Source organism: Pelophylax lessonae (genome assembly GCF_965119305.1).
Source record: "Pelophylax lessonae genome assembly, chromosome: 9".
In the NCBI taxonomy this organism is placed as follows: Eukaryota; Metazoa; Chordata; class Amphibia; order Anura; family Ranidae; genus Pelophylax; species Pelophylax lessonae.
Genome location: NC_138776.1, coordinates 61736850 through 61881028, shown reverse-complemented (window position 1 = coordinate 61881028; position 144179 = coordinate 61736850). Strand labels below are relative to the sequence as shown.

Sequence of the window (144179 nt, the reverse complement as noted above, 5' to 3'; positions counted from 1 at the left end):
GCTCTCCTTTTTTTAGGCACTGATGAATTTGCAGAGGCCGATCTACTGACAGCCTTAAACCGGCTATCCTTTACAGCCAAGGATGCTGCTTCTGTTTTATCTGCAACTGCCATGGTGCTGCACATGTGATCATTTATGACACCAGACATTTGATGGATTGACGGGTTGGGTTGAGGACAAAAGCAAATATGACAGTTTAGCAATCCCCACATTCCGGAATGTAACTTTTTTTTAAATAGTTAAATTGATGGATTTAGATTCACTCAATGATTTACTGCTGCTCAGGGGCTCTGGGCTCCAGCAAAATGGCCGCCTCCAGCAAGAAGAAACAGGAGCAATGCTGGAGGAAATTTAATTTTGGCGACATAAATATTAGTGTGGAATGCAGGATCCTTCCTAAAGAATATTATTTCTTATTACATTGATATGGGAAAGGTTCTGCTGTAATGACAAAACCTGACAGCTGTTCTATCCCCCCATTCTATCCTATACAGGTCAGTGAGGACAGAATAATAATAATAGGAGTGATTGTATTGCTCTGTGCTCCCTCCTGTGTGGTGTCCCCTCAGTGTCAGGTGGGGGAGGGGGGAGGGGAAGCTATGAGGGCCCCCAGCTATGAGAAGTGCGGTTACCTGGCTCTCCTCTGTGTCCTCCGTACTGTCCGGCCTGTGTGCGGCCTTCTCATCCTCCGTACTCCCCTCCATACACCGTCCGCTCCCCTCACACTAGAAACTTCCACACCGGGGTGTCCCCGCTACCGGAACTCAGAGCCAGCCCCGCCCACCACTGGAGGACTACTCCGGGATCATAGAGAATATGGAGTTTCCTAGACAAGACACGCATAGACTACCAGAGAAAAGCCTTCAAATACCATAGAGAGCGGACACTCAGCTAGAAAAGTCCCTGAATATCGTACAGCCGCTAGACAGCCTCTACCCACCCGAAGACGGTCCGCTGCCACAACCAATCAAAGTCCGCCTCGGCCTATCCCAGCTACACGCTCGCTTGTTTGTTTTAAAGCCCATAAGTGATAGTGCGGCTACGACAAAATGGCGCCGGAATCGCAGACAATTTATTTATGTTTGAGGTTCCTATGGTTACCAGTAGACGCCTTTGTGTTCCCTAGAGACCAGGAGCTAGTCTGTGACTGACATGAGTTCTGTGTATGGGTGAGGGGACGGTGCGGGATCAGAAGGGATGCCTAGAGGACGCCGGAGTAACCCTTCCACTGACAGGGACGGAGTGTGGGTGAGACGGGGCGGCCTCTATGTGTCTGTATATTGTTATTATCATCAAATACATAGATTTACTATAAAGATATATATTATATATTGTCAAAAGTATTGGGACACCTGCCTTTACACGCACATGAACTATAATGGCCTCCCAGTTTTCAGTAGTTAGGCTGGCCATACACTATACAATTTTCTTGTTCAACTTTCCTTTAGATTTACCAAAACCATATAATATGAGGTCAAACCTAAACACTTTTAACCACTTCCCACCCGCCCTATTACAAATTGACGGCGGGAATGTGGTTGTGTTATCCTGACCGGACGTCATATGACGGCGGCAGGATAACACCGCTCTGGGCGCCCACCGGGGGCGCGCAGAGCGGCGATCGGTGATGCGGGGTGTCAGTCTGACACCCTGCATCTCCGATCTCGGTAAAGAGCCTCTGACGGAGGCTCTTTACCATGTGATCAGCCGTGTCCAATCACGGCTGGTCACATAGTAAATAGGAACAGCCGTTGATCGGCTTTCCTTAGTTCGTGCCTGACAGGCACGAGTAAAGGAGCGCCGATCGGCGGCTCCCCTGACAGGGGGGGGGTCGGCACTGGTAATCAGATCATTGATTACCAGTGCAGACCCTCGGGGGGGGGGGATGCCACTAGATCCACCAGGGATGCCCACTATGACCCCAGGGATGCCCACTATGACCCCAGGGATGCCCACTATGGCCACCAGGGATGGCGATCAGGGCTCAGGGAGCCCCCCATTGCCCTCCCCATCAGTGATGCCCACTAGTGTCCTCCCTATCAGTGCTGCCCACAAGTGCCCATCATTGCCATCCTTTAGTGTCGCCCACCAGTGCCCATTATTGCCCACCAGTGCCGCCTATCAGTGCCCATTAGTGCCCATCAGTGCCGCCCGTCAGTGCCGATCAGTGCCGACCATCAGTGCCCACCAGTGCTGCCTATCAGTGCCCATTAGTGCCCCTCAGTGCCACCTATCAGTGCCCATCAGTGCCGCCTATCAGTGCCCATCAATGCCGCCTATCAGTGCCCAGCAGTGTCGCCTATCAGTGCCCACCAATGCTGCATATCAGTGCTACCTATCAGTGCCACATATCAGTGCCTATCAGTGCCGCCTATCAGTGCCACCCCATCAGTGCCACCCCATCAGTGCCACCCCATCAGTGCCTGTCAGTGCAGTCTCATCAGTGCTCATCAGTGCAGGAAAAAACTTATTTATTTACAAAATTGTATAACATAAACAAAAAAACTTTTTTTTTTTTCAAACTTTTCTGTCTTTTTTTATTTGTTTAGCAAAAAGTAAAAATCGCACAGGCGATCAAATACCACCAAAAGAAAGCTCTATTTGTGGGGGGAAAATGATATAAATTTGGTGTAAGTACAGTGTTGCATGACCGCGCAATTTTCATTCAAAAGCAACAGCGCTAAAAGGGGAAAATTGGCCTGGGCAGGAAGGGAGGGAAGTGCCCTGTATTAAAGTGGTTAATTTGTATGCAGTCAGGCAGGCCCTTGCACTACATAGTTTAAGGTAAATCTAAAGGAAATTGAATAAGAAAATTGTATAGTGTATGGCCAGCCTAAGGTTCAATATTGAGTTGGTCCACCCTTTGCAACTATAACCGCTTCAACCCTTCTGGGAAGCAGTGTTAATTTTGTCGACTAAAACGTTTTTGTCGACTAAATTAACACAATTTTAGTCGACTAAAATATGACTAAAACTAAAACAATTCAGATGACTAAAATACGACTAAAACTAAAATGTCATTTTAGTCAAAAGACTATAACTAAAACTAAATTGAAATTTGCTGCCAAAATTAACACTGGTGCATGCTCAAAGCTTAATACCATAAATAATAACATATTCGATTTTTCACTCCAGGACCAGCAGTAGTATATAATGAGTTAGGAAATTGTAGAGAAATGCTTAAATAATGCATTACAAATTACAATTGAACTACACCCATTCCATTATAGAGGACTAAAATGAGTTTTAGTCGACTAAAATGTACTGGAGTTTTAGTCGACTAAATACGACTAAAACTAAAACACTTGCAGAAGACTAAAATGGGGCTAAAACTAAAATGCCATTTTAGTCCTAAGACTAAGACTAAATTGAAATTTGCTGGCAAAATTAACTCTTCTGGGAAGGCTGTCCACAAGGTTTAGGAGTGTGTCTATGGGAATGTTTGACCATTCTTCCAGAAGCACATTTGTGAGGTCAGGCACTGATGTTGGACGAGAAGGCCTGGCTCGCAGTCTGCACTCTAATTCATCCCAAAGATGTTCTATCAGATTGAGGTCAGGACTCTGTAGGCCAGTCAAGTTCCTCCACCCCAAACTCCCTCATCCAAGTCTTTATGGACCTTGCTTTGTGCACTGTCATGTTGGAACTGCTCATTTGCTATTTCTATGTTTTAGCACGGATATCCGATGTAGCACCCTCCTAGGTAGGTGCTAAGTAAAGCTCCATCTGCTAAGATCTGCATGTTGCATGTTTCCATGTGTGATTCCTCTGGTCTGAGAGAGTTTCCCCACTGTATCAAATAGGGAAGCCTGTTGGACAGTGGAGGAAACCCAGTCAGTGACACACACAGGCTCTTATGACTATCCCAGTGGGTTGGCACAACAGTGGTGCATCCTGGGTAAGTTATAAAAGCCACAGGTACATGTGACAGGGGGTCTTTGGCGGGAAGCCAGGTCCCAGGAGAAGAGTGACGGCTGTCTCACCCTCCTGTTGCTGAGGAAGGTGGTCGCAGGCAGTCAGCCTTGTGGACCAGAAGTGTGGTGCTGAGCCAGGAGGTCCAGTGTATGCTGACGGATGGCGCTGTAGGCAGAGCGACCCAGGGAAAAACAGTGTCTGTGAGTACCGGGAAACTTGCCAGGGGACCACTCCAGTGGAGAGTCAGTGGACGGGAGCTAGCACACACAGCAAGTGAGAAAGGGGTGTCAAGCTAGGGCCCTGAAGATACAGTGCCTTGCAAAAGTATTCACCCCCCTTGAACTTTGCGACCTTTTGCCACATTTCAGGCTTCAAACATAAAGATATAAAACTGGAATTTTTTGTGAAGAATCAACAATAAGTGGGACACAATCATGAAGTGGAACGAAATTTATTGGATATTTCTAAGTTTTTTAACAAATAAAAAAACTGAAAATTTGGGCGTGCAAAATTATTCAGCCCCCTTAAGTTAATACTTTGTAGCGCCACCTTTTGCTGAGATTATAGCTGTAAGTCGCTTGGGGTATGTCTCTATCAGTTTTGCACATCGAGAGACTGAAATTTTTGCCCATTCCTCCTTGCAAAACAGCTTGAGCTCAGTGAGGTTGGATGGAGAGCGTTTGTGAACAGCAGTTTTCAGTTCTTTCCACAGATTCTCGATTGGATTCAGGTCTGGACTTTGACTTGGCCATTCTAACACCTGGATATGTTTATTTGTGAACCATTCCATTGTAGATTTTGCTTTATGTTTTGGATCATTGTCTTGTTGGAAGACAAATCTCCATCCCAGTCTCAGATCTTTTGCAGACTCCATCAGGTTTTCTTCCAGAATGGTTCTGTATTTGGCTCCATCCATCTTCCCATCAATTTTAACCATCTTCCCTGTCCCTGCTGAAGAAAAGCAGGCCTAAGCCATGATGCTGCCACCACCATGTTTGACAGTGGGGATGTTGTGTTCAGGGTGATGAGCTGTGTTGCTTTTACGCCAAACATAACGTTTTGCATTATTGCCAAAAAGTTTGATTTTGATTTCATCTGACCAGAGCACCTTCTTCCACATGTTTGGTGTCTCCCAGGTGGCTTGTGGCAAACTTTAAACAACACTTTTTATGGATATCTTTAAGAAATGGCTTTCTTCTTGCCACTCTTCCATAAAGGCCAGATTTGTGCAATATACGACTGATTGTTGTCCTATGGACAGAGTCTCCCACCTCAGCTGTAAATCTCTGCAGTTCATTCAGAGTGATCATGGGCCTCTTGGCTGCATCTCTGATCAGTCTTCTCCTTGTATGAGCTGAAAGTTTAGAGGGACAGCCAGGTCTTCATAGATTTGCAGTGGTCTGATACTCCTTCCATTTCAATATTTTTGCTTGCACAGTGCTCCTTGGGATGTTTAAAGCTTGGGAAATCTTTTTGTATTAAAATCCGGCTTTAAACTTCTCCACAACAGTATCTCGGACCTGCCTGGTGTGTTCCTTGTTCTTCATGATGCTCTCTGCGCTTTAAACGGACCTCTGAGACTATCACAGTGCAGGTGCATTTATACGGAGACTTGATTACACACAGGTGGATTCTATTTATCATCATTAGTCATTTAGGTCAACATTGGATCATTCAGAGATCCTCACTGAACTTCTGGAGAGAGTTTGCTGCACTGAAAGTAAAGGGGCTGAATAATTTTGCACGCCCAATTTTTCAGTTTTTTATTTGTTAACAAAGTTTGAAATATCCAATAAATTTTCATTCCACTTCATGATTGTGTCCCACTTGTTGTTGATTCTTCACAAAAAATTACAGTTTTATATCTTTATGTTTGAAGCCTGAAATGTGGCAAAAGGTCGCAAAGTTCAAGGGGGCCGAATACTTTCGCAAGGCACTGTATATAAGTTTATATGTTTGCAGAAGAGACATAGCATGTCAATGCAAATGTAGTCAGGAAATTCACATAGTACGCCACCAGGCACCGTTATGCATGAGACCTAAGGGATTCAGACAGTAAAAATAAAAATGAACAGGGGTTCTAACCATTCCCTACCCTATTCATAATCTAAAAAAAAGTGTTGGCTAGAGATTCACTGTAATTGTGGCTTGTACTTTTGTCATCTGATTCCTAATCATTCTCTGTGTTTGTAGTTTCCTCACATAGATGTGAATATGAAGCAGCCTATGACAAGCACTCAGGATATGCTTTACCATGCTAAGTCAGCTTCCTGGAAAAAGCAGAGACTGCCTCTGATATGTGTGACCTGTAACAAGGTAATGACTTTAACTTGCCTAGTATGTCTCCCAAGACATTTTCCGGGACACCCACTAACTTTAACTGCACCACAATACTAATGATGTTATCACAACACAATTGGTGTCCCTCCGGTCCGTAACACTTGAGATATGCAGATTTGGTTCTCTCTGGTGTTCAGTGCAAAGACCTGTAAGGGCTGCCAAGCTAAACCCCCTGCCAAGATGTAGGCAGGTTGCCTACAGAATGTTAGCTAGGCAGTTGGGTGGCCCAGGCTGGGGAAAGAGTTAAGCCTCGTACACACGCGTCGACATTCGGCAGGGAATTTTCGTCCGACGACCGATCTGACGATTTTCGGCTTGTTAGTATGATGCTTCCGACAACCGACTCCGACTTTTCGGCCGAAAAAAAATCTGGTGTGCAGGCTATAACATTTTTGTCCTCCATCAAAACACGTCCGATTTTCGTGCAGTCAGTATAGATTTCGACAGGGAAAAATCTTATGAGCAAGACTAGCCATGCTCAGAGAAGAAAGAACACAAAGAAAGCAAACCAACACATGACATCACTTCTGAAGTAGAATTTTGTCGGTCGACAAAAGTCCAGTGCAGTCTAGGCACATTCCAACCAACAAAACACCACTCTGGACAAAAGACGGACGATCGGTTGGCGGAAAATCGTTGCGTGTGTACTAGGCTTTAATGTTGTAGACTGCTGTTCCTGGACTTTTTGGACCCAGCCTACCCATCCTGTAATATAAAAAGGGGGGAAGGATGGGTTTCGGGGAGTCCCCCCTCAGGACAATGCCATGATTGCTGCAGAAATCAGAGGAGGACTGCTGCACCTTGCAGTCTGTGGAAACGCACCAGGAGTCTGGAGATCTGCCTGTTCCTGAAGAACACCAAGCATGGACTACTACCTTGTTGAGGTATGCTTGGGCAGCCTAGTAGAGTTAGATATGAAACGTTAATTAACAGTGTTTATGTTGAACTGTATCGTCAAAATGCCAACTTAAGTAAAAGTTGCATCTGCTGTCCTAAGCTTGGTCTGAAGTCATTTAAAGGGGAGTATGATGGTTCCTGGCTTATGAAAGAACTAGGGTCAGTAGAGAACATGTGTGGGATGAAGCAAAGCCACTACAAGACGTTTATTCAGAAAGACAAGCAGGAGAAGTAATGTGATGCTTTGGGTAACTTGAAAAAGTGTAAGGTATATTGCAGCCTGTCCTGAAGTGTGGTACCTAGCAGGGTGGAGGCTTCTCCAGTAGTGAGTGGGTCAGTGACTGGCTTCCTCACAACCTGTTGGTTCCCACCGAAGATAAGGGGACCAAACCCACGTTACGGAAACCATGTGGTTAACATGGTAACAGAGAGCTGAGGGAGCTAAGTGAGAGCAAGCATGAGGTCGGTGCTAGTGCTCAGTGCACCCCTATTCTATCCTTGGGAGTGAGTTGGCAGAGGACCGCTAAATGGGTAGAGAGGGTACAGGCTCAATGGTGTCCCTCAATCCTAAAATAACATTTCACAAGTAGGGTGATTAGTGACACAGGACTGAAAATTTTACAGAGGAACTCTACATTTCCCACCACTACTCACAGTGCACGGCTCACCTCTAAGCCAAGGAACTGCCATGTTTGACTTTGACATGAACCCAGCCCTAGGCATTGGTGAGCGAGTGCACAGCAAAAGGTACCCCCCCCCCCGGTGAGTAGCCCCACCCACAACTACCTCATAGGACTTTCCACTGAACACAAGGGAGAACCAAACCTGCATATCTCATGTGTGGTACCCACTTCTGACCACTGTATTCTCTGCAATACCTACTTCTGACCCTTGCACTCTCTGCGTTATGCACACCTGTATCCTGTACTGGGAACTGGAGTCTGTACTGAGGTTTAAGCTGGAAGGAGGGGGTTCTGTACAGGGTAAATATGGGGGGGAAGTCTGTCCTGGGGTTTAGGCTGGGAGAAAGCACTGTAGAAGGTGTTCAACTGGGATGGGGGTCTGTACTATGGGTTTAGTTGGGAGGAAGGGGGGGCTGTACTCAGGGAATAGACTGGGAGGGTTGATTTGGAACTGTTAGTTTGGATCTATACTAATGGGGAAATGGGCTTTTGGTGGGTGGGGGAATTGTACCTTGGATTGCGAGCATAATTCTTTCCAGAAACCTGCTTGTAATCCAAAGCACTCTTATATCAAAGCAGATTTCCTTATAAGAAATAATGGAAACTCAGATGATTGGTTCCACAACCATTTATTCACAAGTCCTTTGGTTTATAGTCCATATAAAGGTTATAGCAATGTGATAGGTTGTGTAACCATAAAATGTCCATCCACAAACTGCAGCCTCCACAAGGGGATTAGAAGCAAAATCAAAAAATCAAGCAGGAGCTACAGAGTATAAAAGAGAAGAGAGGTGCCTCTAAGTGTAGCAGTATGGTTACATTTTTTTTTTTTTTATGTAAATCCTTTTTATTCATTTTTCATGAAAGGTACAAAACTAGAGCCTCTGGGCATACCCCGACTCAATAACAGAAAAAAAAAAAACACAAGTAAAAAAGAACCAACATAAAACCCCCAAACTTGATGCACATACAAAAAGTGTTGTGTGCTCCACGTACCGCATGCATGGCCAATTTGGGTAACAAATAACTCAGTCATGTGGCCAATGGCTAGTCGCCTCCGATAAAATCATTTTGGGGACAGTGCAAGATGGAGCACTTACAGCAGAGTTTCTCAACTCCGGTCCTCAGGGCACACTAACAGGCCAGGTTTGCAAGAAAACTGAAATTCATCACAGGTGATATCATTTGCTGCTCAGTGATTGCAGTATTCTAATCTGCATCTCCCCAAGGTAATACTTAAAAACTGGCCTGTTAGTGTGCCCTGAGGCCCGGAGTTGAGAAACACTGACTTACAGGATCATCCTGTTCTACAGTAGTGCTATCTGTCTCTAGCCAGATATCCCATATTTTGTTGAATTTTTGAGGACCTCCTCTATTTAGATATGTTTCTTTGTATAGAGGGATTATTGAATTGACCAATGAATTCCACATATTGAGGGTGGGAGCACTGGTGGCCCTCCATTTAAGTACAGTTAATTTCCGGGCATAAAAAAGAAGGCCCAGCAAAGTACGAACTGCTCTAGAGTGGGCCAGGGCATCCACCAGTCCTAGGATACATATATCAACTGTGTGTGGTATAGGAATAGTAGTTAAACTAGTAATGAAGTTTAGGACACTTGACCAGTAAGATTGGATAGAGGGACAATACCAGATCATGTGTAGGTATGTGGATGAATCTGCTTGACATCGCCAGCACCTCTCTGGCCTATCTGGGTATATTTTGTGTAATCTGATTGGCATTAGATGGAATCTATGTATGATTTTAAATTGGGTCAAACGATCACTCAAAGACACCAGGTGGGTAAAGGAGTAGTCCCAGACATCCTCCCAGTCCTCAGAGTCTAGTTCCAGAAACTCCGCCACCCAAAAAGCATGTTAACCCTCCAGACCTTGATGCACAGTTGGTTGTAGGGTCTAGATCAGGCATGTCCAACCTGCGGCAGGCAATGCGGCCCACTGCCCCTGACAATTTTTTTTTTTTTTTTGCTGGGGAGGAAGAAGTCGAGTCGGGGGCACAGCCACAGAGGCAGCTTCGGAGGGGATCATCCACTAGTTGTGTTAAATTAGTGCTGGGGGGGGGGGCGCAGCAGCATAGGAAGGGCACAGCAGCGTTTTATTACTTGTATACCTTAACTAAAAGTATATATTTTAAATGCGGCCCGAGAAAATTTCTGTACACTCAATGTGGCCCAGAGAAGCCAAAAGGTTGGACACCCATGGTCTAGATAGATAGTAGATAATGGCTTTTTAGGAGATTCATCCCGAAGGAGCGTTTCTATGTCAGATTGATAGATGGTCAAAGGGGCATCACCCAATTGTCTGATTGCCATGGTGAAGCTGGAAGAACCAGTAGAAGTAGGAATTGGGCAACAAAAACTGGGACTTAAGCTGATTAAATGTTTGCAGTATGCCTCCCTGGAATATTTGGGATAGATATCGGACACCCCTAGAGGCCCACACCATGGGATCGGGTATGGACAAGAATTCTGGTAGCGATGGGTTTAGCCATAAGGGAGTATTTGGAGAGTGTATACTGGAACTGTATTTTGCATATAGAGTTACCGAGGCCCATGCTCTGATCACCGCTTTCAGTGAGATTGTGAGAGGATGAGGGGCTTTAACGCCTTGAAAGAGGACATTTCATAATGCTTTTTAGGACCCCACGAATGTTGCCTCCAGGGCAACTGCAGAGTTAGAGGTGTCAGATGTGAGCCAATTGTGGGCATGGGATAGCATAGTAGCAGTGAAATATAGGGAGAAATCAGGACAGGCGAGCCCGGCTTGAGTCCAGGGCCGTTGGAGTAGAGAGAGCCGAAATCTAGGAGGATGAGAACCCCATAGAAAACTGGTGATATGGGAGTTAAATTGTTTGAAAATCCTTTTAGTGATCCATACTGGGGAGTGGCGCAGGACGTATAACAGAGGGGGGGGAAGTCGTTTCATTTTAATTAAATTGATTTTCCCAATCAATGTTAAAGGGAGATTGGCCCAGGCTTTTAGCTTAGTTTGAACATTTGTAAGAGAGGGAAAAGATTAAGCTTACACAAATCCTGCACCCTGGGTAAGATATAACTCCTAAGTACTTAATCCTGTCCGCCCAACATATTTTCACTGATGGATCCACTCTCTGTGCAGCTTCAGCATCTACTGGGAGTATCAGAGACTTGTCCCAATTCACCCTAAGCCCGGACATGTTAGTAAAAGTTGACAGCAAGTCCAACGTCGCCGGAGGGAGGGCCCGGGGTCCCCGGAGGATAAGAATGATGACATTGGCATAGAGAGACAATTTTTCCTCCAGGGGCCCGACCCGCACCCCCCAACCGCATCGGAGGACCTGATAGCCGAGGCAAGGTGCTCAACCACAAGGAAAAACAAAGCTGGTGAGAGTTGGCATCCTTGTCTGGTACCCCGTTCTACTTTAAAAGGGGGGGGGGGGCGCAAAGCTCCTTCCAGTTTAATTTGGGCCTGCGGCTTTTGATATAAGATGTTGATCCATCTGTGGAAAATGAGGCCAAACACAAAGGCCTTGAGCGCCTCCTTCATATAAGGCCAGGCTACAAAATCAAATGCCTTTTCTAAGTCGAGTGCCACAAGTATTCTAATAACCTCATCTTCTGAAGGAAGTTGTAGATGCGTGTGCACTCTATGAATATTTACATCCGATGATTTGCCCAGGATAAAGCCAGTTTGGTCTATGTTAAACAAGTTCATAGTTCAGGAGTGAGATTCGACGATATCCACAAAGTGGTGTCTTTCCCAGGTTTTTGAATTCGCACTATGTGGGCTTGAGTCATGGATTCAGGTAGGGTGCCCTCCATCAAGCAAGTGTTGAAGTCTTGGGGCCAGTTCAATAACATACATTTTGTACCAGTTGCCTGGGAGCCCATCCAGGCCTGGGTTTTTTGGTGGGGGGGAAGGAAACAAATGGTGGCTTCAATTTCTTCCACTGAGAAATTAGCCTCAAGAGATGCAACATCATCTTCTGCCAGAGATGGTAAGGACAATTCACCTAGGGTAGCCTCTAATTCAGCAGATGAAAAGGGGGACAGTGATTGATAAAGTGTTGCATAATAATTCCTAAAGTCCAGTAAAATATCGGAGGGTCGGAAGTAGCTCCTCCCCCTGCAGTTTGAAGAAGTGGAAAAATAGTTTGGTATTTGGGGTCAGCCACCAGGTTGGCAGGAAGCCTCCCGTTCATATCCCTGGATTCAACCAATTTGGCTTTGAGTATTTTTGCCTCCATTGTGGTAGCACCCAAGAAATGCAGAGATATCGCTTTACAGGTCTGAGCCAGGGAGGAGTAAGCCTCTGGAGAAAGGTTTGATGCAAAGGTGGTCTTGGCCTCGTTTACCTGGTCCTTCAGACCCGCAATCTCTGCAGCACACTCCACCCTGGCTATTTTCATGACTGAAATATATTCACCCCGGATAGTGGCTTTGAAAGCGTCACAGGTCACCAGCAGATTAGTGGTGTTCTCGTTAAATTCCCAATATTGGGCAATTTTCCCCTGCACGTTTTCTACTACCTTAGAGTCCTGTAGCCAGCGATTGTTTGTTTAATCTCCAACCACCTGCCCCGTTTCCACCCCTGAGCCGCAGGGTGACCTCAAGTGGGAGGTGATCAGATAAACCAGCTGATAGATAATTTGCTGAGGTAATGATAGGCAGAGTAGTGGATGAACAAAAAGCGAGATCTATCCTGGAGCCCAAGCGGTGGGTCTCAGAGTGATGGGAGAAGTGCTTGATATGGGGATTTTTCCATCTCCAGCTCTCCGTTAATTGAAGAGCCGAGGCCCAATGTAAAAGATCTGGGTCTGGTTGCCTAGTTGGGTTGGAGGTAAAAGTAAAAAATAAAAAGTGAAAAAAAAAAGGAAAACCTGGATACAGTGAGATGTAAAGATACAGTTCCTTATCTGAAGAACAGACTTTGAGGGCTTTGTCAGTCTTTAACACTTACGACTGGCAGAAAAAAATTGAAAATTGCAAGATGAAAAACAACATGGGTTTACTTCAGGGAGATCATGTCAAACAAATCTTATAGATTTTTTTGACTGGGTGACTAAAATAATAGACGGTGGAGGTGCAGTAGACATTGCATATCTAGATTTTAGTAAGGCTTTTGACACTGTCCCACATAGAAGACTTATCAATAAACTGCAGTCATTGAGCATGGACTCCCATATTGTTGAGTGGATTAGGCAGTGGCTGAGTGACAGACAACAGAGGGTGTAGTCAATGGAGAACATTCAGAACAAGGTCATGTTACCAGTGGGGTACCTCAGGGATCTGTACTGGGACCAATTTTGTTTAATATCTTCAGAAGTGATATTGCAAAAGGCCTCGATGGTAAGGTTTGTCTTTTTGCTGATGACACAAAGATATGTAACAGGGTTGATGTTCCTGGAGGGAAACGCCAAATGGAAAAGGATTTAGGAAAACTAGAAGAATGGTCAGAACTCTGGCAACTGAAATTTAATGTGGATAAGTGCAAGATAATGCACCTGGGGCGTAAAAACCCAAGGGCAGAATATAGAATATTTGAGACAGTCCTGACCTCAGTATCTGAGGAAAGGGATTTAGGAGTAATTATTTCAGAAGACTTAAAGGTGGGAAGACAATGTAATAGAGCAGCACGAAATGCCAGCAGAATGCTTGGATGTATAGGGAGAGGTATAAGCAGTAGAAAGAGAGAAGTGCTTATGCCGCTGTACAGAACACTGGTGAGACCTCACTTGGAGTATTGTGCGCAGTACTGGAGGCCATATCTCCAGAAGGATATAGATACTCTAGAGAGAGTTCAGAGAAGAGCTACTAAACTAGTACATGGATTGCAGGAAAAAACTTACCAGGAAAGGTTAAAGGACCTTAACATGTATAGCTTGGAAGAAAGAAGAGACAGAGGGGATATGATAGAAACTTTTAAATACATAAAGGGAATCAACTCGGTAAAGGAGGAGAGCATATTTAAAAGAAGAAAAACTACCACAAGAGGACACAGTTTTAAATTAGAGGGGCAAAGGTTTAAAAGTAATATGAGGAAGTATTACTTTACTGAGAGAGTAGTGGATGCATGGAATAATATTCCTGCAGAAGTGGTAGCTGCAAATACAGTGAAGGAGTTTAAGCATGCATGGGATAGGCATAAGGCTATCCTTCATATAAGATAGGGCCAGGGACTATTCATAGGATTCAGATATATTGGGCAGACTAGATGGGCCAAATGGTTCTTATCTGCCGACACATTCTATGTTTCTATGTTTCTAAAAAAACAATCGTTGTGGAATGTTCAACAAAGGGAGAACTCCTCAGATAGGATAACGAAACGCAAATCCTGCACAGGAGTGTAACATGTCAAAGTGCCACCAAGTCTAGAAGTGCGCCTTTAAATGTTGTTAATAGGATCTTCCCCTTTCCATCTTGTGGTAGAATGTGGGCATCAGAATTGTGTAAGGGAAAGAAGAAGAAAAATAGTGTGCCTGCAAAAAAAAAAAAAGGCATTAAGTTTAGTATTACCCCAACAGGTTTAGTGAAGAGATGATATCCAGGAATCCGCTTCCTCCGGTGTGTTGAAAAAAACACACTTTGCCATTGTGGGTAACTCGGAGCCAACTGGGGTAGAGCATTCTGTACTGCACCCCTTTCTCTCGTAGCCTCCGCCAGACCTCCATGAATGATTTACGTTTCTTTTGCAACTCGGCCGAGAAATCTGCGTATGGATGTGTTTTCAAACCGCAGCTCAGGCTTCTTTCGGGCCTCGCCGAATATTCTATCTCTGTCCTAGTAGTTTAGGAACCGGACCAGAAAGGATTTGGGGGGTGCCCCCAGAATCTTACTGTCAGTAGAGACCCTGTGGGCTCTTTTAAATACATAAGTGGGGGAGACATCCCTCACATCCAGTATATCCTTGAAGAATGCCTCAGTAAACTCTGCTGGTGCGTCCCCCTCTGCTCTCTCGGGTAGGCCCAACACACAGATGTTATTGCGCCACATGTGAATCTCAGCGTCATCCGATTTTAGCCATCAGTGATTGTACTGTGCGCTGGAGTGAGTCAAGGAGACCCGTATGTTGCGTAGTGATATCTTCCGTGACAGATATACGATTCTTGGTCTCCGTGCGGCGGCCCCCGAATCTTATCCAGGTCGTTGCGGATGAGATTACATTCCTCTACCAGGTGGTTTATGCAAACTAGTAGGGAGGTCTTGCTACGTTCGATGGCCTGAAGGATGACCTCAGTATATGTGCCCAGAGTGCATTCCGGTGTGTTAAGAGAAGGCTCAGAGAGATTTGCTGCCCCAATTTCCACTAATAGGGAATGCAGCTTCCCGGCCAAGATGGCGTCAGAGCACGGGGCCTCCGGGTCAGAGAGTCTTTTAGGCGGCTGTTGCACAGCAGAGCGGCGTTTGGATGGCATAGAAAATGAAACCCGACAGTCTCCACCAACTCACAATGCCCAAGAGGGGGAATATAACCGCTGATATCCGCTGGAGTTCGTTTTGATTTAATCAGGATGTGAGGAGCTCCCGAAGCGGACGTCCACCTCACTCTACATCCAAGTCATGCCCGCAATATGGTTACATTTAATGAATGTTCAACAATTAGCAACTCACATGGCTGATGAGCTTTACCCCAGATGCCTGAATACTTAGATGTGCCTGTTTTAATCATCAACCATGTGAGTTGCTAAATGTTGTACCTTTATTAAATGTACCCATATTGCTACACTTAGAGGCGCCTCTCTTCTCTTTTATACTCAGTTGTGACATGATGCTACTTGTATATCAAGACATTGCTTGTTTATCAAGACAAAATTTATAAAAAAAATTTGCTTGTCTTGCAAAACACTCTCATACTAAGTTCCTCTCAATCCAAGGTTTTACTGTACATTAATTTGTGTGTTACTCACCCCTGCACTCTGTTATCTACTCCTGATCCCTGCATTACGCATTCCTGAGCCCTGTGTTCTCTGCATTATACACTTCCTTCCTGACTCAAGGCAGAAGGACATCACCAGCACACAGTGGATCTCCAATGTGGGTCCAAAGCTCTATTCAACATTTAAATTGTTAAAGCAAGTGCAACGTTTCGGAGCCTTGCAGGACTCCTTCATCAGGCATGTCACATGCTTGATGAAGGGGTCCTGCAAGGCTCTGAAACTTTACTGTTGCTGTAACAATGTGAGAGCTAACTAAAGCTTTGGACCTGGTTTGGAGATCCACTGTGTGCTGGTGGCGTTCTTATGCCTTGACTATCTTTTGTTCCTACCGATTAGTCTCTTCAGCACCTGCTCACATACACAGCAATTTTCCAGGAACGCATGCATTGGGGTTGTGCAGTGGTATCCTTCCAGTTTCAGGGACCAAATAGGAAATACAGATAAATCCCTGCTTGTCACCAACCAACCTTGTGCCAACCTTGAATTTTTGGATATCTCATCATTTCTGTTTTGGTTACAATGGTCACCCGAAAAAATACAGAGGGTAAATCTCTCCAATGGGGACACAGACAGTCATAGTAACTTGCCAGAAGTTAGAACTTCTGACAGTGTTTTTCCTGCTGTCTGCGCCTTTATGTTCCATTGACCACCAGAACTCCCCTCTTTTATCTACAGTTGTCACATGGACAGGGAGTGATGGGAATATCTCTTTAATGGGGTCACAGTCAAAAATAAAAACCTGCCAAAAAATGTTTCTCTCTTCAGTTAGCTGGCTGTATTGCTGACCCACTTGCTTCTGTACTTTCAGTCACTGAATCAGAGAAAGCACTAAGATTAGAAATCTATAGTATACACACTTGTTCTGGGTCAGCAACACATTTACTGACACAGATGGTCAGCCATCCACAGCATTTCAGTATGAGACCTCAGCAATGGCAGCCTCCAATTTTTTCATGATATATATCCTTTATTAAATAGAGATCTTTATAACTTTATGATTCGTGTATGTACTTTGCAGAATGACAACCCTATAAATGGAGGCACTCGTCTGTGTAATAACCAGCATTGAAATGTATTCTTGTTTGCAGACTGAAGTCCAAAATGGATTCCCATTTTCTTCACATGACAACAGACACGTAATACAATTGAGCGGAGAATACCTGGATTCCGTAAGTGTGCTAAGAAAGTGATCCATTCACCTACTTAAGCAGATCCCTAGGCAAGCCGCTAAATACACAGATTAAGTACATACCTGCCAAAGAATTTGTATTTCTGTCATCCATTCCGGAGATTTTGACAGCTCTGTCACACAGCACAGCCCTGTCTGGCAGGGCAGAAAGCTTGACCCGAGTGCACACAGGGACACACACACTTAAATGGAACTTACACTACTACACTACACATATGTGTAGGATGAATATGATCTAAATCTTTATTGGGGTGTTGTACTCCCCCCGAGAAGATGCTGTCTGCATTGACTCTCTTATTGCCTACATAATTAAAGATGTCATATATCTCCATGGCTGCATGGGTGGGTTAAGAAGTGTAGGATGAATATCCCATTTGATATCATATCTTTTTTTGCAAAAATATATTAATGGTGTTGATGCACTGTTTGCACTTTAATTATTATTATCAATACTGCTCACCCACAGCAAGCGCTATAGGTAGCCCCTCCACTTGTGGCTATATATACTGGCATATATACTACACTACACATATGTATTCATGTATTTTTATATAAAAAAAAGCATTCAAACCCAAATCCGCCTTGATATAACCCTTCTGTAATATAAAGCAGGACTCAAGACCAGTAGAGTGAGGTCAGCACTCTGGCCAGTGCTGTCAGTCAAAAACTGAACATCAAGGGACAACATAGGGCAAGCCTATTATGCCCTTTCATTGGTCAATCAGCAGGTTGCAGGGATATTGATTAAAACAAACCTTCACTCTACCAGCTTCCTTCTTTCACACAATTGCAAAAATGTTTTTTTCCTAAACATCTTTCAGGACAGCACCTGAGAGACCATGGCTCTTCCCACATCCAAGGAAACTCCTCATCCACTAATCTTTAAAAAGGAGGCTTCTTCCCACCACATATCAGTCTTTGCGTTTCCACCAGCCAGGAGGGATCACCTGGTGGGAGTCGGGATCTCTTAGGTGTTTCCCTGGGAGACTTGGTTCCTGCCTCCACCTGTTAATTTTTTTTTTTCAAGATTTATCGATCCTCCTGGCTCCACCTGAGGCATCTGGTGTGCATGGGCTCCTTCTCTCCCTTCAATGCTTGGGGAGGGAGAGCCGGTACTGCATGCGGGTGCTGCTCCTGGGTGGCGGCGATCTGGCAGGAGGCCCCGGTCCGCGTGGAGGCTGGCATGGCGCCAATAGCCGCCACTATCTTGGTGTTGGTTCAGGGAGCTCCAGGCAGGAAGTGAGGTATCCTGATGGGGCGGTACCCGCAATGTGTGCAATACAGCCAACGATGGAGGCAGGCGCAGCTGCAGGGGGGACAGGCACCAGCAAGGCCCAGGTAAGGGATGACTGTAAGTAGCCCTTGTACTCTGAGCTCTACCTTCCCCCCCCCCCCTCCCTGGTGGCTGGGGCCTGTCTGGGGACTTGGAGTCCTGATACACTTCACTGTGCACCTGTGTGTAGCCTTGAGTGTTTGCTGGGGGTTCCATTTGTTTGTTTTTGGAAGTCAAAAAGCTCTGATCTGAAAAAGAAATCCCCCTCATTTAAGTTGCCAGAAGGGTGGAAGAGGCCGCTATGTCAGGAATGCATTGCTGCTCTTGTTAAGAAAGAATCAACGTCAGTTTGTAGCGACATGAAAGAGCTTGATGCCACCATTCAGTCTTTTCGTTCATCTTTAACAAGCGCGGAATGCTTCTACCTCAGAGTCCTCTTAAGGCCCACTGTTAACCCCTCTGGTGGATACGGATTTGAATCCCGCTACCCAGGAGGGCCATTCTCCTGCTCATTCCAATGAAGATTTAGAGGAAGAGGAAGGAGAGGAAGTGGAAAATGCTCCCAGTAAATATAAATTGTCTTTGGATCAGGTGGATGATTTGCTTAAGGCAATTTATGCTACGCTTGGTTTAGGAGAAGAGACTTTATGACCGTGTGTATGAAGGCCTCAGTGAGCCAAAGGGGCGTACCTTCTCCGATTCCATCAAAAAAACAATGGTTGGACCCAGAGAGAAAACTTTTTTTCCCCCTTAAGCTCATAAGACGTTTTCCCTTTGAGGAGGACCCGGTGGCAGTCTGGAACAAGGTACCGAAACTTGACGCTGCTTTTTCGCAAATATTGATGTAGAAAAGTAACAAACGACCAGGCAATACATTTCAAAAAAAGAAGGGAGGTTTAAAAACAACAGCTGCAGCTGGGAACAAATTAATTATTTGTTCAAAGAATGAAAGGCACGGAAGCCTTTTTATAACAATTTTTGACCATAGCATTACATGTGGTACAATATGATTGGTTGTCAAAACATACGTCAATGTAATTACCATAAATAAAAAAATAATGTATATCTGCAGTTCCGACACAGATGTCTGAAACTGTCTGATCTTTATACTAATATACTATACTATAACTTTCACCCAGTAAACTTGTGACTGTCTTATTAAAAATACCAGTATGAAGCAGAGTGGTCAGCTAGAGTTCACCTTTTAGGCATAGCTTTCTAATTTATGACATAATATAGTAAACATTATTAAAGACTAATAACTATTGCTTTAATATTGAATAATGATAGTATTGCCACTACTACTATGATGATGATGATAATAAAACATCTCTTATTAATGATGATAATAATTATATTAATAACATATGCAAATTAATATGAATAATATGAAATACATGGGTTAATATGAAATTCTACAACAGTATTCAGATCAACGGATTTGGTGTTCGAAGACACAGGAGTCTTGAACGATCCCATGGACAAGAGACTAGATCTTCTCCTTAAAGTGGAGTTCCACCCTATTTTTATACTTACCTCCATCTTCTCGCTCCAGGTCACCTGAAAAAGAAATGGATAATCGCATATATTTTATTTTTTTTTTACTTACCTCGTAGCGAAGAAAAAATACTTACCTTACTTCCTTCTTCCTCGGCCGCGGCCCGTCGTCACTTCCTGGCTCTGCAATGATTCCTGGGAGCTGAACGTCATAGCTCCCAGGAATCATTGCGCCTGCACCGGCCCCGACGTCAGTTCCGGGTCGCGCGCGTCATCCCCTTCTAAACAGCTTCTGGGCATGCCCAGAAGCTGTAGAGGGATGACGCGCGCGACCCGGAAGTGACGCCGGGGCCGGCGCAGAGCATCGTGGGACCAAAGAAGGCGGAAGAAGACGCCGAAGGGGATCTCCCTGGCTTCAAGCTGCCCACATCTGAGATGGCAGCGCTGGACAAGACGTTTGCAAGGTAAGTATTTGTCCTAACAGGTAAGTGCAACCCGGGACAGATCAGAGGCTAGCCATTGTGGAATGCACTAGCCCTGACTGTCCCGGGGGTATTAAAAAAAAAAAAAAAAAATCCAGGGTGGAACTCCGCTTTAAGAAATCCTGGCAGGCTATTCTAGGAAACCTCAACTCAGCGATGGCAACTACTTGTGTAGCCAGGTATCTGGAGTATTGGGTTAACCAGCTTAAAGCACATATTGTAGCAGATCCACTCAAACAAGAAATCTTGGATTCCTTCTCTACCCTTTCATCAGCTGTAGCTTACATAGCGGACCTTCTGCTGAGTCTAGGCTGACAGCTAGGTCTGCATCACTTTCTAATTCAGCCAGAAGAGCACTTTGGTTGAAGACCAGGGCGGGTGACTCTGCATCCAAGAGTAAGCTTTCCGGGATTCTTTTTACAGGAGACCTGTTATTTGGTCCAGAGCTAGATTCCATCCTGGATAGAACAGCGGACAGGAAAAAGTAATTCCCCGCTAAAAAGAAACAGCCTCTCGGACATCTTTTTCACCCTCAAAGATCTCAAGATCAGAAAGGCAGGCCTCAATCAAAGAGACAGAACTGGTCCTCACAAAAGCAGAAAGGCAAAGGAGGACTCCTTTTCCATCCTCCTACACAGACCAATAAGACCCAATGTCTGGGGCACTTCCTCTGTGAGGAAGACTTCTACATTTTCTCCCCCAGTGGCAAAAGGTAACATCAAGCTAATACATTTTGACAAAGCTTTCCCAGGGGTACAGGATAAAATTCTCAAAGATTCCCCCAGAAAGGTTTCTGATCACAAATCTTCTGAAAGATTCTACCAAAGCTCTGGCCTTAAAGATCCTTATAATGGATCTGATACAACAGAATGTGGTAGTTACAGAAGAATATCAGCAGGGTTTTTACTCGCATGTCTTTCTGGTAAAGAAACCTTCCGGAAGCTTTTGTCGGATTCTCAATTTAAAACAAAACAGTGCGTTACGAAAAATTTCGTATGGATTCGATTTTTACAGTCCGGAATCTGTTGACCAAATAATGCTTCATAGCATCAATAGATATCAGAGATGCTTACCTTCACTTACCCATCAGCATTCAATCTCAAACATATATGAGACTAGTGGTGAACATGGGAAATCCGATTCTTCATCTACAATTTTGACCCCTTTCTTTTCGGCCTTTCTTCTGCTCTGCGGATTTTCACGAAAGTGATGGCGGAGGCTCTGGCTTCACTTCGTCTGCAATGTATTGCAGTGATCCCATACTTAGACTACCTCCTTCTATTTTTTCCTTCAAGGGAGAAACTGCTGAAGGATCTGACAGGGGCTCGCAGCCATTTGGAGTCTGAGCTGGATCCTGAACATCCAGAAGGCAAACTTGGAGCCAGCTCAGATGGTTCAATTTTTGGGCTACAAAATTTGTTCAGTGGAGCAAAAGATGTTCATACCAGAAGAAAAGGACAAGGTAAAATCGGTGGTTACTATGTTACAGAGCAATCAATTAGTATCAGTTAGTAATGTTATGTCAGCCCTGGGAATCCTGACGTCAACCATTCCAGCTGTTCAATGGACGAGACTCCATTTTCTGGCCTCTTCAAACTTTGTTCTGCAAGCCTGGGATCACAATCTGGAATCTTTGAAAAAGCTAGTAAAGATTCCAATCAAAGTGAAAAGATTGCTCTGGTGGTGGAATAAACAGTCAGTCCTATCCAGGGGTAATTACGACATATGCCAGTGCCTGGGGTTGGGGGGCCCATTGGGAAAAGAATCTGGCTCAGGGAACATGGTTCCAGGAGCAGGCTTCAAGGTCTTCCAACTGGAGAGAACTAAGGGCAGTAGCAATGGCTCTGAATTCCTTCTCAAGAGACATTCAGGGGTACCATGTCCAGCTTTTGTCGGACAATGCCACAACTGGGGCATGCTCAAACAAGCAGGGGGGAGCAAGAAGCAGAGCCCTGCAGCTACTAACCAGGAAATTCTGGAATGGGTAGAGAAGCATTTACTATCATTATCAGCAGTCCAACTCAAAAGCATGCTGAATGAGGTTGCAGATTTCCTGTCCAGACAAGTAGTACAGGAAGCAGACTGGGCCCTAAATCCGGAGGGGTTTGCCCTGATTACAAAAAAATGGGGGACACCCCAGATGTATCTTCTTGTTTCCAGAGAAAATACGTAAATTCCTCTGCTCTTCCCTGACATGACCCCTGGGAGTTTTAACCAGGTTATGCCTTCCCACCATTTCAGATGATTCCGAGGGTGTTAAGGAAGGTAGAAAAGGAGAAAGTTGTTGTGATTCTAATCGCCTCCTTTTGGCCAAAAGGGGCCTGGTTCTCCACGATTCTTCACTTATCAGGCAAACCATTTTGACACCTTCCTCCAAGGAAGCATCTTCTGTCTCAGAGTCCAGTGAACTTCCCAGATCTAGCCAGACTAACGCTGTCCGCTTGGTATCTGAAGATCATCTGCTGAGAAAAAAGGGGTTTTCAGAATCCTTGATAGCCACCCTGCTTTCCAGTAGGAAAAAGGTCACTGGGGCTATTTATGCAATAGCCTGGAATGTATTCATATCCTGGTGTCATTTAGAAGGTCGACCCCTGGAAGACTTGTCCTCAATTCTGGAATTTCTGCAGGCTGGCGCAGAAAAAAGACTTGCAACCAGTACTCCCTAAAGTGCAGGTGGTGGCTTTAGGAGTTTTCTTGGAAAGGTCTATTGCCTTGGAGTATTTAGTTGCAAGATTTTGTTAGGGCTCTGGCCAGGAACAGGCCAGTCTAGGTGAAGAGCTTTTCAAAATGGGATCTTTCGGTGGTTATTCATGCATTAACGAAAGAATCTTTTGAGCCTTTGGATTCAATTTCACTGAAAAATCTGACGCTCAAGATGTTTTTTTTTTTTTTAGTGGCCTTTACTTCGGCAAGAAGGGTCAGTGAGCTTCAAGCTCTATCGGTAAGAGAACCTTTTCTGTCCATTTTTGCAGACAAGATCATCCTCAAGACAGATCCAAACTTTTTGCCAAAAGTGGCTTTGGCTAAAACTGTTCTCAAGACATTGTCCTACCAACTTTCTGTTCAAATCCCTCTGGGGATAAAAAGAGGCTTTTTCACAAATTGGATGTAGGGAGAACTCGTTTGTGTTATCTGGAGGTAACAAAAAGTTTCAGGTCACCCGACTCTGTTTATTCTTTTCGCCGGTAACAAAAAAGGTCACTGAGCATCTAAAGGATCAATAGCCAGGTGGCTCAGATCGGCAATCTCGAAAGCATATTGCCATATGGAATTACCTCCTCCTTTAGGGATTAGATTGCATTTTACTAGAGCTCTTGCAACCACCTGGGCAGAAAAAGCTGGTGCTACTCCCGAGCAGATCTGCAAGGCAGCCACGTGGTCAAGTTTTTTGACGTTTGCTCGTTATTACATATTGGACCTTTTTATCAGTTAGCAATAAGGCCTTCGGCAGAAAGGTCCTGCAAGCTGTTGTCCCTCCCTAATGGGGTGAGTCTCGGTTATCTTCTCAGCTGCTGTCCTAAAAGATGTTTAGGGAAATTTCAAGTTGTTTTCCAAGAGTCTTTCAGGACAGCCCTTACGTTTTATATATTGCTGTGATTAACTATGATGTGCTTATGTGTTCCACCCTGGACCGGAGGTACTCCTACTATGACTTTTTTTTTATAGAAGGTGCTGGCACTTCTGCCTTTCTTGCCTAGGCAACAGAAACAATTGAGTACTGATGTCATACTTTTTTTATTTGCGCATCTAGATTTTCAGGACATGCTTTCAGGGTGTGCACCTACCAGGGTCTGCAATACTACCCTGCCTTATCTCACTGACTATCCAAGCTTAATTACAAATGCTGTGCACATTTAATTGTTTGTTTCTCAGAGATTGTCTTATTAAAACTCTGTGCATTTGTACTGCTGGGACCTTGAAAAAGGGGGGGGGTGCACCCCAAAAGCTTATCCTGAAAAATTGTATGTTAGTACAAATAAAAAAAAATAAAAAAAGTATAATATCAGTACTGTACTCAGTTGTTTCATTCGAAGTGCACTAATATGGCTACAATCACTAGGGCCTATGGTATATATTCCAGGAGGCTTCAAGGCAATCCAAAACAGATGCACATCATCAGGGGCCAGAAGAGACAGCTTGCCTCCTAATGACCTACAAGAGGAAGATAGCAGCACAGGATGGGACCTGGAGGAGAGCAGTGTGCAGGAAGAGGACTAGGATGGATCTGCTGGTTTTGTACAATATTGTAAGTACACTGCTCAAAAAAATTAAAGGAACACTTTGAAAACAAATCAGATCTCAATGAGGAAAATTATCATGCTGGATATCTATACTGATATGGACTGGGTAATGTGTTAGGAACGAAAGGATGCCACATTATTTGATGGAAATGAAAATTATCAACCTACAGAGGACTGAATTCAAAGACACCCTGAAAATCAAAGTGAAAAAATGATGCAGCAGGCTAGTCCATTTTGCTAAAATTACATTGCAGCAACTCAAAATGGTTTGTATGGCTCCCATGTGCTTGTATGGATGCCTGACAACATCGTAGCATGTTCCTAATGAGAGGACGAATGGTGTCCTGGGGGGTTTCCTCCCAGATCTGGACCAGGGCATCACTGAGCTCCTGAACAGACTGAGGTGCAACCTGGCGGCATCAGATGGACTGAAACCTAATGTCCCAGAGGTTTATTGGATTTAGGTCAGGCGAGCATAGGGGCCATTCAATGGTATTCTAAATTCTCAAGGAACTAGTTGCATACACTTGCCACATGAGGCCGGGCATTGTCATGCCAATGATGAACCTGCCAATTCTGGTGTTCAATGGCAAATGCCAGTCGAGCTCCATGGTGCCAGGCAGTGAGCACAGGGCCCATTAGAGGACCTCAGGCCACCTTCATAAAGTCTGTTTGTGATTGTTTGGTCGGAAACATTCTCACTAGTGGCCTGCTGGAGGTAATTTTGTAGGGCTCTGGCCGTACTCATCCTGTTCCTCCTTGCACAAAGGAGCAGATACCGGTCCTGCTAATGGGTTAAGGACCTTCTACAGCCCTGTCCAGCTCTCCTAGAGTAACTGCCGGTCTCCTGGAATCTCCTCCATGCTCTTGAGACTGTGCTGAGAGACACAGCAAACCTTCTGGCAATAGCACGTATTAATGTGCCATGCTGGAGGAGTTAGACTGCCTGTGCAATCTATGGGTCCAGGTATCGCCTCATACTACCAGTAGTGACACTGACCCTAGTCGAGTGCAAAACTATTGAAAAACAGTCAGAGAAGATGAGTAGGGGAAAAAAATGCCAGTGGCTTACACCTGTAAAACCATTCCTGTTTTGGAGGTTGTCTCATTGTTGCCCATCCAGTGCACCTGTTAGTTTCATTAACCCCAAAGCAGCTGAAACTGATTAACAACCCTCCTCTGCTACTTAACTGACCAGATCAATATCCCTGGAGTTTAATTGACTTGATGCTGTACTCTGACTAAAAAGTGTTCCTTTAATGTTTTTGAGCAGTGTATATTTATGCAGCATTGGAAGAAGACAAGAGAAAAGTGGCATATTGACTGTATTCCTGTGTGTGGGTTGGAAGAAGTTCCTCTTTAAAATGGAACTAAACTCCACGGTATACTTGCCTCCACCTTCCAGTGATGTACTAGTTACAGTACATCCCTTATTAGCCACTATATTTGGCTATCTCCCTGGGTGCCGGTCTCCTAATTAGCAAACGGGGGATGTGGTCATCATGTACATGTGCATGGAAGTCAGTCGTTCCTGCACAGCTGAAGTTTTTCAGGAATGCACATCGAGCTGAGCATGTGCAGCTCAGTGTATATTTGGTAAAAAAAAAAAATTGAGAGCAGGTGGGTAAGTTTGCATTATTGCAAAAGAGCCATAACATTCCTCTTCAATAAAAAGCTGCCTGTTGGTAGTTTTCAAAAGGTTCGGTTTAGTTCCACTTTAACTGCAGTAGGGAAAACTGAGGTCAGTAACCTGCTTTTACTGTTTGGCAGGGGTGCCTGTATCAGAAGACTGGCTGAACACAATTACATGTCCTTTGACAACTAAAACAGTTTACACATATAGATTTCAATATTGTGCTTAGCTGTCTCCCTGGAACTAAGTTTATAAGCCAAACTCCACCAAATATTTTTTTTTTTTTCTTTCTTTTATTGTGTGTTAGTTTTGGATAGAGTGGGGAGGGTCAGTTTACAGGAGGATAAGAACAAGAAAATGTGTCACCTGCATGGGTGGCAATAAAAAAAGCCTGACAGATGTGCTAATCCTTTCCTTTATTGTTTCCATTGGTGAGATTTCTGATTATTCCATCATGCCTTTATGTGACCACGACAGAAAATGAGCATAAAGCCCCGTACACACGCAATGATTATCGGCCGACCGATCGTCCGTCTTTTGTCCAGAGTTGTGTTTTGTTGGTTGGAATGTGCCTAGACTGCACACGAATTTTTTCGCCCAACAAAATTCTACTTCAAAAGTGATGTCATGTGTTGGTTTGCTTTCTTTGTGTTCTTTCTTCTCTGAGCATGCCCAGACTTGCTCATTAGATTTTTCCCTGTCGAAATCTGTACTGACTGCACGAAAAATCAGCCGTTGTGTTGACGGCCAACAAAAATTTTATAGTCTGCACACCAGATTTTTTTCGGCCGAAAAGTCAGAGTTGGTTGCCGGAAGCATCATACTAACAAGCCGAAAATTGGCAGATCGGTCGTCGTACGAAAATTCCCTGCCAATTTTCATCCTGTGTGTACGGGGCTTTAATCTTTACAATGAGACCCTGATAGAAATAAACACCTAACAGAGGTTCTAATCCTTTCCCACTCTATCCAAGAAGAAAAAAATAAAAGTTTTGTCTGTTATAAAAGGAGATAACCTTTACATATGTTTTCAGGGACTTGGGAGAAGAAAGACTCCACATGAAACAAGACAGCAGTCTTCTCAAAACTTCAACCTTTCGTGTCATAGCACTCCCCCCAGACCTTCAAGTTACTGGAACAATTTTACCAATTACCAGATCTCTTACAGAGGAAGGCAGGACCTGGAGACTCCCTTCTGCCGGAGGTTTCCCAAACATCACCATGAAAGGTCTGCTCATATCGGGGATCTTCCTGAGAATCGTTTCATGTGGTTTGGTGCTGATCGTGGGCTATCGTAGATCAGCTGCCCTTTCAACATTGTGGATGAAGAAGCAATTTATACTCTATAAAGCATTGCTCATAAACCTGTTAATACTTTCTCCTTTATGAAATAATTAAAGATAAAAACGGGTAAAATATTATGCGTTATCATTGATACATTGTATGTACTGATGGTCGCACTAGGAATCGCACAGCAAAGCGGTGTGAATTCCTGTGGGATTCACATGCAGTTCTATGAAGTGCAATTTCAGCCCATTAATTTTGAATGGGCTGAAATCACACTTGCATGCACTACTTTTGGAAATGCACTGTAACTGGATCACATGGTACTTTTGTACCATGCAATCTGATGCAGGCAAACCCACTACGCTTGGGACCTGTGTTTGAAGTGTCGCTACTGCATAGACACCCGCTGTAGATCACATGGGCAGTGCACTTTGAATACGGTGTAGGAACGTGGGTTTCCTGCACCGCGTTCTAGTAAGTTTTAGGGCCCATTCAATCTGAATTGTGTCTATGGAGGGGATATTTTTTTATCTTAACAAAAAGGTAAATTACATACTTTTATGACTATGTTGTAGGTTAGCACTTATGCCAAGAAGGCAACCTAACTCGTAAAAATAATAAAAAAATTGTCAAGAAAAGTCTATAGAAAAGACTTTCAGGTGTATCAGACATACTGGCCAGAAAGCTGGACCAAATAATTAGAGATTTATATATGACTGAACAGATAACATACACAATATTTTTCTTGGTTATAAATCATTTTGGCATTAAAAGTAATATTTCTGTGTGCTCAGATGGTACAAAGCTATGCAGTGGAATTCAGTTTGTGCCTTGCAGTCTGTTTCCATGTGACCTCCCCATAGAAGAGAGCGGGCTCTGTCCTTGTCCGCTCTGCATAGTGGACAAAACACGGACCTGTCATCTGCCTGCTCAGCGGGGATCAGCAGAGAGATCCTCTGCTAGGCAGGCAGATTCCGGTCCGACGGATTCGCCCCATGTGAAAGGGGCCTAAGTGAGTATATTATAATACTGGCAATGAAGAAGAGAGCATTTTACTTGCTTATACTCATTACACAGTTTATGGCCCCTTGTATATGGACATCACAAGTTTTTGAGTAAACATCCGGAGATTATGACGTCCATGTGCAAGGGACCTTAGTATCCATGTCAGTTGTGAATAACTGAATGTAGACATCTGTGACCAGTCAGTCCAATTTGGATGCCAGGTGACATTTAGGGAACATGTTTTTCCACAGGCAGTAGAAAAAGCTAAAAATGATGCCCATATGCATTTGCATTGCTGGCCTGGCTCCTGTAATGTGTGCAGTACTTATCAAGGTGTATGAAGCAAACAAAGCACATGTAGCCTAACTATGAAACCGGCATACCATAGCTACATACAAAAATACTCACATTTGAGCAAAGAAAACCCAGAAAACAAGACTTAGAAACTCAAAAAATATGAAAATAGTTTAATTGAAAACATGAAATGGTATTTTCAAGTGTATTTATAAGACAATATTATAAAGTAGGACAATAGCCCATCTTCATTTATTTGGACTTTCGACCTATGGATCTAGACCTGGAAAACCATTCTCTAAGCTTCCTGAGAACAAATCGTTCTGTGCTATGCGGCTTAGAACAACTGCATTTAAATGAAACTTGAGCAAAGCAGCTACTTTGGAGGCTGAGACCTCGGTGTGTCACCATGAGGCAAGGTTAGGATCACGTCAGGTAGCCCTCAAGAGACGAGATCCTATACTCTGAGTTCTTCTCTGTCCTTAACATGGGGTAGGGGCATTTGAAAACTCATTTCCAGTACTGGAGAGGATTCGAAGTGAGTGAGGAAAGGTTAGAACAACCAACAAGGGAAATAGGAAGTTACAGATACATTTTTAACCCTTCCTATTCTACAGATATTACTATTTCAATGTCAATTTCTTTTGGATAGATTTTCTATCACTTTTTGACACTCTCCCAAGGACAGAAAGTGAGCAGAATCCTCTTTAATAACCCTTCCCTACTATCTCAAAGCAAAAGCCCTGGACAGATTGATCCTTTAAAAAGACAAAATCATCTGCCCCATTCAAGGTAAAGGTACCATGTCTTCTTGAACCTACCCTAGTAATACTTGCCTTACCAGCACTCACCCGCCACTTCTTGCTCCATCACAGTTGGCACTAAAATACCCAGTGTTGGTTAATGTCAGATGCTAGGGAGGGCAGTGGCATCACTCCCTTTGTTATGGGACAGTACTAAAGTCTAGTGACAAGTGGCTATTAGACTTAAGCACTATCACATAGGAGGAGATCACATGCTCCCCCATACCTTAGAACACTGGATATTGCTGCCTTTTGCAATGGAGGAAGAAGTGGCAGTTGTTGGCAAGGTGAGTATTAGTGGTTAGGGAGGCCCTTTGCAAAGATGCTGTATTATCCTAGAATAGGCAAGGTGACAATATTCTACTGCCTACGTGGCACCGTATTTCATCTATAGCTAGGGCATTGCTGCTCACTCACAAGGCTTCAAATGCAGTATAATGGCCTCCTCCTGCTATTTTTCAAAAACAAAAAAAAAAAGAAAAGGGTTGGAGGCGGCAGAGGAATTTAAAGGATTAAAAAAAATCTGAAATCTCCAGAGGCTTCAGTACTACTGTAAAATTCTGCGTCAAGGGTTATGCTTGGTCACTCTTGTAACAACCATATTCTAAGTGCCATTTTATTTATTAAGCCAACATCTTGATTGTGCTGCAATCAAAGCTTAAAATTATGATCAAAGTCCCTAGCCAGCCACAATCTCCAGTGTGCACAAGTGACAGGGGGCAGTAAAAACTCTCTCTGCTATATTCTAGGGTGCACAATCTTTATCGCAGTGTAGGAACTGATCAGCGATTCCTGACTCTAGAGGAGGCCTGTACTGGTAGAGAGGAGAGGTAACAGTCTGGGTTTTAGCTGGCAGTTCTCTGTGGCACTGGGATATTTTCATGCAGGTACTTCATGCTGCCGTGTTCAGAAAAGTCAGCGACAACGTGATTCTCCCCCCGCAGTAACCATTTTGTGGTGAGCAATCCCTCTATACCAACAGGCCCCCGGGCATGGATCCGGGCTGTGCTGATACCGACTTCTGCTCCTGAGGGGAAAAATGAGAAGAAAAAAAAGATACAATTTAAAGAATATGGAAGGACGAGGACTAGAGAAACGTTAAAGAGCAACTCTAGGCAAATACATAAGCTCACAAAATTGTCCATCCAGATACAAGCGTTCCAGCTCCGTGAACAGATGTAACTTCGTGAACAGATGTAAATGGGTTAACAGTGTTCATTGGTAAATGTGAGGTTTTTAACTACTTGAGCTCTGGAAGGTTTTACACCCCTCATGATCAGAGCATTTTTTGCTATTTAGCATTGTGCTACATTTGCACGGACATGCAACACTATTTGCATCGTATCATTTATATAATTTTTTTTCCACAAATAGAGCTTTCTTTTGGTAGTATATCATCACCATAGGGTTTTTATTTTTTGCAATATAACCCAAAAAAAAGGCCGAAAATTAATATAAAATAAAAAAACAAAACAGACATTCTATTTTCGGTGATAAAAATTTAGTTATAAATCTCACAAGACAAACATGTGTAGCATTAAATAATCAATGTTACCTAGTCCAAATCGATAACCGTCTGAAAACCTAGTGCTGGTGTTCCAGAACACACAAGCGCTGTCTACATGCTGGAGAAAGTATTCTGCTGTGGACTCTGCAAAGCAAAATTTCAAATGTCATGAGAAACTTAAAAAAACCTTAAACAACAGCATATCTTGAGGAGAGGCAACCAAACCAAAAACCCTACTAAAACTGGATAGGGCAACTGCAGTAAGTTTGCATTTTAAGTTTATTCTAAAAAACAAAAATAACTGACATCTATTATTTCTACTACTAGTAGGATTGTTGCAAGTAGTAAGCTTGCCTTGCAGGGCCAGGGCATTGGGTTCCACCAAGGGACCCCATCTGAGTGGAACCACTTGGTTAGAATGGTTACAAACATTAAGAAACAATATGGTTTCTTCTTGGCTTCATATTTATAAGAGAATGGAGTGAGAAACAGAAGAGCCAACAGCCCCATATGGCTCCTGTGTCATGCTAAGATCACCACCCCAAAATGTCCTGCCTGATTGCACATTATGTGATGTATACTGCCCATTCTATTTTAAACTGGGTTCTCGGTTTTAGTAAGTACCCCCTGGAAAATTTTGTAATCTAGCCAGTAGAACCATTATCTCAGGTTCACACACATGGGGCCGTGGGCTCGTGCCTGGGGTCCACAGAGTCCGTTCACCGATTTAGGTCTGAATTTTTGCCTGATTTTGCACCCGATTTGGACCCAAAGATGCACAGGATACTTTTTTTAATGCAGACCGTGGCCACCCCGGACCTGTGTGAACCGGCTCCATTGAGAGCTGGTCACACTCGCCTGTCATGAAAATTGGATGCAGGGAAACCCGCATCCAATTTGAATTTGTGTGAACCCAGCCTGAGATAGACACATCCTCTGATAGAGTGGACAATGCTCTTGCTTCAGTTGTGAAATCATTGCAGTGTTGTCACCTTTGCTCCTTAGATGCCAGTACCATTGATAGCCCTATCCTTCAACAACCACACCCAACTCTGTCTACAGCCCTTACAGTGGTATAAAACCCAAAAATTGAATTTATTGCAGCTTACCCATTATCAGATATGGTGGCTGCATTCGTTTTTTTTTTTTTTTTTTTTTTTTTTTTAAAGCGTTTTGCCCTCTGTATTCACCCAGTGATCTGGCCAGTAACACACCTTCTGTATTACAGTGGCTAAATTCTAGATGAAGGTGCAAGCACAGCAGCACCGTCAGTCTGGGGGAGGGGGGTGTTAGATCTACTAGAAGATTTAGATACGCTAACAAATTGAAGCCAAACTCCCGTTAACACGGTTTAAACAGTTACAGCTATTTTATTTCTACTTTTTGTATAAAGGTTTTACATAATTAAAAGTTGATCATTGTAAGCCTCCCTGTCAGTGGCAAATGGTTTGCCTCATTCCTATAAATGCTTCATCTGCCAGAGAGCTTGTTCTTTTGAAAAACAACAGACTTACTGGTCAGATCATAAGGTGAAAGAAAAGAAATAAAAAAAAAAAAAAAACGAATGCATCCATCACATCTAAGAATTGTTAAGCTGTAGTAGAATAAAGGTTTCATTTCCTTTTGGGTTTAATATTGATTTAAGGTTGACAGCACTGAGCCCCATCTGCAGGAGCTTAGGAAATTGATGTAAAAGCCCAGTACGATCCCCCCCGATGCAAGAAATCTCCAGCTTATCATAAAAATAAAAAAACATGAAAAACACTAGCAGCTTCATATGGAATAGATGTGGATACAGCACTCGTAGGACAAGAACTCACCATTCTCTGTAACGATGGCATCTGTGTGGGAGCTGCCATATTTGTGAATATGCTCAATTGCATCTTCAACACCATCAACCACTTCAATACAGCATTCCAGATCTCCATATTCTGTCCTCAGGGACTTCACCTCCGAAGGACTAAAGGTTAAATAGGAGGCAAACTTGGGGCCAGCATGGATCTTTACCTGGGAAGGGAAAGAGTTTTGACATTTTCATTAGACGAGCAATGAGGGTATTATCCATGGAATTCCTCCATCTTGTTAACTATATAAGCTTGCAACCAATCAATCATTCTTTCCTCTTTTTCCCAAAACATTAAAAATAAAACCCGACTGGATATTTTGCACATTAATTTCAGTTTTCTTTGTGCCGGCTTTTATAAAATCAGTGCCCACATGGCTAAAACATACAAATTTACAAAAACTGGAAGAAAAGATGCAAAGATGAAATTTAAGTTTTTTGCCTTTCCATTTTTTGCCTTTCCATAAAAAAAAAAAAAAAAATGCTTTATATAACAGAATAAAACCCCACCATTTAGAAGTACATTGAATAAAAGTTTTTGTCGTGTCTGGTTGATGAAATTCACAAAAAAGCAATATTAAAGCATTATTATCGTAAAAAAAAAAAAAAAAAAAATGTATTATTCCTTCAGCTTACCAGTCCTTAGATGTGGTGGTTACATGATTTTCTTAAGCACCCCTGTCAGTAGTAAATGGTTTGTCTCAATCTCCCAACTGCTGCTTTTGCTGGACAGCCTGGTCAGTTAAAAAATAACTTTTCTGGCAGGATTACCAGGGGAAAATAAAAAGGGAAAAAAGCCTTTCATTTTTTGGCTCCCCCCCCCCCCCTTCATTTTTTCCTGGTATTCCAACAAGTTGTCTAACAAAAGTGGCAGTTAGAAGGTTGAGACAAGCCATTTTCTACTGACAGGGCTACTTACAATCAGTGACGGGACAAGACAACATCAACCAGTACCCAGGTAGAATATGCCAAATTGACCTCCCCCTCCTTGGACACAAGAATAACTCGAATCATTGGTGTCAGTGCATGCAATAACCCCCTACATTGGTGTCAGTGGACGCCACAATAACCCCCTACACTGGTGTCAGTGGACGCCACAATAACCCATAGCACAGGTGTCACTGCACACAATAGTGATCCCCAACACCGAAACCAGTGCACGCAATAATAACCCCCAGCACTGGTGTCAATGGACACCATAATAACCCTTAGCACAGGTGTCAGTGGGAGCAGAAATAACCCCCCAGCACAGGTGTCAGTGGGTGCAGTAAACCCCCCAGCATTGGGTATTAGTATTATTAAACCACCCCCCCCCCCCCTCACTTTCGTGGCCAGTGGAGGGGGTAAACTTTAACTGCCATTACCACAAATGCAGGGAGTGGTGGGTCAGAATTTCAATGCCATGAGGACTAATGCAAGGTGGTGCTTGTCAACATTCACTGCCACTGACCACCAATGCTGGAAGGTGGTGGGGGGGCGGGGGGTTTGGGGGTCACTGGCAGTAAAAGTTAACCCCTCCATCCCCCATCTGCATTGGTGATCACGGCATTAACCCTTTCCTCAATTTCGGCCTACTCCAGCCCATTTTCCTACTTCCTATGCTCTGGTGTTGGACAGGGAGCAGTAGCGATACTAATCCATGACATCATATACTGCCAGCTGAGCTAAGTGTTAATGGCCAGGTGAAAATAAAGGCTAAGAAGAAACGAATGCAGCCACCACATCGAAGGATTGGTAAATTGCATTATATTACATTTTTAATTTTGGGTTTAATGCCAATTTAAAGCAGAATATCACTCTCCCTCAAATAGCTTTGTCATATTACTGTCCTGTCTACCGGAAGGAAAAAAAAAAAAGAAAGGAGATTCATACTGGATCCTCTCTATCAAGCTTTCTAGTCTTTTTGGTTTTCTAAGCATTCATCATTTAAGGGGAGGAACTCAACAGCTTCTCCTCCTCCATACCCTTGAATCCCCATTTTTGTTACAGACAGCACATATTACCTGTTCCACTCTCAACATGTCAATGATCTGGTCAAACAGTGGAGTCCTCAGGATATCTCTGTGAATCAACAGGGTCTCCATGGCATTGCAAGCTGCTGGGTATTCACACTTTGAATCTCTCACTAGGGCACAATGATAAAGGTAATGACATTACTACTACAAATCAAAGCAATCAAAACCAATGGGGTGTTAAAGGGGAAGTCCACCATAACAGTAAAATTGCTACATCTACAGACATCCACGATCTAAGACATACCTATCTAGCCCTGTTAAAAAAAAAAAAAAAAACAAAAAACGCTATACATACCTTTTCTGAAGCCGCTCTAGTCCCTCGCTGAGCTGTCAGTGGCAAGTTCGCTGTGGAGGCATGTGCAGGAGGCAAGAGACAACAGAAGCCCCATAGTAACTCTATGGGTGACGTCACTTCCCAAGCATTGTCCAGCCGTTGTTGGCGGGCTCCAGCTTCCGTTGCTGGAGAACAGATCTGAGCGGCTTAAAAAAATTTTGATTTTTGTACTTACTGTAAAATCCATTTCTCTGAGTTAGACGAACACAGCGCTCCATAATTCATAACTCCTGGGTTATATTGCCTCCTCCAGGAGTAGGACGAGGCAGAACAAAAAAACGTAGCTACGCCCATGGGCCATCCTCAGCTTTGTATATAACCCCCCCTCTCTGCTTTAGGTAATCAGTTTAGTAGCAAGCAGTATTAGAACTCCATAGAGGGGTGGGTGCTGTGTCTGTCGAACTCAGAGAAATGGATTTTATGCTAAGTACAAATATCCCATTTTCGCTTTTGTTCATCGAAGGACACAAAGCTCCAAAAATCATAACTACTGGGATGCCCAAAAGCAGTGCCAAAAGAAAAATGAGGGGTGGAGAAAATAACCCAAGGCTAAACATAAGAGCCCTTAACCAGGACACAGGAGCCCCGACTGAAAAATAAAGGTTTAAAGAAAAACACCCCTCAAGAGGGAACAGCACCTCTTAAAACAGCAGCCTGCAAAACTTTGCAGACAAAAGAAGCATCTGCCAAAGTATCTACCTTATAGAACTTTGTGAAGGTATGCACCAACGACCAATGCAAACTTGCGATATTAATGTCTAATGACGGAAGACCCAAGAAGCACTCAGTGTCCAAGTAGAAAGCGCCGTGACAGGGAAAGGTGGAACCTGACCTTTAATGGGATAGGCACCATCTGTCTGATCCATCTGGAGGTGGTAGCCAAAGAAGTGGCCAGCCCTTTTCTTGGTCCATCCGTAACCACAAAAAGCGAGTCTGACCTCTGAAAGGACTCAGTAGCTGCCAGATACACCTGAATCGCATGAACCACATACAAGGTATGCAAAGCAAATTTCTTGGGATGAGCCGACATGAGACACATGGAGGGCAATACAATGTCCCCATTCAAATGGACAGGAATGATGGACACGGAGGAAGAACCACTGTATCCCTTTGGACCACCAAAAAGGGACTGCAACAGGTTGATTGTAGATCTCCCAAGAGAAAAAACAAAAAAGATTTAAGGAAGGAGAAAAAAAAATTGCTAGGACCAGAGATCCTAGCCAGGAGCCTAGGTCCTTACTCCTGACTAGACAGATTAAAACTGATTACCTAGAGCAGAGAGGGGGGTTATATACCAAGCTGAGGATGGCCCATGGGCATAGCCAGATTTTTTTTGTTCTGCCTTGTCTTACTCCTGCAGAAGGCAATATAACCCAGTAGTTATGACTGATGGATCGCTGTGTCCACCAATGAGCGAAAGAGAAAAAAGGTATGCATTTCTTCTTTACAGGGCTAGATAGGTTAGTCTTAGATCATGGATGCCTGTAGATGTAGCGATTTTAGTGTTAGGGTGGACTTCCTCTTTAATCTTGTTACACCAAGCATGAAATACATGGAACAGCAATAAGACCAGCTCATTTTATAAAAAGGCAGATGTGCATCCTGAAGGGAACTTGTTGAGAATCCTCAAAGGAATATCTTGTAGACAAAACATGGAATGTAGAACCAACAAGATCAGACAAAGAGGTTAAAGTGGTTTTAAAGGTTCAAGGTTTTTCTTACCTTAAAAGGAGTTGTCACTCCTGAATGACTGAGATACAGCTGCGGTGCCATTGGCTCCTGAGGCTGTCATTTAAAGTGAGTGAGTCAATCAGGAGAATAGACACACGGAGCTGCAGCTCGGCACCCCCATAGCAAGCTGCTTGCTGTGGGGGTACTCGATAGGAGGGAGCAGCAACAAGGGACCCCCAGAATAGGAGGATCCAGGCTGCTCGGTGCACAACCAACTGCACAGAGGAGGTATGTATAACATGTTTGTTATTTTTTTTTTTTAAAAAACTAGACTTTACAATCACTTTAATGCATTCTATGCATTAGGGGGAAAAACCTTCCGGGTGCAGCTCCCCCTTATACTTACCTGAGCCTGCTCTCTATCCAGCGAGACCCGGTATGAGAGTAGCAGCTCTACCGGGTCTCGATCTCCCCTCATTGGCTCATACAGCAGCGGTTGCCATTAGCTCCTGCAGCTGACAATCACAGCCAGTGAGCCAATCAGACAGTGGGGGGTGGAGACGGGCTGTGCTCATGTGTGAATAGCTGGATCCAAAAAGAAAAGGATTGGGACTGCTCAAAACCATTCTCCAAACCATTTCTCTTTTAAGGATATAAACAGTACTGTGCACTATACTAGTGCAGGGTGCCTGTTGGGTCCTGGAAATGTCAGATACAAGGTAGATCTGTAGATTTCAGTTCACCCAGAAGAGTAGTTGAAATCATCACTTACCAATTCTTGTAACTTTCTCCACACTGGCCTCGCTGTCTACATAGACGTGACATATCCCCTCACTGTGCCCCATGACAGGGATTCCTTTAGCGGCTTTCTGGATCTCTCTGACCAGGTTAGAGGAGCCCCGGGGAATGATCAGGTCAATCAGCTTGTTTAATCGGCACAAATCTTCAACCTCTTCTCTGGTGTTCACCTAGAAAATTTAAAGACATTTAACTAGCCAATCTTGAGACAGATATACACGGTCTTTAGAACATACTCTACTGCTAAAGCTTACCAGCAGATGCCTATCAGCTTCAGGGGGGATCAAAATGATTGGCAATTTAGATGTAAAAGAACCCAATCTGTCCAGTAATCATATTGTGTGTGGACACTCTTACCATAACATGAAAAACTTTACATGATACATTACATGTAATATTTTTATCATAAATAAAAAATATATAATAATATGTTCATCTGTGAGTTTGATGGTCATGGTCTACAGGAAGCCTTCTTTACGTCCACATTTTCTAGAATGCAAACAGCGCCCAATGTTATTTGATCTACTCTTCAGTCTAGCATTTTTTAATATACAAACACCCTTTCCCAGTTATCCAGTGGGTACTTATAGGAGCCCAGTACATACCAGTTGGACTGCATCCTTGACTCCATGGAGTGAGAGAGCCTCCTGGGTGAGACGGTACAGAGTCTGGTTGCTGTTAGAAGCCTCTTTTCCTCCTTTTAACAGAAGGCCATTTCCACTGGCGATAGCTAGTGCTGAAACCTGACATGGAGGGCAAAACAAAGTGGTTATCCACTAACAGCAGGGCAGATTACAATAAAATAGAACACAACGCTTTAATCTTTTTAAACTGCGAGCAATAAACTGCCTTGGGATAAATGGCAGAACACGATCCCACACAAGGCTTCCAGTCTGCATTTTAACATGCTCCCTTCCATAACTGAAAATGTCACTAGAGGAAGAGAGTTCACCTTGATATGTCACGAACGGCATAAAATAGTGCATAAATGTATGCTACCATGGCACCCCAGTGGCCATGTTAATCAGAGCGGTGTGGACACTCTCTGTGGGTGAGTATGATGCAGCAAAATATTCTACTCCTGAAACTTTAGGGGGATGAAATAGAAGAAAGATGTGCCTGTAACTGCATAGCTCAGTACTACATGTATCCTGCTAAGATCTTTGGATGATAAGCAGCAGGCCAGAGGTGATATCTTAAAGGCATAATAAACCTTCCTATGTGTACCTTGTGTTTTTCACCACAATAAGATGTGCATTGATCATGTGGTTTTATGAAGTAATTTGTTGCCTTGTATGCACATCCTATAATGGAGTAAATCTTCACATTCCTGGGTGAAAAGTTTTTGTTTGTGTTTTAACATAAAGCATGCTGTATGGCACGGCACAGGTTAATGCATGGCCTCTGTTACATGAAAACAGACACCTTATATGAGGAAACGAAATATCCCACAGTCCCTGGATTCAATCTAGCACTGGTGCAGGTGAGAGCTAAACAGTAATTAGATCTGACAAAGACACAGACAGGCAGAGCAATTACCAAAGAGCTCACCATGCAGGGTTTCCTATCATTTGCATTTGTGATGCAACATAGAGAAAATGGCGAGTCATACATAGGACATTGAGTGACTCCGAACAAGACATTGTCTGTCCCATTAACTATGGGCTTATTCTGTGTGAATCTTAGTATGGAAGGTAATTGCAGGAGAGTGACTGTTTTTAGTGCACACAAATAAATGAATAAATGTGGACTTTTATCTTTTCATATGGCACACTTTCCATTTCTTCTATGGCAACCAGCTGGGTACCAATGGAGGGTAGCCTTGTCTGTTGTGAGCAGTCTAACCTGAGCCAGTGAGCGTTTTGTCTGCTCACTACTTTGTATGAGCATCAAAGTCCCAGATCCATTTGGATGATTTCTTTCTTCACTGATTTACCGAATAGGGACAGGCTAGCTATAGCAATACATGGACATAGGGCAATCAGCCATAGCACTACAAACTGCAGCCTTAGCATGCAAGCCCATTATTAGAAGTTAAGGCAAACAAACGGCACAGGGAATATAACTACACTAATACCAAACTAAAACAACCAAAAAACATTTGAAGTTTACAATACCTTTAAAGCCACACAAAGCTGCTTAAATATATTGAAACAGTAAATTAAACTTTTGGATTTTAATCCATTGTCAACCTGGGTGGTGTTATAAACCAACATCCCCTATCATTTTATAGGGTCAGAAGGAGAATTAGGATCCAACCTTTCAAAATGCAGATAACTACCAGGTAACCTTAAAGTATGATGCTGAACCTGTATCCTCTGATGCCTTTCACTAGGTTTAATATGTATGTATAGAATCTGGTGGCTCTCACAGTTTCAAAAACAGAATGAAGACGATGCAAGTGTAAAACTGGGAAGCAAAACGTTTGTGGAAGGTAGATGTGGTGATATTTAAAGCTGAATTCCAGGAATTCAGCTCCTTCGTAAAAAGTGAAGGTAAACCATGAGTTAAGTCCAATGAGGTGCATGACATCTCCTGGACATATCTCTATTATTTACATCTGACGGGTTTATAGTACTCCTGCAAGATAGCTATTGCTGTAGTTGCAGGAACCCGATGCTGGGCCTTTTGGTCACTGCGCCAACAGTAAAAATGCTGCAGCTGCAACGTTCATCCCTCCTTCTGCCCAATCACAGAAGCCTTGGTATTGAACACATTTACAAAATACAAAGTCTTCTGTGAATGGTCAGCAGAGGGATGAGGCGGGCATGTGCTTCTCTCTTCGGAGAGAAGTCTCTTCAGCAGAGCAATAAACTTGTCAGGTTAATAGAGATAAGCCCAAGAGGTGTCATGCACCACATTGGACTTAACACATAGGGGTTGATTTACCAAAAGGAAAATATACTGTGTACTACAAGTGCACTTGCTACAGAGCTTAGTAAATGAGGCAAAACTTCACTTTGCAAAGAATACCCAATCACATACAAGGATAATAAAAAAACAAAATTTTTTGTTTGCACAGGATTGGATGATATAAAGCAGCAGCACTTCCCCTGGATCTAGAGCAAATGCACTTAAAGTGCACAGTATATTTGCCTTTAATAAATCAACCTCGCCATTTACCTTCACTTTTTAAAAAGTAGTTGAATTCCTGGAATTCAGCTTTCAAAGTACAGCTGAAACCAAAACAATGCTGGCCAACGCTAACTCAAGTCTCTGAAGTACTCTATTAGCCCATTTAACCACATTAATTTATTAAACTACAATACCTGTGGAAGACAGTCTGGTCGAGACTCGAAAATAACAAGCAGGACTCCGATTGGTACCGTCACTTGCTCCAACTCCAGATCCTTGGCAATTCGTGTTCTACGAATGACATGCCCTACGCTGTCCTGGGAGGAGGCAGCTATTTGCCTGAGTCCAATGGCAAGACTGTTTAACTTGGCTGTGGATAAGCTCAACCGTTTCAAGAGTGGAGGGGCCAGTCTTCCTGAAAAATATAAAAGAAAAAACACTTTGGTTATGGACCGCAAATGGAATTTTGTGCCCAGTAAAGAACACCTTTATGACAATCTTAAAGACAACCCTAGACTCACTGTTAAAAAGAGATGCAAGTTTCTTTTGTACTACAGGCGTGGCAAAAATTTTTGAGAATGACACAAATATACATTTTCACAAAGCCTACAGCCTCAGTTTTTATGATGGAAATTTGCATATGCTTCAGAATGTTGTGAAGAGTAATCAGATGAATTACAATTAATTGCAAAGTCCCTCTCTGCCATGAAAATGAACCTAATCCCAAAAAAAAACAACATTTCCACTGTATTTCAGCCCTGCCACAAAAGGACATGTCAATGATTCACTCGTTAACACAGGTGTCAGTGTTGACAAGGACAAGGCTGGAAATCACTCTGTAATGCTGACTGAGTTAGAATAACAGAATGGAAGCTTTAAAAGGAGGGTGGTGCTTAAAATCATTGTTCTTCCTCAGTTAACCATTGTTACCTGCAAGGAAACACATGCAGTCATCATTGCTTTGCACAAAAAGGGATTCACAGGCAAGGATATTGCTTCTAACTAAGATTGCACCTCAATCAACTATCTGATCATCAAGAACTTCAAGGAAAGACGTTCAACTTTTGTGAAGGCGGCTTAAAGGTGCCCAATGAAGTCCAGCAAGCACAAGGACTGTCTCCTATAGTTGATTCAGCTGTCAATCAGGGCACCACCAGTGCAGAGCTTGCTCAGGAATGGCAGCAGGCAGGTGAGTGCACAGTGAGAAGACTTGGAGAATGGCCTGGCCGTCAAAGCCTGCGACTGTAAAGCAGGATGGAACACCGGTCCCTGAGACAGAAGATCTTCTCGAAGAGGCAGACGCCATGGAGCGTCGACCGCCAGATTCACGAGGTCTGCGTACCAAGACCGGCGAGGCCAGTCTGGCGCCACCAGAATCGCCGTGATCGGTTCCGAGTACAACCTGCGAAGGAACCTGGACAGCAGTTGAATCGGTGGAAAGGCGTACATCAGACGATACTGATGCCAGGGCGCCACTAACGCGTCTGAAGAGTCTGCCCGAGGATCGTGCGTCCTTGCCACGAACCTGCCCACCTTGTTGTTCAGACGAGACGCGAACAGGTCCACATCCGGAAGACCCCACTTCGCGCACAACATCTGGAAGACATCCAGGTGAAGAGACCATTCCCCCTGGTCCAGGGTCTGGCGACTCAGATAATCCGCCTGCCAGTTCTCCACCCCCGGGATGTGAACCGCCGATATCGCCGGGACGTGCGTCTCGGCCCAAGACAGAATGTCGGCCACTTCCCGAGCCGCTCGGGCACTCCTGGTGCCCCCTTGGTGACACCGCCGGGGAGTGTAGCCACCACAGAAGATCCCTTCTGGTGCGAGAACTCAACGAGATCCCACCTGGACAGGATCTCCGCTTGGAGACCCCGCGTGTGAAACTGTGCGAAGGGAATCGCCTCGAAGGCCGAGACCATCAATCCCAGACACCGCATGCACGTCCGGAGGGACGAGCACGGAACGTCCCTGAGGGACCTGACTTCTTCCTGAAGTGTCCTGAGCTTTTCTTCCGGCAGGAAGATCTTCGCCTGAACAGAGTCCAGAATCATTCCCAGGTAGGGAAGACGAACCGATGGACACAGCATCGATTTTGGAAAGTTTATCGTCCATCCAAACTCCTTAAGAGTTTGCACCGTGACGGACAGGTCTTTCACCAGACCCTGACTGGTCGCAGACCGAACCAGAATGTCGTCCAGATACCCCAGGACCGAAATGCCCTGGGCCCTCAATAAGGCCAGAACCGGTGCAAGCACCTTGGTGAATACCCGCGGAGCCGAAGCGAGACCAAAAGGAAGCGCCACAAATTGGAAATGATCCTCCGCAATGGCGAATCGAAGGTACCTTTGGTGACCCTCGAAAATGGGAATGTGAAGGTACGCATCCTTCAAAATCGATGGAGGCCATGAATTCTCCCGGAACTAGAGCAGCCACCACCGAGCGCAGGGATTCCATGCGGAACTTGCGAACCCGCGCAAAGCGGTTCAGAGCTTTTAAGTCCAGAATCGGACGCACTTTGCCCTCCTTTCTGGGCACAGTGAACAGATTGGAATAAAACCCCCGAAATCTGTCCCGATGAGGCACCAGAATCACCACTCCCTGAGCCCGCAGGTCCCGCACCGCCAGGTGCAGATCCCGCAAACGCTCCGGAGACAGTTGAAGATTTGAGGGAAAAAATCTGCCCGCCGGCCGAGAGAGAAACTCGATCTTGTAACCGGACCGAACGATCTCCTGAACCCACCTGTCCCGAACGCGGGCCAGCCAGGGTTGAAGAAAACCGAGCAAACGTCCCCCCACCCCAGAACTGGGTGAGGGGGCCCCTTCAGGCCGCATTGTGATGGGCGGCGGATCCGGCCTGGCCGGACTTTTGCTTACCTGTCCATGGCTTCTTTTAGGAGCCTTGGCCTTTGAAGGGTTTGCCCTTATAGTGCGACCGAAAGGCACGAAAGGACCCCTGAGCGGGTCTAAACTAAGCATGCTTCTTACCCTGAGCAACCTTAGCCTTGTGGGACTGGGGCAGGAGCGTGCTCTTACCCCCCGTGATCCCCTTAATCAGCGTATCCAAGGAGTCGCCAAAAAAGGCGAGATCCCGTATAAGGCAGATTAGCCAGAGTTTTGCGAGAAGACTGGTCCACAGACCAACATTTCAGCCAAATCAAGCGGCGTGTCAACGCCGCCACGCTGTGCACACGTGCAGCCAAAGGGACTAAATCCAAGTCTGCATCACACAAATACATGACACCCTGATGAATCTGATCCACCATAGCCAACGTCGTCGGCGGGGCAGAATCAGCCACCAGGACGCGCCGAAGCACCTGCGTCCAATCCGCGACAGCCTGAGCTGCCATAAGGGAAGCAAAAATAGCTTTTAGCATGGAACCTGTAACTGAGTAAGTATGGCGGGCAAGAGACTCCATTCTCCTGTCCGTGGGATCACGGAACACCGGGGTATCCTCCGCCGGAATCGCAGTAGATTTATTCAAAACCGCCACCGCGTGATCCACCGGAGGTGGCACACACCAACGTTCATCAGTGGCGGGTGTGAAGGGATAACGCAGCTTGAACCTACTTGGCACAGCAAAAGGCTTCTTTATATCGCGCCATTGTTCACTAACGGCGTGCTGAAAATCCTCAGTGCAAGGAAAAACCTGCGATGATTTGCGTCTCCGCTGCGTCCCATAAGAGGCCAGGACGGCAGGAGGACACGGCTCATCCTGCAAATGCAATGTTTGTTTGATAGAAGCAACCAATTCATCCATGATTGCAAGCTCTTCAGACGAGCCAGGGAGAGAATCATCAACCCCTTCAACCTCTGCCTCCCCTTCCGACCCTCCAAGGTCCAGGGATGAACGGGACCCCGATAAGGGGACCCCAGCCATAGCAGCCCCATCACCATCGCCCTCTGAATCAGAGGAAATTGAAACTCTGGGCCGTTTAGTGGACTGAGCAGTCACAAGCATCTGCACCTGAGCAGCTAGGTTAGCCACAATGGCAGCCAAATCGCCCCCCTCGGGGGGAAGCAGCAGACCCTTGGCCCCCCCACCAAAGTGGGAGGAAATTTGCTTTCCTGAGAATCCATGCCCCAAAGTTTGCAGGAAAAAAGGGGTACTGTCCCTTTAAGAGCGCGGCAGCGCAGCCCACCGCACACACACAGCACACACCGACACCCACAGGGAGAGGTACAACAAACTAAGGCAATGAATACAGGGAGAAGGAAGATAAACCTGGAGAGATCCCTCAGGCTGCTGCATCGATCGCTGGTCTCAGGGCAAAGGAAGTGATGTAACACAGACCGCTCCTACCAAGCCTATGGAAGGCTCCACAAACATGGCCGCCGGTGGGGGACTGTAAAGGCAGAGCATGCAGCGCTGACATGCGGTCTGAGCGATCGCCGCCAAAATGGCGGCGTTTGGCGCCGATAGCGCCGCTCTCCACACACAGGAATGCCAGTGTGAGCTGCTAATAAAAAAATGGCGGACTGCAGTAGCGGTCGCCGCAAGTATGCCCAACACGTGTCACACCATGTTCCACAGCACACAGCCTGTCACACACAGTAATTACACTCCTTGCAACACAGCACAGTGTAAGATGGCCCCCCTCCTTGCAGCCCACAGAAGCAGCAACCCAGACAGGGAGCCCAATAGTGTGTACAGAATGCAGGGTTACACAGTCCCAGACTGACACCCACTAAACAGACAGGTCCCCACACAGAGTACACTTACCTTCCGAATGGCGTGGGGAGCCCGCACAAGCGATCAAGCCGCTGCACAGAGGACAGGGAGAGTCGCAGCCAGGACGCAGCAGAACTGCGGTGCGAAACCGCATGGCGTCCAGTGAGGTAGCCACCTCACCGCAGGATCCCTGCAGCGAACAGGGATGGTTCGTTCACACATGCCAGGAAAAAAACCTGACTGAACGCTCGATGGCAGGCTGGGAAGCCACTGGCCCACAACCTGCGACCAGGGGGGCCAGCCCGAGACCCAGCCCGCACGATCCTCTTCATCAGAAGAACTAACTAATGCTGAAAAAATAAACAGCCAAGTAAAGATAGAGAAAAACACTCAAATAAAATCAAAAAAGAAGATAAAGGCCGAGACAAAAAGCCCCAGCACAGAGACAGCCTGCTACTCCTGATAGCTAGACAATGAAACTGAGGTATGGATACAGGAAGCAGGAGGGTATTGACTGAGGGGACCACCCCCTGGGGGTGGGATATGCTAAAAGCTTTAATATTGACATATTCTGTTGCCTAGCTACTCCTACGGAGCAAAGGTCAATTACCCCCATTGTGACGAATATGGAGAGGCGGCGACTGTCGGAGGACGTAAGAGAAAAAAACTTTTCTGCAGGAAAAACATCAGGGACAGACTGGTATTCTGCAAAAGGTACAGGGATTAGACTGCTGAGGACTGGGGTAAACTCATTTTCTCTGATGAATCCCCTTTCCGATTGTTTGGCGCATCCAGGAAAAACCCTTGTCCAGAGAAGAAAAGGTGAGCGTTACCATCAGTCCTGTGTCATGCCAACAGTAAAGCATCCCGAGACCATTCATGTGTGGGGTTGCTTCTCAGCCAAGAAATAAAGAATGGTACAAAAACATCCTCCGAGAACAACTTCTCCCAACCGTCCAAGAACATTTTGGTGATGGAACAATGCATTTTCCAGCATGATGGGGCACCATGCCATACAGCAAAAGTGATAAATAAATGGCTTGGGGAACAAAACATCTAAACTTTTGGTCCACGGCCAGGAAACTCCCCAGACCTTAATCCCACGGAGAACTTGTGGTCAATCCTCAAGAGGTGGGTGAACAAAAAAAAAACCACAAATTCTGACAAACTCCAAGCATTGATTATGCAAGAATGGACTGCCATCAGTTAGGATGTGGCCTACAAGTTGATTGACAGCATGCCAGGGCGAATTGGAGAGGATTTGAAAAATAGGGATTTTTGACTTACCATAAAATCCATTTCTATGATGTTCATTGATGGACACAGCTCCTGATATTCATAACCATTGGGTTATACTGCCCCCAACAGGAGTAGGACACTAGGCAGAAAATAAAAATATAGCTACGCCTATTGGCAGTCCCAGGGGGTATACTCCCTCTCTCTGCTGTAGTTACTCAGTTTTGTTACAAGCAGTGTCAGAGAAAATACAACTCCACAACGGGGTGGGTGCTGTGTCAGTCAGAGAAAAGGATTTTATGGTAAGTCAAAAATCCCATTTTCTCTTTCGTTCATTGTCGGACACAGCTCCTGATCTTATCATTGGGCTGTCCCAAAGCAGTGTTAAACATTAGGGGTGGGAACAGCAAAAAATTCCCAAGGCTAAAAATAGTAGCCAACCAGGCAACAGGGGCTCAACCAAAACAACTGGAGCCCACCTGAAAAAACAATACACCCTCAAAGAGGACCAAGTCCTCTAAACAGCAGCCTGCAAAACCTTGCGGCCAAAAGAGGTATCCGCAGATGTCAACACATCCACTTAGAACCATAGAACTTTGTGAAAGTGTGCACTGACGACCAGGTGGCCGCCTTGCAAACAAGCGTCACTGACGCCTGGTGACGGAAGACCCAGGAGGCATTGAGCGCCCACCTTGAGTGCGCCTTGATAGGGAAAGGAGGAACCTGACCCCTGATGGAATAGGCCTGAATCGCCATCTGTCTGATCCACCTGGGAATGGTCGTAGAGGAAGCGGGCAACCCTGTCTGAGACCCATCCGTAAGCACAAATAGGGAGTCTGACTTCCTAAAAAAGACTCCATAGCTGCCAGGTACACCCTAATCACCCAAAGCCACATCCAAGGCATGCAAGGAAATTTCCTTGGGATATTTTGGCCTGGGACACAGGGAAGGCAACACAATCAGAGACAATCTTTGGAAGGAATGACGAACAGGGGCGAAGAACCACCTTATATCTGTGAACCACCAAGTAAGGTAAACGACAGGATAATGCCGCCAGTCAACATAATGTCTTCATTCCCACCTTCTGAGACAGCGTAAACAAGGGAATCTCCTGAAGAATCTCAATGGTACACTTCTGGAGGACTGAAAGCACCAAACTGAGGTCCCAAGGTGGCAATGGAGACCGCACTGGAGGAACCAAATGGCGAACACCTTAAAGAAAGGTACGCACCAGGGAGTGTGTGGCCAAGGGTCGTGGAAAGACGACCAGCCAAAACCGACACCTGGCCTTGGATGGTACTCCAGGCTAATTTCTGTTCAACCCCCTGTTGAGGTAAGGTCAAGATCCGAGCCACCGAGGAGGGAGGATGAACTCCAAGGGACCCACACCATATGTACGCCTTCCACATACGATGGTGGATCTTCCCAGAAGTAGATTTCCTAGCTTTTAACAGCGTTGGAATCTCTGATTCAGACCAACCCCTATCCTTCAGTACCTTGGTTTTCTTAACTCGCAGGCAAGCTCCTGTCCAGCAGCTATGTTGCAGCCGACCTAACGTGGAGCTGAGGTCTGTGCGGGCTCGCTGGCCAGACTGGGGTGACCACTGGTCTAGATTAGCCAGCCCGTCGCCCAGTCCGGCAGTTAATTGTAGATCTCACAGGAAAAACCAGAAGAAAAAATGTTGGCAGGAACTAGGTCCTTACTCCTGACTAGGCAGAAAAAAAAAACTGAGTACCTATAGCAGAGATGGGGAATATACCCCCTGGGACTGCCCAAAGGCGTAGCCGCACTTTTTTTCTGCCTAACGTCCTACTCCTATAGGGGGCAGTATAACCCAATGGTTAAGAATATCAGGAGCTGTGTCCGTCAATGAACGAAAGAGAAAAGAAGATTAAACACTGCAAATATTGACTCTTTGCATAAACTTCATGTAATTGTCAATAAAATCTTTTGAGACTTCTGAAATGCTTCCAATTCTACTTCAGTATACCATAGTAACATCTGACAAAAAGATCTAAAAACACTGAAGCAGCAGACTTTGTGAAAATTAATATTTGAGCTGCAAGCTGGGAATTCCCCACTGTGCAGCTTACATGTGCAAGGGGGTGGGGATGCTTGTGACATTATTGACCTAATACGGCCACATGGCCATGTTATGTCAATGACATATTATAGGTCAATATGAGTTGGGGATGCCCGCCACACAGCTGATGTATACATAGGCAGTACATTGGGAATGATAGTTGACTTCCCGGGTCGGACATAAGCTCAGCCCTAGTTACAAATGCAAACTAGCCAAGAGATTCTTTTCTATGAAGAGGGCGGCAATCAAACTACATGAGTACTTTACCTTTGTCCTCTGCTTCCTCCATGTCCTTCTTATTAGCAGCCAGAATCTCATCTCTGTGATCGGTCAGTAAATCGGCCAGACGATAGATGACTTCTGCTCTCTGTCATAGAAACACAACATTATATGGAGCTGTAGAATACCTCTGATAAAGGAAAACATTCACTAATCATGTAATGAATTACAAAGGATTCACTGGCCTGACGTGAGAACATTTTATATCCGCATTTCAATTTCATTTTGCACGCTGTACCACAATAGGGAATCTTCTCTGCCCTTGCTATGCTATAGCTCAGTGGTCTACAAACTGCAACCCACAGGGTGGATGTGGCCCTTGGCTTGCCTTTATCTGGCCCTTGGGGCACTGTTCCAACCAAGGACAGCAACAATAGGGTTTGATTCACCCCACGGATATAAATGATGGGGGCATTATTGCTCCCACTGACACCAAAGCTGAGGTACCATTCCTCCCTCTGATATAAAATGATGGGGCACTATTCCTCCCACTGACACCATGGATGGGGCACTATTCCTCCCACTGATATAAAATGATGGGGCACTATTCCTCCCACTGACACCAATGATGGGGCACTATTCCTCCCACTGACACCAATGATGGGGCACTATTCCTCCCACTGACACCAATGATGGGGCTCTATTCCTCCCACTGACACCAGTGATGGGGCACTATTCCTTACACTGACACCAATGATGGGGCCTATATTCCTCCCACTGATATATACAATGCTGCACTATTGCTTCCACTGACATCAAAGATAAGGCACTGATATAAATGATGGGGCACTATTCCTCCCACTGATATAAAATGATGGGGCACTATTCCTCCCACTGACACCATGGATAGGGCACTATTCCTCCCACTGACACCAATGATGGGGCACTATTCCTCCCACTGACACCAATGATGGGGCACTATTCCTCCCACTGACACCAATGATGGGGCACTATTCCTCCCACTGATATATACAATGCTGTACTATTGCTTCCATTGACATCAAAGATAAGGCACTGATATAAATGATGGGGCACTATTTATCACAATGACACCAAAGATGGGGTACTATTCCTTCCACTGACACCAACTTTTTCCTCCCAGAGATTGGGCGCTATCCTTAAGCTGACCTGTAAGTAATAATACTTTTTTCTTCCCCTTTTTTTGGGAGTCATCTATACCCCCTGTGACATATGGGATTTTTCTAATATAACATCTACCTACATTTTTAGAGATCTTCTTGCATCAAACTCCTGATGAAGTGGACAGGGATCCACAAAATACATTGAGTCCCAAGGATGCCAAGATATTGTATTTGCTATGCCATACTATATACCAATCATGTATCCCCTTATGTATATACTATTATGTACCATCATAACATGAATTTTGTTCCATCTATGTATGAACCCCTTATGTGTCAGCTCCTTTTAATATATGTATATGTAATAATTGACAATGGATTTACTTTATATAATTTATATTTTTGTAATCATGAAATGTCCACCAATGATCAATTTTTAATAAAAATTGTCAATTGTGTGTACTTCTGACCCGCCTCATTTAAAGTCCCATGACCAATTAAAATGTATTTTGTACTGACACCAACGACGGGGCACTGTTCTTCCCAGTGACACCAATGACGGGGCACTGTTCTTCCCAGTGACACCAATGACGGGGCACTGTTCTTCCCAGTGACCCCAACGACGGGGCACTGTTCTTCCCAGTGACACCAACGAAGGGGCACCATCATTGTAGATTATCCAGCCCATCGCCAAGTCCAGCAGTTGATTAAAGATCTCCACAGGAAAAAAAACAGGAGAAAAAAAAAAAAAAATCTATCTAAAAGGAAAGAAAATGTACCAGGACAAGAGATCCCAGAAAGGGAACTAGGTCCTTACTCCTGACTAGACAGAAAAAACTGAGTACCTATAGCAGAGAGAGGGAGTATATCCCCTGGGACTGCCCATAGGCCTAGCCAGACTTTTTTTCTGCCTAGTGTCCTATTCCTGTAGGGGCAGTATAACCCAATGGTTAAGAAGATCAGGGGCTGTGACCGTCAATGAATGAAAGAGAAACTTTTTTTTTTCTCTCCTTTAAGTAGGAGAGAGTTAGAACCCGTCAGTTTTTTTTTTTTTTTTTTATTATATATATTTTTTGTCATCTGTGTCTGATTCACACCAAATTTCCCACAAAACAGATACGCGTTTTTAGATGCAATCCTTTTTTTTTTTTTTTCTTTTTTCTTCATCTCAATAATGTGCATTCCTGTGCTTTTTTGATGCGTTCAGGTGTGTTTTTGATGCATTTTTCTGCGTTCATATGCGTTCCATACTATAAAAAAATGCAGCATGTTCTACTTTTGTTTACTGCACTGTGGAACGCACTGCATTGGTGTGAACTATGACCACTGGGATCCATGTTACACTGTCCATGAGTTTTTGATGCAGACTAAAAATGCACTGGACTACATCTGGTGTGAGGCAGCCCTTAGGGCCCGTTCACATCACACGAGAATCGCAAAGGAATGCGCTGTACGTTCCTGTGCGGTGCGATTTCTGACCTTCATTTTGAATGGACTAAAATCGCATCACACCAAAGTAGTGCATGCACTACTTTTTAAAACACTCTGTAACCAGATTGCATGGTAGAAACGTACCATGCGATCCGATGCGGGCAAACGCAGTGCATTTTCGACCTGCATTTGGGGTGTCATTAACTCTCTACTGACACCCGCTGCAGATTGCAAATAGAGTGTTTTGCATGTGGTCTGAATCGCACAGCACGTTCCTCTGCGTTTCATGTACAGGAATGGTGTGAACCAGCTCTCAAAGCTGAAGTTTAATCTGCTTAAATTTTGCTTAGGTTTACTAAAGCTTCTGTGAATAAAAGTGATCTTTGAATGGAGGATGGGTAAATGAATAAAATGTCTGCCTCCTCCATTCATAGATCTGTCTCATTCAAAGAAGCTATAGTACAGTCTATTAATGATGAAGATTTTAAGGAACAGAGGAGCCAGCAACACAACGGACATGTCAGATTGTGTTTTTTTATTTTTTTTAATAAGCTTGGTCTTTACAGGATGTATAAACTCAAGAACAAAAATGTAACATTTCGCAGCTTACCAGTCCATAGATATGGTGGCCGCATTTTTTTTTTTTTTTTTTCTTTCATTCTGATCCTGTTATTCACTTCTGACTTAGGGTGACAACTTTCACTCATTGCACTGTTATCTATAGAGGAGCGGCACTGTCACCCTAGGGCAGGAGGTCTGTTAGAAATACAGCACACCTCCCACCGCCTCTACCAAAGGTATCAGTGGAAGGAGTAGTGCCCCATCGTTTGTGTCACTGGGAAGAATAGTGGGCCATCGTTGGGGTCACTGGGAAAATTATTATACTTCCTTGGTCCCTGGGAGCCTAGTGGGAGCCCCATTTTGCCATAGCCTGTGTGCTCAATGCACAGCGGGCATTTTTGTTTAGTCCGGTGGCCATTTTGCAGTGGTTTGCCATTGAAAATAGCGGCGGCCATGGCCATGATGGCTATGTGCAGCTATTTCAGCGGTAGGAGCCCCTCATTCCCTGATGCGGACTCCTGGATCTTTTCGCTTCCCGATTGCCGCATGTGGAGGGCAGATTATCCTAGTTGCTGCAGGTTCCTGTTTCTGCAAGGTGGTAAACTGGTGGGGTCCTTTCCCTCTTGGCTGAGGATTGATTAGGTGCTCTGTTACTGGCGACCGCGTGGGGGTTTCTCTTTGTTTTTTTGACCTTTTTTGTGGGGTCCCCCTATTGACTCATGGAGTCCTTAGAGCACATTTCCCCACCTGATCCCCTCAGAGGCTGCAGGGGCCTCTCCAGGTCCCAACCATCCATTGATGCACTGACGGTGGTCCTAGAGTCCTTTGTGTCCCAGGTGGAGATGGTTTTTGGGTCGATGGGTTAGCAAAAATTCCCCCCCGCCTTCCCCTGCCTCATCAGAGCCTGAATCGGATTCAGCTGCCGTGGATGTGGGTCACCATGCACCCTGAGTTCTCAGGCAGTGAGGAGGAGTCCTCCACTCCTGTACCTGCGCACGAAAAGGCGCTGGTGAATGCACTGGTTGTATCTGTACGCAAGACCTTAAAAATGGAGGACGCAGCTGAAGCTGCGACGGAGGCGTAGGTTCCCTTTGGCACTCACAAGCCATCCAGAGCGGCAAAGGTGTTTCCTTTCCCCGCCTATTTTGACAGAATTGTCACTAAAGAGTGGAAACTCTTTCGCTTGCTTATGCTGTCTCAGAAGGTGGCATTTTTGGTGGCCATCACCTCTGCACGCAGGGTGTCTGAGTTGGCGGCGTTATCCTGACGTTCACCTTACTTGGTGATTCCTAGAGATAAGGTGGTTCTTTGCCCCCATCCATTGTTCCTCCCACAGGAGGTCTCCGATTTTCATTTGAATGAAGACATTGTGTTGCCTTCCCTGTGCTCCAGGCCAAAAAAAAAAACGGAAGGATTTTGCCTTGCATGCCTTGGATGTGGTGTACCTGGCAGCTATGGAGTCTTTTAGGAAGTCAGACTCACTATTTGTGCTCATGGATGGGCCTCAAAGAGGGTTGTCCACTTCCTCTGCGACTATTTCCAGATGATCAGACAGACGGTGATTCAGGCCTATTCCATCAGGGGTCAGGTTCCTCCTTTCCCTGTCAAGGCGCACTCTAATCGGGCGATTAGTGCCTCCTGGGCATTACGTCATCAGGCGTCAGTGACGAAGGTTTGCAAGGCGGCCACCTGGTTGTCGGTGCATACTTTCACAAAGTTCTATCAAGTGGATGTGCTGGCATCTGTGAATGCTTCTTTTGGCTGCAAGGTTTTGCAGGCTGCTGTTTGGGGGACCTGGTCCTCTTTGAGAGTGTATTTTTTTTTTTTCAGGTGAGCTCCAGTTGTTTTTGGTTGAGCTCCTGTTTACCTGGTTGGCTATAGTTTAGCCTTGAGAATTTATTTTTCGCTGTTCCCACCCCTCATGTTTAACACTGCTTTGAGACGTCCCAATGGTTAAGAAGATCAGGAACTGTGTCCATCAATGAACATCTGAGAAATGGATTTTATGGCAATTCTAAAATATAATTTTTCCTTTTGTTCTACTTCAAAAATTACAGTTATATTCTGTGCCGAGAGAATAATGCAGATTACTCTTGATCCCTCCTTCTAAAACCTGGTGGTTGCCTAACATACCTGCTCTGGTTGCAGAGTAGCCAAGTTTCTGCCACCAGCCCGAGCCATCTCTGCCTGCTGCTCCACAGTAGGTCCTAGAAAATACAACAGGAAACATTTACTATAAAATGACCCATACCTGTGTTTTACAGCTTAGTGTTAAGTGGATCTGGAATTGGAGTGCCACACCAAAATGTCTGAAATTACATTTATTCCAAACATAAAATTAGTACACACCAACGCGTTTTAGGGTGTGTCAATTAAACCAACTGCAGAACGTTGCTGTCTTAATACACCATTCCCCCCTCCCCCCCCCCCCCCAAAAAAAAAGTAATCTCCCATTTTAAAGCTACATCACCACAGGCCCTGATAAATGGGGGCAATGAATGGCCCCCGAAACACATTGGCTTTTGTGCTAAAATTTAATGTTTGGAATAAACTTCATTTTGGTGTGGTGCTTCACTTTTAGATCCAAAAAGTCCCTTCTCGACCCAAAGTGATTGTATTAATTTTCAGTGTGTGGAAGCCATCAACCTACCATCTGGATGCTCAACAGAAATACCATTACAATATAAATTCAAAACGGTCATCCAAATCAACTATCTGCCTACACTCTATGGCTACTTACAGAATCAATGGCACAGAATCAGAATGTGCATGTTGAATGTCAGGATATGTAACATGCTATCCAGGTCAGGATCTCCTCAGGCAGTACAGCAAAGAAAAGGATGACTGGCCAATCGCGCACATTCATTACATTTCATTTTAGATCGAAGAGTGGGTATAACCCGTCAGATTTTTTTTTTTTGGCCGTCTGTGTCCCATTGCAGAGATTTCCCTTCACTTCCTGTCCCATCGCCAAAACAGGAAGTGAGAGGAAATCCTTTAAAATTTAGGGAATTCCTTGGGGATCCCCCAGGTCACTAGAACTTGTGTCCCCATTGGAAAATTTCCCTTCTATGACTTTTCTGGCGACAACCCAAAATGTGGGATTTTCTTTACTTTCAATGATAATGGTAAACTCCTTAACATGGGCAAAGACAGCAATAAAAATTGACACATGTTCTAATCCCTCTGCACTCTGTCCAAAATTAAAAAAAAAAAAAAAAAAAAAAGTTTTGCCTTTAGTTTTACTTTAGGGCAGAACTCAAGAAATATAGCAAAGACAAATGAATGTAGCTCTGTCATCAATGTAATTATAGCTCTGTGTAATACATTATTAAAGTGGAAATACGGTCAAAAGCTAAACCAAAAATCTACTCCCACCCCCATTCTAAGTCCTATTCTAACTACCCTGTAAAAGAAAGAGTATACTTACCTAATCTAAGCTCATTAGGGTTAGACACTGCGCTTGACTGACCCAATCAGTCACTGGTTGTGGGTGAGGAAGGGTGAGATGGAAGATTTCACTTCCAATGGTTTATGCTCAACTTGAAACTAGAGGACGGGTATCCTTTTTTTTTTTTTTTTTTTTTAAGGGCCTGGGCTGCTACCTCTGGGTAGGGCCTTACTGTATCTACATGTGAACTGGGAAGAGTATCTAGGAAGTAGCGCCCAGTATCCAGTAAAATGGAAGGTGAGTCTGAAGGCGCTTATTAGAAAATTGCAACAAGTATGACAAGCCAACATGTTTCAGGGGAACAAAGATTCCCCCCTTCTTCAAGGCTTTTGGTGCATTGAATCATTGAATGGAGGAGCACTATTTTCATGTTATGTACCTGCGCTGCAATTCATGTGCTGATCTCCTCTGTATTCAAGAAATACTACTGCCTGAAAAAAATCGTCTACATCCGACACTTCCTGGAGTGTCAGAAGCCTGATCAACCTCAGTGCTTGAAGGTTCCTCCTTCCAACTATAGGACACAATAGTTATGTAGGGGCCGGCTGAAGAATCACAAGGTGCAGCCTATGTATAGGATCCTAGAAGAACTTCTACCGACTATTATCCCACACTGTACAGCCAACATTATCAGGAGCGACAAAAGAACTGGCCTCACCAGCATTAGTAAAACTATTATTGTGGACGAAAACACAGACGGTCCCTCATCAGCTGACGCAATTCACCCAATAAGAGCATAGAGGTGAAGGGAAGGAAGCAGGAGGAAACCCTTTGCTGACATAATGCATAACAAACGTAACTATCTAGGTTTAAATAATAAAGATGTTTTCTAGCAAGTTGCTGTCCCTTTAAAGGTCTCAGGCCTAGATTTTTTGAACCCCAATTATAGTCAATACGTTTTTCAACTCACCAGCTGGTTTTACTTCAGAAAAGAAAGTGCCAACTTTCTTCCCTTCCACGATGTCTGAGATCACATGACCAGATATTTTAGGATGAGTGCCATTGGCTATCACCACCGAGGTGCCACCTTGAAGGGCCCACAAAGCAGCTTTGACCTAGAGAAAGATTACAGTCCACTTGTAAATAGAAATGAACAGGTAAGCTGGTAAAATTAAAAATCTTATTACTTTGATTTTTTTACTATTCCTCAATGCATAACAACAACCTTATATTAGGGCCAATTAATATTATAGACGCTGGCAAATCGCAGAGCAGCTGGATCGCTCTCCGGCCGCGCTAGGGGGCAGAGTGATGCACAATTCAGTGCATCACACTGCTCTATTTTTTTTTTTGTACCAGCTTTATTTGAAATGTACACTTCCTTCTCAGCAGTGTCAGGTGGCACGCTGCATTGCTGGGCGTTGCAGTACGAATGGGACACATAGGAAACAATTGCTTCCTGTGTGTCAGATATTTTACTATATAAAGTGTGAATTGGCCCTTGTACATGTTGATATACCTTTTTTTCAATAAAGCCGATACAAAGCAACATTTAGATAGGCCATACCTTGGCCTCCATGCCTCCCATACCGACTCTTGATTTAGTCCCAAACGTCACAGATTGTTGATCTCCTGGGTAAAATATGTCGATGAGTTTGGCATCATCTGACCCAGGGGGGCTGTCAAAAAGACCTACAAACAGAAAGTAAAGCAAATTATTTATCATACAATGTGTTCCAGCATAGAGATCCTAAAAGGTAGCTGCCATGTGAGAATGGGGCTGCCACTGCCAATTGCTAAAAATCTTAGTTGCATGGCTGTTATGTTGACCCTCTGGCATCCATGATTGTTGTCCCAAGTATAGATCATTCACTTTACTTGTTGCATGCGTGTTACTAGTCTACGATTCAGAAAGTGCCATCTTTAACATGCCTATTTCTCCTTTACATGGCACATTTGTACAGTCCAGAGGTAGACACTCTAAAACGTGGGAAGGACACTGAACATTTAGGATGGGTCCACACTGGATTGCAGAACGGCTCGCAGCAGGAGGTCTGGTGCTTCCCGTTCACGGTTTCAGATTGGAATTCGGTGCAAATTTTGGGCTTAATTCAGATCTAAAAATGGACCAGAACATGCACACAAATTTCCTGCAAACCGCTCCGCAGCTGTCCTAGAGATGTGTGAACCAGCTCCATTGAAAGCCAGTCACGCTCTCCTGACATGCGATTTGGAAACCCACATCCAATTTGCACCAGTGAAAACCTAGCCTAAGAGTAAGACTCCAGAATTATATTTTTTTTGCAAACTTACATTAGTCCTCTGATTGGAAGAGGAGGATAGGAGGATTAGGTCACAATCTACACTTTAACCAATCAGAGAACGCCTTTTAAACAGTCAAACAAAATGCAAAGCATTCCTTGAATGGCAGGGCTGCTGAATGAGCGACCCCCTGTGGTCAGTATGCAGAAGGGGAGCTGCTGGAGCAGCACCTGGAAGAGAACACCTCCACTGTATGTGGCAAGTTATGCTGGCCATACACTATACAAAAAATTGTTCAAACTCCTTTTCGAAAAACGAACACTTGGCCGTGAGAGCAGACAATCGTGCCATCATGTAATGACCAAATTTTGAACGATAAATCGTTCAATGGACATAAATGAACCAGTTATTCGTTCAGTTTGTCACATATGCCTAGTGCAAACAGTTCGGCGAGAAACACATTAACCTTTTAATTTATCATTTGTTCAGCAGAATTTTCCAAACTGTTCCTTCGATATTTCAGCTCTGAAAAGTTAAAACCAATTTTCTATTTGTGCCCATTAACTGGATGAAAAAAAGCGAACGAACGGACCAGATTTCAAACGATTTTTCGGCTAGTGTATGGCCAGAATTAGTGATTTTTAATATCTCCAGCAGTCCTCAGGATATCCGATATGGATACTTAGATCAAGCCAAGCTGGACCAATATAAGTTTGCATGGTTCCTCTGTTCTTTAGAGCAGTGGTCCTCAACTCCGGTCTTCGGGGCCCACTAACAGGCCAGATTTTAAGTATTACCTTGGGGGGATGCAGACTAGAATACTGCAATCACTGAGCAGCAAATGAGATCACCTGTGATGTAATTTAGTTATCTTGCAAACCTGGCCTGTTAGTGGGCCCTGAGGACCGGAGTTGAGAACCACTGCTTTAGAGGACCAACTACCAAGTTGTTCTATAAAATTTGCTGTCCCATATCTTGCCCAAAGTACAGATCATGAAAATCTATATTATATAATTTAGAGACAAATTAAAGTGTACATTAAAAGGGGAATTGCAATCAAATGTTTTTTTTCTACCTAGTATAAGCATAGTGGGTAGAACTCTGAATAAATGATGCGGCCGGGCAAAGAAGATCCTCGCTTGCTGTCACTAGAGGCAGAGAAGTGGGCATCAGCTGCAGCATTGTGAACATGTTACATGTTCCACCCTAAAAACAGGTGAAAAATGTAACCCAAAGGTGGTTTTCCCCTTTAAACCTTACCTAGCACATGAGCATCACAAGAAGTAGAAGTTTTCTCAAATGAAAACCCCAATTAGAATTATATTCAGATAAGAAACAAGAATTTTCCATCCCTCACCTTCGATTTTTCCCATCAACGCATTCATAAATGATCAAAACATCCTCATTAACCATTTGAAAATTGAACAAATATTTCGAAAATGACCATTTTTGAATGAAATTCTAACTGTGTATGGTTAGCGTTCGATCTACTTTCAGCCATAGCAGACCAGCTTCTATTTTACTCCCATCTAAAACCAAAAAGTCTGCCGCATAAGAAACTTTTTGAAAATTAACATTTAATAAAAGGTTGAAGACATCATCCCATATATGCGTCATTGCTTGGTTTTTCATCCTTGCCCTAGAAAGTTTATGACCTCTAGGAAAAAAAAAACCTAGAAAGTGTAGAATAAGCAAAGCTCTAGGCACACCCAACAACAGAGAGAGAAAGCAGTTGAACTAGTTCAGTCCTAATTGCTGGCACAGAGGACGATCGTTTATCACTACCTTCCACATCAGAGAGAACGATGATCAAGTCCGCCTTCATCTCAACAGCCAGCCGAGCTGCCAAGCTGTCATTATCTTTTATGCTGATCACCTGCGGAGATAAGCAAGGTCAGGAGCAGAAAATATCTTACACCAAAGTTCTAGATGAAAGAAGAGATCCAGATTCTGATTAGTATAGAACAAGGAAAATACAGCAAAGTAAGTAAGCAAGCAAGGAGCAAGCTATGTAGTGCAGGAAGACTCAGTGATGTCACATTGGATGCAATGTTCAGGTCTAGCCGGTAAAATTACCCCAATATACATACATAAGACTTTGTCCCCACACGGAGCATTGGAAAGTAAAAATATAAATTATGAGGTTTTATTAACAAAAAGTAAAAAAAAAGTAATTTCTTTATTGCGTTCAGTTCCCCAGGGGACAAAGTGCATGTAGTTCTTTGTCCCATCTTCCTATGTGTTGTATTAAGCTGGCCATACATTATACAATTTTCCAATTCAATTTCCTTTAGATTCATCTTCAATTATAGTGCAAGGGCCTGCCTGACTGCATACAAATTGAAAGTATTTAGGTTTGAGGTCCTATTGTATGGTTTTGGTAAATTGTTTAATGTATGGCCAGACTTATGCTAGCTGCAAGGTTGGACATGAGGCCAGGGCCCTCTTTAACACAGGGCAAAAGGGGCAGCTGCCCTGGGCCCAGTCATTGTTAAGGGGCCCTAGGTAGCTTACCCTTGAGCCCGCACTGCTCGCAAATATTGATAAGTGGATGCGGGAGGGCCCCAGAAAATGTTTGCCCATGGTCCAATCATTATTAAAGACGGCCCTGCATGAGGCGCCCCTACCTCCACAATGGTTCAACTATGCAGAGAACAGAAGGCTGCTTTGATAGACAGCACTTTTCTCTGTCTCCAGAACTTGCCTGGATGGTGATGTTGGCTAAAATGTTCCATTTAAATGTTGTCTAATGCCTCGTTTCCACTGAGCGGATCGGTACGCTATTTTGCGTGTTTCCATCATGAAAGTGGCCCATACAACCGAACCAAACGGCACCATTCCTGATCTTTCTTCAGATGTAGGGCCATAGGAAATGGTACGGCACGGTTAGGACGGAGCTACTGGCATCACACGATAGATTCCAAAGATTGGCTGAAAGGAAAACCTCAATGCTCACGTCAAAAGGCATTTGGTTTAACCCCCACATGGGACCACTAGCGGTCCGACTTGCAGTGGAAACGCTCACCTGAATAGGCGGACCATTTAAACCCTTCCAAACTGTACCGACCCGAACCGTTCCACTAAGTGGAAACGAGGCATTAGAGTGCAGCTAGACAGACAGCACCTAGGAAGGTGGGATAAAGTGCAACACGCACATTGTCCAGAACAAAATAATAACTTTGACTTCTTCAAAAGGAGGAAAAAATCAACTATAAAAGCAGTAAATTGGACATGAAGAGCTTTAAAGATTTTGAAAATCTACAAGGCTCAGCAGGCTTATTCCGTTATGGGTTTTTCATGAGCTGGAGAAGAACAGAAAGTTTGAATATAACTGGAATCAAATACATAAATTACTCTACAGATAAGATAGACTAAAAAGGTCCAACGCCTCCCCCCCCCCCCCCTCCAAAAAATTAAAAAAACATGAAACGAATATAATAGGCATGGTTTTCCTGAACTGCTTAAAGTGTTACTAAAGCCAGGAGCCTGCATTCACTATATCTGCTCTCCCACAGTACACAGAACAGGGAAATGCAATTATTTTAGTAACTATAAACTGCTCAATACCTTTTCTCATCAGCAGTATATAGCAGTCTTGTGACTTCTATCAGTGTCTGGTTAGAGCTTGTAGGAGGAGTTTTCATATTGCACAGGCTGTCCTATCAGGATGCAGGACCCCTGATCCTCTGTCTGGACAGTGCCGATTGGCCCTGTGCTGATCACATGCACTCTCACAAGAAGAAAATTAAATCTAGCAATAGACACCAAACTGAGCATGTGTAGCCTGACTCCAGTAACTGTCTTATCCGGACAGGTTACGGGCACAATGCAAGAAGGGGAGGATCCGTGCATACAGGCTCAAGCAGCCTTTTTATACAATGTGGATAATTAACCCCTTAGGTTACACAGTGAGTATAACAAGCATGCTTTACTGTATATACAGACTGATTTTACTGTTGTGGGTTTAGTAACACTAAAGTTGTTGTGAGCCTCAGACATGAAACAAGAACAAAGCATATCCCTCTTTAGTGTGTACTTGTCTCAATCCAGAGCACTAAGTGTCAATTCTGTCTACTGCTCGGTTCCTCTGCTGTCACCATGAATCAATTCTGACAATATTTCCTGACACCAAAAGAAAAAAGGTCCCAATCATATAAAAGTTCACGTTAAATTTCCACCAATGTGTGTGGTTCACATTCAAGTGCCAAAACACAATCCACTGACACAGATGAACACACTGACCCTTACCGCATAAGGTGGACCACTATCAATGTAATGGTCGAATGCTCTTTGTGTGATTTGCCGAGGATCGGGATCAATGGTGATCTATATAAACTCATCCATGTCATTATCTGCCATCCTGCTTTCTTATCAGACAAAGCACAAGTTTGTCTGATAAGAAAGCAGGATGACAGATATTTAAAAACACCTCAAAGAAATTTACTGTCTATGGGGAGAGGAATGTTTGGGTTGGGAAGAGTGGATCCAAGAGCTCAACTTTAACCACTTTAGGTCCGCCCTGTAGCAGTTTTACTGCGCACCGGATTCCAGGTAAGGGGGGGGCGCATGCAGGTAGCGCACGTTTCCGCTGTGATCACACACAGCCAGAGCCCAGCACCAGGTTGATGTCCACCGTCACTCGTCAATGATCAAGCTGAAAGGCAAAACTGCGGTCTTGCCTTTGTAAACCAGACAGATCGCCGTCCTGTCAGGATGGAAAGCATTGATCCTGTGTTCCTGCAAAGCAAAGACATGGACCCATGCCTTCCCCTAGTAAAAGCACCTCCCACACTGTAGTAAAACACTGGCTAGGCACACAGTTAAAGCAGAGTTCCACCCTGGGAATACTTTTTAATAAAAATACCTCCGGAACAGTCAGGGCAAGTACATTCCACAATGGCTAGCCTCTGATCTGTCCCAGGTTGCACTTGCCTTTTAGAAGAAATACTTACCTTGAAAAAGTATTGTCCAGTGCTGCCATCTCAGGTGTGGGCAGCTTGAAGCCAGCGCGATCCTCTTCTGCGTCCTCTTCCGTCTTCTTCGGTCCCACGATGCACTGCACCGGCCCCGCCGTCACTTCCGGTGCCGCAGCGTCAGGTTTTTTTTTTTTTTAAACACAACAAACATGTTATACTTACCTGCTCTGTGAAAGGGTTTTGAGGTGCCCCGACGGCGCTCCTGGCTCCTCCTCATTATGCACCCCCAAGGAGAGCCGCTTTTCATGGCGACACCTGTGTGGGTGCGTTCACTTGTACCGCTGCTGCATCCCTTGACACAGACAGCAGGACTCGGCCTCGCCCCCCCCCCGTTTCCATGTCACTGGACTTGATTGACAGCAGCGGGGGCCAATGGCTCCTGCTGCTAATCAATCTATCCAATGAGGATCCGAGATAGTGGCTGGAGCCGCTGGGCTTGTGCTCATCGCTGGAAAATTCAGGTTCAGGTAAGAATAACGGGAGTTCTGGGGGACAGACCTCCTAGCACAAATTCCCTTCCCCTAAAACATGACCTTTTCTAGCACAACCCCCCCCCCCCAAAATTTCCCCTCCCCCCAAAATTCCCCCTCCCAACAAAAATCCCTTCCCCCAACCTCCTTCTGGTGCCCCCCCATCTCATGATAACTCCTGCCCACCCTTTGTCCTGGCCCTGCTCCCATCTAATGGTGCATGCATAGTTTCAGGGCCGGTGCCACTTGGTAAAAGCCGGAAGCATGACACCAATTATCTTTTTCAGCTGTCTGTAAGGGTTGCATCCTGACCTCTGCTGTAAAGGCATTCTTTCTACTGACTACCAACGTAACAGGGTTTGTCCCCACTCAACCCTGATGAATTAAAGGCCTGAGGCCTGAATCAGAGACCTGAAAATTATTTTTAGGGTTCCTTAATGGATAAAAAGTTTGAGAAAGGCTGCACCATAGAATGGAACACATGCCAAACCTTAGCACTGCTCCCTGCAGTAATACATCACCCGTCTTCTCTGGCACACATGCAGAATCTAGCCATGCACTAGCGCTAAAGGGGCACTGCATGCAGCCTGAGCCCACAGGTATACTTCACCCACATTTACCCCCTGGAGATCACTGTTGGGCTCAGGAGGAGGAACTACAGCATCATTCGTATTAATGATCGGCACTATGTTCATTCGCAGAAGCTCGTGCAAGGTGCCGTTTAAATTCCGTCTCTTCTGCTCGTCATGGAAATCCAAATTTGTGACCAGAATCTAGAAGAGAAAAAAAAAAAAAAAAAAAAAAAACTTAAACCCAACACAAATTCCAGCACTGTAGCAGATAGTATTCACATTCCATCTATCATCCAATGTTAAATATAAAGTACAAGTCTACATTCTGAGGGTTATAGAAACTTTTTTTTGTAGCAGTCACCCATACACCATTTTTATTGTGCCAGGTCTTGTCTTGGCACCCAGCCTAGAGTCTAGTCTATGAACACTGGCACACTGTACCGGTCAATGTCCTCCTGCTGGGTAATGAGGTCTTTTCAGGTGAAGCGAATTAGACAGAATGGCAAAATAAATATCACATATTTCAGATACCATAAGACTAATCGGTCTGTGAGTGATAAAGGCAGTAAAAGAAAGATCTGGTTTATGGTGCTGGAATTTGGCCGCTCTATAGCATTGGTAAGGTCTAAGGATAGCAAAAGTGCATACAGAGCACAATAGCTGCAATACAACACACTGCAAGGAGCTTTAAAATTATAATGTCACCATCATAGGATGACTGTTTTACTGTGGGAAGAGACTTCAAGAGAACAGGAGACCATTTAGGTGGGCAATCCTAATTCCTAATCCAGGACAGTCTTTAGTTTTTAGGACAGGGATAGGCAACCTCGGCACGCCAACTGTGGTAAAAACTACAAGACCAATAATGCCTCTGGAAGTCATGCTTATGGTTGTCAGAGTCTTCTAGTGGGGTTGATATACTAAAACTGGAGTATGAAAAATCTGGTGTACATGGTAGCCAGATTCTAACTTCAGCCTGTTCAATTGACCTTGAAAAAATAAATCATGGGAGCCGATTGGTTTCTATGCACCAGATTTTGCACTCTCCGGTTTTAGTAAATCAACCCCACTGTGTCATGGGACTTGTAGTTTCAGCAGAGCCAGAGTGTTGAGGTTGCCTACCCCAGTTTAGGAGGATATGGAGTTGTTTCCAAAGGGGCAACTATACATGGGAAAACCAATCATGATATATCCAAACAGCAGAAACATTAGAGCCCAATGGTGCTCCATAGGAAAGGTAAACCTGCACTATGAGAACTATCAAAATCTGCACAGGACACGGTAACTTGGAGCTGAGCGCAACAGCATCAGATGGGGTAAGAATGCTGTTACAGAATGATGAAGGCCATATTAGAGTTTAGGCTAAATTCATCCCTACACAGTTGTACAGGCTCCTCTGAAATTGCTCACTCCGGTTTTACTGCACACAGAGTTGCTCATAATGTGCATTAGAAGCAGAAATTCAGAGAGCGCCCATCTCATTTACTGGCTGGAAGATGCCCAGCACCATCTAGCCCAGCCATTCTCAACCAGGGTTCCGTGAAACCCTAGGGTTCCTCAAGAACTGGCTAGGGGTTCCTTGAGCTGTTGCTGATTGACCTTCCATTTGATAGCGCCTGCATAGTTCATGGTCCAATGCCACTTGGCAGACCCATAGGTATGACAGCAAGGATGTCATTCTGGTCACCCCTGTAAGGGGGACATTCTTCCCATTTACCACTGCCAATGTAGGAAGCATTTTCCCCAATGACCTCTGATGGATTCATCTTACCAGGAGTTCCCCGAGACCTGACAATTTTAGGGTTCCTCTGGAGTAAAAAGGCTGATCTAGCCCTTTCCTCTTCTGCCTGACTGTCCCTGGCCCACCCCTCCCATCCCTTTCATTCAGTGAATTTCAGTTTATCATGAAGGCTCCACATCACATGTGGGCATTACCACAGATTCCTGCTTTTTGGGAAGCACCTTGCTGGCCCTTCCCACTAGCCTTGATCTGCCTGTACTGCATATAGAAGAACAGAACCTGAAATAAATATGGTCAGCATACTGAAAGCCTGCACATTATGTCTGTGAGCAGCTTTTAGTACATTTAAAGTGGCAGGATCTCTTTCATTTTAAAAAATTTAGAAGATTAAAGTGAAAGGTTAAGAGATAAAGATAAAATCCAGAGAAGTTACCTCTAATTCCTAAGATGTGTTTGCAGCTATGTAATGTAAAAAATGATGGTTTCACTGATGCTGAATACTAATGTCAGCGCTCTCTTTTTTTACAGCACTGGGCCTGGAAGGTTCAGCTCTCATGCAGTGCAGAGATAATGTGTAGTCCCTATTCTCTCCTTGCCCATTCACAAAAACTTGTGTTCTGTTCAAAGAATTCACATAATTCTGTGAATGGATGAGGGAAGATCATAACATTATCCACCCCTCTTCTCCTCTTGTCTATTCACAGAACTGTTCACAGAAAAAAAGGATTTTTTTAACATGAATGAGGGGAGAGGAGGGGTGGCTACACAATTTGATCCCTGCACTGAACTATGCCCCTGCACCAATTTAGGATTAGGGTAAGATTTTTTTTAGGTTCAAAAGCCCTGCACCAATACATTTCTGTACCAGGCTCCTAATTAAAAAATAAATACGTAAATAAATAAAAATATGCAACAAAAAAAAAAAAGTAAGAGGTACATCAAAAAAATGGCAATGGTATAATCAGTACATTGCCCAGGCACTGCAGATAATTATTCAAAAGGGACAAGCACCCAAATAAAACGTGCATCATAAAACAATCTGGGCACTATCTGATCTGATATGACAAATAAAGCATTTTAGTAATTCCCATTTGGGAAAATTGAGCTTGGCTTTAGGAAGAATAGAACACGGCAGATACATAATATGTGCTGAGATCCACCTATGGCTACCAAGCCACTAGTTGGGAACCCATTCTCTGTCCACAGAAAAACCACAAATAAAGTGGTTCTAAAGCCTTAAGTTTTTTTTTACCTTAAAGTGGATGTAAACCCTCACATATATACCACATATGACATGAACAGCCTCAGATGATACAAAGAGAACAGACAAATTTCCCTACATAAGTTTCAGAAGTATATCTTCAGCTTTCTACATTTTTAAAAAGTGCACATCATATTAGAATTGTTTCTTCCTGTTTCAGCAGTGGGAGGGGAGTCTGGGCATACACTGTGTGTGAGCTGATTGGAGGAAAGGCACAACCCCCCTTACATATAGGCAGAGGAACAAAGAAACATGCAGAGCTGTGCTGTGAATAGACCAGCTCTCTGCTTACCGGTCTCAAAGTTTCCTCTCCGACACAAATTTCCAGCTGCTTTTATCTCCTGTGTCGGAGAGCTTGTCAGAAGTTATCATGCCGATAACAGAGGAAGGGAGCAGCAGAAAGACACAGGAATTAGGGCTTGGGAGTGAGATAAGTAAACACTACAGATATATATGCCCAGGTCAGATTTCACAAATGGGGTTTACATCCATTTTAAAGGCATTTTTTGCATTAGGGTAAAAAACATTCTGCAACTTGAATCCCCCCCCCCCTGTATACTCCACAGAGCCCAATCTGGATCCAGTGAAGTGCATGAGAGCGGCGTCTCTCCCTCTTCTCATAGGGGAGATTGATATCAGCGAGAGCAAATAGCTCCTGCTGCGGTCAATCAAAATCTGTGATGAGGGTTAAGGGATGGGGCTGACCCCACTTGTCTGTGTCAATCGGGCACAGGAGCAAGCCCGCAGGAGCTTCCTATGGAGGTGCTTACTGAAGAGCCAAAGCCAAGAGCGCCAGCGGGGGACCCAAGAAGAGGAGGATCGGGACTGCTCTGTGCAAAACCACTGCACAGAGCAGATAAATTGGCTGTTTACCACGTGATCGGCTGTGTCCAATCACAGCTGGTCACAAATGTAAACATAAAAACCATTACCAGCGATTCCGGCTTCTTCTCACACAACGATCGTATCAGGAGGAGAGATAGGATCTGTGAGTTACTGCTATTCTGTTATATTTTTACACCTTACTATGCAGCAAACGGCCCCACCCAATAAAGAGAACCTGTCACCAGGGATCTGTTACCCAGCCCATCTGGATCTGTCACACAGCCCCGCCATCAGCGACCCGTCACACAGCCCCGCCATCAGCGACCCGTCACACAGCCCCGCCATCAGCGACCCGTCACACAGCCCCGCCATCAGCGACCCGTCACACAGCCCCGCCATCAGCGACCCGTCACACAGCCCCGCCATCAGCGACCCGTCACACAGCCCCGCCATCAGCGACCCGTCACACAGCCCCGCCATCAGCGACCCGTCACACAGCCCCGCCATCAGCGACCCGTCACACAGCCCCGCCATCAGCGACCCGTCACACAGCCCCGCCATCAGCGACCCGTCACACAGCCCCGCCATCAGCGACCCGTCACACAGCCCCGCCATCAGCGACCCGTCACACAGCCCCGCCATCAGCGACCCGTCACACAGCCCCGCCATCAGCGACCCGTCACACAGCCCCGCCATCAGCGACCCGTAACACAGCCCCGCCATCAGCGACCCGTAACACAGCCCCGCCATCAGCGACCCGTAACACAGCCCCGCCATCAGCGACCCGTAACACAGCCCCGCCATCAGCGACCCGTAACACAGCCCCGCCATCAGCGACCCGTAACACAGCCCCGCCATCAGCGACCCGTCACACAGCCCCGCCATCAGCGACCCGTCACACAGCCCCGCCATCAGCGACCCGTCACACAGCCCCGCCATCAGCGACCCGTAACACAGCCCCGCCATCAGCGACCCGTAACACAGCCCCGCCATCAGCGACCCGTAACACAGCCCCGCCATCAGCGACCCGTAACACAGCCCCGCCATCAGCGACCCGTAACACAGCCCCGCCATCAGCGACCCGTAACACAGCCCCGCCATCAGCGACCCGTAACACAGCCCCGCCATCAGCGACCCGTAACACAGCCCCGCCATCAGCGACCCGTAACACAGCCCCGCCATCAGCGACCCGTAACACAGCCCCGCCATCAGCGACCCGTAACACAGCCCCGCCATCAGCGACCCGTAACACAGCCCCGCCATCAGCGACCCGTAACACAGCCCCGCCATCAGCGACCCGTCACACAGCCACGCCATCAGCGACCCGTCACACAGCCACGCCATCAGCGACCCGTCACACAGCCACGCCATCAGCGACCCGTCACACAGCCCCGCCATCAGCGACCTGTCACACAGCCCCGCCATCAGGGACCAGTCACACAGCCCTTCAGCACCGCCATTCGTACTGCCATGAGACAGTCCGTCAGATACATCAGGTGTGATCAATTTTCAATGATTGGCACCATAGCTTGTAGATTCTAACTTTCACACAGAATAAATAATATCCACTCATTTTGGGCTATTTCTACCAAAGATATGTAGCAGAATAAATTTTGATCCAAATTCATGAAGAAAAATGATTTTCTAGCAAAATTATATAATATGAAAGTAAAAATAGCGCAAAAAATAAAAAAAACCCAGCGGTGATTAAATACCACCAACAGAAAGCTCTGCTTGTGTGAAACAAATGATAAAAATGTTGTTTGGGTACAGTGTAGCATGACTGAGTAATTGTCATTCAAAGTGTGAGAGCGCTGAAAGCTGGTCTGGGCAGGAAGGCGGTTTAAGTGGCCTTTATTGAAGTGGTAAAAACATAAATAAATAAAACGAAATCTTTTCAATCACATTAATTTTCTGCATTACAATAGAAATGGGCATGTCTTACCTGAGCTGCACAGATGCTGTATTGGGTAAACATCGCTTCATATAGCGCCATCAGCCCGCTCTGCCCAGCCGCTGCACAAGCTCGGGCCTCCAGTACTGGGACTTGCTGAGAAGGACAGAGGAGATGTCCAGTAAGGTAACTTCAACAAATAAAATTCCAGGCCCCCATACACAAAGCTCCAACACATCCCACAATCTTACCATGTCTTTCAGCTGATTCTGCCCAGAATGCAATGCTTGCCTCACACTCTGGGACAGGAGGATCTCATGGCGGAGACGCTGTTTTCCGAATGCCACAGCTCCACTGGTGACGATCATCATCTCTCTGCCTTGGTTTTGCAGCACAGACACCTGCAATTATATGGCAATGCCATCAGTCATATCCTTATTTTTTATTATGTGTATATCCAGCCAAAACGTTTTTCTCTTTTAGTTTTCGATCCTATCTGGTTCTCCGCGACATTTTCCCCAAACAAAAGGGAAAATCTGCAACAGCACTGAAATAAAAAACGCTGTTTACTCGGCACCTCCACCAATCAGAAAACATCTTTCCTTTTCAATACAAGGAGTTCTCTGACTGGACAACATGGAGAGGGGGGGGGGGGCAGAGGAGGTCCTGATCTACTCTCCTTCAATGCCTTGTTTCATTGAAAAGGATACAAAACATTTTCTGAATGGAAGAGGTGCCAAGCGTGCAAGTCTTCATTGCACAGGGTGTAAAGTCGCTGTAGCACCACCCTGAAGTTAAAGCACGCTGTATGGGACTGGCTACACATGGAAGTTTAAGCATCACCCGTAGCCCATCAGACATTACATGGTAACTATGCTGGCCCATTCTAACTTTAAATAATACATTTTTCAGGAGTTCCATTTTACCAGGAAGGGGAAGAAGTGTATAAAACAAATTACCTACAGGTATGGCAATTACATTTATTAATACATTTAACATGGTTTTAAATTTCAGACACAAAAAATGCACAAAGCATATCCCTTTATAGTGTGCACTTGTCTCAAGTGTCATTTCTGTCTGCTGCCTTGTTCCTCTGCTATCAGCATGACTCACTTCTGACTAGTTTTCCTGACACCAAGAAAAAAAAAGGTGACAGGGAAGGAATCTCCTATTGATTGATAGCTCAGTTTCTGTGTGCTGTGTGAAAGGGGTGTGTCTCTTCCCTCCAATCAGCTCTCTCTACGCTTTGCAGTGTGTAATCTTAGTTATCCGCCCCTTTTTCTGACAGCTCAGACAAGCTTTTTAAATTCAGCATTTTATTGGAAAACATCTGAAGATGAAATGTGATCCTAAAAAGATGCTCTGTCCGTTTCAAGTGACATGAGAACAATACCAATAATTACCAGTGATGCACCAAAATTTCGGCCACTGAAAATTGGCTGAAAATAGGGTTTCCAGCACTGTGCTGAAATTTTGCTGCGATTTTTACAGCGATTTTACCTTGTGTTTCATAGGTTATGTGACTCAAAAAATTCATCAAAAATGCAACATGGGTGCATTTTTGATGCGTTATTGCTGCTTTTTCAATGGGGAGGTGTGGTTTGCCAATGCAGCATTATAAATGCAGCAAGCAGGATTTTTAACACCGCTTCAAAAGGTGCCGACAATAAATTCACATTAATGTAAATACATTAAATAAAATGTCAAATACAAAATTATATATATATATATATATATATATATATATATATATATATATATATATATATATATATATATATATATATATATATATATATATATATATATATATATATATACACACACACACACACATATATATACATATACACACACTCACACTGTTTTATAAACCAGCAATTTTGGTTTCAGCCAAGTGCATTCCGAATTTACGGCTTCAGCACAGAAATTTTCACTTCAGAGCACCTCTAATAATTACCACACCACAGTTCGATGATAAAGAACTGTGGTCCGTAGTAAATGAGGGCACAGTGGTTTACAAACTGATATTTAATCTACAATGTATTCAGGGAAGAAAATACTCTGAATATGTGATAACATATTCGATTGATAATCCATTAGATTGCAAGCTCTTCTGAGCAGGGCCCTCTTAATCCTCTTGTATTTTATCTGTTTTATCTCGTCTCCCTCTAACATTGTAAAGCGCTGTGTAAACTGCTGGTGCTATAGAAATCCTGAAAAATAATAATAATAATAATAATAATAATAATATTATACAGGTCACTTGGTTAAGAGGAAACACTGAAGGCATAATCGGAATCTGATCAGCAATTCTCCAACCATTTCACCCAAATCCAGTCATCAGTGGTAAAGGTAACACGGTCAATTTTAAAACAGTTTGGGGAACTAACAAGCGTGATCTTGATACCATATATATGGGACAAAGGCCACCGGCCACAGTTTTTACCACTTTCCATTTTGTTGATGACTTTATGGACTTGTTATATCAGCAAGTTGGCAAAAAAAAAAAAAAGAAGTTTAAAGTTCACAAATAACTAAATGTGAATTGAAGATGGAATTGCAGACTTGGTTTTCAAAGCTACAGGTTCCAAGGCTGTCATCCTCCTTTGGGCTTTACTACCAAAGTGAGTAGCTGACCTGGAACAAGAATGCAGCCAGGAAAGTCAGAAAAGTCTAAACATTCTATGCTGCATGCTTGGTACAGCTTAGTGGCCCTCTAGGTCAGGGGTAAGCACTGCTGTGGAACTGTCCTTCCTGTACAGGCTGAGCGCGGCCAAGCTTACTTCCCTCTACCATGCCTTATTACAAGGGCTTTTCTTCTCAGAGAATAGTTGCAGGAACCCCCCCCCCCTTTCTGTGTCAATTCTTGTCTCTGCCCCCTACACACCTATGAGCACCATTTCTTGATTCAGCCCCTCAACCTCTGTGCTGCCCCCTTTAGAGAATACAGAGCCAGGTATCATTTTGTAGTGCTAAGTAATTTGTATGGAATTTGGTAATAATAGCGAGAAAAGCTGTAAAATGGATCCCCTGCAACCACCAGCAATAGACCCTCCCGAGCAACCACAGATCTCCCAGCAGCCAGCATCAATAGACCCCTTCAACAGCAGGTCCTATCCAGCAACAATTGACTCCCCAGCATCATAAGCCCCCCTCCAGGAAACCAGCAACAATTGACCTCTCCAGAAACAACCATGCATAAATATATTCCCCTCCAGCAACAATAGATCCCCCAGCAGCCAGTATCAACAGACCCTCCAGCACCCCTTGCCATTAAATACAGCACCATTCAGTACTGAAGGTGCCGGAACTGCGTTCCTGCTGAAAAAAAGCCCTGCTGCTTACTGATCCTGTAACGTGAGGGTAAAATAACCACACAAGCAAGACAAGACCAAGAAAGACTTTTTCAGGAAAGGGCGATGTTCCACCAATATCTTAGATCGGATTACTTGACCTATATATTTTATTGATGTTAAAAGCCAAGTTCACCTTTTAAAGAAAATGGACAACGCAGTCAACGATCCCCAGTGTATTAAATGACACTCTGCAGGTTTGAAAAAAAAATATTGCTTACTGTGATTGTCATACCTGTAGGCCTTTAGAGTTACCCCCGAAATCTGGCTAAAAAACTCCCATACTGTCAGTGTTCCCTAATCCTGCCTAGTTGTCAGGACACTCCACACATTGAGCGCCCACCCTCAGCAATCACAAGAGCTAGCACTCTCTCGTGTTCATAAGCCATGCATGCGTAGTGCTTGCTCCCTCCCTGTTGTGGTAAAGCCCCATTCACACTAGGCGTAGTGGGAATGTATAATTGCCGCTTTTTATTTTTTGCGATTCATGAGTGCACAGAAAAGACCATTTGAATGGGCTGCACTAAGTGTGCCAAAGAAGTTCCCGCACCTTTTCAGGCTGTGAGCTTCACACGTTTGTCACGCAACAAAAAAAGTATTTTCTAGCTGCGTTTGGAGTGCCATTAAGATTTAATGGTACCGCAAGCGCAATGTGCATTTTTTGCACAAGTGTGAATGGGGCCTAATGTCAATCTCAGCCGCAGTGGCTACAAGAGAGGTCAATCTCAGCCGCTGTGGCTACAAGGGAGGTCAATCTCAGCCGCTGTGGCTACAAGGGAGGTCAATCTCAGCCGCTGTGGCTACAAGGGAGGTCAATCTCAGCCGCTGTGGCTACAAGGGAGGTCAATCTCAGCCGCTGTGGCTACAAGGGAGGGAGAGCGCACGGAGCATGTGCAGCTTTCAAAGGAGGGAGAGCACTCAATGTAGTCATGGAAGGGGCATGCACTTAACGTATTGAAGTAAAGTACATAGGACAGATGAATGCAAACATGGCAGTTTTTCGCCTAGGCTTCAGGGGTCCACAAATCACCTGCACTGTCCTAGGTCCTACAGGTATGGCAATTGCATAAAGCAGGGATCCTCAAACTACGGCCCTCCAGCTGTTGCGGAACTACATGTCCCATGAGGCATTGAAAAACTCTGACATTCACAGACACCACAAGGCATGATGGGAATTGTAGTTCCTGAACAACTGGAGGGCCATAGTTTGAAGACCCCTGGCATAAAGCAACATTTTTGATATCTGCACAGCGATTTTAACCGACTGGGGACTCTTGATTGTAAATGTTCTTCAAAAGGTAAACCTAGCGTCTAATGTAGATGTTAACCCAATAACAAATGTCAAACTTTAAACATGTAACATAATTTCAAACATTTTATATATTTTTAAAAATTGCAGCTTTCAATAAAGTAATATCTGGTAATCCTGCAATGAAGGTTCAGGCATTTCTTCTTATAAAGGGGACAATGCTCTCTCCCTGTCTCCCAATGGCACCCTTACATTGTCACCCTATATGTATCAATGAGCCTGCACTGTAGTGCACCACAAAGCACATATACCATGGTTTGTGGTGTGCTGTGTTTAGAAAAAAGGCATAGGTCCGAGTACCCACCTGCTCTACAATGGATGCCAGCCTTCCAAGGGCCAATCCACATTCATCCCCTCGGGTCACCACCGCACTCCCCAGCTTTACGACAATGCGTTTGGCATGTTTCAGCTCACTGCGGTGTGCAAACGGTTTTCCGTGTGACCGGATAAGAGGCATGGTTATGTAGGGAACATTGCTCCAGTGCCGGGAGCTCTGCCGGGGAACAGCTGGGGCCGGAACAACTAATAAAAAAAAAAAAAATAAGGACAAAAATTAAGACTGCTGGAAAGGTCCATTAAACACAAGATTAGTAACTTAGATTTCTTGTTAAAGCCCCATTCACACAAATACTTTTTTTCATGCTTTTTGCAGAAATGCAGGACAATTTTTTTAACATGGGTTCCTATGAAACATGTTCACATCAACACATTTTTGTGGCTCTGCTTTTTTGGAAAGGGTCAGGGACTTTTTTAAACTCAAAGCTGTGCTTTTTTTGTTTCAATAGACTTCAATGGAGAAGCTGCAGAAAAGTAATGTGTTTTTAATCCCAATTTACTTTTTTAAATCTGCCCAACCACAAAATTAAAAAAGCAAATTGCAGTAAAAAGCATGGAAAGCACAGCAAAAAACACCACAGAAACACTCCCAAGCAACATGCATTGGTGAAAATCGAGCCTAATAATTTATCACCTCCAAGAGTAAAATGGAGAGAAGAACCTCCCATCCCCGGCCATAACAAAAAAAAAAAAAAAAAAAAAAAAAAAAAAAAAAAGGATCGATACATTGGCAAAAACACACATTCATAATCTTAAGCAGTGCAAAGTAAGCCAATCAGATTTCAGATTACTGTAGCTCTTATTTCTTATTGGTTATAGCATTTTTCTTTTTAGGCCTTATTGATTAAAACATGGTAAAAGGAGTTTTAGTGTTGGTTAGTGCATTTTTATTGCCATATGTGCCCCCACTGGGGAGATTTAACCTCTCCATTTCTCCTGGTGACCAATTCTGACACTTCGCACATATATGTAAAAATCTATTTCTTCCTTTTTTTGCTAAAAAATTACTTAGAACCCCCCCAAACATTTTTTTTTTTAGGGATAAGCCCTAGAGAATAAAATGGTGGATGTTGCAATTTTTTATGTCACGCAGTATTTGCGCAGCGGTTTTTCAAACAAAAAGACAAAAGGGGTTATACTGCCCCCTACAGGAGTAGGACATTAGGCAGGAAAGGATTTGGCTATGCCTATGGGCAGTCCCAGAGGGTATACTCTCTGACTCTGCTATAGGTACTCAGTTTTGTTACAAGCAGTGTCAGAGGAATTACAACTCCACAGGTGCTGTGTCCGTCAAGGAACATAAGAGAAATGGATTTTACAGTAAGTCAAAAATCCAATTTTTTTTATAGAACTTTGTGAAAGTGTGCACTGACGACCAGGCGGCCGCCTTGCAAGCCTGTGTCACCGATGTCTGATGACAGAAGGCCCAGGAGGCACTGAGCGCCCAATTAGAGTGCTCTTTGACAGGGAAAGGAGGAACATGACCCTTGATGGAAAAGGCCTGAATCACTGTCTGTCTGATCCATCTGGAAATGGTTGCAGAGGAAGCAGACAACTCTTTCTGAGGCCCATTCGTGAGCACAAATAGTGAATCTGACTTCCTAAAAGACTCCGTAGCTGCCAGGTACATCCTAATTGCCCGGACAACATCCAAGGCATGCAAGGAAAGTTCCTTCGGGTGTTTCAGCCTGGGACACAGGGAAGACAACACAATGTCTTCATTCAAATGAAAATCAGAGACAACCTTTGGGAGGAATGGTGGACAGGGGCGAAGAACCACCTTATCTCTGTGAATCACCAGGTAAGGTGAACAACAGGATAACGCCGCTAATTCCTACACCCTGCATGCAGAGGTGATAGCCACCAAAAATCCCACCTTCTGAGACCGCGTAAGCAAGGGAATCTCCCGAAGATTCTCAAAAGGAGGCTTCTGAAGGACCGAAAGCACCAAATTGAGGTCTCAAGGTGGCAACGGGGATCGTACTGGAGGAACCAAATGTTGGACACCCTGAAGAAAAAATACGCACCAAAGAGTGTGTGGCCAAGGGTCGTTGGAAGACCACCAAAGCCAACACCTGGCCCTTGATGGTACTCAAGGCCAATTTCTGTTCAAACCCCCGTTGAAGGAAGATCAAAATCCAAGTCACCGAGAAGGAGCGAGAATGAAACCCAAGAGACTCACACCACGCAATGTACGTTTTCCACGTACGATGGTAGATCTGCCTAGAAGTAGATTTCCTAGCTTTTAACAGTGTTGGGATGTCAGGATAATCTGCACTCCACGTGCGGCCATCAGGAAGTGACAAGATCCAGCAGTCAGCACCAGGGGATGAGGAGGGGCACCCAATGACAAAATCGCCACCCACAGGGCTCCACTGTCATGGCTGCCGCTATTTGCAATGACAAACCACCGCAAAATGGCCACCAGACTACACAAACAATGTGCAGAGGCATACACAGGCTACAGCAGAATGGTGGCACCACAAGGCTACCAGGAGGGATCCCTAGGCCTCAAGGACAGACCCTGGCAGGAGCCCCCACCGGGTACAACCCACCCGCACAGCCGATCGTCCGGTCGCCGGCGACGCACCCCCCGGCCCCCATCGCCAGCACAGTGCCCTGACCGAACCCCAGGAGGTGAACCAGACCCCCCACACATCCCTAGCATAAGTGTAGGGTAGGATGGGGGACAGATGAAAAGGGGGTGACTGATGGGAAGGAGGGGAACCCAGGGGGTCCGAACATCCCATGTCCACCCCAAAACCCTTCAGGAGGAGAGGGGGGGGGGGGCAGCTGCTCACCATACTGGGACCAGACCGGCTCTGAGCCAGACAGAACATCTCGCAATCGAAATGGGGGGCTGGCGGCCAGTTGAAACTCTGCAACTCAGGCCAAGACCTTGTCATATGCGACCTCGCAAGGCGTTATTACTTGCAGGCAAGGCCAGCCCCCCGTCCAGTGGGGCTATGTTGCAGCCGACCTAGCGTGGAGCGGAGGTCTTAACGCACTTGCTGGCCAGACTGGGGTGACCACTGGATCTAGATTATACAGCCAGTCACCCAGTCCGGCAGTTGATTGTTGATCGCACAGGAAAAAGCCAGGAGAAACAAAACTTCCATCTAAAAAAAAATTGCCAGGACTAGAGATCCCAGCAAGGAACTAGGTCCTTACTTCTGACTAGGCAGAAAAAAACTGCCTATAGCAGGGAAAGGGAGTATACCCCCTGGGACTGCCCATAGGCCTAGCCAGATTATTTTTCTGCCTAGTGTCCTACTCCTGTAGAGGGCAGTATAACCCAATGGTTATGAAGATCAGGAGCTGTGTCTGTCAATGAACGAAAGAGAAATAGACTTTAATGAATTTTAGTGCACACAAACAGAAGACCCATTTTTTAGTCAAATATAAAAGAGGATATTATGGCGAGAAAATAGAAACAAAACATGTACCGCTTTAAAATTGCACACCCCTGTTAAACGGCGACAAATTATGGTATATTAACACACTTCTGCGACCTAAAAGTTGCGCCATTTTTTGCAGCAATTTTGACTGGACTTGAAGCAATGCCTGTGTAATCTTGAGGTCTATGAGCCTCAAAACACATCAAAGTTGGACCAAAGTAGTACAGGGGCAATTTGAAGTCGCACAGATATGAATGTTACTCTTTGTAGCCCCTAAGTCACAGAACAAGTCACACAAGTGTGAAAGGGCCTAAATTATCTATAAGTGACACTTTAAATCTAAATTGATAACCTGGAAAGGCTTTTACACAGGGAGGTCTGGTGCTAGAATTATTGCTCTCCCACTGACGCTCGCAGTGATACCTCACATGTGGCGCCATCGCTGTTTACATATGCGTGCAGAACCAACGCATGCCTTAACCTTTGCTTTTGAGCAAGGGGGGGGGATGGGGGCGCCAATGTTTTCTAATTTTAATATTTATTTTATTTCATTTTTAGATTGTATTTTTTTTTTTTTTTTTTATTAACTTTATTGCTTTCACAAGGGATGAACAGCATCCCTTGTGATAGCATGGGCAGTGAAAAGTACTCTCTATTGAGACATCTGGGGTCTATTAGACCCCAGATCTCTCCTCTGCCCTAAAAGGTCACCTGTTAAAGGAGACGTAATCTGGTTGCTACGCACAACAGTTTATTGTTTTTATAGTCATCACCAATCAGCCCCAGGTTGTCAGAGTGTGACAAATAAACAATTTGTTGTCAGAAGGCATCAAGTACATCATTCCTCATCACCAGCAAGCAAACCTTCTACCACAGACAATAATAATTGTGTATATGGGTACATACATTTTGGATGACATGATGCAGCAGTGATCTGGACCCGAGACAGGAGACATCGGGCATTGGTACACCGACGAGCGCTCAGAGACACCCGGCACAACATTCTGCTGGAGAAAATAAGATAATGGGTTAGGTCAGACCCACTAAAGGAGACGCAAAGGTGCAGAAAATGCTGTAATTCTCAGACACACTCTACAAGGCTGGAGTCGGCCTGTCAATCCAACAACAGGAGCTCCAAGTTTAATCAAATCTGGTAATGCCCCATAGACAGACAGTTCTTAAAGGAATAGTTCCCCTTTACCAAAAAAACAATGTTGAATAATGCCTTGCCATAGGTGTAGGCCATTTATGTACTTCATGAAGCCTGACTGAAAAACTCCCAGAGCTTGCATCTCCTGGTCCTGCCTTGCTGCTAGGACGTTGCTAAGAGACTCTCCACTGTATTGTTCCTGTACCATGAGCTTTTTCTCTGAATCAAACACCCCACAGGCACTCTCACTAACCTGACACAATAGCTCTGGGCTCAGCATTTGAGAGCTGATGGTGGAGGTGAGCAGTAACAGCCGGGAGTCTCTTAGCAACAAGACAGGACAGGGAGATGCAATCTCTGAGTTTTACAATCAGTTCTCATGAAGTACATAAATGGCCTACATCTATAGCAAGGGAATTACTCAACTTTAGTCAGAGCTGCAGAGTTTGTTTTTACCTGAAGACAACCTTTACCTGTATAGGCAGTTTTTGATAAAGATGAACTATGCTTTTAACCACTTGCCATCCAGGCCAATTCTGACACTTCGCTCCAACATGTAAAATCTACTTTTTTGTTTTTGATAGAAAATTACAGAACCCCCAAACACACACACATATATATATATATATATATATATATATATATATATATATATATATATATATATATATATATCAGAGGCCCTATAAAATAAAATGGTGGATGTTGCAGTTTTTTATGTCACACAGTATTTGCACAGTGGGTTTTTCAAACGCAATTTTTTGGGGGGAAAAAAAAAAAAAACACAAAACACTAAAAAGTGAGCCCAATTGTTTTGTAGAATGTGAAAGATGTTACACCGAGTAAATAGATACTTAACATGTCATGCTTTAAAATGATGTCTGCCCGTGGAATGGCAACAAACCACAGTCCTTATGGAGATGCTGATTTCATTTTCATTTTTTTTTGGCCCACACTGCCAAAAGTAGCAATACCTGGTTTAATGATTATGGTATCACTGTGCCTAATTGGCTAGCAAACTCACCTGACCTAAACCCCATAGAGAATCTGTGGGGTATTGTCAAGAGGAAGATGAGAGACACCAGACCCAACAATGCAGATGAGCTGAAACCTGCTATCAAAGCAACCTGGGCTTCCATAATACCTCAGCAGTGCCACAGGCTGATCGCCTCCATGCCACACCGCACTGATGTAGTAATTCATACAAAAGGAACCCCAACCAAGTATTGAGTGTATACTTTACTGTACATGGACATACTTTTCAGTAAGCCAACATTTCTGTATTAAAAATGCTTTTTTTTTGTTGGTCTTATGTAATATTCTAATTTTCTGAGATATAATGTATTATATTTAGTCCTCATACGGGTGTGTGCATATACAGGTGCCTCTCATAATATTCCAATTCAAAAAGTGAAACATATGTTTATATAGATGCGTTACACTGAGATACATTTCAAGCATTCCTTTCTTTTCATTTTGAGGATTATGGCTTACAGTAATGGCCCGTACACACGATCCGAAAATCGGATGAAAATTAACGCTTGTGAAAGGATCGGACGATAATCGGATCGTTAGTACACAGCTTACGAGAGGCGATCACGACAGTTCACCCGATATTATCCGGTCGTGCAAGCATAAAAATTTTGATCGTATTACAACACATCGTACGATAATCGTATTATCAGTATGTTGTTTGTCCGAAAAAAATGGTGAGCAGTAGACAGCGCATGAGCAGTAGACATCATTTTCCCCTCACACGCTACAGCGTGGTTACGCATACCGGAAGATAAGAATTATCGTCCCCCCCCCTTTTTTTTTTTTTTTTTTTCACCGCCTTCCCCTTCCCCCTCCTCGCCCTCCCTCCTCCTTCCTTCCCCCTTCCCACCCCCTACCTTATTTGGGTGCTCCGACCCGTCTGGCTGGCCCACGCGGCTCGCACCTCTCCTCAGCCTTTTCTAACGACCATTTTTCGTGTTCTCTTTTGGTACTACCCCCCCCCCCCCCCTCGTTGCTGTGCCTGGGCCGGTTGGGCCCAGGGCACGTCCACAAATAGGGTCATGACCCGTTCGCTTTGAGTGCCTTACAGTGGGTTTTTTGGTGTACCCTTGCGGGTTATACATTCTATGCAAGATTCAGTACTTGCTCCAGGACCGTTCTGTATAGATCGGAGTATGCAATGATTGGAGTTGGTCCTGAGTCCTATTGGCCCTTTTATGTTTGCATATGTGGGTGGGTGACTTAATTGTTTTGTTATCTACTGTATGTGCATGTTTGCTCGCTTATGGTTGTTTACTTTGCTGTATTGTATCTTTTTTATTCAATAAAACTTTTTGACAAAAAAAAAAAAAAAAAAAAAGAATTATCGTCCGAGAAAATTCGTATCGTGAGTAACCTCTCCCGTTAGCGAATATTATTGAGAGCTGCTAGAATACGAAAAATAACGGATGGAACGTCGCCCGATTTTCGGATCGTGTGTACTGGGCATTAGGCCCCTTTCACACAGGCGGACCGTTCAGATCCGCCTGTCCGTTTTTTTTGGCGGATCTGAACGGTACCCCCATGCATCCCTATGGGGGATCGGATGTCAGCGGAGACATGTCCGCTGACATCCAATCCGATCCGTCAAATCTGGACGGATGGAAACCCTATTTTCCATCCGTCCAGCGGATCGGATGAGAATGGACCGACGGTCCGTTCCCATCCGATTTCCCCCATAGAGATGCATGGGGGAACTGACAGCTGTGCCTCCGCACACAGTGCAGAGACACAGCTGTCATCCTCCTGCTCAGCGGGGGATTGGCGGATTGATCTCCCGCTGAGAAAAACGGAATCCGTCCGGACGGATAGTGTGAAAGGGGCCTTAGTGAAAAGCCAAAAGTGTGTGTGTATATATATATATATATACACACACACACACTTAAAACACACTCTGAATACTATACTGTTATCTTTACTGAATTCTGCCTTATACCTGACCCCGATTATAAACGTTTTTGAGCCATAAGCTTTTGTGGGAGTATAGTTTTGCTAAAAAAAAAAAAAAAAAAAAAAAAAAAGCAGAAAAACACCTTCTACAGCTTTCTACTGACATTTTGATAACGTCCAGTGTGCATGAGGCCTTATTGCGGTGTCCCCAATGGGGATTTCACACATCACTTCCTGTAGCAGGTACATTCCGACAGAGGATCTAACCCTTCTCTGCACTACAAATGAGGATTTTATTGCTGCTATGGTTTCTTATAGAGATATTTCTCCTTACCTTTAGAACTGGTAGTAGGAAAAAAAACTTCCTCAAATAGAATAAAAAAAATTAAAAAACAAAAACAAAAAAAATAAATAAACAAACACACTGCCAAATCTCCAATCTAATTAAGCAGAGAAAAAAACAAAAAACTGCACAGGAGTTGATCTCTAGCGCTAGTATTTTAATGTTCCTTCTACTTTGCAGAATAGCAACAAGGGTTGACTTAATAAAATAAAAGAGTGCAAAATCAGATGCAAGCTCTGCATAGTAACCAATCAGCTTCCAGGCTTTTTGTCTCAATCTTAACTGAAGCAGCTGAAGTCAGAAGCCGATTGGCTACCGTGCACAGCTATATCGGATTTTACACTTTCTAGTTTTAGTAAATCAACCCCAATCTTCCAGTACACCTTCTAAAACAGGGATCCTCAAACTACAGTCCTCCAGCTGTTGCAGAACTACACATCCCATGAGGCATTGTAAAACTCTGACATTCACAGACATGACTAGGCATGATGGGAATTGTAGTTCCTGAACAACTGGAGGGCCATAGTTTGAAGATCCCTGATCTAAAAGGACATCATTCTACATGTTGTCAGCACTGGAGTCAGCTCCATTCACAGCAACAATGTAACAATTGAAGAATGAACATGAATAACAAAAAGGTGATCTGCAGAATACAAAACAAATAAAAGCCTAGCTGCAAAATATTGACATTACAAAAGCCAATCCATTCCTACAACAAGAGGTTCAAAGTTTAAACAAAAATGTTTATTTTTCAAAACAGAAAAACAAAAAATGTCATTCTAATAAACTTCTCCATCTGCTGATAGAAGAACTATGGCTTACCCTCCTCTGGTATAGAGAATTCCTCTCTGTCTGTAGATGGATCACAAATAATCCTCATATAATTCCTCCCTGAGTCACTGATGGGGCCGGCCGAGGACTGCATGTGTTACTCACCAACCAATCAAATCATCCGCACCAAGCAATTCACACACAGCAGATGATGAAACCTAGTGAGTGATTGCAGTGATATGCCACCTCTCCATAGGAATTATACTCATATTATCACACAAAGTCCATTCAATGACAATTTCTTATGTATTCCTAATATTTCACACTGTCCTTACATCTCAGCACTGGTCATCCACCTTCTATCTATTTCTGGTGGATGATGATGTGGCAGTATTTAAATCAGGTTTATCAAGTTTCTTATAAAGCTTACAAAATATAGTAACAATAAGATATTTGAAACTAGAAAGATTCCCAATGCCAGCAATAGAAGTCTAGGACTGCCACGTTGTCAGTGAATGGGGCTGACAGCAGGCGAGTAGAAATACACAACCGTCCCAGACTGAGGAAAAGCATCAGATTTCAAAGTGTCCCCGCAATGACAGAGGTAGACGTGACCTTCCATGTACAAGCTTATTATTCTAATAAAGCAAGGCTACCTAACTGATGTACAATCAATACTCCAATAACAGGTCAATACAACAAAAAGCTGCAATGCCCACCAATATACCCAATGAATAGCCTAATAATGCAATTCAACATAAGGCTATAATTCTAACTGCTGTACAATCTAATCAATAACAAGGCAATACTACATACATAAAGCTGCAATGCCCACCAATATACCCAATGAAAAGCCTAATAATGCAATTCAACATAAGACTATAATTCTAACTGCTGTACAATCTAATCAATAACAAGGCAATACTACATACATAAAGCTGCAATGCCCACCAATATACCCAATGAATAGCCTAATAATGCAATTCAACATAAGGCTATAATTCTAACTGCTGTACAATCTAATCAATACTCCAATAACAAGTCAATAAAACAAAAAGCTGCAATGCCCATCAATATACCCAATTAAAAGTCTAATAAAGCAACAAAACATGAGGCTACCATGCCAACTGATGTACAATCTAATAAATACTTCAATAACAAGACAATACTACATATAAAGCTGCAATGCCCACCAATATACCCAATTAATAGTCTAAAAGCAATACAACATAAGGCTACCTATCTGATGTACAATCTAATCAATACTCCAATAACAAGTCAATACAACAAAAAGCTGCAATGCCCATCAATATACCCAATTAAAAGTCTAATAAAGCAACACAACATGAGGCTACCATGCCAACTGATGTACAATCTAATCAATACTTCAATAACAAGACAATACTACATAAAGCTGCAATGCCCACCAATATACCCAATGAATAGCCTAACAAAGCAGTACAACATAAGTCTATAATTCTAACTGATGTACAATCTAATCAATACAACAAAAAGCTGCAATGCCCATCAATATACCCGACTCAGGGCTGGCTCACACTGGCATGATGCGAGAACCTTGCGAATCCACTGCGGGTTCCCCCATCGCACCCAACTCGCAAGCAGTTCACACTGCCATATGCGAAATGCTGGGAGTGTCAATGAAAATATAATGACACCCCCCGATTAGTTTGCATATCGCAGTGCGAACTGTCAATTTGGACAGTAATCAGATCACATAGGTGTGGATCAACCATGCGATCCAATTCTGGTGTGGATCACAAAAAGGGTCCTGCACGAGTTTGGTCCGAATGCGATGCGAATTCAGCCATACAATCCGTATGGCCGAATTTGCATCGCAAAAAAAAAATAAAAAATCACAGGCGATTTGCAGAGCAGTGCTGTGTGAATCACATGCAATGTCTTCTATTGCAACAGCGTGAACCGGCCCAAATAGTAATAAAGCGATACAACAGGAGTCTACCATGCCAACTGATACACAAACTAATCAATACTTCAATAACAAGGCAATACTTCATAAAAGCTGCAATGCCCATCAATATACCCAATAGTCTAATAAAGCAATACAACATAAGACTAGAATTCTGAGTACAATCTAATCAATACTCCAATAACAAGTCAATACAACAGAAAGCTGCAGTGCTCATCAATATACCCAATAGTCTAATAAAGCAATACAACATAAGGCTACAATGCAAACTAATGTACAGCCTAATTAATACTCTAATAACAAGGCAATAATAACATAAAGCTATGATCTCCATTAAATACACCAATTAATAGTCTAATAAAGCAATGATGCCCATCCATGTACTCAACCAATACTCTAATAACAAAGCAATACAACACAAGGCTACAACGCTTATCAATGTACCTGATCATTTTTCTAATAACAAAACAATAAAATATAACATAAGGCTACGCAGTGTCACACCTGTGAACTGCAATCACTATTGAGGATTAGAACCGCTCCCCACTGAACCTCACTTGAAGATGCACTGAATTTTCGGCGGCCAAAACATATCAGCCGAAAATGGCGTTTTCAGAAATTCTGCCGATAAAGAAAAACTCGCCAATAATGGCACCGAAAAACGTTGCTGTTTTTATGGTGTGTTTTTCATATTTATTTATCTTCATTATATTAATTAAAAATTTGAATAGAATACAATTATATATATAAATTATTATTATTTTTTTTAAACTGTCATTTTTGGCACCAAAATTGCATTCGGCGCACCTCTACTCTTCTTAGTCTGATGACATAGATCCCCGAAACACACCATTTACCTAAAGCGTTCGATCTCACAACTCCTTCTCCAAACTTTGAAGCCCAAGTCCAGGAAATGTGAAAGTTCTCCCTGTCAGGGGACTGTGCTGCTCGTTTATTCTAAGGGAGAGTAAAAACAATCTTTCATATGGGATCCTCCACTCCACCAGGCAGGCGGTGCTCCCCCATGCTTCGGTAGTGGACTGTCCCTCAGCATCCTTGCATCCAATGCTTTACTCTTGATGACACGAGGACCCAACGCTCCATTCACACCAATGCGTATTTTCATGCTTTTTGCAGAAATGCAGGACATTTTTATAACATGGGTTCCTATGGAACATGTTCACCCCAAAGCATTTTTGTGCCTCTGCGTTTTTGGAAAGGGTCAAGGACTTTTCTTTGAAAGTAAAACAGTGCTTTTTTTTACTTATAACTGCGATTTTGCTGCGATATGCGTTTTAAAATTTTCCAAAAACACAAATCGTGGTAAAATTGCGGTAAAAACGTGGAAAGCACAGCAAAAAGCACTACAGAAACGCTCAAAAGCAACATGCATTGGTGTAAATCAAGCCTTAGAACGCTGGAGCATGGAGGAGAAGCACTGGGACCATTCTAGTAGTGCAGAGGATCAGGTAAGTAAAGGCCCGTACACACGTACCGATCGTCGGCGAACGATCGGCTGTCTTTTGTCCCCGGGCTGTCGTGTCTGTTGAAAAGTGCAAAGACAGCACAAGAATTTTGTCCGCCGACTACAGCCGACTGCAGAAGTGATGTCATGTGATGGTTAACTTTCCGTGTGTTTTTTCTTTTCTGAGCATGCCCAGTCTTGCAAATCTGCGGTCTGTCAGCCGAATTCTGTACTGACTGGCGAACAATCGGCCGCTCTGGTGTCGGCATACAAAAATTTTAATGCTTGCATGACAGATTCTTGTCGGCAGAATGTGCGCTGACGGCTGTCGGAGGCATCATACTAACAAGCGTACAATCGGCAGATCGTTCGTCGGCCGACGCTTGTCTGCCGACGATCGGTACGTGTGTACGGGCCCTTACTCTCATTCTCCCCAAGCCTAGCCGAGCAGTTAATCGAGAATTTTCAAGTTTCCCTGAGTTGACATGCAATGTCTCTTCTGTAATAAAGTTCACCAACTCACCTGCACTCATAAATGCCCAGCATGTAAACTGCGCATGCGTGCCTCAGCTTACAGTGGCAAACCCGATCCCTGTGTACCGGAAAGATGGCCTCCTGCACTGGCCAATGAAGTAGAAGAAGATTCCTGTGCCAGCGAGGGACGGGGACTGGTGGATGAAAGTTCAGTACAGCTGTCTTTAGCTCCGCTTTAAGGCCCCTTTCACACAGGCGGATCTGCCTGTCAGTTTTTTTGGCAGATCTGAATGGATGCCCCATACATCCCTACGGGGCATTGGATGTCAGCGGAGACATGTCTGCTGACATCCGATCCGTCAAATCTGGACAGATGGAAACCCTATTTTCCATCCGTCCAGCGGATCGGATGAGAACAGACAGACGGTCCGTTCCCATCCGATTCCCCCATAGAGATGTATGGGGACCTGACAGCTCTGTCTCCGCACACAGCGTGGAGACAGAGCTGCCATCCGCCTACTCAGCGGGGGGGTCGGCAGATCGATCTGAGAAAAACGGAGTCCGCCTGACGGACTCCCTTTGTGAAAGGGGCCTTAAGGATATGTTAACATGTTACACCCATATTCAGGGTGTAACATGCAACAGATGCCCTGCCCCCCCGATCCTTTGTTTTGACAGCATGTGTGTGTGTGTGTGGGGGGGGGGGGGGGGGGGGGCAATCTAAAAAACAAAAATGCGGCTGCGTGGTGCTTCACCTGCATCATTCACAGTGTTCTGTGAATGTGAAGACTACAAGTACCAACAGCCTGCAGCAGCTGGTGAGCGCTCTTGGTAGTTCATTGAGCTGCCTGTATCAGAGGTACAAGCAGACATCTACACAGTCTGCAGGACCATGGCACTACACCCATCTGCTGATCGCGGGTGCAATGCTTTACAGGCTCCAAACAAAAAATAATACAGAATGTTACATTGTAATCAGGGATGAGCGCAGGCGTGTTTGAGTTCCTACGTACCCGATCCCGCCAGGAAGCCGACACCGCACTCCGCTAATCACAGGCACTGAGACATTTCTCGGTCCGCAGCTGCACAGATCAGGAAATGTCTCAGTGCCTGGGATTAGCGGAGTCGCTTCCTGGCGGGATCGGGCATGCAGGAACTCAAACACGCCTGAGCTCATCCCTGATTGTAATCTGTGTGTTGATATTTGCAGAGGGGTTGATTTACTAAAACTGGAGTGTGCAAAATCTGGAGCAGCTTTGCATGGTAGCCAATTAGGCTTTTGACAAAAAAAAAAAACTGGAAGCTGATTGGTTTCTGTGCACAGCTGCACCAGATTTTGCACTCTGCAGTTTTAATAAATCAAACCCAGAGTGTCTTGTAATATAACTCTACCAGTCAACCAACAGTAAGTGGATTTAAAAGAGAAGTTTGGGGAAAAAAACATTTTTTAAGAATCATACTTACCTATGAGGATGCAGCATCCGTCCCCCGCCGACTCTAAGACTGGAAACCGAGCGATCAAACAACGCTAATCGCTCCATTCTCAGCTGGTGACTGTCAGACTGTCTGCCTAGAGTTCAGGTCATACAAGCTTGGGGTAAACCCGGGTCGATCCTCAAACAGGTTCAAATAAGACTGATTGAACGCTTGGTGGTTTTCTGCCAACAGACTTCCATCTTTCCCATACATACAGGGATTATCCAGGCATTTATCATGTTCTTGCATCGGCCTAAATGGATACATGAAAGCAAAGTACAAACTGACTGATCTCTCTGGCTGTGTACAAAATCCCTCAACCTGGGAGCCTGGACACCGATCACTGCACATCACATGAAACCGTCCTACATACCCGGAGACCCAGCCCTATACAACCAACCACATCCCCCCCCAATTGTGATCCAACCACATCCCCCCCCCCCCCAAACCGTGATCCAACCACATCCCCCCCCCAACCGTGATCCAACCACATCCCCCCCCCCCAACCGTGATCCAACCACATCATCCCCCCCCCCACCGTGATCCAACCACATCCCCCCCCCCCAACCGTGATCCAACCACATCCCCCCCCCCAACCGTGATCCAACCACATCCCCCCCCCCCCCAACCGTGATCCAACCACATCCCCCAACCGTGATCCAACAACCACATCCCCCCCCCCCCAACCGTGATCCAACAACCACATCCCCCCCCCCCCCCAACCGTGATCCAACCACATCCCCCCAACCGTGATCCAACAACCACATCCCCCCCCCCCAACCGTGATCCAACAACCACATCCCCCCCCCCCCCAACCGTGATCCAACAACCACATCCCCCCCCCCCCCCCAACCGTGATCCAACAACCACATCCCCCCCCCCCCCCAACCGTGATCCAACCACATCCCCCCCCCCCAACCGTGATCCCCCCCAACCGTGATCCAACCACATCCCCCCCCCCCCCAACAGTGATCCAACCACATTTCCCCCCCCCCCCCCAACCGTGATCCAACAACCACATCCCCCCCCAACCGTGATCCAACAACCACATCCCCCCCCCAACCGTGATCCAACAACCACATCCCCCCCCCAACCGTGATCCAACAACCACATCCCCCCCCCAACCGTGATCCAACAACCACATCCCCCCCCCAACCGTGATCCAACAACCACATCCCCCCCCCAACCGTGATCCAACAACCACATCCCCCCCCCAACCGGGGTCCAACAACCACATCCCCCCCCCCCAACTGTGATCCAACAACCACATCCCCCCCCCAACCGTGATCCAACCACATCCCCCCCCCCAACCGTGACCCAACCACATTCCCCCCCCCCCAACCGTGATCCAACCACATCCCCCCCCCCCAACCGTGATCCAACCACATCCCCCCCCAACCGTGATCCCCCCCCAACCGTGATCCAACCACATCCCCCCCCAACAGTGATCCAACCACATTTCCCCCAACCGTGATCCTATCACATCCCCCCCCCCAACCATAATCCAACTACCACCCAACAACCCCCCCTACCCCCAACCGTGATCAACGCACACACATCCCCCCCAACCGTGATCCAACCACATCCCCCCCCCCCCCCAACCGTGATCCAACCACATCCCCCAACCGTGATCCAACCACATCCCCCCCCCCCAACCGTGATCCAACAACCACATCCCCCCCCCCCCCAACCGTGATCCAACCACATCCCCCCCCCCCCAACCGTGATCCCCCCCAACCGTGATCCAACCACATCCCCCCCAACAGTGATCCAACCACATTTCCCCCCCCCCCCCCAACCGTGATCCAACAACCACATCCCCCCCCAACCGTGATCCAACAACCACATCCCCCCCCCAACCGTGATCCAACAACCACATCCCCCCCCCAACCGTGATCCAACAACCACATCCCCCCCCAACCGTGATCCAACAACCACATCCCCCCCCCAACCGTGATCCAACAACCACATCCCCCCCCCAACCGTGATCCAACAACCACATCCCCCCCCCCCAACTGTGATCCAACAACCACATCCCCCCCCCCCCAACTGTGATCCAACAACCACATCCCCCCCCCAACAGTGATCCAACAACCACATCCCCCCCCCAACAGTGATCCAACCACATCCCCCCCCCCAACCGTGACCCAACCACATCCCCCCCCCAACCGTGACCCAACCACATTCCCCCCCCCCCAACCGTGATCCAACCACATCCCCCCCCAACCGTGATCCCCCCCAACCGTGATCCAACCACATCCCCCCCCAACAGTGATCCAACCACATTTCCCCCAACCGTGATCCTATCACATCCCCCCCCCAACCATAATCCAACTACCACCCAACAACCCCCCCTACCCCCAACCGTGATCAACGCACACACATCCCCCCCAACCGTGATCCAACCACATCCCCCCCCTCCCCAACAATGATCCAACCATCCCCACTAGCAATCATTCATCTACTCCCCTAATGATGGTACAACCACCCCCTAATCATATTCCAACCCCCAATCATAACACCCCCAACCATGATCTAATCCCCTCCTATACATGATACCAACAGCCCCCCCAACTTCCCCCATTCACCCACTCACTATTACCCCCCCCCCCCCCAACCATTCCCCAGCCCTGATCCAGCTCAGGGTAAAACTACAGAGACTTTCCAGCACTTTGCTGTGTCCTGTAGGAAATCCTCGGATCGCACCGTGTATGACACTCCGCTGACGGGAGGATAATAATAATGAATGACAACAAAGCCGCTCCTCCCCCACCTGTACAGTCCGGGGCGATCCCGCGCACACCGACACCAAACACTGTCCGGACCGGGGCTGATCACTGCGCGTGCGCAGAAGGTGACACGAGCATGTGCGGAAGAACAGTGCGACGCGTCCACACGCTGAGCACTGAGCATGCGCGGGTCAGCTGGCAGGGAAAGCGCGCTCCCGGCTGAGTGGTAGAGATCAATGTGCACAGCGCTGGTGAATGTATTCATGTGTGTACACATTGTACGATATATATGTAGACGTTGTCACCTCCCCCCCTCATTGTAATACAGGACTGGCCTGAGAGATGAAACCCCTCTAAATCATTATACAATACACTTTATTATTCCTAAAGGGTAACTCCACTTTCGTGGGAAAAAATATAGCTAATAAAAAAAAATAAATAAATATAGCGTATACACAGGAGCATCTCATAGAGGCTCGGTCACATTTATGCGATGCGGGAAGGCTGCGAATTCGCAGCCTGTTCCCGCATCGCACACGCACCCCCGGCAGTTCACACTGCCATATGCGATACGCTGGGGGTGTCAATGTAATCTTAACGACACCCCCAGTTTGATCGCATATCGTAGTGCGATCGTGCAGTTCGCACAGGATCGGATCGCACAAGTGTGAACCGATGTGCGATCCGATCCTGATGCGGCAGCAAAAATGCCTCCTGTGCGTGTTTGCTGCGGGTGCGATGCGAATTTAGCCATACAAAGTGTATGGCTAAACTCGCACCGCACAGCTGATCGCATGTCATGTCAGAGCAGTGCGCTCCGACATTACATGCGAACCCCGCACACGCACAAGTGTGAACCGGGGCAGAATAAGAAGATCATCAAAAATGTATTTATTTCTCAAATTTCATTAAAAAAATGAAACTCATACATTTTATATAGATGAGTTACACACAGAGAGATAGATTTCAAACATTCCTTTTTTTTAATTGTGAGGATCATGGCTTACAGATAGTGACATCATTTTAAGGTCACCCATGCTCCGCCCCTTTTCAACAATGTCATGAAGGCGACGTCAGTCACCGTGCGAGCCGCAACTCTTGAGTATTTATCAGAGGCGTAACTAGAACCTTCAGGGCCCCGGTGCAAGAAACCATGAAGGGCCCCCCGGACCCCTGGCCAGGGCCCTTCCCTTCAAGCCTGGGGCTCTTCCCACTGCTCTTTGGACCCTTTACTCTCGTTGCGGGGCCTTTTATTACGATCCCTTTCACAATTCCTGCAAAGACAGCAGAACACAAGTGAACTGGATGGGAGGAGTGGTGGGGGCAGCATACAGGGGAACCAATCTCCTCTATTTTCCTCCTGCAGCTACAGGAGGAGAAAGGAGGACAGTGATTTCTCTACATGCTGCCCCCACTGCCCCTCCTATCCAGGTGTACAGGGGAGCCGTGCAGGCCCCCTGGAGCATGGGGCCCGGTTGCAATTGCACCCCCTGCAACCCCTGTAGTTACGCCCCTGGTATTTATTTTTCAAGGGGAAACAGCAGAATTTATTTTTAAAGCATTTGTTAACCTAAAAAAAAAAATATTGATCCTGTCCCCTTAAATCATGTTATACAGTACAGTGCTTGTGCTGTGTAAATTGGACCCTTCTATCACCTAAAATACCTGGCTGATCCTGCCTGGCTATGTCCTCCCCTCTGTAAACTGACCACGGTGTATCATGGCTGCTGAGCCCTGACACTGTGGTCAGTCTACGTGCCTCTGTCATCCGCAGCTCACCTGTCCTCCTCTGAACTCTCTCCCCCTCCCTCCCTGTCTGTCTGCTCCTGTGTCAGTGCCCCCCCCTCCCCTCCTGTCCTCCTCTGAACTCTATCCCCCCTCCCTCCCTGCCTGTCTACTCCTGTGTCAGTGCCCCTCCCCCCTGTCCTCCTCTGTCCTCTCTCCCCCCTCCCTCCCTGCCTGTCTGCTCCTGTGTCAGTGCCCTCCCCTCCTGTCCTCTCTCCCCCCTCCCTCCCTGCCTGTCTGCTCCTGTGTCAGTGCCCTCCCCTCCTGTCCTCCTCAGAACTCTCTCCCCCCTTCCTCCCTGCCTGTCTACTCCTGTGTCAGTGCCCCTCCCCTCCTGTCCTCCTCTGAACTCTCTCCCTCCTCCCTCCCTGCCTGTCTACTCCTGTGTCAGTGCCCCCCCCCTCCTGTCCTCCTCTGTCCTCTCCCTCCCTGCCTGTCTACTCCTGTGTCAGTGCCCCTCCCCTCCTGTCCTCCTCTGAACTCTCTCCCCCTCCCTCCCTGTCTGTCTGCTCCTGTGTCAGTGCCCCCCCTCCCCTCCTGTCCTCCTCTGAACTCTATCCCCCCTCCCTCCCTGCCTGTCTACTCCTGTGTCAGTGCCCCTCCCCCCTGTCCTCCTCTGTCCTCTCTCCCCCCTCCCTCCCTGCCTGTCTGCTCCTGTGTCAGTGCCCTCCCCTCCTGTCCTCCTCTGTCCTCTCTCCCCCCTCCCTCCCTGCCTGTCTGCTCCTGTGTCAGTGCCCCTCCCCCCTGTCCTCCTCTGTCCTCTCTCCCCCCTTCCTCCCTGCCTGTCTGCTCCTGTGTCAGTGCCCTCCCCTCCTGTCCTCCTCTGTCCTCTCTCCCCCCTCCCTCCCTGCCTGTCTGCTCCTGTGTCAGTGCCCTCCCCTCCTGTCCTCCTCTGTCCTCTCTCCCCCCTCCCTCCCTGCCTGTCTGCTCCTGTGTCAGTGCCCCTCCCCCCTGTCCTCCTCTGTCCTCTCTCCCCCCTCCCTCCCTGCCTGTCTGCTCCTGTGTCAGTGCCCTCCCCTCCTGTCCTCCTCTGTCCTCTCTCCCCCCTCCCTCCCTGCCTGTCTGCTCCTGTGTCAGTGCCCTCCCCTCCTGTCCTCCTCTGTCCTCTCTCCCCCCTCCCTCCCTGCCTGTCTGCTCCTGTGTCAGTGCCCCTCCCCCCTGTCCTCCTCTGTCCTCTCTCCCCCCTCCCTCCCTGCCTGTCTGCTCCTGTGTCAGTGCCCCTCCCCTCCTGTCCTCCTCTGAACTCTCTCCCTCCTCCCTCCCTGCCTGTCTACTCCTGTGTCAGTGCCCCCCCCCTCCTGTCCTCCTCTGTCCTCTCCCTCCCTGCCTGTCTACTCCTGTGTCAGTGCCCCTCCCCTCCTGTCCTCCTCTGAACTCTCTCCCCCCTCCCTCCCTGCCTGTCTGCTCCTGTGTCAGTGCCCCCCCTCCCCTCCTGTCCTCCTCTGAACTCTCTCCCCCCTTCCTCCCTGCCTGTCTACTCCTGTGTCAGTGCCCCTCCCCCTGTCCTCCTTTGTCCTCTCTCCCCCCCTCCCTCCCTGCCTGTCTGTCTACTCCTGTGTCAGTTCCCCTCCCCCCCTGTCCTCCTCTGTCCTCTCTCCCCCCCCCTTCCCTCCCTGCCTGTCTGCTCCTGTGTCAGTGCCCCTCCCCCCCTGTCCTCCTCTGTCCTCTCCCCCCCCCCCCCTTCCCTCCCTGCCTGTCTGCTCCTGTAGTTTCATTTAAAGTTTCATATCCTGTCTACAGTCTGTTTAATAATCCTGTGTGTCCCCGTGTCTGTATTTCATAGAAATAAGCCGTTCTTTATCAGTTTTCAGAGTGTGGATCGCCGCTCACGTGACCCGCCACCTCTCTCCTCCTCTCGGCCTCTTCTCCTCCCCTCCTCCTCCCCTCCCAACAGACATCAGCAGGGAATCCTCAGCCCCGTCCGCTGCAGGCAGCTGTCAGACGGGGAGAGGAGAGAGCCAGCTGGTCACGTGAGTGGCGATCAGCGCTCTAAAAACTGGTAAAGAACGGCTTATTTTTTTTTAAACACATACACACACAAACACAGGGGCACGCGCACACAGGATTATTAAACAGACCAGACAGGATGGTATAAAGCGACTTAACAACTACTTTAAAGGGGAAGTTGAGATTCCGGGGGGGGGGGGGGCACTTGCCCCCCTCCATGCGGACACCCATGATTGGATCTCATGCAATTGGATTCTGTGCCTCTCCACTCTTCCTCCAGACTCTGGGATCTTGATTTTCAATCTGCAGCCGCTGTCATTTTCTGTAAAATGCAATATGGCCACCCGGAGGTGTTCTCTACATAGAATGTGTACAGAACGCCCCCCAGAAACCGCATTTCCTGCTTGTCTGATTGGCTCACTGATTTCACCAGAAGTCTGCACTAAGATACAAGTCAGATTTTAGGTATCCTTTGTGATAGGAATCCCATTTTTGGTGAGATGCTTCTAAGAGCTTGATCGTCTCTAAAGGGATGCAGACCCTGCAACTTTACTCAATAGAGCCCTGCAAGTGCAGCAGCAGATTGATAACTAAAAGGTCACTCCCATTCAGATTTACTTTGCACATTAAACAGGAAGGAATCTTCAACTTAGTTCAAATCCCCGTTATGTACATAGATCACCCAGGGGGGAACGTCTTTTTTTCAGCAAACGTGGAGTTGCTCTCATTGATGAGCACTTTTGCCCTCTCCCTGCCCAGACCAGTATTCTGCTTTCAGTGCTGTCATACTTTGAATGCCAATTACTCCGTCATGCAACAATGTACCAAGATGATATTTCTATCCTTTTATGACACAGATAGAGCTTTCGTTTAGTGGTATTTAATCACCACTGGATTTTTATTTATATAAATGAAAAAATACTAAAAAATGTGGGGAAAAAAAAGATTTTTCTTTGTTTCTGTTATAAAATTTGTCAAATAAATAATATTTCTTCAAACATTTCGACCAAAATGTATTCTGCTACATTTCTTTGATGAAAATAACCCAAAGCAGTGCTTATTAGTCCATAGGAAGGTTATAGAGTCCACAAACCATGGTATATTCTGTACTATATATATACAGTATATATATATCTGAAAATCAATCTATCCTGATGTACCATTTCTTGAGGCCTGAAAATGCCAACACAGTACAAATACCCCCCAAATAAACCCTTTTTGGAAAACAGACGGTCCAAGGTATTAAGTAAGAGGCATGGCGAGTTTTTGGAAGTTGTAGTTTTCTGTCCTTCCTGGCTGCCATTTTAGAACAGGCTGTGCAGGAAGGGGTTAAAGTGGCTCTAAACACAGACTTTTTGTTTTTTACTTTAATGCATTCGCTACAAAAAAGTAGAACTATAGGCAAAACTTTTTTTTTTTCCCATTTTGGATAGAGTAAGGGAGGATTATAACCCCTGTCAGTTTTTTTGTTTCACCATCTGTGTCCCATTGGGGAGATTTCTCTTCACTTCCTGTCCCATAGCCAAACAGGAAGTGAGAGGAAATCCCTGAAAATTAAGGAAATCTCTTGGGGACCCCCAGGTCATCAGAACTAGTGTCCCCTCTATTACTTTTCTGGGGACAACCCAAAATTTGAGCTTTTCTTACCTTCACTTTAAATGACAATGGTAAACAGGACAAATAGAGAGGGGGATCTTCCTATTGGAAGCACAGACAGCGAGAAGAACTGACAAGTGTTTTTTTTTTATTTTTTGATAGAGTGGAGAGAGATTATAACACCTGTCAGATTTGTATTGCTGTTTGTGTCCTCATTAGGGAGATTCACCCTCTCTATTTCTCCTGTTTACCATTATCATTGAATATAAAAGAAAATCCCAAATGTTGGGTTGTCCCTAGAAAAGTAATAAAGGGGAGATCTTCCAATGGGGACACTAGTTACATAGATACATAGTTACATAGTAGTTGAGGTTGAATAAAGACAATAGTCCATCCAGTTCAACCTGTGTAGATGTGTGTGGCTGTAATCATCTCTCATACCCCTGATTGTTCTGATCCTTGAGATGTACGTCTAAGAGTCTTTTGAAAGCCACCATACTTCCCGCAGAAACCACCTCTTGTGGTAGAGAATTCCACAATCTTGTAGCTCGAACAGTAAAGAACCCCCCTGCGTTGCCTGAGGTTAAAACTTTTCTCCTTTAATCGCATTGTATGCCCTCGAGTCCTCATGCAATCCTTTCGACTGATTAGCTTTTTTTCTATGCTGAGATCACCATTGAGATATTTGTAAATTGCTATCATGTCCCCTCTCAGGCGTCTCTTCTCCAGGGAGAATAAATCAAGCGATTGCAGACGCTCTTCATAATTAAGGTCCTCCAATCCCCTTATTTGTTTATTTGCCCTTCTCTGGACTCTCTCCAGCTCCAACACATCCCTCCTGAGGACTGGCGACCAGAACTGGACAGAATACTCCAGATGTGATCGGACCAGAGTTTTATAAAGTGGAAGGATTATAGTCTTACCTCTGGAATACATCCCTTTCTTTATGCATGCTAATATTCTGTTGGCTTTGGAAGCTGCCGCTTGACATTGCATGCTATTGCCTAGTCTATCATCAACCAAGACTCCCAGATCCTTCTCCATTTTTGATTCCCCCAAGGGTTCCCCTCCTAACGTGTATTGTGCTTTTATGTTTTTAGTCCTCAAGTGCAAAACCTTACACTTCTCCACATTAAACCTCATTTGCCAGGTCGTTGCCCACTCTGTTATTTTGTTCAGGTCATTCTGTAGGATATCTGCTTCATGCTGTGCAGTTATTGCCCTGCCCAATTTTGTGTCATCTGCAAAAACTGATATCGAACTACTGATCCCCTCCTCAATGCTGTTTATGAATAAATTGAACAAGGTTGCTCCCAGGACTGAGCCTTGGGGGACCCCGCTTACCACCCCAGACCAGTCTGAGTATGCGCTGTTTATTACCACCCTTTGGACACGTCCTTTTAGCCAGTTCCGTATCCAAGAGCAAACCTTGTGGTCGATCCCTGCAGACCTTATTTTATAAATTAAGCGCTTGTGGGGAACTGTATCAAACGCTTAATTTATAAAATAAGGTCTGCAGGCATCATTTTCAGGGATTTCCTCTCACTTCCTGTTTTGACTATGGGACAGGAAGTGAAGGTAATTCTCCCTTAAGGAACTAAGAGTACAAAAATAAAGCCTACAGGGGTTATACTCCTCCCTTACTCTATCCAGAATGAAAAATAAATTGCCTATAGTTCTACTTTAAGGTAAAACAATTTCCAACACCTGCCCCCCCCCCCCATCCCTGAACACTTACCTGTCTCCTCTGATTAATCCAGTACTGGTTGCAGCCTTTCTCCGAGACTCTGAGAGCAGCAGGAGCAGAAGCGTGACCGGGCTGCACTATGTGTGTCTTTGGACACACACAGGCCAGCCTGACAGCATGCCCGCATGGGTGCCTCCCTCAGCACATGACTTGCTAAAGGGGCAATCAGAGAAGAGGTGGAGTGGACAGCGCCAGCGGGGGACCAAGAAAAGGCTCAGAATATTGCTCAGAATATTGCTCAGAGCAGGTAAGTATAACATATTTTTTATTTTATGAATAAAAAAATTTGACTTTAATATCACTTTAAAGTCTCACTGCAGGCAAAAACTATACAGCATATGAATTTGTACTCATCTACACATGACGTTATAGGAATTATTGGGGCCATACACACAGCTGCGTCCACCAAGAAAAATGTGCGCCAAGTTTAAATATGTAGAAATAAAGTAGGAGACAGCTGCATCTGGGGCTGTACATACAGTATGTGTAGATATTATGTGTCTTATCACATACACACATACAGTACACGCGTAATGTCAGCATTGAATGCATCCTAACCACTTCCTGACCAGGCCTTAGAACTTTTTGTTTAACTTCTTCACATCCGCGCTATAGCCGAAGTACGGCTGCAGCGCGGACTCGAATTTCCGGGAGGCCATCTTTAAACGGCCTCCCAGAGACAGTCTCCCCGCGTGCTCCCGCGAGCGCGCATCGGGGAAAATCTGTGTCGGCCGTGTCCCTTGGACACAGCCAATCACAGATCGTGGTAAATGGCCAATCACAGCGGCCATTTACCACGTGATCGGCCCATGCAATGAGAGATGATCTCATATGTAAACATATGAGATCATCTCTCATCACCAGCTCTCCTTCCTCACACAGAGACTGCAGTGTGAGGAAGGAGCAGAGCCGATCAGCCGTCGGGGACACAGAGGAATGTAATCAGGGCACTGATCACCAGTGCCCTGATTACACAAGGTAAATAAAACACACTAAGTGCCCACCATCAGTGCCCACAGTGCCCACCATCAGTGCCCCCCATCAGTGCCCACAATCAGTGCCTGCTCATCTAGGCACTGATGAGCACTGACTGGCAGCACTATGGGAACTGAGTGTGGGCACTGATGGTGCTGCCCATCAGTGCTCCTCAATGCCGCCCATCAGTGCTCATCAGTGCACCCATCAGTGTCCATCAGTGCCACCCGCCAGTGCCCATCAGTGCCGTCTATCAGTGCCCATCAGTGCCGCCTCTCAGTGCCCAGCAGTGCCACCTCTCAGTGCCCAGCAGTGCCACCTCTCAGTGCCCAGCAGTGCCACCTATCAGTGCTCATCAGTGCCGCCTATCAGTGCCGACTATCAGTGCCGCCTATCAGTGCTCATCAGTGCGGCATATTAGTACCTCCTCATCAGTGCCACCTCATCAGTGCCCCTAAGTGCCACCTCATCAGTGCCCATAAGTGCCACCTCATCAGTGCAGCCTATCAGTGCCCATCAGTGACGCCTCATCAGCGCACAACAGTGAAGGAGAAAAATTTATTTATTTTCAAAATTTACTCGCAGAAAATAAGAAAAACCCAGAGATGATTAAATACCACCAAAAGAAAGCTCTATTTGTGTGAAAAAAAAGGACGAAAAATTCATATGGGTACAGTGTAGCATGACCGCGCAATTGTCATTCAAAGTGTGAGAGCGCTGAAAGCTAAAAATTGGTCTGGATGGGAAGGGGGTTTAAGTGCACAGAAGGCAAGTGGTTAAAAGTTTAAACCAGTATTTTTTCCTAAAAAATTACTTAGAACCAAACATTTTATAATTATTTATAGCAGAGACCCTAGAGAATAAAATGGCAATTGTTGCAATATTGTATGTCACGGGCAGTGTTTGTGTGACAGTGTTTCAAATGCAATTTTTTGGGAAAAAATACACTTTAATGAATTAAAAAAACAAAACACATATTTACCCAGAATTGTTTGTATGTTACGCCGAGTAAATAGATATCTAACATGTCATGCTTTAATATTGTGCACTCTCAGGGAATGGAGACAAACTTCGTTACTTAAAAATCTCCATAGGTGACTCTAAAATGTTACAGGTTACCTGTTTAGAGTTACAGGGAAGGCCTTGCAGTAGAATTATTGCTCGTGCTCTAACGTTCGCGGCGATACCTCATATGTATGGCTTGAACACCATTTACATATGCTTGCACGACTTATGTGTGCGTTCACTTCTGTGCGCAAGTAACAGGGGGATGCAGCGCTCTCATTTTTTTTCTTACTTATTCTACTTTTTATTTTTTTTACACTCCCATTTTATTTATTTATTTATTTTTTTGGATAACTTTCATTCCTATTACTATTATTAAGGAATTTAAACATTACTTCTAATAGAAATAAAGATGACAGGTCCTCTTTGTTGAGAGATATTGGTCCAAGAAGACCCCAGATCTCTCATTTACCTTTAGCAAAAGAGAAGAAAAAAAAATTATATTGTTGTTGTTTTTTTTTTTTTTTCTTTACTTTTGCTTAAAAAGTAAAAAAAAAAAAAAAAAAAAAAAAGGATTTACTATGGCCCAGGAACTGGAAGTGACGCTAGATGATGCTCTGGTCCTCCAAAGGCATAGAAACGAGTGGTGGCCACTCTTCTTCATACCCAACTACCGCTAGCATCAGATTGCTCCAGGACTCCAGTTTAAGTTGGTGCCATGATCAGTGCCCCAGGTTTCCTGTCTCTCGTGGCTCCTTTCTCCTGCAGCATCCTATGGAGTCAGTCTTGTATGCAGGGAGTTGTGTCTCCCTACACTATGTGCATCAATTGAAACACACAGCCCCATAGCCTAGGATTACAAGGAATTCAAATGCTCCTCCTCTCCCCCTCCCTTCTCTAAGCTGGCAGTCTGACTCCAGACCGCACTGTCCTCTGTTAATTTTTTCCTGTGAAGTGCATTGAAGTAGCACCGAGAGAGCAGGATTGAAAGTTGTAAACCGCAAGAGCTGGGGTAAGACTTTTATCAAATAGTTTACTGGGGAATGTATATTTTATTGTGCTCAATGTGTTTAGGGCCTCATTCACACATACATACCGATCCATATACCCGCGCAAAGGGCTTTCTTTAGCCACCCAGAATACACAGGTGTTCCATGCAGGGACATGCAGGCAGCCAATTGAAACCAATGGCTACACTGACCTGCATGGATCTCCACATGCATCCATATGTGGGTCTGATTAAGGCCCCTTTCACACTTGTGCGACTTTTCCTGTGATTGGGACTGCAGAGTCGCATGACAAGTCATACTCCATGATTTCCAATGAGTACCGTTCATATCTGTGCAACTTCAAGATGCAACGACTTCAAAGTAGTTCCTGCACTACTTTGGGGTAATTTGAATGCGTTTTGAGGTCCATAGAAATAGACATAGTCAAAATCAGGGTAAAATCGTGCGACTTTTAGGTCGCATAATTGTGAATGGGACCTTAGAGTGCTTTAATGCTATCCTGCTGCAGTTTTCCTGCAGCAAGGGAGCAGTGCTGCATCCATGGTTTTCATGTGTGTTACCCATGCTTTCCCATAGACTTCTATTAGATCTGGCGTTTTTTATGTATTTTCAGAAAACACATAAAAAATGCCAGATCTAATAGAAGTCTATAAGAAAGCATGGGTAACCCGTACACTGCGCTGCACCCACATGTTAGGGGAAACACAGCGGGGTAGTCTATTTCGGGGGTCAGCAACCTGTAGATTGCGGACACGTGAATGTGGTAGATCGCGGGCTGGGCTTGCTGACCCGCCATCCCAGAGCATCAAACTGAGTGCAATGTAGAGGGACCACTTGTAAAGTTGGAGCTGTAGTAGGGAGCAAGAGCCGCATAAGCTGATGCCTCCTCTGTAGTGCTGACTCCTGCCTCATGCGGAGTGATACCAACTGCACTCCACCTCTTATCCCGGCTAGCCATCTACAGAGTGGTGCCAGCAGCAGGAAAGAAGAGATCTTCAGGTCAGTGTGAAGCAATACACTGGAAATTATAATATAGGGCTGTTGTTCACACTGATGCGCTGCGGATTACCCACACCACGGGTGCAGTGCAGTGTAGCTGCAGCTTTTCTGTGGGTTTTGCTGCGCTTATATAATTATTTTATGTCCTGCTGTTTTACCACCCCCCCCCCCACTTTGTGTGAATGACCCCTAATAGTGCCACTGCCAAATGCAACTAAGGACTCATCCACAAGTGCAGCAGGCACTGCCGCTCTTCTGAAAAGCGATCTGAGTGTGTGTTTACAGGAGGTGAGGAGGCGATATGTTGCCTTCTCACCACCTGATTTAAAACCTTGATTGCCATGCAATGCACATGATTGCGACACAATGGTGTGGAAATTAGGGGTTTAAATCAGGTGCGAGGAGGTGACACTGTGCCCAGTGATCCTTGACTTCTCCCGTGTTCAGAGCCGGACTGGTCTACCAGGATACTAGGAAATTTTCCGGTAGGCGGCACGGCCACTTGCCTTTTGGGGCTGCTTTGAGGGCCGACATGTCAACTGCACATGCGCCGCCGCCACTCGGGAAAGCCCGTACACGATCGGCAATCGCGGGCAGGTGGGGGCATGCGCAGTGACGTAATAGCGCCGGGCGGCGCCATTTTTCAAAGTAAGGCAGCAGTGGTGTTCTATATCCGGCAGCGGCACGCACCTCATCACAGCCTGGTAAGACCCCTCTGCAGCCTCTGACATCTCCTGTACCATGTCCGCAGCCTCTGACATGTCCTCCTGTACCATGTCCGCACAGCCTCTGACATGTTCTCCTGTACCGCGTCCGCAGCCTCTGACATGTCCTCCTGTACCATGAAAGCACAGCCTCTGACACGTCCTCCTGTACCATGTCTGCAGCCTCTGACACGTCCTCCTGTACCATGTCCGCAGCCTCTGACATGTCCTCCTGTACCATGTCCGCAGCCTCTGACATGTCCTCCTGTACCATGTCCGCACAGCCTCTGACATGTTCTCCTGTACCATGTCCACAGCCTCTGACATGTCCTCCTGTACCATGTCCGCAGCCTCTGACACGTCCTCCTGTACCATGTCCGCAGCCTCTGACACGTCCTCCTGTACCATGTCCGCAGCCTCTGACATGTCCTCCTGTACCATGTCTGCAGCCTCTGACATGTCCTCCTGTACCATGTCCGCAGCCTCTGACATGTCCTCCTGTACCATGTCTGCAGCCTCTGACACGTCCTCCTGTACCATGTCCGCAGCCTCTGACACATCCTCCTGTACCATGTCTGCAGCCTCTGACACGTCCTCCTGTACCATGTCCTCAGCCTCTGACATGTCCTCCTGTATCATGTCTGCAGCCTCTGAAGCCTCCTTCTGTACCATGTCCGTAGCCTCTGACATGTCCTGCGCTCGCTGCTAGAAAATATCAAATGGGATAGAACCCTGGGAACAAAGAACACGGAGGAAAAATGGGAGTGCTTCAAGAGCATACTTAACAAGGGGATTGGCCAGTGCATTCCAAAGGGAAATAAATTTAAAAGAGCAAAACTAAACCCTGGGTGGCTAAACTCCAACATAAAAATGTATATTAGTGCTAAAGAAAAGGCCTTCAAAAAATACAAGACTGAGGGGTCATTGGCAGCATTTAAGCATTACAAAGAGTGTAATAAGAAATGTAAAGATGAAATCAGGGTGGCTAAAATAGAACACGGGAGACATATAGCGGAGGAGAGTAAAAAGAACCCCAAGAAGTTCTTTAAATATATAAATAGTAGGAAAGCGAGGCCAGAACACATTGGCCCCATAAAAGATGATAAAGGAAATATGGCCACTGAGGACAGAGAAAAGGCGGAAGTGTTAAATAATTTCTTCTCTTCAGTCTTCACAAAGGAATTGGGGGGCTACACGAACCCAGCTTGTAAGGCCGAACTAAATAATACACCTCAGGAAGTGCCGCCATGGCTAACAGAAGATAGACTTAGAGCTATACTAGAGAAACTTAACATAAATAAATCCCCGGGACCGGATGGCTTGCACCCGAGGGTTCTTAATGAGCTCAGCCAGGTGATTGCCAGACCATTATTCTTGATCTTTAAGGATAGTTTACAGACGGGTATGGTGCCAGCTGATTGGAAAAAAGCCAACGTGGTACCAATATTTAAAAAAGGGCTGAGATATATCCCGGGTAACTATAGGCCGGTCAGCCTAACATCAGTAGTCTGCAAAATTTTGGAGGGGATGTTAAGGGACCACATACAAGACTTTAGTAATGAAAACGGTATTATAAGTAGTAATCAGCATGGATTCATGAAAAATCGTTCGTGCCAAACCAATCTATTAACCTTCTACGATGAAGTGAGCTGCCACCTAGATAAAGGTAAGCCTGTGGATGTGGTGTATCTGGACTTTGCAAAGGCCTTTGACACCGTTCCCCACAAACGATTACTGTACAAACTAAGGAAGGTAGGTATGGACCATAAGGTGAGTACCTGGATAGAGAACTGGCTCCAGGGGAGAGTACAGAGGGTGGTGATTAATGGGGAGTACTCGGATTGGGCGGGTGTGGAAAGTGGGGTCCCCCAGGGTTCTGTCCTGGGACCAATCCTGTTTAATTTATTCATAAATGATCTAGAGGAGGGGATATCTAGTACAATCTCAGTATTTGCAGATGATACTAAACTAGGCATGCCAATATCTTCTATGCAGGATGTGGAAACCTTGCAAGCAGACCTGAACAAAATAACGGGGTGGGCAACTACATGGCAGATGAGGTTTAATGTTGAAAAATGTAAAGTAATGCACTTGGGGCCAGAAACCAGAAAGCAAGCTACTCACTGGGGGGGGGGGGGGACCTCTGGGTGAGTCTAGGATGGAAAAGGACTTGGGGGTACTGGTAGACAACAAGCTTGGCAGTGGCATGCAATGCCAAGCCGCCGCAAGCAAAGCCAACAGAATACTGGGATGTATAAAAAAGGGGATTCACTCCAGAAATAAAGAGATTATTCTCCCACTCTACAAGACTCTGGTCCGATCACATCTGGAGTATGCTGTCCAGTTCTGGGCACCGGTCCTCAGGAAGGATGTGCTGGAACTGGAGAAAGTCCAGAGAAGGGCAACAAAAATAATTAGGGGAATGGAGGACATCAGCTATGAGGAAAGACTACAAGCACTGAACCTTTTTTCTCTGGAGAAAAGACGATTGAGGGGGGATATGATATCAATTTACAAATACTGTACTGGTGACCCGAGCATAAGGAACAAACTATTCAGAGAAAGGAGATACAATAAGACACGTGGCCACTCACTAAAACTAGAGGAAAGGCGGTTTAACCTTAAAGTGCGTAAGGGGTTCTTCACTGTAAGAGCGGTAAGGATGTGGAATTCTCTTCCACAAGCAGTAGTATCAGCAGGGAGCATTGATAGTTTCAAAAAACTGTTAGATGGACACCTTAGAGACCACAACATACAGGGGTATACAATGTACGGTTAAAAGCAAACACACTGTAATGTTCTGGTACCTTTGGTACCCTAATTCCACTTTCCTTAGTGTATGCGCCCCACCATTCTCTTTTGGTAAGGTGCGCATACACCTTTAAGACCGATGCTGTCATCAGTGAGCGCCGCAGGAGCGGCTATTTCAACCGCCGGCGGTCTCACTAACATTGTTCGTTCAACGCCGCATAACCTGCCTTGAAGCTCACATGCTTGCAAGCATACCTCGCTGTCGGAACCTCGCTGCTGATCCCTGTATCCCGCTACCGGATCACCCGCTCATACCGAACCTCTCTACTACTGCTTGCTACTAGTGATAAGTACCCCGCAGGGGAATCCTCCATAAACCTTCATACTAAAGCTTACACTATCTAGCTCTGCATACTAAGGACTGTTACTATCATCTGCACTATCTAGATTGCTAGCTCTTGAGCCTACTAACATCTATCCTTGCACTGGGTTAGTCTCTCCTGTATGTCATCTGCTATCCTATCATCTACTACCATACATGATTGCTAACCTATCTGCATCCTACCTGTTACCATCTCATTCTCAAGAACATTCCTCTCAAGTGTCTGTCAACTATTGTCTCTACTTAAACCTGTCTCTTCAGCCTATCACCACTATACTACTATATACATAGATCACTCCAGGAACATCTTGTTGAGTGTGTATGTTTGTATGCTGAATCAGAGACTATCCACAGTGATGAGTCTTGGGAGTTGGGATTGGTATCTCAGCGTTTCTCTACATGACTACTGAGTGGAGTATTTCTGCAGCTGCAAATCCACATTGTTCAGAAAACGCAGGAGCGTTACACACACACACGCATCATGGGTTGAACTGGATGGACTGATGTCTTTTTTCAACCTCACTAACTATGTAACTATGTCCTCCTGTATCATGTTTGCAGCCTCTGAAGCGTCCTTCTGTACCATGTCTGCAGCCTCTGACATGTTCTCCTTTACCATGTCCAGACAGCCTGTGACAAGTTCTCCTGTACCATGTCCGCACCGCCTCTGACACGTCCTCTTGTACCATGTCCACAGAGCTATGACATGTCCTCCTGTACCATGTTCGCAGCCCCTGCATCACCGGTACCATGTCCGCAGCTCTTACATCTCCAGTACCATGTCCACATTCTCTGACATGTCCTCCTGTATCATGTCTGCAGCCTCTAACATCTCCTGTACCATGTGTGCAGCCTCTGACCATCTTCTACTGTACCATATCTGCAGCCTCTGCATCTCCTGTACCATGCCTGCAGCCTCTGACATCTCCTCCTGTACCAAGTCTGCAGCCTCTGCATCTCCTGTACCATGCCCGCAGCCTCTGACATTTCCTCCTGTACCAAGTCTGCTGCCTCTGACATTTCCTGTACCATGTCTGCAGCCTCTGCATCTCCTGTACCATGTCCGCACCATCTGACATGTCCTCCTGTACCATGTCCGCTGCCTCTGATATCTCCTGTACAATGTCCACAGCCTCTGACCATCTCCTCCTGTACTGTGTCTGCAGTCTCTGACATGTCCTCCTGTACCATGTCCGCACAGCCTCTGACATGTCCTCCTGTACCATATCTCCACAGCCTCTGACATGTCCTCCTGTAACATATCTGCACAGCCTCTGACATGTTCTCCTGTACCATGTCTGCAGCCTTTCACATGTTCTCCTGTACCATGTCCGCACAACCTCTGACATGTTCTACTGTACCATGTCCACAGCCTCTAACACATCCTCCTGTACCATGTCCGCAGCCTCTGACATGTTCTACTGTACCATATCTGCACAGACTCTGACATGTCCTCCTGTACCCTGTCCACAGCCTCTGACATGTTCTCCTGTACTGTGTCCGCAGCCTCTGACATGTTCTTGTGTACCATATCTGCACAGCCTCTGACATGTTCTCCTGTACCATGTCTGCAACCTCTGAAATGTTCTCCTGTACCATGTCCGCAGAGCCTCTGACATGTCCTCCTGTACCTTGTCCACAATTTTACCACTTTAAATCAGCATTTGCTCTTATAAAGCCCTAAATGCTTTCATATCTATCCTATTTATATATATAATACACTCTTCAAATGTGCTTTAAAATGCATGGTTTTCCCTTTTATGAACAGGAAAATAATGACGTTATGCTGTTGGGCTGGTATAATAATGCTATGGGGCTGGTATGAAATTATTTCCAGGGCTGGTTTTTATTCCCAGTCTGACCCTGCCCATGTTGTTCTGGTAGATCTCCACCTCTTTAAGGCTGAGTTCACACTGGCATTCGAAGCAAGCGTTTGAGAGGCGTTAAAAACACTCCTCAAATTCCAATGCACAAAAGACAATAGACAGCACATTGTGCTGTTCACACTATCAAAACATGAAGCGTTAGCATTACTTCACTTCAAAATTAAAGCCTTGTGTCGATTCAGGAGGCATATGAAGCTTTTTAACTCCTCCCATGCAATTCTATGGTAACGCTTCACAAACGCTCTGGCAGGTGTTTACGGTGCGGTTTCAGCCATAGGAAACCTATGGCTAAAACGCTATAGGAGCGTTTGTTGAGCGTTGGAAATTTAATCAAGTGTGAACAAGCCCTTAGGTTGCTATCCCTGGTCTAACTCTCTATTTTGTACAGGCTTCTTCCCTGAGGACAAAAAGATGCTATATAATGTATCATTTTCTGCTTTACATTGTACAGTGTATCTTTTTTCTTTTACTATGTATCTTTTTGTCCTTTCTAGAGGAGAAGTCTGTGTTAAATAAATAAACACAAATAAAATAGATCAGGGAACTGATCACTAGATTAGTGTCAGAGTCAGTGCCAGTTCACACATATATGGGATGCGGGAACCATACGAATACACTGCAGGTTCCCGCATCGCACTCGACTCACAGGCAGTTCACACTGCCACATGCAAATCACTGGAGGTGTCAATACATAGCAAAAGACACCCCCAGATCAGTTTGCATATCGCAGTGCAAACGGTCAATTCAGACATGAATCGGTTCGAATAGGTGTGAACACCCATGCCATCTGATTCTGGTGCGGACCAAAAAAGGGTCCTGTGCAACTATGGTCCGAATGCGATGCAAATTCAGCCATACAATCTGAATGTACAGACATCGCATGTGATTTGCACAGCCGTGCGCTCCAATTCACATGCAATGTCTGACGACGCATATGTGTGAACTCGCACTCGGTGTTAGGATAAGTTTAGACGTACAGCAAGATTGCGGTGCCTCTGGAAAATGATTGCTTCCTCGCCACCCATTTTTGCCCCGTAAATGCTGCACCACTGTGCCACAACCGTGTGCATTGCAAGGTGGTTGCAGTTCGGCCATATTTGCATTAATAGTTGCATTCCATGGTGCTACTGGCCACCTGTACACCACAAGGGGGATAGTTTTTGCAATGCATCAAACGCATGGCACGTGAACATCCTCACCCACTGCCTTTGCAGCCAAAGGGGGCCATACAAATGCTCAAATGTGGCACCGCTAGTCAAAACCACCCAATGAGTTTCACAACTGCATGCAATGCAAGTGATTGTGGTAGTGCAACATTAGAGGGTTAAAGTAGGTGGTGAGGAGGCATTAAATCGTAGGTCACTCTTCAGAGGACACAAACTGAGCCAGAATTGGGAGTTGGTACCTGTCAAAACAGGTTACCAGCACCCCCTCCCTGCCAAAAGGTGCCAAATGTGGCAGCGGAAAGGGGGGGGGGAGGGAGATAAGCGGAGCTTCCCCTTTTGGGTTGAGCACCCTTTTTAAGTTTAGCTGAAATAAAAAAACATAAAAATCAGCTGCGCGCTCCTGCGGTAAGGCTGGGAGGATGTCCTCCCAGAACAGGAGAGGTCCCACCCAACCATCATTCTACAATACAGCGGGCGAGAAGGAGTTAAACGTTGCACATGCACAATGTGCTCTCTCATTCTCTAGCTGAGCTCAGCATGTCTTAAGTTATATCTGCTGCAAGTATTTTTATTAATTACAGGTACTTATATACCACCTTCAACTTACACAGTGCTTTCCATATATATTTGTTGCACTGCCCCCCTGTAAGGACTGCCAGGTATTCACTCTACGGGTCCCCCTGAGTTACCAGCACATAGCCATGACAGATACAAGTCCTTTATTCCTTCACTCAGCTCACTCCAAAAATCAGTCCAGGGGTATTTGGTTGTTTTGTGGTTTATTGTAAAATGGGGATAGGAGAAGGAAACATTGGGATACTCCAATTTAACTATAGACAATGTTGAGGACTCCTGTTTTCTGATAAAGCCAGGCTGTTGATTCACCCTGCCACTTTGGGTGAATTTGGATTGAGTCTCTTTTCCTCAGACGACTCGGTGAACAATTATCTTCAGGACACTCTTCCCAGTATCCTCTTTCTCTTCCTCTGCTGACACCTGTCCATTGACTATCCTACGAGCAGGGGTGGCCCCCCTCAGGTCAGGCCCCTTGACACAATTCCCTCACGATACTGCAGTCTCAATATCTCCAGTGTCTCCCTTCTCTATCAGCTTTCCTGGACCTCAGGGTTCAGCTCCTCTCAACCGCTCCTCTGGTCCTCAGGACGAACTCCTGCAATGGCAGGGAACCTCTACAAAGGAGGAGGAAGCCGCGACCTCCCTCCGGGACTCTGCTCTCCAGCCAAAGACCCCGCAGCACATGTGCTCCTGGCTTTTATACAGTATCCCAGAATGCACTGAGGCAACCTGCCCTCTGCCAATCACCAGGACTGTATCACAAGCCTATGCACCCATTTGTCAACTTTCCTCCCACTGTCCAACATGCCTCCCTATTGGACCAGTGTGAAACACTCTTCAGACTGAATGAACCGCATACTGAGCACATTGAGCAAACCTCACTAATAGATCCTGCTCCCTGATAGGCAGAAAGCAATATAGAATTACCAGCTGCTCCTCTGGTAAGCAGACAGAGCTCAAAACTATACTTTCTCACCAACACCAACCTAGGAGGGTGCTACATATTGCACATTCACATTAGTCCCTGCCTTCAAGGACCATACAATATAAGGTCCCTAACTGACATTCATGCATACACATACTAGGACCAATTTAGACAGGAGCCAACAATTACCCTGCCAGCATGTCTTTGGAGTGTGGAAGGAAACTACCATATGAACAAGGAGAACATGCAAACTCAGTGCTGTGGTTTGGATTAGAGCCAACAGCCCTAGTGCTGCTAGGTGGAAGTGCTAACCACTTAGCCACCGTGCTGCCCCTGTATTGTCCAGTTTGGAAAATGTTTATTTTTTATTTATAAGCTGTTCTAATTTCTGTGACACTAAAAACATCCTCCTTGCCTACTTTCCAGGTATCATTCACATAACAAAGAATGTGCAAATCACATTGAAAGACATTCCTCCTCCTGATTTTGAAATAAACAGATTTATATGCTGTAGTACAGACTGTGGTCCCATCGCTACTCTTGTCTGTTGACACGCTGGCCAAAAAAGAACAATAGTGGTTTAGGATGAGTTTTGTTATTTAGGTTTGGGTTCTGCAGACAGGTCCAGTTCCCACTTTCCACAAGTAGCAAAACAGGCTGAAATACTCTGTACTCTGAATTGCCTGCTTATTATATTTCTACCACTAGATGGCAGCATAGTAAACACATTTTTTTTTTTTTTAAATAATTTGGCACTTTGTTAGAAGTTGTTTAGTTTGTTAGAAAAAGTTACAATAGGTGTTCATAGACATAAGGCCTCTTACACACGATACTCCTGTTTGAGCGTCACCTTTTTCAGCCATAAATTTCAGGCGTATTTGTCTTATTGAAATGTGCGCATTTTCGTGCATTCGCGTGCATTTTCGTGCATATCCGTTTGCGTCTCTTCGCACAAATGTATTCTTGCATTCTTGTAAAATATGCTAATTAATTTTTTTTCAGATCAACAGTATGTTCGAGTGCGTACATTTATTTGCGCATGAGGTGTAAATTATTGTCAAAAAATGAAGATTTTTCTATTTTGTTCTTACTGAAGAATGCACAGCGCTCATTTACTCGCCTGTGTGCGCAGGCACATTACAATGAATGGGCTGTATTTTAGCTCAGGAAAAAAAAAATCTGTACTGAACTTTTTTAAGCCTCAGTGTGCAAGAGGCCTAAAGTGTCTTACAACCACCATACAGTTATTATTTTAAATAAAAATCATCTAAAGAGACACCACACTGTGTGTTTTGCATCATGCAAAAAAGTCCAAGATGGAGGCTATAATGCAGATTAAGAACTTTGATTAATATATTATGCAAAATACACAAAAAATAACCCCGAGGACAGAGACGGGCAGATCATTCCTTTTTGCCCCCGGGCCCACTGTGCATGCAACCCCAGCCTTATATCACAGAGCCATTTACTGCATACAACTGTTTGGGGCTTGCTGGGTTTTATCAGTTCAGTATATTGATTGACCAATATCGGATTTTCATTGCCGATATCGATACCGATATTCTGGCCATTGAATATTGGTATCCACCGATATTGGCCGATAATTTTGTACATTTAAAAATGTTTTTTTTTTTTTATTATTACTATTGACAGGTACTCTTGTGGAGGGATCTGGGGGTCTAAAATACCCCAAACCCCTCCTCTGCACTTAAAAGCATTCAAAACGCCAAGTTTGGCTGTTTTGAATGCTGTCATTTTTTTTTAATCTGGCGCCAGACAGTACCAGGAAGTGATGTCCGGGATTTTACATGGAGACCCGATCAGAGCCGAATGCGGCTTTGATTGGGTCTTCTCTTCGGCGGCCGTTCAGGCTGGTTAACTGGGTCTCCCGGTGGGACGGGAGACCTGGGCGAGCAGCGGAAGGAGGCGGGAGGGAGGGGGGGGGGGCGACGTCCCCTCCGGCTCCTTGTAACGACAGCCGAGCGGCTTCTCAGCCGTATCGATTGTCATTACAAGACAGCCGACCATCAGCTATGGACGCCGGTACCGGGGTGATGCCACTAGCTACAGGCATCTCTCCGGTACAAGCACTTTCCGAAATATCGGCAATATCGGTAACCTCAGGGGCCGATACCGATATATCGGGAAAAGTGCATATCGGCCCTCGATATGTCGGCTTTGCCGATAATCGGTTGATCCCTAGTTCAGTGTGTGGAAATAATATGGGGATCATTATGAGAAGCATTTTCTGACTTACCTTTAACTTGGGGGTCTTTATTTCTGGTGATTCTTATCCTAGGAGTTGAGGGTCTCACTGGTGATGTGTGGACGCTCTGGGAATATCTCATTCTACCATTCCTAATCACTTCATATGGGCTTCATCCCCTTTGGCTGATTATTAGCTGAGATTCATTTATGGACACATATGGACTTCATTTCATATATTACATTTAATATTGTATTTGATTGTTTTTATTGTTGTATTTGATTGTTACTTTATTACAACACTGCTTTTGGATACATTTGCATTCATAATTTATTATAGAGTATAAGGCCTAATAATGCACATGGGCAGATGAGACCGTATGACATAAATTGCGGATGTTTTCCCACATCTGGGATAGGCAGTTGTTATAAAGAGCTGGCTATAGCAATTCATTTCTGTATATGACTGGACGCAGGTATATGTTGCTACTTGTGTCAGCCCACTCATGCCTGCAACCCTGGATAGTCTGCAGGGGTGTACTGCTTTACACATACAATGTGTTCTGCCTCACTTTCAAATTTATTTTTCTGTATTGTGTTGAACTGCATTGGGTTGTTATTGTTATGCAGTGTGCTGACATCAAGTGACAGTTTTGGGCCACTACAAATTGTATACAATGTGATTTTGGTACCTTCCTATGTCCTCCCCTCTTGTTTAGTGCTAGTTAGTTTAGTCCTACCTAGATCCTCCCCACTTCTTCTTGTTCCCTGGGTCAGGGTTAGCTATTCTTAGACACAGGGCTCAGAAAAGTCATTGTTTTCCTACACTTCAAAAGATGTGAAAAACATCCTTGTACTGCAACTAGCTGAAGAAAAATTGTGTTGGATTCAGCTTCAGAGTTAACCACTTGTCAACCGCCGCACAACTATATACTGAAGCTGTCAGCCCCTCCTGGGCAAAGTGACGTAGGGGTACGTCACTCGCCCACGAGCCTCTAGGGGGCAAGCGCGCGCCGCCATTCCCTGACATCCCCACGCGAGTGATCGACGGCTCCGATGTCCGCCGGCCACTCGCGATCTCCCGCAGGAGAGGGAGAAAGACAGACGGCTGAAGTAAAGACAGCCGTCTGTCATTCTCCCTTAGATCATCACAGAGGCTATGCAATCCTGCTATGTAGGATCGTATGTCTCTGTTATGATCTAACAAGCCACGCCCCTTGACAGTTAGAATGACGCCCCTAGGGACACACTTAACCCCTTGATCACCAATAAAGTTAACCCCTTCCCTGCCAGTGTAATTTTTACAGTAACAGTGCATATTTATAGCACTGATTACTGCAGTAATGTCACTGGTCCCCCCAAAAGTGTCAAAAATGTCAGTCAGGGGTCTGATCTGTCCGCCCGAAATGTCCCAGTCCCGCAAAAAAAAAAATCGCAGATCGCCGCCATTACTAGTTAAAAAAAACCAATAAAAATGACATAAATCTTTCCCGTAGTTAGTAAAATGCAATAACTTTTGCGCAAACCAATCAAAATATGGCTTATTGCGATTTTTTAACCAAAAATATGTAACAGAAAACAAATTGGCCTAAAATGTTAAAAATAAATTTAGTTTTACTTTTTTTTGAGAATTTCATATAAAAAAATTTGAAAAATATTGTTATTTTTTTCAAAATTGTCGCTATTTTTTTGTTTATAGCGCAAAAAATTTAATTCGCACAGGTGATCAAATACCACCAAAAGAAACCTCTGTTTGTGGGAAAAAAAGGACGTCAATTTCATTTGGGTACAGTGTCACATGACCGCGCAATTGTCCATTAAAGTCACGCAGTGCCGAATCGCAAAATAGGGCCTGGTCTTTGAGCAGCCAAATCCTCCGGGGCTAAAGTGGTTAAGCTGCCTGTGGATGGTGCCAAGTCAGCAGGTGACTTTACTGTCCAGACAGACTGGGTTTAGGGAGGTATGTCAATGCATAAAACAGGCATCTGAAACAGAAAAACTGGTTTATGCAAATAGCAGTGTAAACCAACATACAGCCATTCATTACTATGGTCAGCTGTATGCACCAGTTGTGCATGGAACAACTCTCGCAATTTATGTTATATGGCCTCATGCACCCGTGTGCAAGAAACCCTAATGGAATTAACCACTTCGGCTCCTGAAGGTTTACCCCCCTTCATGATCAGGTTATTTTTTGTGATATGGAACTGTGTTACTTTAACTGACAATTGAGCGGTCGTGCGACACTGTATTCAGAGAAAATTGATGTCCTTTTTTCCCCACAAATTGAGCGTGCCACTGGCACCCCCAACCACCCACCTAGTGCTGCCCCTGGATAATTCTAATGTACATGGGGTGATTAAGGTGTGCCCAGGCACACCCATCACTCCCTGTGCACCCGTCTATGACTATGGGGTTGATTTACTAAACCTGGAGAGTGAAAAATCAGGTGCAGCTGTGTATAGCAGCCAATCAGCTTCTAATTTCAGCTTGTTCGATAAACCTCTTCAGCCCCGAAATTTTACCCCCTTAATGACCAGGCCAATTTTTTGCTATACAGCACTGCGTTACTTTAACTGACAATTGCGCAGCCGTGCGAAGCTGTACCCAAAAACTTTTTTTTCCCACAAATAAAGCTTTCTTTTGGTGGTATTTGATCACCTCTGCGCTTTTTTTTTTTTTTTTTTTTGCACTATAAACAAAACACCAACAATTAAAAAAAAAAAAACAACTATATTTTTTACTTTCTGCTATAAAACATATCCAATAAAAAAAATTTCAAAAATCAAATTTCTTCATCAATTTAGGCCAATATGTATTCTGCTACATGGTTTTTGGTAAAAAAAAATCCCAATAAGCGTATATTAAATAATTTACGCAAAAGTTATTGTGTCTAAAAACCATGGGATAGATTCATGGATTTTCTTTCTTTTTTCTTTTTTTTTTACAAGTAAAGGCAGCGATCGGCGATTTTTAGTGGCACTGCAACATTGCGGCGGACAAATCTAACATTAAGTGACACTTTTGACACTTTTTGAGGACCAGGGACACCAATACAGTGATCAGTGCTAAAAAAAAAAATGCACTGTCACTGTACTAATGACACTGGCAGGGAAGGGATTAACATCAGGGGCGATCAAAGGGTTAAATGTGTTCCCTGGGAGTGCTTTCTAACTGTGTGGGGAAGGTGCTTTGACTGGGGGAAGACAAAGATCGGTATTGATGCTTAGCAGAAACACAGGATCTCCATCTTCCCCTCTTACAGAACGACGTTCTGCCTCTCTCTGGGGAACAATCAGCGGTTTTGGCAAACATTGGGTCTGCCTGATCCAATGTTTGTCTCCCACTGTGTCCAGTTACAGCCGGAGCAGGTCGCCAGCGGTTCGCATGCGTGCCCCAGATCCGGAATAAAAAAAATTCACAGATACATGATTTTGCCCTGAAGGGTCCTCTCTGCCACAGTATATATGCGTGGAGCAGTCCAAGTGGTTAAAGAGTGGAACGTTGTTGGGTGCCAACAACTTCACCGCATCATCATGCCCAAGGCTCATTGGGGGTTGATTTACTAAACCTGGAGAGTGCAAAATCTGGTGCAGCTCTGCATAGAAACCAATCAGCCTCCAGGTTTCTTTGTCAAAGCTTAAAATAGAACTATAGGCAAAACTTTTTTTTTCCATTTTTGGATAGAGCAAGGGAGGGTTATAAACCCTGTCAGATTTTTTTTTCACCATTTGTGTCCCATTGCGGAGAATTCCCTTCACTTCCTGTCCCATAGCCAAACAGGAAGTGAAGGGAAATCCCGGCACATTAGAGAATTCCTTTGGGACCCCCAGCTCACCAGAACTAGTGTCCCCATTGGAAGATTTGTCCTCTATTACTTTTCTAGGAACAACCCAAAATGTGGGATTTCCTTTTACTTTTACTTTCAATGATAATGGTAAACAGGACAGATAGAGAGGGTGACTCTCGCTAATGGAGACAAAGACAGCAATACAAACTGACAGGTGTTCTAATCCCTCTCCACACTAAATAAAAAGTTTTACCTTTAGTCATACTTTAACCACCGCTGACTGCCTACCGCATGTTTACTGTGGCAGGTCGGCTCTATCGTGCAAAATCACGTACCTGCACGTCATTTTGTGCAATAGCCACTGGGTGGCGTGCGCCGCCGGAGGTGTGATTGAACGCTGATTGGACACAGGGGATGCCAATCAGCGGGTCCCGCGGACCCCATGTCTGCCAGCCACCCACTATCATTTCCCAGAGAGGCAGAACGGTGATCTGTCTATGTAAACAAGGCAGATCACTGTTAAGTGGGGTACACACTAGTAGAAAATCTGCCAAAAATTCCCATCTGAGGTAAAATCGTCCGATTTTCGGCTACTGTGCACACAACTTTCAGCAGCTGATGCCGACATTTTCAACGAAAAAAAATGGAGGGACAAACACCAAAATTTTTATCGTCCGTCCCCAGACGACCGATTTTTGTTTAACCTTCCTAGCGGTATTCCCGAGTGTGACTCGGGGTTAGATTTTAGTGCCAAAAGTGGTAACCCCGAGTCCCACTCGGGGTAGCGCTAAGAAGATCGCTGGATGCTGGAGGAGGTTTTACTTACCTTTTCTCCGGGATCCAGCGAAGACTGCGAGCGGTGTGCGGCGGCGGAGCTCTCTCCCGATCGTCTGCGAGCCCCGGCTTCCGTCTCCGGCGACGTGACGTCCGCCGGGGGGTGGAACCGGCGGCAAATTCGAATGTAAAAAGCACCAAACACACTGATATCGTTCAAAATAAAATAAAATCACATTACATTACCCCCCAGTGCCCTTTCCTGCAGTTTTACTGTACTTTTTATGTAAATATATGTATATATATACATATATATACAGTATATACATATATATACGTATATATATACATATATATACGTATATATATACACATATACATACATATATATATATATATATATATATATATATATATACACACACACACACATATTATATATATATATATATATATATATATATATATATATATATATATATATACACGTAATTCTTGTGAATGAGCAGCCCAAACCAACTGTATACATTATATATATATATATATATATATACGTATATATATATATATATATATATATATATATATATATATATATATATATAATATATATATATAATATATGTATACATAATATATGTATACATACATATATATATATATATATATATATATATATATATAATATGTATAATAAATGTATACAGTTGGTTTGGGCTGCTCATTCACAAGAATTACATGCTTTCAGCACCTAAAATAATGGTACCGCTTTCAGCACCTAAAATCCAAAAGAATCATACCGCCAGGGAGGTTAATGTGTTCGCAGTACGTCCGCGAAAAATCGGATACGAAAGACCACGCATGATCTGAAGTTACTGATGACCCGGAAGTCTAAGAACAAATGTCCCAAAAAAAAAAAACGGATGAGAAATTTCGTGAACATTTTATGCACTGTCAACTAAAAACGGTTATGACCGCTGAGAAAGAGAGAGAAAATTCGGAGGATATTTCGTCTGAATTTCGTCAAGTGTGTACGAGCCTTTATGACAAGGAAGAAGATGGACATCTTGTGTTTCTGCTAAACAGGAACCCGGATCCCTGTCTTCATCCAGTCAGAGCATCCCCCATACAGTTAGAAAGCACTCCCAGGGATACACTTAGCCCTTTGATCGCCCCTGATGTCCGCCCCTTCCCTGCCAGTGTCATTGGTACAGTGACGGGGCATATTTTTAGCACTGATCACTGTATTGGGTCACTGGTCCCAAAAATTGTGTCAGTTATGGAGCTTTTCCACTGCATGGAACCGAATGGTTCGGCACGCTTTTTTGCTTTTCCACTGCTGGTACTGCATGGTATAGTGTCGGAACGGTTCGGTACGGTACGGCGGCGCTTTTCCACTGCATGGAACCGAACGGTACGGCTCTGAAAAAACAGTACCTACTCGATTGTGGTTCCAACAGGTACCAAACTGGTTCCACAATCCTTTGCATGCAGTCACTTCTAGCCACTGATTGGTCAGAGAATCGTTGTTATCCCACCCACTTAACTTTAGTACTACTTTAGTGGAAAAGCAAACCGTACCGTACCGAACCGTTCCAACACCGTACCATGCGGTACCAGCAGTGGAAAAGCAAACCGGGCCAAGCAGGGCCGAGTAGAGCCGAGCCGGTACTTGCAGTGGAAAAGTGCCATAATAAGTGTCAGATTTGTCCACAGCAATGTCGCAGTCCCACTAAAAATTGCTGATCACCGCCATTACTAGTAAAAAAAAAGTTAAAAAAATTCCATAAAAACATCCCCTCATTTGTAGACGCTATAACTTTTCAGCAAACCAATTAATATACGCTTATTGGGATTTTTTTTTTTTTTTTATACCATAAATATGTAGCAGAATACATATAAGCCTAAATTTATGAAGAAATTCGATTATTTTGCAATTTTTTATTGGACATGTTGTATAGCAGAAAGCAAAAAATATTTGTTTTTTTGTTTTTTGTTTTCAAAATTGTCAGTCTTTTTTTGTTTATAGTTAAAGAAAAAAAATAAAAACCGCAGAGGTGATCAGACACCACTAACTTAACCTCCCTGGCGGTATGATTCTTTTGGATTTTAGGTGCTGAAAGCGGTGCCATTATTTTGCATGTAATTCTTGTGAATGAGCAGCCCAAACCAACTGTATACATTTATTATATATATATACGTATATATATATATATATATATATATATATATATATATATATAATGTATACAGTTGGTTTGGGCTGCTCATTCACAAGAATTACATATATATATATATATATATATTTACATAAAAAGTACAGTAAAACTGCAGGAAAGGGCACTGGGGGGCAATGTAATGTGATTTTATTTTATTTTGAATGGTATCAGTGTGTTTGGTATGTTTTACATTTGAATTTGCCGCCGGTTCCACCCCCCGGCGGACGTCACGTCGCCGGAGACGGAAGCCGGAGCTCGCAGACGATCGGGAGAGAGCTCCGCCGCCGCACACCGCCCGCATTCTTCGCTGGATCCTGGAGAAAAGGTAAGTAAAACCTCTTCCAGGATCCAGCAATCTTCCTAGCGGTACCCCGAGTGTGGCTCGGGGTTACCGCTTTTGGCTCTAAAATCTAACCCCGAGTCACACTCGGGAATACCGCTAGGAAGGTTAAAGAAAGCTCTATTTGTAGGAAAAAAAGGACATCAATTTTATACAGCGTCGCATGATTGTCAGTTAAAATAACGCAGTGCTGTATCACAAAAAATGGCCTGGTCATTAGGGGGGGGGGGGGGTAAAGCCTTCCGGGGGCTGAAGTGATTAATTGAACAAGCTGAAGTTAGAAGCTGATTGGTTGCCATACACAGCTGCACCAGATTTTGCACTCTCCAGGTTTAGTAAATCAACCCCATAGTCATAGAGGTGCGCACAGGGTGTGATAGGTTTGCCTGGGCACACCCTAATCAACCCATGTGCATTAGGATTATCCAGGGGCAGCATTCGGTGGGTGGTTGGGGGTGCCAGTGGTCAGTGTAAATGCCCCCATTATATTAAAGACTAGGTTCAACTGTAGGAATGTGTTACACCTGTATTTACTCCAGAGATAAAACAATTATTCTCCCACTCTACAAGACTCTGGTCCGGCCACATCTGGAGTATGCTGTCCAGTTCTGGGCACCGATCCTCAGGAAGGATGTGCTGGAACTGGAGAAAGTCCAGAGAAGGGCAACAAAGCTAATAAAGGGAATGGAGGATCTCAGCTATGAGGAAAGACTACAAGCACTGAACTTATTCTCTCTGGAGAAGAGACGCTTGTGGGGGGATATGATATCAATGTACAAATACTGTACTGGTGATAGCATAAGGAGCAAACTTTTCAGAGAAAGGGGATTTAATAAGACACGGGGCCACTGACTAAAACTAGAAAAAAAGCGGTTTAACCCCAAAGCGTAACTCCACTTTTGTGGGGAAAAAATAGAAAACAAAAAAACAATATAGCGTATACAATTGCGACACAAATCATATTGTAATTGAATGTTATTTAAAATGTCCTTTCCTTTTCAATCTGCAGCCGCTGTAATTTTCTGTAAATGCAATGCAATATGGCTACCTGGAGGTGTTCTGTACACAGAATGTATACTGACCACACCCCAGAAACATCATTTCCTGCTTGTGTGATTGGCTCATCAATTTTCTCAGAATTCTGCCTAAGATACAAGTCAGATATGCATTCTCTGCAACAAAAATGTCATTTTTGGTGTGATACTCCCAATAGGAACACGTCTAAAGGGATGCAGGCCCAGCAGCTTTCTTCATTAGAGCTCTGCAGGTGCCACAGCTGATAGATAATTAGGAAACCACTCCCATTAGACTCACTCAGCACAGAAGAGGAACAAAAAGAGATTTTTTCAGAATAACAAAAGGTAGGAATCTACAACAAAGGTTGTTATAATCCTTGTAATGTACAGAGATCACCCAGAGGGGAAGATTTTTTTCACAACAAAAGTGGAGTTACACTTTAAACTGCGTAAAGGGTTCTTTACTGTCAGAGCGGTAAGGATGTGGAATTCTCTTCCACAAGCAGTGGTGTCAGCAGGGAGCATCGATAGTTTCAAAAAACTATTAGATGGGCACCTTCAAGCGTAACTCCACTTTTGTTGAGAAAAAAAACATTCCCCTCTTGGTGATCTCTGTACATTGCAAGGATTATAACAAACTTTGCTGCAGATTCCTACCTTTTGTTATTTTGAAGAAATCATTGTTTGTTCCTCTGTGCCTCTGTGCTGAGTGGCTCTAATGGGAGTGGTTTAATAATTATCTATCAGCTGTGCAGCTGCAGAGCACTAATGAGGAAAGCTGCTGGGCCTGCATCCCTTTAGATGTTTTCCTATTGGGAGTATCTAATCAAAAACAACATTTTTGTCGCAGGGGATGCCAGAAATCTGACTTGTATCTTAGGCAAACTTCTGGGGAAATTGGTGAGCCAATCACACAAGCAGGAAATGATGTTTCTGGGGTGTGGTCAGTATACATTCTATGCACAGAAGAGGCAGCCATATTGCATTTTCAGAAAATTACAACAGCTGCAGATTGAAAAGGAAAGGCAAATTTTAATAACATTCAATTACAATGTGATTTGTGTTGCAATTCTATACGCTATATTATTTTCTATTTATTTGCTATTTTTTTCTACCAACAAAAGTGGAGTAACCTTTAAAGACCACAACATACAGGGGTATGCAATGTATTTGTAGCACCCTCCTAGGTAGGCGCTAGTGAGAGAAGTATAGTTGAGCTATGTCTGATTACCAGAGGGGCTGCAGGTAAATCTATATTGCTCTCTGCCTACCAGAGCAGGATCTGTTAGTGAGGTCTGCTCAGTGTGGTCATTATGCAAATCATTCAGTCTAGAGAGTGTTTCACACTGGTCCAATAGGGAGGCATGTTGGACAGTGGGAGGAAACCTGACGAATGGGTGCAAATTGCAAAGGCTTTTGATTCAGTCCAGATAAATGGCAGAGGGCAGGCTGTCTCAGTGCATGTTGGGATACTGTATAAAAGCCAGAAGCACATGTGCTCAAGGTCTTTCGTTGGGGAGCGGTGTCCCTGAGTGAGGAGGGCAGCTGCCTCCTCCTCTTTAGAGATGCCATGTGGCCTCAGGGGGTCGTTCTGAGGGTCGGGGAAGTGGTCAAGAGGAGCTGAACCCAGAGGTCCAGGGAAGCTGAGTGACAGGGGAGACACTGGAGGACCTGTTTCTGCAGTATCGTGAGTACAGGAACTCGTGTCAAGGGGCTGACCTGAGGGGGGCCACCCCTGCTCCTAGGATAGTCAGTGGACGGGTGTCAGCTGAAAGGGGATGATAGTGAGAGTGTCCTGAAGATAAGATATTGCTCACCAAGTCGTCTTGTCAGAGAGTAGAGAGAGCAAAAGACTTAACCCCATCTACACTTGTGGCAGTGTGGATTTACGGCCTGCCCTTTTCTAATTACTAAAGGAGTTCTGAAGGTAGAAGTCCTCATCTATGTGAATAGTTCAATCGGAGTTTCCCACTATTCCCTTCTCCTATCCCAATTACAAAATAAACAACAAACAAAACCAACACCCCTACACTGTTTATTTCTGTGAAGAGCCAACAGGAGCAAGGAGGGATCCAGGAACTTTATCTACTTATAATTGTGTGTTGGTAACCAGGGGAGCCAGCAATATCCAGCAGTCCCTGCGGGGGGCAGTGCTACATACTGTTAACAGCAAACACACACTCATCATAGGTTGAACTGGATAGACTGGTGTCTTTTTCAACCTCACCAACTATGTAACTATGTAGCATAATATACTCCTAACCAACTGCCTCCCATCACCAGAGCCTCCTCCCTGTGACAGCAGGTGGCATTCATATGTGTTTGAGCTTTGGGGTGCACACCTATGCCCATAGCACTGCTCCCCAGTACATGATAAGGATCCCCCTTTTTTGCACACAATGCTTGAAGACACAAACCTCTCTTGCTTTTATCAAGCAGTCTATGGTCATGGTAAGACGGGTCACTTCTGTTACAAGCACACCCAATGTTAGCACATTGTGTAGCACTGCCCCCTTGAGGGCTGCTGGATTTTTCACCTTTCAAGTCCCCCTGGGTTACCCGTAGCAACTGTATTCAGAATCTTAACACTTTACTTTCTGGCTCAGTCAATGATCAGTCTAGGGGTTGTTGTTTTTGTTGTTTTATTTTATATGGGGTTGGGAGAAGGGAGGAGTGGGATACTCCAAACTTGAACTATTCACAGAGGACTATTATCTAAGAATGCGGCAAGGCCGCAGCTTCATACTGCCACTAGATGAATCTGAGGTAAAATTCTTTAAGCACTTATCTTTAGGGTACTCGCCTAGCACCCCCTTTCTATCCACCAGCTGACACCCGTCCTCTGACTACTCTACTCTGGGTTGGCCACTTCCTGGTCAGGCCCTTAGACACGATCCTCTTTACTCACAATACTGTTTTTCCAGGTTCTCCTGTGTCTCAACTCCTCCTAGTCAGCTCTCCTGGACCTCTGGGTTCAGCTCCTTCCTTCTGGCTCACCAGGCCAACCACCTGTGACCGTACTCCAACCACTGCAGAAGAGGAGGCAGCCACCACCCTCCTTCCAGGACTCTGCTCACCAGCCAAAGACCCCGAGCACATGTGCTCCTGGCCAGGGGTGTAACTACAGGGGTTGCATTTGCAACTGGGCCCCATGCTCCAGGGGGCCTGTGCAGCTCCCCTGTACACCTGGATAGGAGGGGCGGCGGGGGAAGCATGTAGAGAAATCACTGTCCTCCTTTTTTCCTCCTGTAGCTACAGGAGGAAAATGTAGGAGATTGGTTCCTCTGTATGAATTGCTGCTTCCGCCACTTCTCCTATCCAGTTACCTTGTGTTCTGTTGTCTCTGGGCCCCTGTGTGCTCTCCTGATACCGCCCCCCCCCACCCGCTGTGCCCCCCCCGACTGCTGCAGGGGATGTGTCACAATAGAGAACCAGGAAGGGGTCGGTAAATATGTAATTTACCAGCTCCTTCTTTTTCTGAATGGACAGAGTCATAGTCAGTGACATTGTAAAAAAATAAAATAAAATGATAAAAAATAATACAATTAAAATACCAAAAAGTAAAAACTACTGACACCAGTGGGTGAACTTCCAGGATCACAAAGGTCACACTTGCGACCGGGCCCTGGCATTCCACCACTGTGTGGATGTCAGGAAGGGGTCCCACTGCAGAACTTGTGAATAGGTCCCACTGCAGGACCGTAATAAAGGGCCCCTCAACTTGAGTAAAGGGCCCCAGGATCAGTGGGAAGAGCCCCAGGTATGAAGGTAAGGGCCCCCGCCCAGGGGTCTGGGGGGCCCTTCATGGTTTCTTTCACCGGGGCCCTGAAGAATCTAGTTACGCCTCTGCTCCTGGCTTTTATACCACACCGCATAATGCACCAAGACAGCAGTCTGTGCCAATCACTGGGGCTGTATCAAAGCCTGTGTGCCCATTGGTCAGGTTTCCTCCACTGTCCAATGTGCCTCCCCATTGAACCAGTGGGGACACTCCCCCAGACCACATGAATCACACATTGAGCACATTGAGCAGACCTAACTCACAGATCCTGCTCTCTGTTAAGCAGAGAGAAATATAGAATGTATCTGCTGCTCCTCTGATAGGCGGACAGAGCCAAAAACAATACTCTCTCTCTAGCACCTACCTAGGAGGGTGCTACAATTGTAATTGCTGTTTTATACAAGTTTATCCATAAGCGTGTTGATGGATAGCAGGGGCGGCATCTGGAAGAAAACATCCCTTATCAGCGTATCAGAAGCTGACAACTAGTCGGAGGCCCTTATCTCCGTCCCTGCTTGTCAGAAGATTATTGCTGAGCACGCACAGAGCCATCATGACACATGAGGTTTACTTGTTGATATTTTTAATGAATGCCAGCAGTGCGTTCTACAAAAAAAGAGGAAGTTCTGCCTTTGTTTCTCCGAAGACAGTACAGATATCCTGCGCTGTTTCCACATTGGCATGGAAACACGGCTGAATAAACAAATAAGATTGGTGGGAAATGGCCGTCCTCACCGGGATTACCAGGAGTGGAAAAAACGGTTTAATTTAGGACACTACTAAGGGTTTTCCAAGAAAGAGGGAGGGGTGTTGGAAAATCATAAAAGAAATAGCTGATACATGACATAGCCACTGGAACTGAGAAGGCGGCATTACACAACAAATACATACACTTAAAGTAGAACTCTGGCCAATTTCTCTTTTTTTATTGGGTATGGAAGGGATAGAAGCTGTGCCAGCTTTTATTCATGTCTGTGTCCCTACCGCGTAGATTTCCTCTCACACGCTGTTCTGGTGATGCCACCATGCCAATGCCAATATAAACAACATAGGGCCGCCCCCATAGTTGCAGGATTATTAACCCCTTAACGCCAACGTAGCACAAGTTTGCATCCTTCAGCTTTAAGGGGTTGTACTGGGGTGATGCTTTGACAGGGGGGGGCTGGGCCAGGGGGCAGGGGGGCAATTGCCCCCTGGGCCATTTTGATGCCCTGTAAAAAGGCTGCACTGCTTCTGCCACAGACATGCCTAAAGGATTCCTGGTGAAGAGAAGTAAAAAATCGCCACTGCTGACCTACTGTCGGGACGAAGACAAGGACAGAGCACAGACCCCCCCCCCCCAGCATGGATGGTGTAAACTGTGTTTGAGCAGAGGCCAGTTCCATGCCCCACTGGAGACTCTCCTCCCTCAGGCAGCCCGACTGAGCTGTCCCAGCTACCCCCAACTGCCCCCTGCTGGCCAGGTCGGGAACCGGGATTCGGCCGGTGAGTAGAGAGTACCTGGAGCGGAGCTTTAGCCTGGAATGGTGGTCAGAAGGAGCCCGAGAAGAGGGAGAGTGGGAGGGGGGGGGGCAGAGTCACTGCACCATGGGCCTCTGGTTTGTACTTGCCTTCTGGGGGAAAGTTGCCAGTCAGCCCCTGCCCCCTACAGACAAAAGATCTCCAGAGCATGGCTGCTGGTTTTGCCAAGTGGCATTGGCCCCGGAATTTTGCAGGCATCATCAAATGAGAGGTCAATCAGCCACAACTCAGGGAACCCATAGCAACCTCCAGAGGAACTCTGGTTGAGGATGGCTGGCTTGCACACACAACAACTTGATTTAAAGCGATAGTAAAGCCCGCTTGGTGATTTATACCTACAGGTGATCCTATAATAATAATAAGGCCTACCTGTAAGTAAAATGAATATCTCCCAAACGTGCGCCGTTTAGGAGATATTCGGCCTGGATGCAGTGATGTCACCCGTGCATGTGCTCTGAAGGTCCAGCATACCTTGCCAGACCTTTAGAGCTTTGTACCGGAACCGAGGGCTTCTGCCTATATGCAAAGGAGTGACATCATTGCGGCTCCGGCCAATCACAAAACTGAAGCGCACACACCCAGAAGAAAGTCAGGGGAAGCTGTCAGCGGTGACAGCCCAGCGCTGGAGAGCTTTGTTCCAAGGTGAGTAGTTCATATTGTGCTAGTAAGAGATGCATACTAGCACATTATGCATTTGCCTTACAGGTGTTTTTTTTTTTTTAACATCCGTGGTTTACAACTGCTTTATGCCTGAACACCAGGCATGGAAATATTCATTCAAATACAGTCCTAAATAACAACAAAGGAAATCCACATTAAGTGCACCAAATGCCTCTGACAAGACAGATCAGTGACATCACCACGGTGCTATACACAGCCTGTGTAGAGAGAAGAGCTGTGGGAGGGATCCAACAGGTCCCATCCCCTACAGACTGCCTGCAGAGAACTACAGGAGGGGGTGGAGATAAGACCAGTCACCCTGCACAAAGAGAGAGAGCAGCAGTGACCGGTCTTTTTTAAATAAAGTGATTGAAAACCCAATTTTCATCAATTTTAAAGTACATGCACCTTTTTATACTTTGCGTCATAAAAATCCAAATCGCATTATCTGTATCTCAGTTTTTTAATCCCAGTGCCTGCCACAGCCCGGGGAATGTCTCCGGACCGGAGCTGGAGAGGCGGAATTGTGACATCCCTGACTCTCCCCCCACCTGTACACTCCCCCATATATCTCCCCCCACCTGTACACTCCCCCATATATCTCCCCCCACCTGTGCACTCCCCCATACATCTCCCCCCACCTGTACACTCCCCCATATAGCTTCCCCCACCCGTACTCTCCCCCATATATCTCCCCCCACCTGTACACTCCCCCATATATCTCCCCCCACCTGTGCACTCCCCCATACATCTCCCCCCACCTGTACTCTCCCCCATATATCTCCCCCCACCTGTACACTCCCCCATATATCTCCCCCCACCTGTGCACTCCCCCATACATCTCCCCCCACCTGTACACTCCCCCATATAGCTTCCCCCACCCGTACTCTCCCCCATATATCTCCCCCCACCTGTACACTCCCCCATATATCTTCCCCCACCTGTACACTCCACCATATATCTCCCCACGCCTGTACACTCCCCCATATATCTCCCTCCACCTGTACATTCCCCCATATAGCTCCCCCCACCTGTACACTCCCCCATATATCTCCCCCCGCCTGTACACTCCCCCATATATCTCCCCCCATATACATTTGTCAAGGTGAGGGGGGGGGGGTGTTTGGACAGTGGACTCACTCACCAATTTTGTGTGTGTGTGTTTATCTACATCAGGGGGTGGGTCTGCTAGCACAAGCAAAGCAAGGATTGGCTACATCACAAGAGGCAGGGCAAAATAATTGGACTTTTCAGCTTCCTGTACTGTTCATTCTGAATCCTGTCTCTCAGTATCTCACTCACAGGATTTGTGTAAGTGAGATATTGAGTGACAGGACCAGCAAAGGCAGCCACAGATAACACTGAGCACCCACTCCTAAATATGGTCCTGGCTGGGCGGCGGGTGGAGGCAGAGCGGCACATTGCAGGTGGAACAGAAGATACTGTCGCCTGCCAGACCAATGCCCAATCAGCTCGAGTCCCGTTGCTAGTGCTAAGTTGTGCACGAGCAGTCTGCAGTTACCATCCTTCCTTCCACCTGACCTTAGCACTGCTGGCCTTCCGCATCCCCCTAGATCATTAGATTGATGGGGACCCGTGTGCACCTGGGGCCCCTGGGTAGTGCCCAAGGGTGCCCACTTGGTAAGATGGCCCTGCTTGATCCCAGATAGCAAGCAACTGAGCTGCACGTTTGAAAATGACTTGCTAAGCTATTTCTAGCCTTGCCAGGCTTCAGAAGTTTGTTCCACAATTGCAGCAAGCAGTGGCGGCTGGTGCTCCATTTTTTTTGGGGGGGGGGGGGGTGGCAAACAAACCTCCCACCCCCCTACCTGCTCGCCAGCCCCACACTTACCCCATCCAGTTCACTGGCCGCTTTCGCAGCTTCCCTGGCTTCTCCTCCCGGACAATCCAGTCGCTTCTCCTCACGCTTCCTGTCCTGATTGGCCGGGAGGAGAAGCAGGAAGACAATAGCGAAATTTAATTCGCTAATGTCACAAGTGGGTGGGGTTGGGGCGCAGTCCTCTGCGCCCCAAGCCCAACCTTTTTGAAGCCAATTCGGCTCTAATCATGTGCTTTAAAAAAAAAAAAAAAAATCCTCGTAGAACTCTATACGTCCGGGCCCCCCCGCATGGGGATTAGGGGCTGACGCATAGAGATTGGGGGGGTGGCCGCTGGTAGCAAGCCTTTCTTGCATGACTCCAGATTCACTTTCTTTGCAAACATTCTGCAAGTCTGCTGCAAGTTCTGGTTCAGTTATGTTGTGCAATATTCATCCCACCACAGGGGTCACTGTGGCTGGATTTTCATGCTGCAGACTTGCAGAGCTCTTCCTGTAGACTCACCACTGCAACTTTGCTCTTGCTAGAGACTTGGCACGCAAATTCGCCACAAATTGTAAAAGTGCATACTTGCCAACTGTCCCTTTTTTCCTGGGACAGTGCCTGCAAATAGGAGCCTGTCCCAGGTCATTTATATTGTCCCTGGAAGTGCCTGTTATTCGGGCTGCCCATAAATGTTACGTAGAAGTAGTACAGCTGAATGGGAGACTTATTCCAACTCTGCTACTGTGGCCTTAGGTTTGAAATTCCCTTTTTAATTTCCTGTAATTCTCTCTATATTGAGTAGACTCTATAATGGCACTTTTCCACTGCAAGTACCGGCTAGTACCGGCTCGGCTCTACTCGGCCCTGCTTGGCCCGGTTTGCTTTTCCACTGCGGTACCGCATGGTAGAGTGTCGGAACGGTTCGGTACGGTACGGTATAGGTTTGCTTTTCCACTAAAGTAGTACTAAAGTTAAGTGGGTGGGATAACAACGGGGTGGGTGTGATTCTCTGACCAATCAGTGGCTAGCAGTGACTGCATGCAAAGGATTGTGGGATATGGTACCAGTTTGGTACCTGTTGGAACCACAATCGAGTAGGTACTGTTTTTTCAGAGCCGTACCGTACCGTACAGTTCGGTTCCATGCAGTGGAAAAGCAAACCTATACCGTACCGTACCGAACTGTTCCGACCCTATACCATGCGGTACCGCAGTGGAAAAGCACAAAAGCGTGCCGAGCCGGTACGGTTCTATGCAGTGGAAAAGCGCCATAACAGTGATGGCGAACCTTGGCACCCCAGATGTTTTGGAACTACATTTCCCATGATGCTCAACTACACTGCAGAGTGCATGAGCATTATGGGAAATGTAGTTCCAAAACATCTGGGGTGCCAAGGTTCGCAATCACTGCTCTATAATCTGATAAGTAGGTGGGATTAATTATGCAGAGTGGGCGGAGCTTCGGGGAAGTGGGTGTGGTAATTGATAGCTGTGCTGCAAAGTGTCCCTGGAAATTTTTTTAAATGTTGGCAACTATGAAAGTGTGAAATAGAACTTGTGCTTCAAGTGCACTGCAAGTATACAGCTTAGCAATGAAAATGTGCAGGCACGTTAACAAGACTTACAATTCAACACTGCCAAAAATCTATGGAAAGTTATCCTTGCTATCTGGGACGGTCCTCTGTTTTTGTTCCTAATCTGGAGTCCACCAAGTCCATGAGTGTCCTGTGCCGAAACCCTAGTTCTAAGGCTATTATGAATGATATTTGGCTCCAGATGAACCGGTAAATGTTTGGGCAAACAGCTAAAGTTAATTTCGAACTTCTGTTCAGACTGAACTTTGAGATCATCCCTAGTGAGGTGTATTCTTCAAAGGGATTGTACAGGAATGTTAGAGAAGACGAAGAGCAGAGATGAGGAAATGTGAGCAGATGGGAACAAATGAAAAGAAGGAAAAAAAAATAGCTAACTTCACTTCTGTTTTTGAAGTAGCTAGCCAACCAGTTGGATTATTTTAATCTCAAACTTTCTAATTTTTATTCTACATAAAAATTTCATTGTAGAGCAGTCTTTTCACGTCTGTTATTATTGTGATTGGACAACAGCTATATGCATTAAACCATTAAATCTGACATTCAACTCAACTCAACAGTCTTATATGTAGCTTACAATAGTTTCATTTGTGATTCCCCTTTAATGGACTAATGTGGGCATTTGTAATGAATTTCATGCATCTTCTGAAGAGGAATATACAATAAGTGCCCTTTCACACGGGCGATCTGATCAGGTCCGCCTGTCAGTTTTTTAGGCGGATCTGATCGGATCCTCCATGCAGCTCTATGGGGCAGCGGATGTCAGCGGAGACACCTCCGCTGACACCCGCTGCCATCCGTATCCGATCCTGTCCGTGAAATCCGGACGGATGGAAACCCTATTTTTCCATCCGTTCAGGGATCGTCTCGGATCGGATGAGAGCGGACAGGCGGTCCGCTCTCATCCGATCCCCCATAGAGAGCAGCGGGAGCTGTGACACCTCCCTCTCCGCACTGCAAGCAGAGACGGAGCTGTCATCCGCCGGCTCAGCGGGGATCGGCGGATCGATCCCTGCTGAGCAGCATGGATCCGCCTACGGAGGCGGACCGTGTGAAAGAGCCCTAAGTGTCTATACTTTCACTTCCATTAGGATAGGGATTTAAAGTGAATGTAAACTCTTACAATATATTTCTCTTATTTGCTTCTTTTTGGTTTATCTGAAAAAAAAAAAAAAAAGAGAGGAAAGATGAGACCTACTGAACTGGACTAGGTACAGTCCAGAAGTAGAGAAAGTGCAGCTTTGTTAGAGAAATGTACTAATATTTTTGTCTACAGGTTTTAACTAGCTAATTGTTTATTAAGCCAACAGAATGTATGTAACTGAATTGCTCTCCAAACATGTTTACCTACATGTTTGTCTAATAAATATAATTTTCAATCTGGCTTCAACAGTCAAAATGTTACTGAAACCCATGAGTTCTGGGGTTTCCCTGTCAAAAGTGTATGTAAACTCTTGCAATACATTTCTCTTATTTGCTTCTTTTTGGTCTGTTAAAGAGGAAGTAAACTTCCTTTACTGACTTTTACCTATAATGAAGCTTACCTATAGGTAGTGTAAATATCTCCTAAACCTGCCTCATTTAGGAGACATATACATTATATGAAGCCAGTGACATCACTGGCGCATGCGCTCTGAAGGAATGGCCACCCGTGCCGTTCCTTCAGAGCCCTGTTCCTTAAACGGCGGCTCATGAGTGACGTCATCTAGGCTAGGCCAGTCACAGAGCTGGAGCCCGCAAACCCGGAAGCAAGACGAGTTAAGATGGCAGCCCCTGTAGCTCTAATGTCACGTCGCTGGAACAGCTTTGTTTTAAGGTAAGTTTCACTAGCATACTAGCACATTATGACTTCACCTTGCAGGGAAAAAAAAAAAAAAAGTCCAGCGGTATACATAATGGTAAATATACCATTGATAGTGTTTTATTAAATATATTTGACAAGTGCAAAAAGAAAAAAAAAATCTGAGCTGATAAATTCCTTTACTCTCTGCCTCTGGACTGTTATCAGTTGGTATTGTTCCCAGCTATCTTCTTGGACTAAAAAACACCTCCACCTGTAATGGAGAAGAGAGGGATGTGTTATGTAGTTCTAACACACAATGGAGGAGATTTACTAAGGCTAGGTTCACATATGTGCGGCAGCGGTTTCCAGCCTGAGGTACGGTGCGTTTCTGTTCATTGGTTCAGGTGCAACTCAGCAACTGACCATACAAAAGTCAGGAGCTGCCCTCAAAGGCTTATCATTTTTTAATTCCACCCTGGTACAAAATCAAAAAGTAGTAAAAAAGTCTTTATACTTCCCTGATCTTTACTCTCTCTGCTATGGTGAGCGAAGAATCCTCTTCATCTGTTGGATCTCTGGTTCCGTACCAAACCCTATAGCTCCTTTCTGCCAAGCCACTGCTGTGTCATGCAGTGCCATAGATACTACAGCATTCGGCGGAACTATGAATCTGCCACTCCTAGAAATCAGTAAAAAAAAAAAAAGAGGATTTATGGATTTCATAGCTCTTGAACAGAGCAAAGATTGGAGGTGATTAGTGGAAAAGGGAAGTATAATATCTGTAATTTTCAGGGGAAATCTTATTTCCATTTTTGTATTCTGTGACAGGGTCACTTTAAGGAAACATGTGAAATACATATATATATATATATATATATATATATATATTATATATATATATATATATTTATATATATACAGTATATATAGATATATATATATCTATATATACAGTATCTCACAAAATGAGTACACCCCTCACATTTTTGTAAATATTTTTTATATCTTTTCATGTGACAACACTGAAGAAATGACACTTTGCTACAATGTAAAGTAGTGAGTGTACAGCTTGTATAACAGTGTAAATTTGCTCCCCCCCCCTCAAAATAACTCAACACACAGCCATTAATGTTTAAACCTCTACCAACAAAAGTGAGTACACCCCCAAGTGGAAATGTCCAAATTGGGCTCAATGTGTCAATATTTTGTGTGACCACTAGGGATGTAACAATATTGACGATATCGCGATATCGTATCGTCGTGGTCGTCTAGATATATCGTCGTGGTCGTCTAGATATATCGTCGTGGTTGGGTTACAATATTAAAAGGACAGGTGTCCGTCAAAAAGCAAGAGCAATTAACACAGTCCCGCGGAACAAATCATTGTTAACTACATAGACCAGAGTTTAAGGATTTTTTTTTACTGTTTTTTTTTTTTTTCTTGCAATGTAGATATTTTGATCTTTCTGATGAAAAACATGAACTAAGCTAAATGATAGGTCAGTGTTTTTTTTAAAGGCTTTTTGACTGACTATTTTATTTAAGTTTAAACCTGACTTAACTTGATCTTTGTTTGCACTTAAAGGGAATTGCCTATTGTTTGTTTACAATTGTTCTAGCTGCTTCTTAACTTGAACATTGCACAGAAGAATCAGTTATGTAACCAAATATTACTATACAGAATATTGATGTTCCCGACTACAACTTGCACTTTAAAAGCACTATGTGATCAGTGTTTTATGTTGTCATGGATCCATAAATACAACAATAAATTGCCTGTTGACTGGCAAAAGCAGAATAAATGTCGGTATTTTTTCGCTATTATCATCACAAACACTATCATGAGCTATTTAACAATACCGTGAGCTTTTCCACAATATCGCAATAAATATCGTACCGTGAGGTCAATATCGAAATTGTATCGTACCGTGAGATTTTGATATCGTTACATCCCTAGTGACCACCATTATTTTCCAGCACTGCCTTAACCCTCTTGGGCATGGAGTTCATCAGAGCTTCACATGTTGCCACTGGAGTCCTCTTCCACTCCTCCATGATGACATCACGGTGCTGGTGGATGTTAGAGACCTTGCGCTCCTCCACCTTCTGTTTGGGGATGCCCCACAGATGCTCAATAGGGTTTAGGTCTGGAGCTGTGCTTACCCTCAGCTTCTTTAGCAAGGCAGTGGTCATCTTGGAGGGGTGTTTGGAGTTGTTACCATGTTGGAATACTGCCTAGTCTACGAAGGGAGGGTGAGGACGTAGAAGAGGTTTTCTTCTGATGACTCTTCCATGAAGACCATATTTGTACAAGTATCTCTTTATAGTGGAATAGTGTACCACAACTCCAGTGTCTGCCAGATCTTTCTGGAGGGATCGCGCAGTCAAACGTGGGTTTTGAATTGTTTTTATCACAATCCTGCGAGCTGTTCTGTCTGATATTTTTCTTGGTCTTCCAGATCTTGCTTTAGCTTCCACTTTTCCTGATGACTGCCATTTCTTAATTACATTCCGAACAGAGGAAATTGACATCTGAAAATGCTTTGCTATCTTCTTATAGCCTTCTCCAGCTTTGTGAGCGTCAACTATTTTCAATTTCAGTTTTCTAGACAACTGCTTAGAAGATCCCATGGTGCTGATTGTTGGGGCAAGGTCAGATGAGTCTGGGCATTTAAAACCTTTGAGATTGACATCACCTGGTCTTCTCAGACCATGATTGAGAACAATCCATGACACTGGCAGGTTTCAGCCTTGCAAAGGGGGCAGTGCATGCTATAAATTCTGCAGGGTGCCCAAACTTTTGCAGACGCCATTTTTTTGTTTTCTGTAATTTTGAAAGTGTCAGTGATTGAAATAAAATCTAACTTTTGTTGACATATTATAAGAATGTCTAATCTATAATTTGATGCCTTTTGGAGATTTTTCCATCTGTCCTTGGCTTCTTTATGCACATTAATAGAAATTTTTACCTGGGGTGCCCAAATTTTCGATCCCCACTGTATATATATATATATATATATATATATATATATATGTGTGTGTATTGTACATGACACTGGGAATGTGTCCTGGATGGCAGGTACATTTCCCTGACATTTAGGTTGTGGTCCCTTTAACCACTTTAGCTCCGCAGCCGCTCCTGGGCAAAGCAACGTTATACTATACGTTGCTCGCTCAGTAGACTCTAGGGGGCAAGCGCGTGCCACCTCCCGCCCCCGCTTGTTAGCTGGGGAGCCAGTGCGTGTGACTGGCGGCTCCGATGGTCGCCGGCCACTCGCGATCTCCTGCAGCTGAGAGAGAAGGACAGATTCTATGCGATTCCTGCTATATAGGATCGTATGTCTTTGTGATTACTTCACAAGCCACGCCCCCTGACAGTTAGAATCACACCCCTAGGGACACATTTAACCCACTGATCACCAGTACTGTTAACCCCTTCCCTGCCAGTGCCATTTTTACAGTAACAGTGCATATTTTTAGCACTGATTACTGTAGTAATGTCACTGGTACCCCCAAAAGTGTAAAAAATGTCAGTTAGGGGTCCAATCTGTCCGCCGCCATGTCGCAGTCCCACAAAAAACATTGCAGATCACTGCCATTACTAGTAAAAAAAAAAAACAATAAAAATGACATAAATCTTTCCCGTAGTTAGTAAACGCAATAACTTTTGCGCAAAGCAATCAAAATACGCTTTTACCAAAAATATGTAGCAGAAAACAAATTGGCCTAAAATGTTAAATTTTGATTTTTACATTTTTTAATTGAGAATTTCATATAAAAAATTTGAAAAATATTGTTATTTTTTCAAAAATGTCGCTCTTTTTTTGTTTATAGCGCAAAAAAAAAAAACGCACAGGTGATCAAATACCACCAAAAGAAAGCTCTGTTTGTGGGAAAAAAAGGACGTCGATTTCGTTTGGGTACAGCGTCACACGACCGCGCAATTGTCCGTAATGCGGTGAAGAATCGCAAAATAGGGCCTGGTCATTGAGCAGCCAAATCCTCCGGGGCTAAAGTGGTTAAGGGGAAGAGTTGTGGTGACATTGCTGTACTCAGGGGTTCTCACCCATACAGGGTGAGGTGTTCAGGGGGAGTTTGGCTAGAGAGAGGACCGATTTCCAGTACTGTCTGGTTTGGGACCCGGAATTTCAGATGGTTCGAAGAAGAACCTCTAAGTCCTGACTACCAGGACTCTGGTCCATTAGGGGTTCAACCCCAGGCAGGGGAAGCTTGAAAGGCAGGAGGAGGAAATCAGCCCCTGTGTCAGTGAGTGGAGAGACGGGCTCCCAAGCTGTGAGTAAAGCATGAGCTCTTCGACAAACTGAGACACGGGTTGTTGACCTTTCCGTGTGGCCCGCCTGGCACCCTTACCATGGAGAAGCCCAACCCCAGCGTGGGACCAAAAGATTGGTGGTGAGCCTGCTGCTTAGTTTCTGATACCAGGATTTTGGACTGTTTATTGAGTCATGGCTGAAGTAAGCTGTCTTTTTGTTTAACCCATTCAAATAATTTAGCTGTTTTAAAAAAAGAAAAAAGTATGTGGAGGCAGATGGCGCTGCCAGCGAAGTGTAAGAAGGAAACAGGAGAGTTCTGAAGTGTATATACTCAGGTTAGACTTAAAGACAACTTGCTATAGGTAGGATGGTTATAATAAATAAACTCTAAAGTACAGTATAAAACAGTACAGTATAAAACAAAAGTGCATATATATATATCAATAATCAATAAATAAAGTCCTAGAATAAATAGGTGACTACTAGTGATAAATTGATAAAGTGACTCAGTGTCTCAAATAATTGCACAGATCAATTGTGCAAGCAACAAGTGCAATTATAAAGTGCTAGCGTGCCTATATATATACAGTATATGTACTGAAAATACGTATAAAAAGATCACTAAAAAGTGATGACTGATCACTGTATTAGTGTCACTGGTCCCCAAAAAAGTGTCAGAAGCGTCAGTTAGGTGTCCAATTTGTCCACTGCAATGTCGCACTCTTGCTAAAAATTGCTAATCACCGCCATTACCAGTAAAAAAAATAAATAAATCAAAGTTCCATAAAAATATACCATAGTTTGTAGATGCGATAACTTTGGCACAAACCAATCAATATACGCTTAATGGGGTTTTTTTTAACCAAAAATATGTAGCAGAATATAGAATATATATTAGCCTAAATTGATGAATAAATTTGATGAAGTGAAAAACATTAATATTATTTATTTTTATTATTATAATTATTATTATTATTTTTTTCAAAATTGTCGGCATTTTTCTTTTTTAGCGCAAATCCCCCCCCCCCCCCGCAGAAGTAATCAAATAACACCAAAAGAAAGCTCTGTTTGTGATAAAAAAAGGACATCAATTGTATTTGGGTACAACGCTGCATGTTCGCGCAATTGTCAGTTAAAGTAATACAATGCTTCATCGCAAAAAATGGCCTTGTCATGAAGGGGGGTAAACCTTCCGGAGCTGAAGTAGTTAAGCAGTGCTCGGCCAGACACTGATAGAAGTCACAAGACTGCTATATAATGCTGATGAGAAAAACGGAAAATTGATATCAAATACTTACTGTAATTTTCCTTTCCCGATGGACTCCATGGCAGCATACGTTCGGGTAGCCCCGCCTCCTCTCCTACCCTATAGGACCCCACTCCCATAAATCTTTGCTCCCTTTCAGCATCCGTGTTCTGTAACTAGCCTACTCAGGAATCGGGAGGGGACTCCTGCTGCCATGGAGTCCATCAGGAAAGGAAAATTACGGTAAGTATTTGATATCAATTTTCCGTTTTCCTGACAGACTCCATGGCAGCATACGTTCTGGAAATAACTCGCTATACACTCCCGGGTGGGAAGATGCTGAACAAAAACTTTAATTATTGCCATCTACTGACCGCACTTGAACACCAAAATTAACAGAAGATAAGGCAGCCGGTTCAACATAATAATGAGAAAGAAACGTGTTGATAGACGACCAGGACGCTGCCCTGCAGATCACCTCAGGCGCGACATGCCTAGAGACTGCCCAAGATGTGGAAATGCTACGGGTTGAGTGTGCCGTTACCGCCTCCGGGGGAGCCAGGCCCTTTGCTCTGTATGCCCACTGGATAGCCTGGACGATCCATGCAGCCACTGCTCTGGAAGAAGCATGCATACCTCTCTTATTCCCTTGAAGAAGTACAAACAGGAAGTCTGACTGAAGAAAAGAAGAAGTGGCCGCCAGATATTGCTTCAGGGTGCCACCAACATCCAAGGGATGAACCGAAGAATCTCCACTGGTCTTGAAGGTGGGAAGGACTATATCTGTGTTCTCATGGAAGACTGAGGTCACTTTGGGATTTGACCCCAACATGGGAATCAGGACCACTCTATCCGAGAAGAAGGTCAGAAAAGGTTCCTTTGACCCTAAGTTCTGAATTTCGGAAACTCTCTTGGCAGAAGTAATAGCCACTAGGAATGTCCTCGTAAGAGTAAGTTCTTTGACTGAAAGAGAAGTCGCATCGAGTGAAGAGAAGAAGTCCAACACTAGGGGAAGATCCCACTTGGGAAATCTTGGTCTTCTTTGGGGCCTGAGCCTGACTGCGCCCCTGAAAAACTGCTGGACCAGCTGATGTTTAGCCCATGGTACTCCTGAAAAAGCTGAGATGGCTGAAACTTGTACACGGAGCGAGCTGACCGACAGGGAGAGATCCAGGCCGGACTGTAGGAATCCTAATACATCCTGGACCGTAGGTGCATCTATTGAGCCGGACCTGGAGTTTTGATGACTCACAAATTTTCCCCAAATTCTCTCATAGACCCTGTTGGTGCTACTTTTTCTAGCATTCATAAGTGTAGGGATCACTTCGACTGGACATCCTAAGGCCTCCAGCCTCCCCCTCTCAAGAACCAAGCCTTGAGATGCAGGCGTGCTGGGCATGGATGCAGTGTAGGACCTTGCGACAACAGGTCCCGTCTGAGAGGCAGAGGGATCGGATCCTGGTAGCTGAGAAGAGACAAGAGCGGGAACCAAGGTCTGTTGGGCCAATAGGGAATTACTGCCAGGACTTCAAACGTCTCCATCTTCAGTCTCCATAGGAACTGGAGAATTATGGGTACTGGCGGAAAAGCGTAGGCTTTTTTGAAGTGCCAGTTGTCCGTAAGCGCATCAATCCCGAATGCCCGAGGGTCCCGGGAATCTAGCGTAATACCTCGGGAGCTTCTTGTTGTTGGGGGCCGCGAAGAGGTCTACTTCCGGGCCGAAACCCAGAGACAGGATCCATTCGAACACCTCCTGATGGAGAAACCACTCGTTGTTGTCGAGTGTAAACCTGGAAAGGAAGTCTGCTTCCACATTCAGTGTCCCTGGAACATAGGCTGCCGAGAGATTGTCCAGATGCCTCTGAGCCCAGGACATAATCGGTACTGTTTCCTGGAGTAAAGACAGGCTGCGGGTCCCCCCTTGCCTTTTCACATACGCCACTGCCATTGTATTGTCCAATCTGAGCATGACTGAGGCTCCTTGGATCAGGTGGTGAAAGGCTTGTAGGGCTTTGAAGGCCGCCCTCAGTTCCAAAACATTGGAGACCACACCGCGGGCGGGAAAGCACCATCTGCCCTGTGCCACTTCTGACTGGCAGTGTGCTCCCCAACCTGTACTGCTGGCATCCGAGGTTACTGTGATCCACCTGACTGGAGCTGTGGAATGGCAGTTGACTAGATTCCCCCGTATTAGCCACCAGGGAAGACAGCTCTTCATAAATGAGGTTAGCCGGACACGTTGAGACATGCTCTCTGAAGTCCACTGTTGGAGAAAGCCTCTTTGAAAGGCCTCAGTTTCCACAAGGCCCATTTGACCATAGAGGCCGTAGCCACCAGGGTACCCACTATTCTCAGGCACTGCCGAGCGGTGAGGTGGGATGAGGCAAGAGCGAGTGCCACTCTGTCCCGAACTACCGGAATTTTCTCCTCGGGTAGGGAGATGGTACACATCACTGTGTCGAAAAGAGCTCCCAGAAACACGAGTGATTGTGTGGGCACCAGGTGACTCTTCTCGAAGTTCAAGATCCACCCGAAATCCTGGAGAATGGAGATCACTTGCTCTATGTGTAGTAGCAGCTGAGCTCTGTCCTGCGACAGGAGAAGCAGGTCGTCTAGATAGTGGTGTAACCTGATGCCTCTGATCCTGATAAGAGCCACTACAGCCAATAAGGTTTTAAAAAATGTGCGAGGCGATGTCGAAAGCCCGAAGGGGAGACAGGTGAATTGCATATGGGCTTTTCCGATGGCAAAGCGGAGAAACTGCTGGAACCCTTTTGCTACTGGTACGTGAAAATATGCGTCCTTTAGGTCTATGGACGCTAGCCAATCTCCTGGATGTATCGAGTCCTGAATTGTGACTAAAGACTCCATTTTGAATTTTTCCCTGCAAATGGACTTGTTGAGGTACGTTAGATCTATTACGGGCCTCCAGGTGCCGTTCTTCTTTTGAACTAAGAAGAGGGGTGAATAGACCCCTTGACCTCTTTCCGGCTCTAGAACTGGGACCACGGCCTCCTGGGCCACTAGAGACTCTAGGTAAGAGAGAAGGATCTGCTTCTTGTCTTTGGAGGAAGGAAGGGACGTAGCAACAAACCTGGCCCTGGGGGTGTTGTTGAAAACCCATGAGTGTCCTTGAGATACTGTGCTGAGGACCCAGGGATCTTGAACTGAGGCCGCCCAAACATCCCGAAAGCGGAGCAAGCGAGCTCCCACTGGGGATGCCTGGGCGGGCCCACTTTCAAAAAGATTTCGTGGCTTCCCGGTCTCCAGACAATGTAGCCTTGGAGCCCTTCTGGAAGGCGGACTGCCTGGATTTCCATCCTCTCCCAAAGGACTTGCCCGGCCTATAACTGCGTGCCTCTTTGGCACGGCTTGTGTTCTGCTTTTTTGGAGGAGCCCGCTTCTGGGCACTTGCGCGTCTGTCCTGGGGGAGGAAGCCAGACCTACCGCCGGTGGCCCGAGTTATGGCCGCGTCCAACTTATTCCCAAAGAGGGAAGAGCCCTCGAAGGGAATTCAGCACCATGCCTGTTTTGACGCGGCATCAGCCACCCAAGGCCGGAGCCAGAGGGCGCGTTTAGCGGTGACCGAGGATAACATCACCCGGGCCAAGAGACGAATGATGTCGATGGAGGCCTCCCCCAAGAACCCCGCAGCCATCATTAGCTCCTGGATTGGAGAGTTGTTTGCTGCTTCTTCCGATACTCCCTTGAGGGTTTCATCAAGGCCATTGATCCAGACCTCCATGGCTTTTGAGACTGTAGCCAAAGCTAAAGCTGGTTTGCAAGCCATGCCTGCCGTGAGATACGCCCGCTTGAGGTCGGCATCAATTCTCCTCTCTAGAGGCTCTTTAAATGACACCGTATCCTCCATAGGTAAAGTCGCATCACCGCGGCGTCTACTAGAGGTGGAGACTCTAGATGCTTGACTTCCTCCTGTTTAAAGGGGTATAGTTTTACCATTTTAGTGATCATGGAGTTTTTCTTCTCAACTTTACTCCACTCCTCGGTAATGATGTCTCCCAATTCCCCTAAGAACGGAAAATTCAAACGTTCTTTACACAGTTGTTTGAAGAATTTCTTCTGTTTCGGGGGAGAGACTGCAGGGTCTTCCCAATCGAGCGCTTCTCTTACAGCTTTAACCAAGGGAGAGACAAGATGAAATTCGAACCCCAAAGAGGATTCATCTGCTTCCCAGTCTGAGTCCGAGGGAAGGATGGAGGGATGACTAGGCTGAGAGGCCTCAAAGAGGTCTTGATCCAGATTGTCCCTTTCTGGCGAGCAAGATGGCCCAGCAGATGTACTTGGGCGGTGCAGGTCAGCGCGAGAGTTTTTTTAGGACTTTTCGCACTACTTCTTCTATGTGCTGGTCTGAGTTTTCCCGCTTGCCTGTCGCATCCCCAGCATTTCCGTCCATGAGGACGCTGTGAACGGCCATGATAACTTGCAGAAGAGGACTGGCCCTCGCGCTCCCTATGGGGAGACCTGCGTCTGGATCTGGACGATGAGTGTCGGTGTTGTGATTTTGAGCGCCGATCTTCACTGCATGTATTGGGCTGCGGATCAGACCTAAAGAGCCAGAGACAGATATGCAAAACATAGAAAAAATATATAACAGAGAGACCCTCCCCGCCCCCTTTCAGCCCTGCACCTACCTGGCACGAGCGGGCTGGCCACCAGGGGGCGGAGATGAATCCATGATCCAAGGCACAGAAAGAGATCTTGCTAACTGCATAACCAGAAAAGGATAATATATAAAAAACAGCCTGCAAGGTAATAAGCAGGGGGGGGGGGGGGGGAAGGCAGACCAGAATTCTGACCTTAGGTACTACTTGCCATGGAGCTGGGGGAGGCTATCCACAACGCCGACCTTCCCACCAGCTCCAGGCAAAAGAGGAATTTAAATATGGCGCCGTTCGGCCGTCCAGACGCACTGCGCATGCGCGAGTGACGTCACACGTCTCTCCCGCGCATGCACGCCGAGATCTGACACACGGCCCTACTGCGCATGCGCAGATCACCGCGCAACCCGGAAGCGGCGGCCGCAATAGCGGCCGCGGCCAGACCGGAGACAACGGATGTCTAGGAGGTAAGCACAAAACCCACAGGGGACACAGGCCACCCAGCGCTCTACAGGCGCAACCAGAAAAAAAACATATACTTAAAGAGGACAGAATGTAAACAAACAGGAGAGACCATACAAAGAAAGACATCTTTGGCAGCAATACAACATAACATACAATATAACAAAAAGGTCCCATAGCAGGGCTTACCACCCTGCGTCCTGGAGCAGGGACAGGTCCATGGAGACACAACACCGGACTTCTCTTTCGGGCAACAGCGGGCCACCAGCAGCAGCCGGGCTCTCTCGGCCGGACCACCAAGCTCCTGCCCAGTGGTCTTCTTCGGTTGCCCCCTCCATACCCTGCTAAGAGCAAAGGGCTTAGCGGAGGCTCCATGCTGACCCAATCCTCGCTTCCAGTATACGTATGGGACTGCTTTGGCAGGAATGCATCACTTATGCTGAGAAGGACAAAAAAGGAACACGGATGCTGAAAGGGAGCAAAGATTTATGGGAGTGGGGTCCTATAGGGTAGGAGAGGAGGCGGGGCTATCCCAGAACGTATGCTGCCATGGAGTCTGTCAGGAAAGTTATTTAGCAGTTTATATTTACTAAAATAATTTTATTTCCATGTTCTGTGTACTGTGGGAGACCAGATATAGTGAATGCAGGCTCCTGGGTTTAGAACACTTTAACCCCTTGCCGACTGCTCACAGTAATCCTACTGTGGCAATGCGGCTCCCCTGGGTCCAGCGACATAGACGTACGTCGCTGGAATCCTAGTGATTTAGGCGGCGCGTTTTCGCTGTGTTTAGACACAGCGAGAGTCGGGCCGGAGGAGGAGAGGCGGCGATTGCCGCCTCCCTTCCCTGATCATCGAGGCAACTGTGAGAAGACCCGCCTGCTTATGTAAACAAAGCAGGCGGATCTTCTCAGTGACAGACAGGACGAGATCACAGGATTCAGCATAGCTGAACCTGCGATCTCTGTCTGTGTCACAGAACCCCCACCCCCCACATGTCAGTAAGCATGAGGCATACATTTAACCCATTGATCACCCATAGGGTTAACCCCTTCCCTGCCAGTGTCATTATTACAATAACAATTGCATATTTTTAGCACTGATTACTGTAGTAATGTCACTGGTCCCCCCAAAAGTGTCAAAAATGTCAGTTAGGGGTCCTCAAAAATGTCAGTTAGGGGTCCGATCTGCCCGCCGCAATGTTGCAGGCCCGCAAAAAATCGCAGATCACCGCCATTACTAGAAAAAAAAAAAAAAAAAATGACATAAATCTTTCCCGTAGTTAGTAAACACGATACCTTTTGCACAAACCAATCAAAATACGCTTATTGCGATGTTTTTTTACCAAAAATATGTAGCAGAAAACAAATTGGCCTAAAATGTTAAAAAAATTTTGATTTTTAAATTTTTTTTTGGAAAGTTACATAGCAGAATGTGAAAAATATTGTTTTTTTTTTCAAAATTGTCGCTCTTTTTTTGTTTATAGCGC

At 45.2% G+C, this 144179-nt stretch overlaps 3 protein-coding genes across 7 annotated transcripts in view; 1 reads left to right on the top strand and 2 right to left on the bottom strand.

Annotated features, from left to right (window-relative positions):
• The window catches only part of EDRF1 (erythroid differentiation regulatory factor 1), a 146943-nt gene extending 146231 nt beyond the window's left edge, over positions 1-712 (bottom strand). For both annotated transcript variants that reach the window (XM_082269364.1, XM_082269365.1), the window contains exon 1: positions 633-712. In XM_082269364.1, the coding sequence (XP_082125490.1) occupies positions 633-704 (72 nt within the window). In that variant the 5' untranslated portion in view covers positions 705-712. The remainder of the gene's footprint in view (positions 1-632) is intronic.
• Positions 713-1085: 373 nt separating this feature from the next.
• Positions 1086-27482, top strand: TEX36 (testis expressed 36). Of its 2 annotated transcripts, none has more exons than XM_082269123.1 (4): positions 1086-1248; positions 6109-6231; positions 16857-16937; positions 27117-27482. In XM_082269123.1, exons 1-4 carry the CDS (start codon positions 1198-1200, stop codon positions 27378-27380), a joined length of 519 nt encoding a protein of 172 aa, XP_082125249.1. In that variant the 5' UTR covers positions 1086-1197; the 3' UTR covers positions 27381-27482. The 2 variants fall into 2 exon arrangements, with proteins under 2 accessions (XP_082125249.1, XP_082125250.1); XM_082269124.1 differs by having other exon boundaries at positions 1141-1244.
• Positions 27483-29781: 2299 nt separating this feature from the next.
• On the bottom strand, positions 29782-91287 carry ALDH18A1 (aldehyde dehydrogenase 18 family member A1). Of its 3 annotated transcripts, none has more exons than XM_082269368.1 (18): positions 91177-91287; positions 78758-78858; positions 74422-74639; positions 69704-69853; positions 69504-69608; positions 63774-63932; positions 59499-59589; positions 57019-57143; positions 56422-56566; positions 54194-54267; positions 48975-49074; positions 40909-41129; positions 38245-38382; positions 37614-37809; positions 34825-34946; positions 32799-32985; positions 31027-31122; positions 29782-30498 (listed from the first exon to the last, which is right to left on the bottom strand). In XM_082269368.1, the coding sequence occupies exons 2-18, from the start codon at positions 78852-78854 to the stop codon at positions 30317-30319; spliced, it is 2406 nt and encodes an 801-aa protein (XP_082125494.1). In that variant the 5' UTR covers positions 78855-78858; positions 91177-91287; the 3' UTR covers positions 29782-30316. The 3 variants fall into 3 exon arrangements, with proteins under 3 accessions (XP_082125494.1, XP_082125493.1, XP_082125495.1); XM_082269367.1 differs by having other exon boundaries at positions 78758-78855; XM_082269369.1 differs by having other exon boundaries at positions 63780-63932; positions 78758-78855.
• Between the last annotated feature and the right edge of the window lie 52892 nt (positions 91288-144179).

Coding starts and splice junctions, on each gene's coding strand:
- TEX36 (XM_082269123.1), top strand. CDS start 1,198: ATGCCTAGAGGACGCCGGAGTAACCCTTCCACTGACAGGGACGGAGTG. Junction 1,249..6,108: donor CTGACAGGGACGGAGTGTGG/GTGAGACGGGGC, acceptor CTGTGTTTGTAG/TTTCCTCACATAGATGTGAA. Junction 16,938..27,116: donor GCGGAGAATACCTGGATTCC/GTAAGTGTGCTA, acceptor ATATGTTTTCAG/GGACTTGGGAGAAGAAAGAC.
- ALDH18A1 (XM_082269368.1), bottom strand. CDS start 78,854: ATGTTGTGCCGGGTGTCTCTGAGCGCTCGTCGGTGTACCAATGCCCGA. Junction 59,590..63,773: donor GTGATCTCCAGGGGGTAAAT/GTGGGTGAAGTA, acceptor TTATCTCCGCAG/GTGATCAGCATAAAAGATAA. Junction 54,268..56,421: donor TTCTGAAGTAAAACCAGCTG/GTGAGTTGAAAA, acceptor TGTATTTTCTAG/GACCTACTGTGGAGCAGCAG.